The sequence below is a fragment of the Emydura macquarii genome, unplaced genomic scaffold, assembly GCF_026122565.2.
Source record: "Emydura macquarii macquarii isolate MOO-44397 ecotype Brisbane River unplaced genomic scaffold, CSIRO-AGI_Emac_v2 contig_968, whole genome shotgun sequence".
Taxonomy (NCBI): Eukaryota; Metazoa; Chordata; order Testudines; family Chelidae; genus Emydura; species Emydura macquarii.
In genome coordinates, this window is record NW_027131105.1 from 15,861,194 (window position 1) to 16,005,372 (window position 144,179).

Sequence of the window (144,179 nt, forward strand, 5' to 3'; positions counted from 1 at the left end):
AACAGAGGTAACCAGGTGGATAGGGGCACTCCACCACTATTACTACAGTTTAAACAAACAAAAATATCCTTCCAAAGACTTTTTGACCTAGATTTTGCCTGGCTAAGCCTATATAAAACTGCTGCAATTGTTAGCAACCCTTTATCAGGCACTTCAGTCCAAACATTTAGTTGTACTGTTAAGGTCTCACAAATATTTTTTTTAAAATCAGTAATTGTTTATTATGTTTTAAAATAATTTTTCAGGATACTAAGGAAATGGGGTCATAAGGTCAGCAGGGCCCTCTATAGGGCGCCATGAAGGCGCTACTCCAGAGGGCTCCAGAGCCGACCTATGGATACTACTAGGGGAAAGACCTTCCAGCAACTGTGCATGTGACGCCCACACATCTACTTGGAATCGACATGAGCAAGCACTCGAAGAAGAAACTAAGGAAATGGGTCATATATAAAACCCTAAGACAGATGTCAGCAGTCCAGGTGGATGAGCATAAATCTTTATTCATGTGTAGGTTAAGTCAGCAGCTTCACTTTGTCTTCTTTACTGTCTGACTCACAAGCTCTTTACTTTGTTTATCAAGATAAATGAGAACGTAATGCAATAAATTTACATGGAACTTGTCTGCAGTTCCTTCAGGCCCCTGCAAAACAAGCTGACGAATACCCCAGACCAGATGTTGAAGATCTGCCACTTAAAAAGGTATGTTTGTGGTACTTGAGCAGAGACCCAGTACATGTTGTTAAAAGTGATAAACAAAAGAAATAGAAACAGCATCAATAATTGCAACATGCAGATATAGAGTCCATCTTCAGCAACTAATAAAAGTGATCCCTTGTCTGAAACTTCACCAGCCTGTCATATATTGTTGGGAAGCATTTTATCATGTTACTTCTTAAAATAGCCTTGATTGATTGTAGGCTTAAATTAGAGCTTGCATGTATAAAAGAGAAACAAACGCCAACAAAACATAACACTTGGGAAGGCATAGTATGATGGAGTTACACTAGCCTTGCACAAACATCCATATTAGCATATAAAGGAAAAGTTACAGCAATGATCTCTAGACCAGTAACACTCAGTTGTTTCTTCTATCTGTCCCTCTCTCATCCATTTAAAACCAGGAAGTTTCCTTCCTACCCAGAACAGGTAGCCCCTTCATACAAATTTTCTGATATTTCTAAGGACATGGATATTAATCAGGAAAGAGGACTCTTCTGGAGACTGATTCTATTTGCAACTACCAGTGACTCAATAGGATTATGGGTGAAGTCAGCTACACTCCCTATGCCTCAATTGTTCCAGCTGTAAAATGGCAATATTTAAGCAGCTGCTTTGTTAGTGATTACCTTTTATATAAGTGCAAAATACATTACATAACTAACTGTAGTTTTAAATCCCAAAAGCAAGTTGTTTTACTCCTGTTAGCACAGTAGAGTCAATGCTTGTCCAGATACCATGATGAGGAGAGCAGTGCAAGAACCTAAACAGAATACAAAATGAACTGGATACTATATTTTGGTTTGTGTATCACTTTCCACTAAATAACCCTTTAGCAGACTTTCAGGTCTCAAGTGCAGTTTGTAAAGTTGGCAGTTAGAAACAGGGAATAAAAAAGCTTTGGAAATTGAGCAGAATTTATCTGCAAGTCACTGAAAAATAAAAATGAAATTTTATTTTTAAAGCCACTTTTCAAAGTGTAATTGGATTTTAAGGTACAGTATGAAAAATAAGTGGTGGCTCAATTATTTTAGGCACTAACTTCTAGAGTTTTGGATATGAATAAAACTTCTGAGTTCTCTTTAAAAGTTAAATTATCTTCTGCAACTCCAGAATTCCCTCTTATAAAAGACTCAAGGCTGCCCATCTACGCATCCTCTTGTGTACATATAGCTACTTTAATCATTTTTACTTAGATTGTAAACTGTTTGAAGCAGGGACCTTACTTTTCTTCGGTTTGTACAGCACCTAGCACAAAGGGGTCCTGGTCCATGACTGGGGCTCCTAAGCACTCTCTCAGTACAAGTAATTTAGGCGAAAAGGAACCCTAACATATGTAAGCTATATGCTATACAAGTACAAGAATCCTTTCATCCTCCAGTGTAATGCAGCCACACTTGGGGTAGAATGCGGTAACCAATCGACAGTGAACAGTCTGGAACAAGGAATTACAACCAATCATCTTCATTAGAAATGGCAGAAGGCAATCAGTTTTAACTTAGGACAAATCATACAATCTACTCAAATTGTAAAATCATATACTGAAGGCTGACATTGTTTTGGTCAGGAAAACAAGTGTAAGCTCTTCAAGGAAGGGACTATATGCTTCTTCATGTTTGTACAGCATACAGCTGGTACAACTAGAAACAAATACATAATGATTTTTGACCTGCTGTCAAGGGACTGAAGTATAGATTCTGACCCAACACAAATACAAGGCTAGAACTCATGCATTCTGTATTCAGTACACAGATGCCTCAAATACTCAGTTACAGATAATAAATCCTAAAGCAGCAAGGTGACAAGGCAGCGTGGGAAAGAAAAGCACAGCGGAGAAACACAACAGCAAGCAATTTTTAGAGCACACTCTGTTATTCCTTTAACAAATGGCAAGCTGGGTTTCCTTTTGAAAAACAAAGATTCAGGTACATGTGATTCTTTATCCATACCCTGTATTTATCAGTTTGCCTGAGATTTCATTTCTCCCTGGTCCAATTGCCTAGGCGTCAAGGTTTATCACTGTGTCACTTTGGTGCCCACTTTCTCAGGTTTTTAAGTTGGCATTTGTTTTGCTGACTGTTTCATGCACAGACTGAGAAGTTTTGGCACACTTTGCTTCTTTTAAATGCGAAGTCTGCTCAGGGTACTTGCTATTTATTTCTCTAGGACTGAGTTATTACCAATTGCCTAATCCCACATGAAGATTCAATAACTATTGAAATTCCACGAGTGCAGACAGTGCTTTAGAGAGGCTAGCAGAAGAGAACAGATAGGTCCATTTACACTGAAATAATTTAATAAGCAAGTAACACTACACCGAAGTATTGATATAGGGCATCTTAGCAATGTTGAGTGATGATGCCAAAGGCTTTTAGTCACCAAGGAAGGCAAGTATCTAAACATTATCACACCTACAGGAGTGAATTAATGCTATTGCAAAATGTATTTCGCTATATTTTTATAACAATTTACTAATGAGGGTGAAGGTGAGTTACACATATTTACTGAAGCCTTGGGTAAGATCCCTTTCATAATGTGTATCACACTGACTATCATGGCTGTCTTTTCGCTAGTGGAGAAGACTGTATATATAACATTCCTTTGACCTGCAAGTTGTAATCTAATATAATTTTTATAATACACTGTCCATATTCAAGTCTAAAGCAGACTACCATAGCTTTCATGTTACATATACTTAACTTTGCATGATCATGGATAATGGCAAGAGGTTACTGTTGTTTTATAGCCATGTGTCTCGTACACATCCCACTTCAGCCTCAGGAGCGTTCATTGTTCATGCTTCTCAGAGAAAGAAGGAATAAGACACATAACTGGCACATACAAAAGTTAACTACTTTAACCTATCAAGAGGAATTTCAGATGAGTTAAAAATCTCTTTACAATACAAGAGATCATGCTCTACTCTCAATCGAAGTAGTGCAAATTACAAAAACAAAACAAGGAGACAAAGGCTTCTAAACAAGGTAAGAAGATTTTGCTTTTTTAATATGTGCTCAAGTCACAGTATCTACCATGAGAGTGTTACTCCGGGTAACGTTTCAATTTTATTGTCAATGGCATATTGTAAGAACTTGTCTATACAGAAGGAACAGACACTAACAGTGGGACCTCCAAGAGCAGGGCTTTCAGAACAAAGGAACACAGTGATCAGCATTCTTCCCATTCACTTGATAGTTTTATCAAAAACTGTGCCACACACACCATTTTCAAAATGCAAGAGCCATATTCAATTCATAAAATGAAAAAGCCATACATTTTAACACGTTTTCAGGAAATCTTTACCTAGAATCAGTAGTATATGCAGCCAATATTTAAGAAATTCCATAAGATGCTTTTCTTATCAACAGCATAGAACACGTTAAAAAGGAACAACTACTGATCAGAATGAACTAAAATGGGTATAGACCTGATTCACTGGTTAATGGAACTTTTTGGTTGAAAGAAGTATGTTCTATATTTTACAGACATTATTCAACCCAATCTGCAAACTGAGAAATGGAGAAAGAAAAATTGTTAAAGCAGTGGCTGTGCCCACTAATAGTTTACACAGTAGATGCATATATATTTGCTCTTTCTGCAGTGTTTACTTGTAAGACCACAGGGCTGAGGTCTCTGCTCCTGTAATAAGTTATTTCATACACTATAGTGTACAGAACATTAAAGGTGAAACATTTCTTGAAGACTCAAAAGACAGACATTTTGCAAAACATCCATGTCTCTGATTTTAAGGAGTGGAGACAAGAGCCTCCATGCATCTTCATTAGCTAGATCCCTTCTCCTCTTTGGCTACCGCAGCCTCCATAGAAGTAGTTTCCAAATCTTTGCTCTGCTTTTCCTTCTCTTCATCATCATCATCTTCTTGGGGATAAAGGTCTGGATACTTCTGCATGCACTCCTGCATGGCACGGAACTGGTCCACACAGTCCGATCCCTTTATTTCTTCTGTGCTATAGTGGAAACAGGAAAAGGCTGATTTGAATTGTTCCCCACAGGGACCACTAGCCATTCCACCAAGGCATGGGCAATTCCAGTTGATATCTCCATTAGGCAATATCAAGCCTGAACAAAGACAAAAGACAGAATAAAAATTAGGCATCCTATAGGTTTTCTTCTTTGTTTTTAAGGTTAATTTTGTTTTATTAAATGTACGGGCTGACAGCACTGAAGTCTGAGGTCCTTTATTACATCCTCAGAACGAGTACAGCATCAACAGTGGCAGTGCAAGTTCTACTTTATTGCCTAGCCAATGTGCCTCAACTCTGACCTGTTCGATCCACTGCTGAGAAGGGAAAGGGAAATGGTTAGTTCATGGCCCAATTCATCTCTGGCAGAATAAGAAATCACAGGGAAGGAAGCAGAGAAGACAATGTATAGAAGAAAAAGAAGACACAATGACATCACAGGAAAGAGATATTAGGATCTATTCTAGGAATGAAAACACAAAAAATAAAAGCAAGATGTTAAACAGCTTAATAAGAAGAAAGGTAAGTTTATAAAAAAATATAAAAATAAAATAAAGTGAATTGATAATGTTATTATAGGTTGTGCTGCCTGAATCCCCAAGAAGATGACAACTTAAGGTTGACCGACACTTCCCACTATAAGACCCTGTTTTCAATCGCTTATTACTTTGCCAAACTAAGTGTTTGGGCTGAAGTTTTCCTTGCTGAGTTTCTATCTCAGTTTGATTTATTTTTTTGAAAATTTAAGCCATAAAGGTTCAGCCATTACCTAGAATAAGGCTAAGAAAAGATGTTTTGCCCAGGTTAAAAAATTTGGGCAACTTTTTTTTGTAAAAGCTCTAGTGACCCCACATTTGTAGCAACGACTTGAAATTTGGCAGGACACTGGCCTCTGTGTCAGGGATTTGTCTTTTGCCCAGATTTGTTCAAGTTATTTGCGTTTTTGGGGTGGGGGTAGTAACTAAAGTTTGCACATGCTCAAGAGAGACTTCTTAGAGTTTATCATCGAAAATCTCCAAAGATTCCATCTGCACTGGGCCTACTGGTTATGCTACCTCAAGTGCTTGGGGACCATAATTCATGTTTTATTTTTAGAAACAAGAATGGACAAAGCAGGAAAAACAATAGCTAAGCATTCATTGGAGTATACACACTGAAAACGTTTATTATTTTTTGCTCAAGAATCTCATGAGTCTCCAGAGTTTACTTCCATTCAACCAAATCAGGTCAGGAGAAACTGGCATTTACAACTGAAGCAAAGTGGGTTTGGTTCAGCACTGCAGAAGGCACTGAGTTCTCACTATCTTCTTTACACCAAGCCTAGTAGTAAACTGCACAGTCCTCTTTGTACCATTTCTGTGTTGGAAGCACGGACTATTTACTGCCCAAAGACTGGAACATTATCACACACAGGTCTTTTGGACAGGCTTATAGAACTGTCACTTATCCTTCTGGACAAAATTAATTATCTTACATGAATAAGATGTAGCTAGTGCATCATGGTACTAGTGCATCATGGTATTAGTGAGATCATGGCATCTTTGGCAAACCATGGCTGGAATCCGGGGGGGGGTGGGGAAGCAGCTTCATAAAAAAAGTCGATGGACGATTCTAGACTCTCTTGCTAGGGATGGTATAAAGCAGAAAGAACATAGGCTGATCTTGCAGTGTAAAATAAATATGGTTCTGCTTTGTAAACAGAGCAAACTAGAATCTGAAGTCACTGAGGGAAATTATGGAATATCAATTGTCAAAATGACTGAGTCCCAAATACTTTAAGAGCAACATAGAAAAAGTTTTCTAAAATGAACCTGATGAGGGCACTGCAGTAATAAAATTCCTTGTATAATTCTCCTAAACTAAAACAGAAATTATTAGTTTTAAAACTCAGACTGCATGGTGACACAAATTTCAATTGTAAATTAGGACTTTCCATGCATGAACCTTTGGCACACACTCCTGGATACTGCAAGAGTAGAAAAATAGATATAACACCACTAATTTCACCATTAAGAAGACACAAGCTTCTAATATGATCCGCAGAGAAACCAAACCACGTTTTTAAAAGAAAGCTGAACAAGAATAAGAGCTTTGTTCCCAGTGGACCAGAGAAATCTTTATTAAAAGTGATATACTATATCAGCTAGAATTGTATCCAGTTAGAATTGGAAGACACCTTTGGGGTCACCTAGGCCATCCTCTTACATGAAGCAAGTGGGCAGGACATAAATTGCACTTTTTCTTCCGGAGGTAGTCTGCAGCACACTGATCCTCTAATCCAGACCTGCTGTGAAGTACTAGTTGAGGCTACACTTGAAAAACACTCATAGGTTTGCATCATAACAGATCAAGGGCTTAGGCAGGCAATTAGTTGCAGACCTTGCCCAACCTAAAACCTTTTAGCTAATGGAAACTGACTATCACAGATACAAATAAAAATGTCTGCACTTATGATAACATTTGCTTTGTACTCTCTAACCTACTTAAGTACTTATAATTAGGGTGCATCAGACCTGCAGAGAACTGCATTTAGGACTCCCTTTAACATTACAAATTCATTTTTGGAATACTGACTTTTGTTGCAGTTGGCTTGTAAAGTGAGCTTGTTCTATCTATTATCTACCACACCTCTGAAGTCTTTCCTTCATTAATGCTTTCAAGAGGTATTTTGCAAACATGCTGGGCATTAGTTTTTTTAAATCTTCCAAGGGAATTATATAAAAATGTATCTAAAATTAATCTCATTCCATTGGCCAAATGGTTGGATTGCCAAATCATTCCATAATTAAGTTTCTATATATTAAATGTTGAGGTTACGATGGACCAGATAACTTGCACCCAAAAGTTTAAAAAGAACTGGCTGATGAATTTGCTGGATTGTTAATGTTGATTTTCAATAATCTTGGAACACTGAGAAAGTTTCAGAAAACTAGAAGAAAGCTAATGTGCCATTTTTTAAAAAGGGTAAATGGAATGATCCAGGTAATTATAGGCCTGTCAATCTGACATGAATCTGAGGCAAAATAATGGAGTGGTTGATGGGGGGGCTCAATGAATAAAGAATAAAAGAAGGGTAATGTAATTAAAGCCAATCAGCATGGGTTTACGGAAAATAGATCCTGTCAAATTAACTTGGTATTTGTTTTGTTTTTTAAATGAGATTACAAGTTTGGTTGATAAAGGTAATAGCGTTGCTGTAGTATACTTCGACTTAAATAAGGCATTTGACTTAGTACTGCATGACATTTTAATTAAGAAATGTGAAGGCTATAAAACGAACTTGGCAACCATTAATGGATTAAAAACTGGCGAACTGATAAGTCTCAAAATGTAACTGTAAACCAGAAATCATCATTCAGTGAATGGGTTTCTAGTAGGGTCCTGCAAAGATTGGTTGTTAGTTATTGAACATTTTTATCAGTGACCTGGTAGAAATCATAAAATCATTACTGACAAACTTTGCAGATGACACAATAATCGAGGGAATGGTAAATACTGAAAAGGACAGGTCACAGACACAGAGCGATCTGGATCTCTTGGTAATCTGGGTGCAAGCAAATGATGTGTGTCTTAATATGGCTAACTGTATACATCTAGGAAGAAAGAATGTAGGCCATACTTACATGATGGGGGACTCTATTCTAGGAAGCAGTGACTGAAAAAGATTTGGGGATCATGGTAAACAGTTACTGCACATGCTCTCCCAGTGCGATCTTATGACTAAGAGGGCTAATATGATCCTTGGATGCATAAACTGGGGACTCTTGAGTAGGAAAGTGTTATTTTACCGCCGTATTTGGCACTGGTGTGACCTCTGCTGGAATACTGTATTCAGTTCTGGTGTCCACACTTCAAGAAGGGTGTTAATAAATTGGAGAGGGTTCAGATAAGAGCCATGAGAATGATTAAAGGATTAGATAACACACCTTATAGTGACAGACTCAATAAACTCAATTTATTTAGCTTAACATAGAGAAGGTTATGCAGTGACTTAATCTTAGCTTATAAGCACTACATGGGGAACGAACATTTGATAATGGGTACGTCAATTTTGCAAAAAGATAACATGATCCAATAGCTGGAAGTTGAAGCTAAACAAATTCAAACTGGAAATAAAGTTCAAATTTTTAACAGTAAGCATAAACAAACATTGGAACAATTTATCGAAGGATGATTCTCCATCACTGGCAATTTTTGAATCAAGATTAGATGTTCTTTTAAAAGATATGCTCTCAGAATTATTCTGAAGAAGTTCTATGGCTTGTGTTACACAGGAGGAGAGCCTGGATGATCATAGTGGTCCTTTGTGGCATTGGAATCTATTAATTTAAAATATCCATAATTCAAGAAGTGAATATTAATTTGGCAATCCCGTGTATTTTATGAGGACACTTAATGTTTATGTTTTGTACACATTTATAACACAGAAATATAAACTGCAACAGATGCAATGATGCTGAGTTAACATTCTTAGGAGAACCTTTGTTTTAACTTTCTTACTTTTGAAAATTTTAAAATTCATAATATTAATATTTTAGTTTCTCAGTCCTCTTCAGACACGCTCCCTTTAAAAAAACCACAGGAAAACCCCAAAACAATTAGCCTTGAGGAACTTGTAGGCGCTTCAAAATTAAGTTATTGAAGACTGTGAGCTTACAAGCTCTGATGTTTCATCAGCAAAACTGGAAAGCCATACAATTTTCTTTTGCAGTGAAAAGAGGAGGTCAAGTCATCTCCCTCATTCAAATTTATCCTCAAAACTCACTTCTGTTGTCTCTCCTATGAGAAGTTTAAAAAATCCACAAAAGCACTAAAGTCAATGGAACTATCAAGACATGTACCCTACATGTTCTTGTAGTATCGTTTCCTTCTGCTGACTTTCTTTTTGTGGTCTTTTTATGATCTTAGTTTGTTATATAATGGGAAATTTCAGGGCAGGCACTGTGCATTGACTAGCAGTTTTGGGAACCACTCCTGCCATTAGACAATGATTTCAATACAGAACCTATTTTTACACTGAAATCTGTTTATTTAGAATCTTTTGTGGTTAACGCTTTCTACTTAAGACATTAGTTATGCTAACAGTGCTGTAACATTAACAAAAGTCACCTGGCACACACAAACCATTTAAAAACAATTTTGCAGGTTTCTTAATTTTAAATTATATAAATTTTGCATGTGATAGGATCATCTGTAGCTTTGCCCATTTATTTTTAATACTTCTGGCTTAGAAAGTGGGATCCAGATTCTTATGTTTTGACAACAACAACTGAATCCTCATAACTGACAAGTGTAGAAGGGGAGAATACATCTATATCTTACTCAATAGAAGCAGTGTAATAATTAGGATTTCCTTATGCAATTTATTGATCCGAAGCAATAATCTTTGATGTAAAAGAGGAATTTAACAACTAGAGCTACAACAAAAAACAACTATGTTTTACATTGTAATGCCAAGTGTCAAAGGAGAGCCCCAGAGATAATGATCACATTCTGAATAAATGTAAAGGTTCAAGTTATATTAGGACACAGCACAGATTTCGGCATTTATATAATAAGCATATTTTTCCTTAAATATGTGACTATTCCGTGTATAGTACAGTAAAAAAAAGATCAAAAGGGCCATTATTGTGAATTATGCCACAGAAGTTGAACACTGGAAATCAGATCTCCTGTTCAAAGTAGAAGCTAAATTAAAAAAACCTGAATGTTACTTTATGAACAAGTAAAGCCTTTTCCAATTTTCTTTTAAATAAAAACCACACAATGAACTAGAGCTCTTGCTCTACAACATTTCAAAATGTTTTGTCCGTATGTCTTTCCCCACCCACAGATTTCCCTCCCCTCAGATACAACTGCAATCTGAGACATGTGAACTGTTTCTCTTTTTTTGATCTGCTGTGTTGTAACTTTGGACAGTTGAAGTGAGAAGCTTTCAGAGAACCCTTAAACTGTGGAAGCAACTCACTACATGTTCAAAAAAGCATACTACAGTATTTAATTCAAAAGCCATTTCACACTGGAACATACGTATTTCTAATGGGAAGGATAGGAAAGATGTGTTGGGGAAATATCACAGTGAAAAAGACAACTAAGTTTCTGGCCTTTTCCCTCCCCTCCCCCACGGCATAACAGACCTGGACAGGCCAAATTAGGAATGTAAATCCAGAGTACATCTCCAAGGTGGTCTACAGTGCTGGAATTACTGCTTTGTGAGATGATACAGATCTCCTTTCCACCAAAACCCCTCCACATCCAACATAAAGATGGCATTTCACTGGCCCTTCCAGACAAGTTGCCTTGGCCACTTTCAAATTCTGCCCATGCTGTCCAAATGAGAAAGGAACTAGATTCTATGACACACTAACTTCATTTGTGCAACTACTGGAATCAAAGAATAACAAAGCAACCCGTCCTTACAGGTCCCAAGAAAAGAACCACGCTCAGCGTTCACATTCCAATTCCTTGCATGGCTACTCTGCCTCACACCAAAGCCAAGACATCCTTTTCTTCCTTCTTTTCATCTGGCTCTGACAGTACAACAAACCTGATTGGCTTGCTGGACCATAATTAATAATATTACTAAAAATGTAATTAACTGTTGTATCTCAGTTACAAGGAGATAATTTTACATTCACACCCCATTATTAGATAAGACCTTTTTGCTGAAGATAGGACTTCTAGTGCAGAACAGAAGCGTCACTTTAAAAAAATTCCAAGACACTGTCTTTACAATTATAATGGGAAAGACATTTTAAGACTTCAAGCAGCCTCATCTAACCCAAGACAGTATAAATTTAAGAATCTGCCAATATAAGCATCTGTCTTTTTTGTTCAGGTGCATACCATGTAAGGTGACTTATTATGCTGTGAACTGTTAAAATGCATTATAAAATCTCCAAGGGCTTATATGTTCTCCAGATGTGAGGTTATGGGGGGATCTTTATTTTCAGCAGTCTCTAGTTTTGCAGAAGAGAGACAGACCAGAGACCAGGCAGAAGGGAGTTGGGATCTTATCACCACTATATTGATCAATAAAAAAGATCACTCATCAGAGGCTATTAACATTATACTTTATGAGAAAACTGCATTTTCTAAAATGTTTCAGACAGCATTTAAATACCAGTTTCTTTGTTTTTTTCCCCACAGAGTACAACAACTGGCTGATTAGATATACACTTTTAAAAAACAACTCATCTCAGAAAGTGCTCTTCAGATGTATTACAGAACTGACTACTTGTAGGTACTGTGGGTTCTAGTCTCCTCTCCATAATCAGGAAGTTGTACATGAACTGAGAAGACAACAGATATAAATACAGTTTAGATTTCATGCCAGTAGCGGGCATTACCTGAAATCTTTAGAAGCTGATGCATTACTCTCAAAATAGAGATGCTGACACATGTTATTGTGCAGATTGTTTTCAACAAATCTGGTGTTGAGCATTGGCTCTTAGCCAATAACACATCCTGCCTGAAAATACGAGGGGTAAAGGATCTTCTGACAGACACTAAACTTCAGCTTCTACACATCTTTCTGAAATAAGACACAGACATTGGAAAATTTAAGGGGGAAACCAGTGATTTCTTTTCATCTCCGAAAAGGTGTAAGGTTAACCTCAATCACACCAAGCCTGCCAGTCCCGTATACTAAGAAAGCCAATTAAATTTATTTTAAGCAGCATATCTGAGGTGCATTATCAAGTACTGTATAAGAATGTCTGTTTCTACTTACACATTACTGTGAAGTTATGTTTAATCAATCTTTTATTACTAGCTTTCACAAGAATTTCCACATGGGCTGTTCTCTCAACCTACCCCCTAAACATAACACTATCTCGAGTTCACAGATACTGTAATAATACTAATAATGTATTGTCTTAGACAATGCCAAACACCAGGTTTAAATGTTCTTTCTAGCATACAAATGCTATCCTAGTTCTACTGAGCAATACCTCAGAATATCGCTTCACTTTATACATTCTAGCAACCTCCTGAGTGAGTCAACTGACTGATGGCCTGAGAGACACAGAGATTAGGATACAAAGCATGTCTCACCATATTGTCCTAAACTTCAAGAGAAACTTTTGACTTGGAATCAATCGTGCTATGGGAAAGTCTGATAAGTTACTGTTCTACCTGAAAGAAGTCTGTTGATCTGACATACATGTAGGCATCTACAGTCACAAAAAATTTCTCTATTCCCTTGAACTAATTTTAATTTAGGTAATTACGAATGTCAAAGGATCCATACCGAGGATGCGTTCAGATAAATCTGTGGACTCAGCGTACTGCTGTAATCAGGTTCAGAATCTGTGCAGATAGGTAATGCATGCTCATTTTAGGACAAATCCATGTATGAAAACAAAAGTTACTTTAATTATACAGGAAAAGACGGTTCAAATTAGACTATGTACTGTACGTTTGTTAACATAGCACCCCCAAATATGCTTTCTAGATGCTAAATGATGCATGAATACTGCCTCTTAGAGATTACAAAGTTAGATGCAGAGTTTCTGCTAACTACTGTATGTTTAACAGATTTCCAACTGGGAAACGAAACAATTTAGCTCAACCTTAGCAAAATGGAAGGCAACAAGACCCGAGACCTAATATACCTCAATTCATGCAAATTGAAATAGACATGAAAGCCAAATTTCAAACAGGAGTTTCTGAAGTTAAACACCTAAATAAAAGTGACCAATTTTCAGAGTTGCTTGAGCATTCACAACTCCACAATTGATTTCAGCAGGAGCTGTGAATCTGCACACCTCTAAAAAGGACGTTGTTTCCATTTAGGTTCCAACTTCAGGCGCTCATATATCAAACTGTTGCCTTTTGTGCTTGGTGAACATAAAAGCAATCCAATAAATCCAAAATCCAGTCTTACATTTTCATAGAAATTTACTAGCCTCGATCAACATCTATCCCTTTAACCTTTACCATGACAATTAATTAAGATATTTTACTCACTGATATAGAAAAGAAAAGAAAAAAAGATTACTTGCCCTAGGCAACCACAATTTTACAAGGCTTACTCCCAGATTATTCTGTTTTATAAAAAGATAATAAATAGTAATAGTAAAAGCAGAGAGTTCTTATGTTAGTTCACTTGCAGATGTCAACTGTTTAGCATCAATACCCTGTTTTATCCTGCATGATATTTTGGCAAATTTCAGTTCCAAAGAGCAAGGGTTAAGTTACTTGCCTTTTAAGGCATTAGGGACAACTGAGTCCCTTTAAAGCGGTCAGTATGTTACAGAAGGAGGAAAACAGTTTTAGTACTTGTTGAAATGGGTTACTGGGTGCAGAATAGAACAAGGTCATGGGTGTAAATTACTTTCACACTAACTGGGATTTTTGAAGAATCTCAGACTACTACTGCAACAAACTGCATGCGTGATAGTCTGTAGAATTAAACATTTTGAAGGATTGGAGAAGGACTGAAGTAGCTGAGGTTGAAGGTGGGACCATTAGAAAACATACAGAACAAAGAAGTTAGAGAAACACTAAGCTACTGTATGGAATTAAATGGTGTTAAAATCCTCCTCTCAGACCTGTTCATGATGTGATTCACTCTTTTGGTTTCTAAGAAAGAATTAAACTGTGGAATTGCAGAAAGTTTGTGGCTTGTTTGCCAAAATGGCAACTAAGTTATGGATTATGTCTGAGTTTAAAAGTAAAGAGTAAGCTAAAATAAAGTTAAGAGTAAGTTACAGTGGTACTGCCTTAAGCAAAAGACTGACCTGGGTTTTAGAGATTCTCTGAAGACCTGCTCCATTAATTTGAATGGGAACAACAATATATTAGATTGTTAAACATGTCTTACAATCCTTTTACCAAATGTTACTGACCTCGGTCTTCATAAGGGTCATTGGGGTCATCTGCTACCAGTTCTGCACTGCTTGGGGTCTCATGGTCCTCTTTGGTCACAAATATAATTCTGTCTTTTCCTAACATTTTAAAAAAAGACAAAAAGCAAGAGTTCAGAAAAAGTATTAAGCTGAGATAAAACAAGCCATTTACAAAGCTGCTGCACAGTACAAGCTTTTGAACTGTTCTGCATGTAAACAGATGCATTCATTTTAAGAGCTAATGAGTCTGCTCTATTTGGCCCTGATTAGGCTTCAATTGGAGCAGTGTTTGGTTTTGGGCAACACATTTTAAAAAAGACAAATTGGAGCATGTTCAAAGGAGAGCCGCTAAAAAAATGACAAAGAAGGTTTGGAAAATACGACCGATGAGGAAAGGTTAAGAAAATCAGGCTATGTTCAATCTAGAGAGAAAAGTGACTGAAGCGAGACAGGATAACTGTCTACAAATACATAAAAGATGGTATGAACAGGACATGGATCAATTATTCTCAGCAATCAGTAAGGACAAAGCAAGATATAATGAGCTTAAGATGCAGCAGGGTAATTTAGGAAAAATATTAACATCTTTATAAGAGCAGTTAGGCAACAGAACTAGATGCCAGGGGAGACAGAGAAAGGTCCTCACCAAAGAGATTCAAGGCTACCATAGGTATCAGATTCTGAATGAATTGCTAGGATTCAACGACTTGGGGTTAGAAATGACTCTAGGATCCACTATTATTGTATTATAGTGGCACCTAGGAACCACAATTAAAAAAATTAGGGTCCCTTCATGCTAGAAGACCTTTCAGAATTAAGATTATATAAGGAATGTTAGTGCCCTATTAGATAGTAAAGACACAAACCATGTTCTGTCGATGCATATGGGCAGGATTTCTGCTAGGACAGTGATTCTCAACCTTTTTCTTTCTGAGGAGACCCCAACATGCTATAAAAATTCCAGGGCTGGGAGGGGGAGGAGAGGGGGGGGGGGGAGGGAGCGCCTTGGCTCGGGGCTTCAGCCACCGGTGGGAGTGGCATACAGGGCTGGGGGCTTCTGCTCTGTGGCGTGTTAGGCTCCTGGATTTAGCAGGGAGGTCCACATTTCTTGGTCAAGGTATAATCATGATCTAGACTCCAGAATGATTGATTGCAAACTCTCCATCATGTCAAGCAAACTTTGCAGCCATGCAAATTATTAATCAATTTGTAAGCACCTGGGGGATACCAGTGTTATAAGATGATCAGTTATTCTCCATGTTCCCAGAACAAGAAATAATGGGATTATTCTGCAGCAAGTGAAATTTAGGTTAGATATTAGGAAAATGTTTCTAACTATAAGGGTAGTTAAACTCTGGAATAGGCTTCCAAAGGAGGTCATGGAATCTCCATCACTGGAAGTTTTTAAAACCAGGTCAGTCAGGTTAGTCAAAAACCAGTCAGGCATGGTCTAGAAGTCTTACTTGGTCCTGCCACAGCGCAAGGGATGGATTAACATCTCGAGGTTCCTTACAGCCCTACATTCTAGTATTCTATGTCTAGTGATTAGTTGTGTTATTGAGAGCAAGTAGGGTGTAAACTCTAATCCAGTTATTATAATTTCATAATTCTGCAAAATGCTTTGAGGCTTGATAATGGTACAATATAAATTAATTTATACAGGACCTTTGTCAAACACCAAGACATTTTAAAAAATACCAAAATGAGGCATATGTAGACAGGATCACCTCACCATTAAATGCAGACCTCTTGATGTGGAACGTGCAGCTACTTAGTAGGACACAACAGCATGACACAGACATTTAAGAAACAAGGAAAAAATCCATATGTAATTACAATTACAAAAATAATGTAGATATGGTGAATGTGATTTTTAAAATTTAAATTTTGTCAGAACATGAAGCTTATTACTACTACTCTTGTTGAAAAAAATGTTATGGGATGTGTAATGATGAGTGGTCAAGTCTCTGAAGTGCAGTGCCTCATATAGCATAGGACCCAGTAGCACCATATTAAGATATCTGAATCAATTTGGAGCCAAACAGGCATGCTCCTAGTATGATTCACACACTTTCCTGTGCAGCTTTGGAATTTTCCTTGTTCTCCCACCTGAGTGGTAACACAGCTCAGAAAATGAGATCTAGCACAATCATGGCACAGAGCAATCTGGCTACAAGGCATAAAGATACATAAAAATTACCATGAGAGATTGAATGAGTGGTCCATATAACCCAGTATCCCATCTCTGAAGCATCAGCCCTTCACAGGAAGGTACAAAGAAACCAGATAGTGTCTTGCGCACTAGAGGGGTGTGAATCCTAAAGCACTTAAGGCAGAATGTTGGTATGCTTTAGAATTAACTCTCCCCCACTCTCCTCCCCGTGCCCTGAGGCACCATGTAGACAAGGCCTTATGGGTTAACATGCCGCAAGGGGAAGGTTCTTGCCTAACTCATTATAAATTGACTCATGCCGCAAAGCGCAAGGATTTTATTTATCATATTCTAGCATAACTGGGTATTTTCATTATGTATATGTGTGTGTCTAATCCTTATCTGACGCCGAATAAAGTCTCAGCCTCAGTGACATCTTGTGTCAATGAGCTGACCAGGCAGGAGCTTGTAGACTCATTTTATCACGAGTCTCACGAAATTTGGTCTCTTTCTTAATGCCTCGGCTGCTGGAAGGAAGAGACTCTCAGCAGAAATGTCCATAAAAGCAGCCCCTAGCTTTCATGACTGAGAGGGGGGAAACGCATGAAAACGGGACACAAGCAAACCCTAAAGGCTCGAAATCCAGAAGGCGGGAGGCGGCTGACTCCTGATTTTTATAACCCCCGAGGCTAACAGCACTGCTCACGTTAATTATGGGCCATGAAGGAGCCCTGCCCTTGGTGCGGTGCCGGGCGCCGCCTGTCCCCGTGTGCTGGCAGGAAGGGAGCTCCGAGTGCCCTCTACCCCACGCTGGGTCACTCGGGGCTGTGACTGACCCCCCGCCACGTGCCCGAGCCCCAAACCACCGCCGCCCTCCTCAAGGCCCGGCCCCACCTGCCCACTTACCACCCCACCTCCCGCGCGGTGCCCTAAGGCCCTTGCCCTGCCGGGTCACTGAGAGGACAGCCGGCCCCTCCCCCGCCGCGCACACCTTCTTGCCTGCAGTAGGACATGCTGAGGGATGAGGTGGTCTCTCCGCGGCCCCGGCCCGTGGCGACTGACCCAGCCAGCGACCCGTCCGTCCGTCCCTACCAACGTCTGAGTAGCGGGCAACCGGCAACCGGCGCGCCACACGGCCGACCTCTGACCCACTCCCAGAAGGCCCCCGGGCTGGCCTGAGCGGTGCCTGATTGAAAGGCGCACTCAAGACCCTGGTGGCTGGTGTGGAAGGCTCCCGCTATCGACCGCAGCTCCACGGAGAAGCAGTTAAGGTGGCGGGAGCCACGGCAAGGTATAACATCAGTAACCTTGGAAGCCAGTGGACACCTTTCTGCCTATCCCGGCTTGCTTTGCGTTTTGCCGCGCTTCTGCCAGCGGCGAGACTACATTTCCCATCGTGCCGTGCGACAGCGAGCTTCTGTCACTCACGGCTCGGGTTCGATTGCCTCGCGCGCCTTGCGCCGGGTCAGCCCTCTCTGCGCGCGCGGACTGCATTTCCCAGCATGCCCTGCGGCGGCAAAGCTTGCAACTACATTTCCCAGCATGCCTTCGGGTGGGGCTTAGCTGGTCCCTGACCGGGCTGATTTAGGCAACAGCGTGACGCTCGTGGGTCCTACTCATAGGGGTGGGTGGGGCTCGGGGAGTTCATCCGTCTCGGGCGGGTGCTGCTGGCCTCTGGGAGCGGGGTATTGCAGCTGGTGCCTGGCGGGGTTAGCTCGGTGCGGGTGTCTGTGTCTGCCGCGCCCCCGGCTGCGTGAGCTCGGGTTTGTTTAAAGAGCGCCCAGCTGAGGCTGAAGATGTCTGGGCATGTAAGTGTGTGAGAGTGTGAGTGTGTGTGACTCCCCCGCCCAGCGGGGACCCTGTGTCTGTATCTCTGTCTGTGTCTGTCCGGGAATAACTCCTGTTCCAGCCCCTGCGCTGTAAGCTCACGGCCAGGTTTGCCTGGCTGCTGGCTCGCTCCTGTCCGCCGGCCTCGGTGCTGGAGCCAGGGGTGCGAGGGGGCTGCCGTGCCCCTTGGCTTGACGTGTTTCCCATCGCTGACGGGGTTCACAGTTGGGTGCGGTAGCTGTCAGCTTCCCCCTCTCCCCCCCCCCTCCTTTACCGCCCCGGCCCCTCTACCGCTTTGTGTGTGAACTGGGTAACTTACAGGGCGCTCCGGGAAGTGTGTGTGTGGTTTTAAGAGACCGTTTGCATGAAATAACATTTGCGTTCTAGCCAGTGCTCAGATTGGAACAAGAAGTGATGAGATGCTCACTCCCTTTCTTTGCTTCTTCCCTCCCCCTTAAACCTAAATCTGTAAACCTTAAATTTGTCTACCTAAAACAATTAGAAGACTATTCCCTGCCACCAAAATAAACACAGGGTGTTATTCCATGTCATCTTACTTTTAATCTGAAGACAATAGAATATTTGTTCAGATCAAATCAGCTGTCTCTGTTTATTGCCCAGGATGCTTGGTAAGAGGGAGAGAGGTCTTTGCTTTTGAAAAATACTGTCCATTATTCCATAGTAAGGTAGAATATAATGTATTAGTTGCAGATCCACTTTTATATGTTAGGGACTCCAGTGGTATAATTTAACCTGCTGAGGCCCAGTTATGACACAAAATGAGAAACTTAGCGTAAACATGTCTCAGAAAGATTTAAAGAATGTACTGGACTACTATAGTGTAAATTACCTTATCCTATAAACCTGAGTTTGTTTATAGTTTTTTCTGGTACAAATAACTAAAAGTAACACAAATGAAATGAGACAAATGTTTAACTGGGACAGAGATCAGGTTGGCACTAAATCAGGAGATGCGCCTTTTAAACAAGGGACCTCGTGAGTGACAAAGCCATTTCTGCCTTAGTTAAGAAGTAACTTCATGTTTGTTTTTCTTTAGCAGTTGTCTGACACAAGCAGCAAGAAAGAACATGTTAAAATCACAAGTGAGCCCAAGCCAGGGTTTCTGGAGCGGCTCAGTGACACTGGTGGAGGGATGCTAATTGGACTTGTGGCATTTTCTCTTTCTTTCTACCTGCTTTTTACCAATGAGGTAAGTGAAACACTATTGACCTTTTTGCTGTATACAGACTAACACGGCTACCCTTCTGGAACTATTCTGCTATTGACCTTTGAATTTCTTTTCAAGTCAATGTTCACCTCTATGCCCAAAGTCCAGTGCTCTTTAAGGCAAAGCTCTTCTTGCTAAAATATTTGTAACCTCATGTTGTTGAACTGTTCAGATTGCCTCCAGGCTTTGTTATTAATTTACACTTGAATGACGTGGCATGTATGTGGAGAGTCTGAATTGCAGTCTGGTCCCTCCAGTGGTGGGAGGTGGGGGCTGTTACAGGAGCATATGAGATGGGATGGCAGAGCCATATATGGAGGTTTTATCTAGAACAGTGTGGAGAGTATTGATAGGATATGACTGAGTAAGTTAAGATCCATTGGCAGTGGAGTGGATTGACGGGGCAGTGGAGAGAAAGGTGGGTCAGGAGCACTTGACAAGTGTGATTGGAAGAGTTTGCATGGACTTGCATGTGTCTTCTATGTGCTAGCGTGCCTCATTTATATATGTAACTTCTGCTCCCTGCTGCACAGCTGAGAGGCTGCTGTATGTGAGGAGGGAGCCGATGTGCTGCAGGAGCACAGACTGAATCACTATTGAATATAGGAGTTGTAGGTTGTCCAGGGCCGGACCGAGCTATGGTCTGACTGGGCAATAGCCCGAGGTGCCTGAGTGTATGGGGCGCCAAAATGTGTTTACCTTCCTCTGCAGTGAGTCACAGCTGGAGAAGAAGGATCCACCCCAGAGGTGGCTGCATCTCAGCGCCGGGTGAGGGATCCCAGTATAATCAGCCGCATGGCAGGGCAGCAAAACAGCTGCCACGATCCCTCTCCGAAATGGCCCCCAAAATGGCTGCCACATCCTGAACCCGATGCTATTGAGCGGGCATGATAATGAAGAATAAGGGCGCAATTATAATGTCTGCCCAGGGCGCAAGAATGGCTCGGGCTGGCCCTGTGGTTGTCTAACTGACTTGTTTCACCAGTCTCAGAATATGGCTTACCATCAGCGGGCAGGGGTGATCATTTTCCTCCATCCTGTGTTTTATTCTCTTCCTCATTTTTTTAGTATATTGCAAAGGCTAAATTTTCACCTTGCTTCGTTGTACTTACATGAAAGGAACTTAATACACCTAGCCAAACTGGGCAGATAAGTTATCCTTGAGGTTATTTAATACATTTTGTCAAACTGTTTGTTTATTTTAATTCATTCCTAGGATGATCTTGGGTCCTGGTTCTGCAAACATGCATATTCTCAACTTTACTACCGTGAGCAGACCCACTGAAATCAACGGAACTACTTGTGGTAGCAATGTTAAGCGCATGTGTAAGAGTTTGCAGGATTGAGGCCATAATCTGTTTTCCTGAAGCTATTTGTAGTTAAAGCTGGTTGGAAATTTTGGGATGGGAGCAGAATTTTGTGAAATTTCATTTCAGATTTTCATCAAAATGTTCTGACCATCGCTATATAAATGAAAGAAGGAAACTGTTCACAGGTATAGTAGATTGTAGGACAAGGAACAATAATCTGAAGCTAAGGAAAGAAAAATTTGCTAGATATTAAATCAGAACAATTGGACAGTGGAACAGACTCACGATGCAGTTGTTCAAAAACAACAGGTATGGTAAAAGATGGGAAGGAATAATTTCAGGGTCCTTGCTTGCAACTTGTATGTGCCTACATGTAACACCCATCAAAGTCAGTGTGAGTATTACATGTGTAAGGATTGAGTTCTCATGCTGGTGTAAATCAGGAACAATTCAGTTCAGTGGAGATACTTTTTTTTTTTTTTTTTTTTTTAAAAGGATGCCACCTGTTGTTAGTCTAATTATCCCACAAACTCTTACTCATGGGAGTAGTCCCTGTGCACATGCTGATCCATAAACATCAGTGGGGTTAGTTTCACAAATAGGTACTACTCTCTTAAGTATCAGACATAAGATTGTGACAGCTGGGAAGTGCAGATGTGTTTCTTGGTTACGTGTATGGAGGCTGAACCTACTTAGCACTTCCTGGAAGCTGTGGCCCCACCTCCTACCAAACGAACAGAAAGTGGCACTGTCTGACTATACCTGCACATGTTCTTTTTCTCTTTTAATTGACTACAGGGACGAGCCTTGAAGACAGCCACCTCTCTTGATGAGGGACTTTCTCTTGTGGTCCCTCTCGACAATATTGACAGTGTGTCCCTACAGAACGAGGGAAAACTAGTGCACTTGTCGGGTGCCCTTAGAACATCAAAGGTAAATGAACAATAGTTGGTTTGAAAATAACGCATGAACTAAAAGGAAGGAAAACTCTTTGCTGCCAAATAACCATGCATGCTTGATATGCAACATTACTATTGGCTGTAAACCTCCTATCTGAAAATGTTGATACTTTTCAGTTCCTCCCCATTCCTGTGCTGTGTGTTTGGGAGCCAGCTGTGCATTCATGAAGACACAAAGTCCTGAGGATTTTACAGTGCGGAGGCTATACATCTTCTGGTTATTCCGGAAATAGTGATGTTGTTCCATCAGCTCTTTTTGCAAGAGAGAATGTGGTGCAATAGTAGCCAGCAGAAAAGAATAAGAAGATCTCTTCAAATGGGTTCATGCATGGTTTAATGTTTAGAGCGCAGGAGTGTGAGCCAGGATTCCTGGTTCCATTTCCTTGCTGTGCCAATGACATGCTCTCTCAAATTCTTCAGTTGTACTCCACCCTGTCTTTTAAGGTTTTTACCTCCTATCCATCACTGAAGTATGTCAGTGGCTTCATGGAATTTCGCACACTTGTGACAGTGATAAATGTGGCCTCTCATCTGCAAAAGGAGATATTTTCTTATCTCACATGGTTTTGGGAAGCTTAATTAATGTGTGAAATTCTTCAAGATTCTCAGATGAAAGGAGCTACATCATAGGAGTGCAGAGGAATAACTGTTCATGATGCATTGTTATATTCTGTCTTGCTGTATGTCAAGGGGGACTTTTTCTTTTCTTTTTTATCTCAGAATGTTTTTAAAGGAAAACCTTTATAAGACATACCCTTTGCTTTTTCATCACAATGAAGTGAGATTTCTCCAAGCTAAATTAACAAGTATCTGCTCTTGTGGAATCAATAATGAAAAGATGCAGTTTGGATTTAGCTGAAGTACAGATTTTTAGACTGACTTGTATTTTATTTATATCCTAATAGCCCTTGTTCGATCCCAGCTATGGGCTCTACATCCAGGCTGTCAAATTGAAACGTCAGGTGGAAATGTATCAGTGGGTAGAATATGAAGACTCCAAGTAAGTTAATGGCTCGTTATTTTGACTGCTTACCAGAATCCAATCACAATTTAAGGAAAAGGTTGCTGTCTAATTAACTTTTTCATGTAACTTTTTTATTTTTATTTTGTAACGTGATGGCCCTAAAGCCCTTGAGTTTTCACTTACGTAGTTTTGTTTTCCCTGCAGGTGTCAGTCAGATTTTGTTTGTTTAGTGATTATGGCTCAAATCCTGTAATGAAGTCTGTGCAGGTGGACCCCATTGTTGGGATTCTCTGAGACTTTGATCCTGTAATCTGCACCAGTATATGAAATGTTATTCCCACCCCCATAACCTTATATAGTAGTATATCAGACCTCTTGAAATCTAAGCTACAGCTGTGGCTTTTTCCTTCTATTTTCTGATATAATCCATAGGCTCCTGGAACATTAATTTGTTGTAGGCAATGTCCATAGAATTCATAGATCCATGACTTTTACCAATTTTTAGAAATGATTGAATATAGTTTTCTAAAAAGTATATAAATCAATTATTTTTTTAAAAGTGGCACTAAGAGTCTTACAGACTGAAGTGATGTGTGCCTCTGCAGAACCCTACTGATTTCCATGAGTCTCTGTAGGCTCTATGTGGGTCTAGAACTCCATGTGCATTGATCAATTTGCTGGATCAAGCCCATAATCTCTAAGCTTTTGCCCCTGTTGTCTTAAGTTTTTAAAATGCAATTCAGTCTAGCTGCAAAGTATAGAACACTTTCTGGTATCTCTCTGCTGAGCCCTCCCTACTGCTGATCTCTCAAACTCCAGAATGGAGGCACGCGCTAACTTTTTTCTTTCTTTGCCAAAAGATCAACAAATTTAAAATTGCCTCGGGTGGATCTGGAAACCTCAACATGTAAAACATGGATTCTTTCTTTCCTCCCCTTCATCTCAATAACACTGAACTTTCTTAGAACAAATAAAACCCATAATTTAAAATCATGGGTTGGAATGCAATGAACGAGGTGAAATTTAAGGGCCTGTAATATACAGAATGTCAGATTAGATGATATAATGGTCCCTTCTGGCCCTAAACACTATGGAAATGTCTAGTCAATATCCATGATCTTAACTCAGCATAAAATGTTTTAAAATGTAATCTTTAGTGCGATCTACTGGTTAGAACAGAGGCCTGGGAATCCAGATTCATGGGTTCTATTCTCAGCCCTGCCAGTAGCCAGTGACTCAGTATGTGACCTTGGGCAAATCAATTAATTTCCTCTGTCTCAATTTGCCCATCTATAAAATGGCAATACAAGTAGAAACAGTGTTTGACTTTTGAATTATCCAAGCTTTTTCTATTCCCCAATTTCAAAAATTGTATAAAAACCCAAATTAATTTCTGTAAATTCCGGTTTCTTGAAAGTTTTGGATGCTCCTGATCCATTGAGCTAATTGGAGTTACCTGTAATAATCTTACTGGTACCTTCCTCCCAGTGGGCTGCGAAGCGTTCAAGAGTGAATGTAGGAAAGGTCTTTTAGCTGCTTTGCTGACAGGTGCAATAGAAGAGCAAAACATTTATTTATTATTTTAATGACATTCAACAAAAGTAATTTCTCTTATTAAAATCTCGTTACGGATGTCTGTAGCTTTGGGCATGTTCTTTATCATAACAAACAGAAAACGGTCATCTAGGAAAATGCAGAAAATGAGGTCCACAATTTAAAGAATATCCACACTTATGGCACTGTGGCGGGTACAGGTACAACACACGTAGCTACATGCCGCAGTGCAAGGCTTCAGCTCCCCCCACACCAGAGCCTTTCCCCACTGCCAGAGCCTTTCACTGCAGGAGGGAAAGGCTCTGGCAGCAGGAACACAGCAGCATAGACACTGGGGAGGCACTAGCTGGGTGTGTATAAAGCCATGTACGGTATATACTATAGGGTTCAGGCATGTAGGAAATGCTACTCTACTCTTCTAAGCTGTGTCTCACTATCTGCTATTTATACCCGTGTTAGCTGTGCATGCAGTAGGTCTGTACTCTACATGCTTCCATAAGAGTAACTATCTATAATGTGCCTATGATGCAAATGACAGTTAGGTTTAAGGTATTTAAGGGCAGTGGTTCTCAATCTTTCCTATATCTGGTTCTCCACCACTAATCTAGGAAACACCTTCCTTCTAGTTAGTAATATGGGAAGGGCAAGGTGCTTGCCACTGCAAGACACCCCATGACCTACCCCCCTCTTCAGAAATTGTTTAGGGAAATGTTCACTGCATTCTAAAAATAAGTTTGGTTTGTGCTTGATTTCCCATGGGCTTCCTGTAAATTTCATTTGTCAGGTGGGTCCTGTGCTGACCGTCATGCTTTGTATGTTTTCTCCTTCTGCAGAGAATATGAGGAGAATGGTGAAATTAAGAAAGAAACAAGATATTCATATAGTAAGTTTATCAATGCACAGTACAAAAGTGCTCCTCCCCTTTTAAAATCAAAATGGGTTTTGTATGCTGCTAGGAAAAGGGTTTGGAAGAACAGGGAAAGATTCATTCCATGCTTACTTAGCAAATGGCTGAGACTTTGTTCCATGAGGTAATTGAGATGGGGGTGGAACTGGGACTCTGTTCATGAATAACAAAGACATTTTGGGATTTCTACAGGCTTGGATAGTCAGAGCAAGTGACTGGGAGGAGTGGCATGTGTGCTTCACCCTATATATGTAATGTATTGAGAGAATGCTCAGGCACTGGTATCAGCCAGTGGAAACATTTGGTATCTTGAGTGCCTCTGCCTTTTGATGTGCATTATAGTTTTTGCCAAATGCTTATCTGGCAGAAACAATAGAGGGGGTTATTTTACTCTTATTTTGAGCTACCCAATGGCAGAAAACAAATACTCTGAGTCATCACATCTCAGGAGATTAGACTCTGAGCCTCATTTATCCCTGATGCAAGCACGTGGGTATCTAACAATCCATGTGCATGATCATAAAAAATACCATCAGCCTGGTGGAATACAGAAGTCTCTGATGTGGAGATATATCAATCAGAACTGATGGATGCAAGGTAAAGGAGCAGCTGTACATTAGAAGGGAACTACTATAGATTGACTGGTGTTTCCATCCAATAGTTGTCTGTAAGTCACGTGCTTGTATGGAATGCTCACCTCCACTTTCCCCTTTAGTAAAATATCTCTTGCTTTGTCTTTGTTCCTGCATGGAAGCATATGGAGCTCTCCTTTTTTAGCAAATGAGCAGCATGAAGAAGAGGGAAGAGATTATAATGCTGCAAGAGTACTTAGGAAGGTGCCTGGTGTTTCTTTGCAGTGAAGAGAGTAGCATAATATTGTGTCCTCCAAGGGCTTCTTCCCCTCTCTGTTTGCTGCATCACCACACTGAACCAGCTTGTACCACAGCAGAACAGTTATTTCTTTCTCAGCCAGCCAGAAATCTTCCAGTGATGAGAACCAGGGTTAAATCCTGGCTCCGCTAAAGTCAGTGTCAAAACTCCTATTGACTTTAGTGGGGGTGGGATTTCTCGTCACGTAATCTTTCCCTAAATCCTTCCATTCCTTATAAATATGTCAGGGACTTGGGCACATATGGCACCCTGTTAAATATAAACCTTCGTGTAAAGAGTGTTACTGCAAATATAAGGCACCTTGCTTAAAACTTGTCTCCTCCTTCTGTGGCATTTAAGCGGAACATTCTTGATTTAGTGTGTTTTTAACTCTTCTCTCCCCAACTTCTATCCCGTTTTCCTTAGACACTGAATGGAAATCAGAAGTTGTGAACAGCAGAAATTTTGATCGAGAGATTGGCCATAAAAACCCCAGGTAATTCTGACTTCTGGAATATAATATCTTTAATTTGATACACATGCTAATTGACTAATCCTTACAGTACTCTGTGAGGTAGGTGAGAATTACTGTTATTTTATAGGTGGGAAAACTGAGGCGCAGACAGGTGGGGAAGGGTATTTGCCCAAAGGTACAGAGTGAATCAACAGTGGAGCCAAGATTGTTATTTATATTATAGCTAATAATTAATAGGCAAGTGTCTTTGTGACTTCCAACTGTATTCTTATGACTCTGGAGTGTGCTGCCTTCAAGTATGAAAACTAGAAAGGATTCCTTTCTGACTTTCATAATCCCTCCATGAAACGTGGAGCTATTAAAAGTACAAAAGTAGAATGACATCCCATGTGATTGTCATGCCAGATGCAAAAGTGCTCACATCTTTTGACAGAGCATATGCTAGATCAGAGGTTTGTTTGTGTCAGTCACTCAAAGCATAATTTATTTTTAATTACTCCCTGCTGCCCCATTTTGATTTATTGAATTATTAACTTTTTGAGTTATTCTTGTAAGATACTTGGAGCGGGGGCCGCCTTTTGCCACAGTGGGGTCCTGGTTCATGAGCTCCTAAGCATATAGTAATAGAAATATTCATTAATATTCTATATGAGATCTTATACCATCCTCATCGAGGTAGTATCCAAGCATCTTCCACTAGTGAATTATGTGATGTAGCAAAGATTTGTCACATGTGAATAAGAATATCCGTAAGGAGAAACAGGGAAAAAGTGGCATTTGGGGTTTTGCAAAACTTCTACATCTTTTGGAGGTTAGGAATTAAACAAATGCACTGAAATCTGAAGCTTTGTTGTGCAAGGAATAATATATATTTGTGAATAACTAGGATCAGGGTTCCGATGGGTAGGGGTCGCCGCCCTAGGGTCAGGGGTCATATTCGTAGGGGACTTGGAGCTAGGGTAGAGTTCCCATGGGTATGGGATTTGGAGCTAGGGTTAGGGTTCCTATTGGTATGGGTCCCCTCTATAGGGTTAATGTTCCTATGGGTCGGGGTCCCTGCCTTAGGGTTCGTATGGGTAGGGGATTTGGAGCTAGGATTAGGGTTCTTTTGGGTAGAGGACTTGTAGCTAGGGTTAGGGTCCCATGGGTAGGGGTCCCCGCCCTAATTAGCTATTACAGGTATAAGACTCTCTCTCTCTCAAATTCTAAGGAACATTTTGTAGGGAAAGAATATGGCTTTAAATTTATTCTTTTGTAGGGTGCTTGCTCTCTCTCTACGTATCTTGGGCATTGATCTTGCAAACACTTATGCATGTGATTTGCTTTACTACCATGAGTGATGAGTGGAACTACTTATGGTAGTAAAGTTAAGCATATGTGTATGTGATTCTGGAACTACTGAGGCTTTACTTTAGCTACTTACATGACTTCATCATGGTTTTTAAGTACCAACTTGGGAAGAAGATTTCTGATATAGGGCTTTTTAATTTACCAGACACAAAGACATAGCTAGATCTGGTGGCTAGAAGCTAAAGATAGGCAAATTCAGACAAGAAATACGATGCATTTTTTTTTTTTTTGAATTATAAAGGTAATTAACCCTTAGACCGATTTACTTAGCAATATGATGAATTCTCCATTGTGTGAAGTCTTGAATCAAGGTTGGATGGCTTTCTAAAAGAGATGCTGTAGCTCAATTAGAAATTATAGACATGATGTGAAAATCACCTGGTATAATTCTCTGATCTGTGTTATGCAGGAATCAGACCAGATGATCATCATGGGCCCCTTCTGACGTTAGTAACTCTTAATGGTTCTATTACTGTAGTATCTGAGCACTGTACAGTCTTCCAATGTATTTATCTTTACAACATGGAAGTTGTTTAACTCACTGGGACTCTCTCACGCTCAAAGGGTTTTGTCTATCTGTAGATCAGCACAGATAGTCTTCTATGCTCCTATGTATTCTGTATTGTTGGTCAAGAGTGTGCCCATAATACTAGAATTTATACAGAGATTATTTCTGTACCCACTAAAGTGCCATGGCTGTGGAATCTTTCACTGCAATTGCTCCTGATGTCCAAGTGGGCAGATTCTTTCTTTCAAAAGGTAAGGAATGTTTTTTTTACTTATTATAACAAATACACACTGGGTCGAATTCATCACTGGTGTAACACCATTAAGCTCACTGGTGTTGCACTTGGGATGGCTTTTGGTTCATTATGTTTTGGGATGTCAGACTTTTAAATGGCTGCCTAGGGCTAACAAAATGGATCCTGAAGTCAACACACCACCTGAGACCTAGGTTTGGTTCTTTATTTTCCTCAGGTCTTATTGAGAAAATTGACAGTTTTAAGCAGATGAGCCTGTCAAAACTGGAGGATCCACATGCTGACATTACCCGAGTTGGAGATTACTTTTATCACAGCGAGAATTCCAGGCAACCAGAAGTAAGATGGAGCAGTTTTGCAAAGACCATCAAGGCAGCAATTAAAACCTGTTCATCAAAGAAAAAGTAGGGCTTGATCCTGCAAGCTGCATGCCACTCTCATCTTCCATTGAAATCAATGGAAGTCAGAGTACTGAGCACCTCATAGGCTTAGCTGTAACTTCAGGGCTAATGGAAGAGTGATTCATTTCTGTCTAGCAATGATCCTGCCCTTACCCTCCTGTTTCTCTTCTTGACTGTCTTCTTCCTGCATGTTAGACTGACAGGCTAAGAAGATGCTTTTAAAGAAAAGAAACTGGAGTAGGGCTACTGCTGATCTAATGTAGGTAGGTTTCATCAGTGTCTAACTGGTCTGTCTGAGTTAAGTTTGTTCAGTGCAAGTGAACTGAAGACAGTAAGGAGTGAGCCAGGTGACTGCAGGTTACTTTATGCAAGTGACAGAAGGGTTGCTCTCCTTTGGGACTTGAGCTGTGCTGTCTTTGCAGTCCTCGCCTTCTGCCAGCCCAACCTGGAGAAATCACAACCCAGGAATCATGCATGGCTCTCTCATATGGTGGTACAAAGCCTTATGGCACAGCATCCTCGCAGGGGAAGACATTCCCATGCAGAGTGGCTTCGCTGGGAATCTTTGTTGAAGTGAATCTTTAATTTATGACAATTTCCCCATTTCCAGGTGGGAGACCTTCGTGTTTCATTCTTCTATGCGGGTCTCAGCGGAGACAAGTCCCACTTGGGCCCAGCAGATGTGGTAAAGCTTCAGGTTCTCCAGTAATTTGCCCCTTACGGCCCCAGTGCTGTAACAAGTAAAGAAAGCTCTTTGATTGGTTCCTCTGCCTTTTGTAAGGTGACACTGATTGCTCGTCAGCAAGGGGACCAGTTGGTTTCATACCAAACCAAGTCTGGAGACATCCTGCAGATTCTTTATCCTGGTGATCTCTCTGCTGAGGTGAGTTATCCCACAGCATGGGCAAATTATTGGAGACAGCTAGCATTAAAATTAGGGGAGGTAGCAAGAAACAGGGAATGGGACAGTGAGTTTCCTCTCCTTTCACATTTCATTTGCAGGGGAGAGATCGGGTAGTAAGTTATCAGTCTGCTGCTGGACAGGGGAACTCTGGTCTGAGTGTTGCCTCTCCTGCCTCTAATCTTACTGCTGGAGGGCAAGACACAGTTGTGAGCCTGTGTCCACCTTATTCATATCCCCCACCCCAGTCTTTGCGTATGCCTAACCTTGGCTCTGCTTCAGAAGAATGCAAACCCTGCACACATTCTTCCCATCAGTAATACCCAGTTGGGCTGTTTTATTCCTGCTCATTCTATCACTGAAGTGTGATTTGTGGCTAAAGTTATTACACAAAATAACTTCCTTCTGCTACTGCTTACTTCTGCTGTAAATGAGAGAGAGTGTCGGTATAGTAGTATCTTTTATTGGACCGAAGATATTATCTCACCCACCTTGCTCCCTCCCCCCCGAAAATCTATCCCTTTTTAGGGACCTAGAAGTTTGAATGCAATTATTGCTAGTAGAGCTGGGTGGGAACCTTCCAACAACTCATCGGGTTCTGTTAAATCCTGCATGTTTCAACAGTTTAGTGATTCACTTACTCCATTGGCAACTTGGCTTCCATTAGTGATTGTTTTGTGCCCCGCTGCAAAGATCCTTCATGCCAAGTATTTGAGTTTCCCAAAAGCAGTTGAGCGTGCTCTTGTGTCAGGCTATACTGGAAAGAGATAAGAAATAGTATCAATTTTTGTTGCAACCTGTGAACCTTAATATTTTTACTTCAGCAGAAACTGAGACAGCACCAATTTAATAAACCTCGAAGAGTAATTGAATCTAGAAATTGGCCCAAACAGGATACAAGTAGCTTTTTCCAGGAGGTGTCTTACTGATATATCTTTATAACTAGTCCCAGAGCGTCTCTGAACTTAATTCATTAATGTAGTTCACATGGTTCTCAAAATCTTCTTTACTAAAACGGTTTTCTAGGCAGTGCCTTGTTTGAATCACGCCCAAATATCTAGTCAGTAAAATACACATGTATCTCTTCTTCATGTTAATTCATTTTTGTTGTTTTGTTCAAATCTTCTACAGTTTTCCCTGGTCCCAATGGAGGTTGCTGATTTTAGTGCATGTATTTGGATAAGGAGAGAGAGAGAAGGCAGTAATCTTTACAGAGGTGTAAACAACCATTTAATCAATCTAGAGTCCCTGATTCTTCCTGGATAGGGAAATGGTTGCTCCTTATTTGAGTTCATCAGTAACAACAATTGTGCACTTTTTAGGTGTGCCCTCACCTTTAGTCACAACATGTGACTGAGGATGTTTGTGGACCAAGTTAGGACAAAGATCCACTTGGCCCTGCCTTTTGGGCATTGCTGTAACATGTTGGGCTGTTCTTGAGGGAGGATAAAAAGCCAGACTTTTGGTGGCCAAAATAATATTGCAAATAGCCCTGTATCTCTTGGGAAGCATATTAAAATTTAAAAGAATGATCAGCTGTGATGTATTCATTCATAATGTTCTGGAAGCAGCAGCATTGGGGGCTTCAAGGAGGCCAGAAATGGGCAATGCATAACAGTGTTTGGATTTCAGGAGGTGTTTCAAAAAGAGCATGAGAGTAACACCATGAAGACCTGGGGCCTCCGTGCAGCTGGCTGGCTGGCGATGTTTGTAGGCATCAACCTTATGACCAGAATCCTTTACACTTTGGGTAGGTCTGTTACTAGAAACAGAGCTTGGTTTAGAGATGGGGCCTGCATCAAAACCCTAGATCTAAGTGACAAAATGACCAAAACACAAAAATGGGGTTGCAGAATTTGAATCTGGATCTGAACTTTGTTGTTGGCCTCTAAATCTGATAAAGATTAGAACCCAGATCCAAACATTTGCTTTGTGGGTGTATGAAATCTCGATCAGGTCTTTGAGACTTATAGAATTATAAAAGATTAGGGTTGGAAGAGACCTCAGGAGGTCATCCAGTCCAACCCCTTGCTTAAAGCAGGATCAATCCCATTTAAACCAACTAAACTTGAACCCATCTAATTTGAAATGTGGATTAGGTCCCAATTCATAGTCTCATCTCATAGCCTAGTCCCCAGTGGATACTAGCCCAGTGCTTACCAAAGTCAGAGACTGACAGCACAAGCTGGGCAGGTTCTTTAAAGACTCCCCATGCAGCACTGTCAGACCTGCTATTGTTTCCATACACAACTGCCATGTACCTTAAACCTGAATTATTATAATTATTTGCATTTGCAGTAGTGCCTTGAGGCCTAGGTCATCACTGTGCTAGGCAGTGTACAGACACAGAACAAAAAGATAGTCCTTGAATTACTTGTATTTTAGATTAAGGCAAATGCTACAACAAGAAACTTAGCAAAAGAGCTGTTTTTACATTAAACTTACATAAAGTGAATTCCAGAGCTACCTCTTGCTCTGAAATAGCATCTCTCCCATGTTTTGACAAAAACAAAAAATTGACAAGACTTGACTCTTCAGGGAAGTTAATGCAATTTCCAGTTCACAGTCAAATGTGAACAGCTATACTTAGTCTTGCCTCTTGTGACTCTTTCACACTCATCTATCCTATGTATTTTATTCATAAGCAGAAGAATGGCATTGTAACTATGGAACAGGCTTGGCCATTAGGAGGCTTTGGATTCTATTCCCAGCTCTGCCATAGAATCACTGTTATATCTTGGAAAAGGCATTTAACTTCTTTGCCTGACTTTCCCTATCTGAAGAGAAGGGGCATGACACTTAGCTGCCTCCCAGAGATGTTGAGGCTTTGCTTGTTAATGTTTGTAAAGTGATTTGAGATCCTTTGACTTAAAGGACCGTAAAAAGACCTTATCCAGTGCTCGTTGAAGTGGATGGGAGCCTTTCCAGTGATTTCACTGATAGCTGGATGGGGACCCTAAGCACAGTTTGTAGCAGTATAAAATCTTACAGGTGTTCACATTTCAGATGTTTCATTTTCTGTTTAATTTTTCTTTCCAACCACAGTGGATTGGTTTCCTGTTGTTCGAGATCTGGTTAATATTGGACTGAAAGCTTTTGCCTTTTGTATAGCCACCTCACTATCCCTGCTGACCATTTCTGTGGGGTGGCTCTTCTACCGCCCCCTCTGGGCTCTGCTGATTGGGTTGCTGTCTGCTGTTCCTATTGTGATTGCAAAATCCCGGGTTCCACCAAAGAAGCACCAGTGAAGATGGAAGAATTCCTTTTTATTGTTGTACTTGGACCCTGTCGTTTTTAACCCTTTGAAGCCTAGTGCATTTATCATGTTTCAAGCTATTACAAAATGTTTAAGGCATGTCATGGTTCAGAATCTTGATTTCCTGCACCAAAGAGTCTGGTAGGGGATCAAGATGCAGTTGTTTCCATGCTTATTACACATCCATGGAAAAATGTAACTGTAGAGGCTGCTGCTTTGTAATGAGACAATGAAACTGAATTTAGAAAAACCCACTGTGTGCTCTGGAGTGGGTGATGTTCTATACATTCAGGAGAGGAAGCAACATTTGTCACTTACCAGCTCTTTGCTAATCTTTACTTAGTAAAAGAGCAATGGTGCATGCTATCTACAGGGGAACAAGGACTAATTTCATTAAGCAATCCATGATGTGCAATCTCTAGCAGATTTTGTGTGCCTGCCTGTCTCATTTAACCACTCCTCTATTTTCTTATGCACACGGATTAAGATGTTGACAGAACATTTTGAAGTGTGTTTGTAGACAAAATGCCACTTAACACCTGAGTGAAAGATGTGTTACACATTTAATTTGTTTTCAGTAGTTAGAGAGAACCAGCTATAATGTACAAGGTTTTCAAAACTAACTCGTGATTTTGGCTGCGGGGCCTGATTTTCAGAAAGGGATGAGCCTTCACTTACTCAAAATCAGAACCCTTGAAGCTGTCTCATTTGGGCACTCAAAATTGCTAGCATGTCCACCTTGTTTTGTAAAACTTTAAAACTGACTTCAAATTCCACCTGCTTAAAGGGATACTCTAAGGTCAAAAATCAGAACTTGAAACTAAGAACTGATGTAACTGTCAAACTAGTGTAAACTCCTGCACTTAAAAACTGTTTCCCTGTTTATTTTATTCATTTCATTTAGTCTGGCTAATGAAAATACTCAATTTGTTTCTCATGCACTTGTATAAGTTGTAGTGTTTGGATTTAAACAGTCTGTTTGCAACTCTCTGTTCTGAAACGCTTTAATTGAAATTAAATTTATTAAAATGTTAATGTTTTGTAAACTTTAGTAACCTAAACATTAGGTTTTATTTCATGTTGGAAGGGGAAGCAACTCCACTTTTAACCTCTCACTGATTCATGTTTGTTTTTCTGCTTCTATCAGTATTTGCTTTTGGAACCCCTTCTTCGTGATTTTAAAAAGTGCATTGACACCTAACAGCTTGGGGCTGTCTTTCAGCCTGCCTTTTCCTATGCTTCCACTTCTGTAAGCACAACTGATGTTTTAGAAGAATACCTAATTCCATGTACACATAAGGAAATTGGCTAGTTCATTGACCTCAATGCAAAGAGGAGGCTTGGTTTTCAAAATCTGATCCCTTAATGTCCAGTTAAAAACTTCAAAAAAGCTTCCTTTCCCCTTGCTAAAATATTTTACTTTAATATATTTAATGGATGGAGAAAGGGCTTTTGCTTGCTCAGGATCTTAAATTAAACATGAGAAACTATACCAAAGATGAGGAACGTTGAAGGCATAGTCCCTAAATCTGCTTTAATATATGCAGTCAACATATCTAAGGAAGCAGACCATGTGATTTTTAAAATCATTTACTGTAGGTACCAGACTTATTAGCATTAATAACTTATTTAACAGCCCAAAGACTATTTAGAAGTTGACTACAAGATGAGAGAATCCAAGGCTTTAGTGATGGGGCAATTTTATATGCAATTGCTAATTTCTTGATTGTTGACCTGATCATTCTCTTCTTGAAATCTGCATATTCCACCACCTTGAAAGCAGAAATAAATTGGGGTTTTTTGCATGAAAAATTTTAAAAATAGAGAATGGCTTGTAAAAATATAACTTTAGGCAGTTGCTGCTTCTTGAATGAACAGTATTAATTAAGCAGTACTCTTTTATACCTGTTGGTATTCAACCAGTGTCAGTTCAGTTTCAAGTCCTGATGGCCTTATTCTGACCCCCCCGTGAAGTCAGTGGGAACAGGTTCTTGGTCAGGTTGCCTGGATATACAAATAGTCAATTAAGAGACTGATGCAGTGTTTGTCTATTACTTACACTATGCAGTATATCTTCTGGTATATCAAATTGCATTCTCCTTTTGGAGAACAATGTGTTGAACTGGTACTTTCCAAACTTAAAACCAAACCAGCATTCAGCTACTGTATAATGGAGACTCTTGAAATAGTTTTCTAGGGAAATGCTGAATTTTTGTATGTTTTATTAAAAAAAGTTTCTCAAAGTGTTTTGTGATTTGTAACTGGGTTTTTATGCTGATGATGCTGTAACCTTCACACCTGAACTCTTCTGAGACAGACAAACTGTCTTGCTGTATTTAACACCTGAGACTTACAAAACTGTATCATTACTATAACTATGAGATGTAGAGAAAAATGCAACAGTTTAGTTGTAGACTTGCATTCAAATATTTCACCATTGATCTGAAGGCATGTTCATATTACATTACCTGAATTACTAGTATACATGGTAAAATACTTTATATACACCAGAGGCAGCATGGTGGAGTGGTTTAAATAGAGGACTAGAATGTGGAGGTTGTGTTTCCTAGTTTGCTGAGGCCTTGGACAAGTTGTTTAATTCCTTGCATACATTTCCTTATTTAATAGCAACATCCTATCTCTGCCACAATCCAACCTTTAAAAGGCACTATACATATTGTAATTATTCTATTTCCAGTGGATTAAATATTTTTGAGGCTTTAGGCTTAATGTTCTGACTATATAATTTGTCCTCAGTAGCTTATTTTGTACACATGAATGATGTGAAGCAAAACTCCCTTCATAGAAAGGAATTGCATCTTCCATTACATACAATATAGCCAGAATTAATGCTTTCATTGCATATATTCAAGTAAGGTTTCTATAGTAACAATGGCAGCAGTAATATTTCTCAGTGCTGTTTATACAGGATAGGACCTTCCACTGATACAAACCAAAATTCAATCTACATGAATCCCTATTAGATCTCCTAGGAGAGTGATTGACAATGCAATTGATTCCACAATAATCTTCCCTTTATGTCTAGCTATCACTTTGATCTAGACCCAGCTCCCATTTAAGTCAATGGAAAAACTAATTTCAGTGAGTTGGATTCTGGCCCTTACACTGAAAATGGTGCAGGGTATGAGCATGTCCTTATGTATTTGCACAGCATATAGCACAAGAGACCCAGACCCTCCGTGGGCCCTCTGGTAATCACTGCAATATTGTTGTCAAATCTTGCAATAGGTAGAGATTTTCTTGAAGCCTCATCTAGTCCTTGTTTAAAAAAAGCTTGAAGCATGAATGCAAAGAACCTAAAATTTCATTTTTTTTTAAATACCAAATTTTAAGCCAATTATGTTTTGAACATTAAGGATTGGCAATACCATTGCTGTAATACAAAGGTGTGACAACTAATCTGCCTGAGATCAGTCACAGTGCTTTTTTCCTTTAATGAGAATTGTTCATTGGGAATACAGATACGCACACTAAAGAATGACCCATAAAAATAAACAGGCACCATGCACAAGACTGATTTTTGTAAACTTTATTTTTTTCCAAAAATTCCATATAAAATATTTTTCTAAATATATGTAAGTGCTAAAACTTTTTTCTTGCATTTTTAATCTTTCCACTATGGTTACAATGAGTTTGAGCCAGTGGCATAAGGCTCTTAACATTACTGTAATCCTTCCATATCTAGGAGTTTTCTTAAACAGAAATTTAGGCCCAACTATAGGTTTTCTAAAAAGAATTGCAAAGTCTAGATCAAGTATTATTTCCATTAAAAAAAAAATCCCATACAGAGTGCGTGTGGATTTCAGCATTCCTTTACAGTGTTTAGAATCCACATCCAGCACTGTGCTACAGAGAGAGAGAGAAAAAAAAACTTGCTCTAGGCAATGGATAACATTTTCAAAAGTGGCCAAATCCCACTGACTTTCACTTCTGGCAATAGCACTCTGGCAAATTTTGCCCCAACCTGAGAGTTTGTCTGCTTTTATTGTCCAAGTTATGCCATATGCAGACAGAGTGAAAAATTCTTTTAATTTAATAAGGTGATAAAACATTTTTTAAAAATGCAACATGATAGTAATCCTAAATTATCTGAAGATTTCTCTCTCTAAAAAGAATCATGGAGGCAGGGAAAAGACCAAGGACTGAAAAGTAGAATAAGTCAAAATTAAACTTTTTCAAAGGACAGAAATTTCATAAGGATTTGCCAGGTGCTGCCTGATTATTTAAATTTCCACCCTTGTAATGGACTACAAATAGGAATAAAAAAATTTACTGCATTGCTGGTTTGAAACAACATGGGTTAACTACCTATAGCGAGTTTTCTCCAGGCAATAATGGATTACAGCAGGGACTCTTGAGTAGCAGCTACACATGCTTCTGTTTGTCAGTAAACAAGATTTGGGGGAAGGCGGTAATGAGAGATGCAGAAATAGGCAGACTGAAGGGGTGACAATACTTGTCAAAGGGTGAGAACAGCTGCAAGGGGTCATTCTTCTCAGAAGATATATCTACAAATCTGTTGCTCAGAATTCCATGGATAAAAAGAGACTACAAAATAAATAATAAAATGAATCCAGTTTAACCTTTAGTGCTGGATCGGAGAGAAAGTCTTAGGATTACACTATGGGAAGAATCCACCTCGGACCACTAGAAATGCATATACACAGGAGGGCTAAAGGCACATATTAGCCTGTTATGCTCCTGTTGTGATGTGTTTATCTACCTCCACATCTGCTCTTTGCTCTATTTACATAATTATGACTGATTCAGACCCAAGAAGACAACTAGTAGAAAACATAAATGTATTTTCTAGCTCTGAAATTATTTACAAGATAGTTTTAAAGAAACCAACCACCGTCATCCTTGCATCGGGAAATTGAATGTAAAGGGTTAAGCATGGGTTCTAGTCATAACTTCTCAAAAGGGAACAAGTGTGATGCTTCTCCTTTCTTTTCCCGCTTGCTCTTTCTGCCTCTTTTCTCTTTTTTTTGTTCTTCCACTTGCCGATTCTGAGGCCAAAAAACAACCACATCTTCGGCTGGAGTCTCTGAACTTGGCTCCCCCTCTTCATCAGAAGAGAATCCAGCTCCTTTCTCCATCATGGGCCCAGATGCCTCATTCTGGAAGAAAGAAAAAAAAAAGCATGATGTTAGGGAATGCTGTTTAAGGCTCCTTTTTTGTCATACTATAGTCTCATCACCATGGAAGATTCTGCTCTAGTTAGCAGCACTGATCTATAAACAGACAGGCTGTACATGATATGTAATTCTCTGCTCAAAGCAGTATCAGGCCATGTCAAGTATATGCAGCGTTAAGTCAAGCAAGAATATTCACTAGTCAAGAGAATGTAAAAATAAATCGGCTTTAAAATTAGACAGATCACCAAGCATGATGAAAAACATATATAAAGATAAAATCATTTCACTTCATAACACACACCAACACAGGTCACTTTGCTCCTTTGAAAACTAGATGTGGTTTGGAGTAAGAAATCCAGAATATGAAGTGGCTAGATCAGAACAATAGGACCGTAACATAATACCATGTTGCCTCATTTGGACTACAGTGTTCATCTTATTTTAAAACAGGGATAAGACTTCAACTGACATGATTGAGCTGACTTCTTGTTCGAAACTCAGTATGAGCTCTTAGTCAAAGTTAGTGAGAGAAGAGGGGGAGACAGCTTTGAGTGAAGAGATTTGGAAATTCTTAAATTTTCAATTAGTACATCAGAGATTTTGGAAATAAAGCATGACGGTCAAAACACCGCTAAAGGTTACATGTGTCAGCCATCAAATGACTAAGCATGTAGTGATCTTAAACACCACCAGCTGTGCTGAAAGAGATGTAATTAGGCTGCATTAAGAGAGGATGGCAATAGTGCTCAGTTAGCTTCATCTGCTAAGAAAAGCCCTCAAGTGTTTTCACAGGCTGCAATTAACATATGGAAAGGCCAAAGGGAGCACTAGACAAGTTACAATGTTGGACATATTTTAAAATGAATTGAGGAAGCATTTAGTTGGGTTTCTTGGGCCCACCCTTGACATTCAGAAGGGTTAAATCCTGCTCACATTACTCATTTCAGCTGTCCCAGGAGCAAGAAGAGATTGTCAGAACAGAGAAAAAATAGTCTCAATAATCCAATGCAGATTCCACTGCTAGCATGTTTTCCTAACTGGTCTTAGCACTGCCTGGGAGGCAAATCCTCCTTTGAAAAACTCCTTACTATAGCAGAAATACACAAAGATTCTTACCTTTCTGCAGTAGCGTTGCTTCAGTCTCTCTCTTATAAGAAGTCCTTTTGCCAACAATTTCCAGTTCCCCAATGCTCTCTTCTCTTTTTTCTACATGGAATTATTATTTTAAGAAAATAAATCTTGAAGTCAGGAACTCGGATATATTCAGGATCACACAAAAGATCTTTGGTATTTAAACTGAATGGAGAAATTCTGTATATTAATTTAAATATATTGCATCATTACTGAGCACCCAGAAGGCCTATTAACCAAGCATTACTATATTTTAAGAGGTATTTGTTTGTATGGGAATCACTGTATTTATTCCATCATATCACTTTCTACCATTTGTACTTACTATCAGCAGCCAGCATGGCTTTTTGCAATGCCACATCTCACAAGATAAGCAGTATCAGGATTGGTCAGTACTTAAATAGAAGGCTTCAAAAGAACATGTCAGTAGATGCTTCAGGATATGGGACATTCTTCTCTGAGTCAATATTGAATTGGGCATTTTTCCTCAAAGTCAGTACTCAATCAATGCCCCACTATCCAGGACTAGTGGAGGGGCCATCATTTGGAGAAAATGTAACACTCATCTCCTGGCCATTTATAATTATTTCTGAATGAGCAAGGATGCTGGCCCTTGTTCCCTGGCAAATTCCAACTTGGGTAATTATATTGTGCCTCCCTAAAATTTAGCCCAGGATATGGATTCTTCACTTTCTGTTCTAAACAACTGTGTAATGTTTCTAAACAAACAGCTGTTTGTGATGTTGTTTGATTGAAATATAACCATGTATAACATTGTTGCAACCACTGTTATACAACTGCAACAAAACTTATGCAAAGTGTCACGTAAGGTCTCAATAGAAAAGTTATGATTTGCTAAGTATGATTATCCTGTTTATATGTATCATCTTTGTACCTGAAGTTATAAATAGGTCTTTCCATCTGGATTTCAAATGTGTTTGCTCCTGGGGTAACAGTTTGTAGCCAGTCTAGCTACATTGTGAATGAACAATGCCAGTTGATGGCCCATCAAAGGATACTTATCTCTCACAATGGACCATAGACAGTGCTTATCCCCATCCAGTGAGCCTTCCCGTAGACATTATAGCCAGAATATAGATAATGGCTGTTCCTATGACTCATCAAAGCATGCAGGGACATGTGACTTGCTCATGTGACCCACTGTGGCACAATGATACTTAAACAGCTGCTGTGGTCCACCCCAGGGATGGCTGCATTATAATAATGGTCATGTGCATCCCTGCAGTTTGGATATCAGTCAGAGATTAAAGTGATTTGGGATCCATCTGGACAAATGGTGCTATTGAAATGCAAGATTGTGACCACTACACATTTACACTGGCTCAGCTGTGTTTAGTTTTACATAGCTCCCACTTGTTTGATGGTTATTATATATATTACTTTAAGTGGAGTTGACTTGTTTTTCAATATAAAAATAAGGAACGTGTGAAAACAAATCTCACCTCCTTTTCCCTCTTTTCTACCTCTGCCTGTTCATTCTCCCAGGCTGCGATGAGGACCTCTTTGTATTCTTCACAGACTATGTAGCCATCAGTACTAAAAGGAGAACACATTCACCTATCAGTTTATGCACCAGCAAGCCAGGTCAGGTGATAGAGGAAGAAAGGAAATCAGCAAATACATATGGATGCAACACAGACAGAGGACTGCTAAGTGTTGACAAAGAAAGCAGAGTATCTCACATGGTGCATCTGCAAGGGTGGTTTCCCTACTCTTCCAGAGCAAGAGCAGGCTGTTAATGGAAATGAAAGGACAGGCTGTTGAGCTAAATTCTGTGATGTCATGTGCCACAGCTTGCCCTGACGTGCTCTGCCTCCACAACAGCTATCACTGAAAATGGGATGGCATATCACCTTAGCATGAAGCATCTACCATGCAGTACACAAAAATCCCCACAGATCAAACAAACCAGAAAGCAGGCACTTAACATACACTGGGTGCGAGTAGCCACCATGAAAATCAAATCCAGTGATGGCTTGAACACAGTCAATGTCCAGTTTCCGTGCCACTTTATGCAGGTTGGGAAGCTTTAGCTGCACGCAGCCTATTGGTAACATACAAGGCAGGAAGAGATATACATTTCCATATTCATTCCGGGGAACCTGTTATTGAAAAATGAAAATAAAAAGTGAAGCCTCATGTTAGTCAGGAGATGAAGGGAAATTCCTGCTCTGACTCAGAAATAGGTAGATTACAAGTGTCTGCTTAGTTACCCCTTATTCAGAACATCTGATCAGCAACACTTTGGCATCAGTCCTTTAATATTCAGGACACAAGCCATATTTTCAGACACTGGCCTATACTTTGCAACTGCATTTTAGACACATAGACAACCCCGGTTTATGGTGATCCTCTGTGTTTAGTAACTAAGTGCGGGCTCGTCTACACAAGAAAATTAATTCAGAATAAGACAGGGTGTGAATTTCAAGTGGATTAACTATTCCCCATTTTCTCCATAGGAGGATGCTCTTATATCGGAACATGAGTGTCTTATTCGGATTTAGCTGAATTCACTTCCAAAGTTAATCAAGAATAACTCCCCATGTAGGTAACCCCTAAGGCAAAGGGTGCTAAAAACCTGAACTGCAGGCACAGAAGTCCATAATTATTGCAGTCATAAAAATGGAGGCCTAGTTAAGGTGGGGCTAAAATTTGGACTCTTAACCAATATAATCTACAAATCCCAGAACTGAGCACCCCAGAATTCTGGGATCCAGAGGCTGCAGACTGATCCTGCCTCTAACACATAAAGATGCTCTTGAAAAATAAAGCCTGTGTTTTCATTCCAGAGTTTTGCAGTCACCACACAAAGCCCTCTCTCCCCTCCTCCCTACCCTTCCATCCACTGCCACAGGAGGCTGGTACTCCTCCGTCTGCCAGAGGCCAAACAGCGCCAAATCATTTTTCTCCCTGTTTGAAGGCTCTATCAGTCGCGCTTTTCTTGCCTGGTTGGAAAATCCTTTCACCATCTGTGCAAACAAAATGGCTGCATTTATTGCACGTTAGAAACCAATGGGTGCTAATCTGGGATCTCAGATTTTACTTGGGAGACAGAAAGCGACAGGTATGGGAGGAAGGGGGGCTCATTCTAGAGCTCTGACATCCATTACCTATAGCTTACGCTTGATGCACCGAGGCACATTATGGGCAAGCTGGGCCAAATGCTCCAATTCAAGGAAGGGTCCTGGAAGGCTTTGGAGAGAATCAAAGGAATGCTGTTCTTCTAGACAGGAGTCCCCCGAAGGGGGACAGTCCCCAAGGGTATGAAGAGCATATGGTGGAATTCTGGGTAGAGCTGGGGCATGGCTGGCTAATGGATCCATAGCAACAGGGCAGCTCCATGCAACTTGCAGGGAAAGAATTCTCTCTCTACCCTATCACAGAGCCTCCTGTGCAAATCTTATCTGTGGAGCCAAAGGGAAGAAGGTATAAAAGCAATGACTATCCACAGAGGTCAGACACACTGCACTGATGCAATACCAAGATACCTTACCTTATAGGGCACTTCTCCAATCCTCACCACTCGAGCTTGCTTCAGCCAGGTGTCACGGGAGTGCAGTGTGTGCACACAGTCTCTACAGAGGCCAGAACAAAGCAACCGTCTACACACTTCCAATGGATTGCAAAGATACACAGAACTGTCTTGCTGATGTTCAATCAACTTAGCTATGTGTAATTTTTACAACACGATACGCATGTATGTCTCACCTGGAATATACCGCCTCTCCTCTACAGTATCCTAGGATAGCAGCAGTCTCAGGGTAGATCGCCTCATATTTCAGGATATGCCTCTTCAGTGCATAAAGGGGGTGATTTTTATACTCTCCAATGGCTGTCGGCAATGGCTGGTCTTGAAGCTTAACTAGAAACTGCATGACCAATGCAAATAATAGTGACTTGAACTGACTTTTGCATTAGCATTTTACAAAACGAAGAAAGATTGTATTATAAACTTGATCAAAGGAAAAATCAGAAGTCAGGTAAGCCAAAGGACCAAAGGCATCTTTGGTGTAGCTCCATTGATGTTGATGGGATTACACCACAGATTAATTTGGTCCGAAGTGTTTTATAACGATGGTAATGCTGTTCTATGAAAAATTCCAAAGGGGTTTGTCCTCTATATTTGTTCTCTCCACATTCTCTCCTAAACAGCCTCCATTTTATTTTATTTCCTATAGCTAACATATATATGGTTCCCTTAGTGAGCCCAGACTTAAAACACCCACATACGAATGCAGCAAATAAATTGCCACTAAATCCCAGCATCCCTTCTCAGAGAAAATCTCCCAGGGAGTTTTGCCCGAGTCAGGACATCAGGAATTGGCTCTTTGGTATGAAATGACCCAAAAGGCTGGTGCCCATTTACCTCCCTTTCTTCTTTCTTCTCTCTTTCCACAGAGCGGCTTCTATATGGCTCCAGCGTGTCTTCCCACCACTGGGGATCCACACGATATTTCCTTGTGGAAGTCATCCATGCTGGGTCATACCTTTGCGTTACATCCTTTACATGCCCATTGGTGTCGATCCCCACAATATAGGAAACTGGCTTGGTGGCATATTTGAAACACAGTGGGGGCTGGTTGACGATACCATGAACGCAGTCCACACATATCCACCTGTCTTCCCGCTCAACAAAAATTTCCAACCACTGGTCCGTGCCTGTCACTTTCACCACTTCCTGCTCCCCCTCATCATCATCACTCGAGATGATTTTGTTCCTCTTCCTGCGTGTATTAGAAGAGCCTGGAGAAGCTGCTTTTGCCATCAATTGTTCATTTCCACCTGAATTCTTGGGCCCCTTTGATTCCGAAGACCTGGCTTTCCTGTCGTTTTCAACTGCTGTCCTTGCTTTATGGGGCCCTGATGATCTTTTCTGCTTTTTAGAGATAGTTTCAAAATCATCATCAGAGAAACAACTGTCCTCCTCCTCCGAAGCCTCAAACTCAGAATCACTGCCCTCATTACTTCCACTCTCCTCTTTGTAAGACACTTTCAAGGTCACTCTTCGTCGGCAATTGTTTCTGGGCCTGTATGCTCCTTTCTCTTCCCCCAGGCTGTTCTCATCGTTGCTGGATTCCTTCTGTTTCTGGCCATCCTTGATCACCTTTGACTTACTTGTCCTTTTGGTCCCAGAGGTGTTTGGTTTCTTGTCATCTCCTACACTCCCTGATAGAGTCTCCTGTTGCTTGGCTCCCTTACAGGAGCTTTTTCTTGACTGAACCTTAGGTTTTTTGGCAGAGCCCTCCTCCCCTTCGTAGGTGCTACTGACAGAGTGATTCCTGGAGGAGCTCTTGCCCTGAAAACAAAAGAGGCAATCTTGATTTTTCTAGGGTAAACAATGTTGGTTAGACAAGCTCCAACTTCCACTAATTGAGCTAAGTGGAAGCAGAACTAAGCTTTGTGAGTACAGTACAGTGCTGTTAATCTGTAGATGTCGGGAAACGATAAACCTTCAGTCAAACAGCTGGAGAGGGCCTTTTGATGGGCTTCAAAGAGGCTGTGTTCTGTGTTCTCAATCCCAGAGAGCAGTGAAGAGAACACTGGCTGGATACACTGGCTGGCTTTAAAGGATCTGAGCTTTTTAATTAGTCTCTATCACAGATGTCAGAGATGGAAAAAATCTATTAGATCATTTAGTCCATCTCTAGTACTTCATCCAGCCTAGTTTTAAAAGTCCCAGGCAACTTGGTCTCCAAAGAGAAGTGGTGGAAGACATTCCACAGCTTAGATTCTTGTCTCAATCACCCCAGTTTAACTTGAGGTGTGGCCTTAAACTGATTTAAATTATACTGGTGCAAAAGGCTGTGTGGACACTCTTATGTCGGTTTGAACCTGGCTTATTTCTATTTAGCTTAAATTGAACAGGAGGTTTAAGGTAAACTGAAATAAGACATTCAAACCAAAATAAGAGTGTCCGTGCAGCCTTTACTGTCAGCTAAATCAGTTTAACATCACACCTTAAGTTAAACCCTTGCAGCTCTGCCCTAATACAACTCATTGTCAGGAAGTTTTGTCTGATATTCAGCCTAACTTTTTCTTTTCATTAACATCATCTGACTCCTAACGATCACCCTCTGGGGCAGACTGTGGATCCCTAAAATAACCAATTCCATTCTTTCACAGTCCCAATGAACTCTACCTTTCTCGCGGGCTCTTTCAGGGGAATGGGTTGCAAAGACAGCACAAGCCGGCACAGCAGCTGTAACGCTCGCAGAATAAGTAAAAATATCTGTTTAAGAGAAAAGAAAAAAGACGATGTTTTTTTTAAGTAGAACCACCAGTTTAAAACCACTTTGGAGCCAGAGTTCAACCCAAAAGCCAGTTTCATTCAGATCTTTCACCTGGTGCAATGTGTGCTGATAAAGATTCATTCCAACTATTTCTGGTACTTACATTGTGCCCATTACCATAGTGTCTGAATGTCTCACAATATATGTATTTAATGTTTTTATCCTGACAATATCCCCATGTTACAGATAGGGAACTCAGGCACAGAGAGGCTAAATGACTTGCCAAAAATTATAGAGGAAGTCTGTGGTGGAGCAGGGACTTGCTCCCGATTCTCCCAAGTCCTAAGCTAGTGCCCCAATCACTGGACTGTTCTTCCTCTCAGTTCCTCATGCCTGAGGTAAATGGAGCTAAAGATGACAAGGGGCACCTCTCTCAAGGATGGATTGAATAAATTGTGTGTGCTAACGTGATGTTACTATACAAAGACATCTGCCATTGGTATAGGCACTGCAATGTTAGGTTAGTGATTGTAACCTAGTATCAGTGGTGACCAGCTGATTGTTTTGTCATGTGGGAGGTCAGCAGAAATTGGCAAGAATAGATCAATTCAAACCAGAAATGTTCAAACTTAGGCACGGTTCACTTTGTTTCTGGCTCCTCTCCCACCAATGTACATAAGTGTGATTCCTCAGATCCTAGCTGGAGACACCTTTGCACCTCCAGCCACAGCAAAGACATTTTACAACTAGACCAAGGCTGCAATTTCCCAGTTCTCCAAGCACTGTGGCACTGTTGTGGGCAGAATGCCTGCTAAGTGGCAGCTCTACCAAAGGATGGGAAGCCTTCCCTCAGTGTTTGGTTTTGTGCTCATGAATTATTTTTTCTTTAATTAACAGCCCCTCTGTGAACTGGAAAGAACTGACTCTATTTTGCCCCTATCCCAAATCCCCTCTCCAAAGCCACAGGCTGACTTATTGCGAGATACATTAAAAAAACAGTCGTCAGTCAAAGCCTTCAGGCTGCTATAAATCACACCTGGCTGCCCGTGGCCTCAAGGGGTCATTCTGACTGTTGAGAATTGCTTTAGTGCAGTGACACCTTGATCACACCTCTTTTTTTCTCCAGATAAACCCCATAAACCAGGGACCAGGAACAAACTACATGATCCCAGGAATCTCCTTACCCAAGGGGAATCCTTAGGGAGCTGGTTAATCTGGCTTTGTAGTTGCTTTGCACTGCCCGAGCAGACTCACAGGTAATGATTTTGAACAAATGCCACCAGCATCAGGGCCCATTACACCTGGAACCCAGCTGGATATTGCCTAGAAGAGAGTCAAAAGCACAAGGGCCTCTGCTGGATACAGCCTAAAATGGGCTAATCACAGGAGGCAAGTGCTTGTTCTGGTTATAAGGCACATATATGTCATTCAAAGCACAGGAGCTATGTTCAAAACAAAGACACAAATAAAGAGAAAGCCGAGGCCCAGAGACGATCTATCGGTTTTTTTTCAAATCCATCCCAACCTCTTGAGCCCGACCTGCAACCTCTACAGCCCCAATGATCCGGCATCCAAACCCAGCAAGCGATCTCGGGAGCTTCCAGACTTCAAGTCACTCACATGGACCAACTCTTTATCATCTCTCGCAGCATAGATGGCGAAGCGCCTCTCTAGGGTGGACTGCAGGCTCTCTCGATCATCAACAGAAAGTTCAGTATTGATGGTGAAGGTTGCAACAAACCTTGAAGCATGACAAATTCACCTTAGTGTCTAATTTCCAAAATAACTGCTTTATAGTTCATTCCTCCTTAAAAAAAAGGGGGGGGGTAGGGGAAGATTTTCTCCACACTAATATTTAACAACAGGTTAATCAGTTGAGCTTGGGTGACACTGACTCACCGACATTGATCTGTCTCCTTGTGACATATTAAAAGCTCAGTAGTTAACTTTGGAGAGCTGGATTACAATGGAGGTTCTTACCATTTCACCAAGTTGGAGAGGTAAAGAAGGTCTACACGATCTGCAGGCACTTTAGTGAAGTGGGTGGGGATAATGGAAAGGCCAATAGCCTGGAGATCTGGCTGGTTGCAGACCCTGTTCCTATAGAAACCATTTGCTAGCAAACATAATAGGTGAACCTGAAGGAGATAGAAAGTAGGTTTTAAGATTGAAACAGCCAGTGTTTTTGGTATAATGAATGACTTTGCTCTTTCATCAACAGCTAGAGATAGGACAAACATAAAGCCTTTTCAGTTGACACAAGCAGCCATATTAATTCAGGTGCAACTCCACTACAGTTAACATATCGGCATGAATCTGACCCAATAACTACACAAGAAGGGAGATGCGATGTTTCTCAAAAGGGTTGTGTCCATGAAAGCCAGAGAAGAACGTGGTCTTTTGTGCCTCTGATTTCTGTAGCCTTTGCTGAAACAGCATAAATTCTGTCTTTCAAATGTTCTTGGTTTCAATTCTCTCTCCAGGGCACAATTTTTAGGGAAGTGCAATAAAGATAGCTAAAATGTGAGGAGCAGATTTTTAAACTCTACCTGAAAATAATGCAAAATGAAACATCAGTTAAGTTCCCTTTTTGACAGCCATGTGTCCATCTACTATCTGGAAACATTGAGGAGCTTTGATTTAAACACTCCCCATTGTTTGATTTCTAGGACTGAGCACAAAACAGATGCAAAACCAACTTCATGTCTTGTAAATTTGAAACAACTGTCATCACTTCACTTGAGATAAGAAGCAAACATCATCTCCAAAGACAATTTCAAAGTCCAAAGCTGGTTCTTATTTTAAGTACTTTTCATTGTACAGGATTTCCCATCCTTTTCCCACAACCAGTACGAAAACAGAAATAGAAGCAGGAAGGAGGTCCACCAATAACAAAGCAATGGCAAGATCATGTACGTATACCTTCCTAATTTAACAGAAGATCCCCACTCAACGCATCTAGGTACTTATCTGGCCTTCTTCATCGTAATATCTGTGCACTACACATTAACGGGTTTATTCTTGCAACATTCTTGTGAAGTAGAAAAGTAACATCCTTGGATCTAGCAATGGGGAACTGAGGCACAGAGGAAATCTGTGTCAAAACAAAAACTGAACCCAGATTTCCTGAGCCCTGGTGTCTTGAACACAAGGCCATCTTACCCTTCAGTGCTCCAGAAAAAGGTGATAAAGTTAGGTAGGCACTTTGATTTCAATGGGAGTTTGAGGATCTGAATCAAAATCCTCTATGTCTTCATTAGGATATCTAGTCCCAAATTTGATGAACAGTTTAACTCCATGAATATGAGCAAGAATCAACCAAGTTCAATATCTAATCCCATATACATTACTGATATCTATTGTGTTCCTGAATTCCAGAAATGCAGATTTTGCAAGCAGCAGAGGATTCCAAATGATGATCTAAGAGAAACCTGTATGTTAATTTGATTGGAACTTTGCTTTCCTTTTAAATTCTAGGCATGTCCATGGATCATATAGATCAGAATTGGCTCTAAATGTCATTGTGCCTTTTCAATCACTTTCCATGTTGCTTCTGTGACCCTTACCTTATGTGTATCCTCATGAACCTCCTTGTTGAAGCGTTTCATCAATCTCCGGAGATAGGTCTCAAACTCGGCTTTCCTTTTCTCTCTGCAAAGTGTCATAAAATAAATGAATGCTGTAATGCCCTATGGACCTCCTATTCCAGATTTCTGATCAGGCTTGGAACAATCAAAAAAGAGAGAATGCCTTAAAGAATCAATTCCAGGTTCTACATTAAGCCCTGTGCATGCTTCGGGAGAGTTCAGTCAACGCTATGCAAATAGTCATGAAGTGCAGATGTGATTAAAAAACTATGAGCTCTACATAGCTTACTATCGAGACTTAGTGCCTTGATTTAAGGAGCTGTCAGTATTCGGGGACACAACAAACGAACAATAAAAAAATACTTAGCACTTATTGAAGAAAATTCAGCACACAGGTCACATGACTTGCCCAAGGCTAATTTGTGGAGTCCCCTTCTTTGAAGGTTTTCAAGAATAGGTTAGACAAACACCTGTCACGGATGGTCTAGGGTTATCTAGTCCTTCCTTAGCAAAGGGGGCTGGCCTAGATGACCTCTCGAGGTCCCTTCCAGCCCTACATTTTTATGGAATCAATGTCCAAGCCAGGATTAGAACTCTGGGGTTCCTGGCACCCAGTCATTTTTGAAAATCCTCCCCTACTGGAGGGTTCAGACCTGCAAACAATTTGCTTTTTAACAAAGCAAGGAAAGAAAGACAAACTGTTCCCATTTTAAAATACTTTTTGTAATATTTGCTGAAAGGATTAATGTGCATCTGATTGACAGCGTTTAGATATTCACGAATCATAAGATTCCACCTGTAACTCGTATTTATAGATGTACAAGACCAGATGTAAATTTTTACCCTCACTATTCAAACTTGTGACAGGATCTAAGAGGGCTGTTCCTAACTGAATTTACTGATGGGATACTACTATATTAAAAATCTCATGGAAATGGGAAAAGATATATATAGTCATAGTACTGCTGATATATAATTACGTTATGACAGTACTATTCATCCATAGTTCTCAAACCTCTTTACAAAGGTAAGTATCCTTATCCCTATGTTATGCATGGGGACACACAAAGGCACACTGAACTTAAGGGATTGATTTTCCAAGGTGTTGAGCACCCTCAGTTCCCACTGACTTCAATTCAAGTTTTGGATGCGCAACACATCTAAAGATCAGGGGACAGATCCTCAGCTGGTCTAGGTGGTCATAATGCCAGTGACTTCAACTCAATGGTGCTATGACCATTTATACTAGCTGATGATAAAGTCATATACAGCCAGTCAGTGACAGAGCTGGAACCAGATAGGTCTTCCAACTCCTGCCCCCCCTGCTCTACCCACTAGTCTATGCTGCCTCTTCTGTATAACCGATCTTACCTTCTCTCTCTTTTCTTTGCCTGCTCTGGAGTTTCAATCTCTATCTCAACTGGTTTGCTGGGTAGCACCAGTGCAGGAAGGGCAGCAGCTTCTCCTGACTTATCCAGGACAGGCTCTTCGAGTTCTGGAAATGTAAAATTAAAATGAATACCCATGGAATAGATGGACTGATAATGGGAAAGGAGCCTCTCTTCTCTAGTTCACCTGTTCAAACACAGCGCAGATTGGAACACCCGAAGTAGCTGTCATTTGGAGACTCTTCCGTAACCTATGTTAAATGAGCAGATATTCTGTATCTAAGGTATTCATGGAATGCTAGTCACTTTGGTATCAAAGGTACTGACTCAGTCCAGTTTCTAGCACACAGATCTCCCCTTCACAATACCACTATCACAATCAACCCCCTTCAGCAGAAAGGCCAAGGAATGAATAATTACTTCAGAACTGGGTTGAGGGATATTGGTGGAACAGTGTAACGGAAGCTTTGAATTGCTATGACCCATGCTGTGTTTGTCGTGGGGACACAGCACTTTGATTTCAGAGCTCTCTTTATACAGGTGCACTACAGTCAGACAGTTTATGTAAAATAATCTACATTAGTATTTGTTTTGGACTGTCCGCATTCGGTAGGAGCTGAGAATTCAGCCTTCTCTACAGAACTGCAGCCCTATTTAAAGCAACATGTTCTGGGACTCTACCATGTGTCCTCTGGTAGGGGGATAATATTATATATGGTGACATTGTCACCGTTCTACCATAGCCTTGGTATTCTTGACTTCTTCCTCTGGCTTTTGGTGCCCCTCTTCCTTTATCCCTGCATTTAGAATCATTGTTTCACTGTCAGTCCAAAAGGACTGGCAAGACTCAGGGGTGTTTTTAAGTAGGGAGTTCACTTTAGTAGGGATAAATTTAGAGGTACAACACTGCAATACAATACAGTTTTGGCCTTCATAGCTTTGTTTGATGGCCAGCTGACTAGTATCTGACTGAATGACTTAACTGGCCCTGTTGCCATTCTCCCTCTCTAGTAAATCAGTCTGATTCTTCTATTGGACTCATTCTAACCTCTCAGCATAAAATGGTATTTCATATTTACAAACAATTCAAGGAGTGCCACATATTAGGTAGCAGCATTGCAGCACATGTTAATAGGTGTCACAGGCAAACAGATGCAGGGCTGTTTTGCTCACAGACATGAACAGTCAAACTAGGTGGGTCCTAGTAACAACTACTAGTGTCTTTCTGAGGCAGACTGAATGAGGGGCAGGACAGAGAGGTTCTGCAGGGAGGAATCCTAAACTCAGGGGCAAACTCTGGCAGAAGCTTATGTTTGTTGTTATTTAAACAAGCAGTAAAGGAAATCCCAGAAAAGGGATAAGGTTGCCCCTTATCAACTGTTTGTGCAAGAATAATGAGAGGCTAACATGCCACCTGCTGGTACGTATATTGTTTAAAGATGGGCCCAAACTAAAAAAATCCATGAATACTGGAATATTTAAAATCTGGATCTGTGTATTAAATCCTGGAATCCTTTATAATATTTATATAAGAGATTCAATCAAAAACAAAGAAAACAAAGAAAAATCTATAGCTGTAATAGTGACTGTAGAAACTATTTGAATCCGAGAGAGGCTGCACCAGAATCAAATAAATAATCACTGAGAACAACAGTACATGACAATAGTTAGAACCTAATAGTTGATAAGGCCACTGTAAAAGACTGTTACCTTCCACGTCCTCCCATTCATCCTCGCTTCCATCTCCATCATCATCATCATCATCCATTTCTTGCTTAATAGTTGATTGTTTCTTCGAAGTTGTTTCCTTCTGAGTGGGGCTTGGTAAAGCACTATAAAGATTACAAAATTTAAAAAAAAGGCTTTAAGAGTTGCAGTGTGTTGTATGTTGCTAGTTTGTTTGAAAATTTGAGGAAAATCATTAAAATTATGGAAAAACAAATATGTCTGTTTCAAAAATAGCAGCTGCAAAGCCTTAAAATATTTGACAAGCAAATCACAAATGCAAAGAATGTATCTGTACTTGTAAAGTAAAACATCTTTACCATAAACAACAGAGGCAGCACAGTAAACACAGGGAAATGTTGCACACCACACTGGAAAGAACTTTAAATCCCCATCCTGTAAGGATCTCCATGCAGACAGATACCTGCACCCTCAAAATATCCCAGTGAAATCAATGGGGCTCTACATAGGTGCAGAGGTTCTATCTGGATATAACATCTTGCAGGATCAGAGCCTTACAGAATTCACACACTAAACTGTTAATTTTGCTTATACCTCATCAGTATAAAATGAACTGGAATTAGAACAGTATCTGTTTTACTATTTTAGGCAATTTTGCTTAAGTTGGCCAGTGAAACAAGACTGATCAGTTTTGCTTCCTGCTATTAGTCCATTTCCTACCTGGATCTCAATGGCAAGGCCACAATGCTGTTCCATTTGAGTTTGTAACAATGCATGGGAATGAATGATAAATAAAAGTTTCTCCCAACATTTTTAAATACAAATGTCATGACAGCACTTCTATTCATGCTAGGTTACATTCATCCTTCCTAATCTCATTTAAAGACAAACAAACCAACTTAAATTTTTGGCCTAAATTACTTGACATCTGTATAAAATTAAAATTATTTGCTCTAGATTAAATGTGGAAACATCTAAAAATTAGGTTTCCACCCAGATAGAGTTCTAAGGGCCTGATCCTGCATGGGGAATAAGCAGGAAGAACTAGAAATGCTTATTAATAAACAAAACTATGACACAGTCAACATCACAGAGACTTGGTGGATAATACACATGACTGGAATGTTGGGACAGAAAAGTATAGTTTGCTTAGGAAGGACAGCAAGGAAAAAAGGAAGGACTATATCAAAAATGTATACACTTGGACTGGGTTGAGATGGAAATACAAGACAGACTTGTTGAAAATCTCTGGGTAAGGATAAAAGGGGTAAAAAATACAGCTGATGTCATGGTAGGAGTCTACTACAGACCTAAGAGAAGGTGGATGAGGCTTTTTATAAACAACTAACAAAATCATCCAAAGCGCAATGACTTGGGGGTGATGGAGGACTTCAACTACCCAGACATCTGTTGGAAAAAAATTCAGCAGGGCACGGATTATCCAACAAGTTCTTGGAATGTACTGGAAACATTTTTTATTTCAGAAGGTGGAAAAAGCTACTAGAGGAGAGACTGTTCTAGATTTGATTTTGACAAATAAGGAAAAACCGGCTGAGAATCTAAAAGTGGAAGGCAGCTTGGGTGGAAGTGATCATGAAGTGATAGAGATCATGATTCTAAGGAATGGTAGGAGGGAAAACAGCACAATAAAGATAATGGATTTCAAGAAGGCAGACTTGAGCAAACCCAGGGAGTTGGTAGGTAAGATGCCATGGGAAGCAAGTGTAAGGGAAAAAACCATTCTAGAGAGTTGGCAATTTTTCAGAGAGACATTATTAAGGGCACAAGTGCAAACTATCCCACTGCATAGGAAAGATAGGAAGTATGGCAAGAGACAACCCTGGCTTAACCAGGTGATCTTCAATGATCTGAAAGTCAAAAGAGTCCTACAAAAAGTGGAAACTAAGTCAAATTACAAAGGATGAATATAAACAACACAAGTATGTAGGGGCAAAATTAGAAAGGCCAAGGCACAAAACAAGATTAAATTAGCTAGAGACATAAAGGGTAACAAGAAAAAATTCTACAAATACATTAGAAGCAAGAAGAAAAGCAAGGACAGTGTAGGCCCCTTACTCAATAAAGGGGGAGAAACAATAACAGAAAATGTGGAAATAGCAGAAGTGCTAAATGACTTTTTTGTTTCAGTTTTCACCAAGAAGTTTAGTAGCAACTGAATATCTAACTTAATGAATGCCAGTGAAAATGAGGCAGGATCAAAGGCTAAAATAGGGAAAGAAAAAGTTAAAAATTACTTAGACAAGTTAAATGTCTTCAAGTCACTAGGGTGTGATGAAATGCATCCTAGAATACTCAAGGAGCTGACTAAGGTGATATCTGAGCCATTCGTGATTATCTTTGAAAAGTCATGGAAGATGGGAGAGATTCCAGAGGACTGGAAAAGGGCAAATATACTGCCAATCTACAAAAAGGGAATAAAGACAACCCGGGGAATTACAGACACCTTAACTTCAGTACCCGGAAAGATAAGGGAGCAAATAATTAAGCAATTAATTTGCAAACACCTAGAAGATAATAAATTGATATGTAACAGTCAGCATGGTTTTCTCAAGGACAAATCGAGTCAAACCAACCTTTCTTTGACAGGGTAACAAGCTTTGTGAATAGGGGGAAGTGGTAGATGTGGTATATCTTGACTTTAGTGAAGCTTTTGATACTGTCTCACATGATCTTCTACAAAGTAGGGAAATATAACCTAGATGGAGCTACTATAAGGTAGGTACATAACTGGTTGGAAAACTATGCCCACAGAGTAGTAATCAGTAGTTCACAGTCAAGCTGGAAAGGCATATAGAGTGGGATCCCACAGGGATCCAGTTCAATATCTTCATCAATGATTTAGATAATGGCATAGAGACTACACTTATTAAGTTTGTGGATGGTAGGGAGGAGTTGCAAGTGCTTTGAAGGATAGGATTAAAATTCAAAATGATCTGGACAAACTGCAGAAATGGTCTGAAGTAAATAGGATGAAATTCAATAAGGACATATGCAAAGTATTCCACTAAGGAAGGAATAATCAACTGCACACATACAGAATGGGAAATAATTGCCTAGTAAGGTATACCACAGAAAGGGATCTGGTGGTCATAGCGGATCACATGTTAACATGAGTCAACGGTGTAACACTATTGCAAAAAACAAAAACATCATTCTAGGATGTATTAGCAGGAGTGTTGTAAGCAAGATATGAGAAGTAATTATTCTGCTCTACACTGTGCTGATTAGGCCTCATCTGGAGTATTGTGTTCAGTCTGGTAGCCACATTTCAGGAAAGATATGGATAAATTGGAGAAAGTCCAGAGAAGAGTAACAAAAAATGATTAAAGGTCTAGAAAATATGACCTATGAGGGAAGATTAAACAAACCCAATTTTTTCAGTCTGAAGAAGAGAAGACTGATGGTGACATGTTTTCAAGTACATGAAAGGTTTTCAGTTAACAGTTTTCGAGTACATGAAAGATTGTTACAAGGAGGAGGGAGAAAAATTGTTCTCGTTAATCTCTGAGGATAGGACTTGTAGCAAGGGTGGATTAAGTTTTACATTAGGAAATCTTCCTGTCAGGATAGTTAAACGTAATAAATTGCCTAGGGAGGTTCTAAAATCTCCATCACTGGAGATTTTTTAAGAGTAGGTTGAACAGACACCTGTCAGGGATAGTCTAGATAATGCTCGGTCCTGCCTTGAGTGCAGGAAACTGGACTAGAAGACCTCTCGAGCTCCCTTCGAGTCGTACAATTTATGAAACAACCACATACCTGAATAATTATGCTCAGGTGCATAGTTCCAATGTACTAACAGAGGCTATTAGTGAGAGTAAAGGTACCTGTGTGTATTTGCATGATCAGGCCCTAAGTAAACACATTTAGCAGTGAATGCAATATTGTTCCAGACTGTTATGCTGATGCTATAGATTAATTTACCTGCACATTTCCCCTTTGTTACCGTTATTTTCCTCCTTTGCGACTGATTGTGCTCCTTTTCGCCTTGAAGATCTACCTGGTAGGCTATGAACTCCCGTGTCACAATCGCCTGTCTTCTTCTTCTTCTTTCCACCAGGAACTTTTGAGAGGTTCTTCTTCATACTAGGCTTTTCCTCTTCAAAATCATCTGCATTGGCTCAGAGGGGAAGAAGACATGTCAAAGAGCAAAATCTTAGCGCCACAGAACTCAGTCAATAATAAAATTCCCAATGACTACAATGGAGCCAGGATTTCACTCACATGCTGCAGAAGAAAATGCAGGCTTAAAATAAACATACTGCCTATGAGAACATTATAACAACAAATATACGGTATTCACCAAAAAGTGCATTTCAAGCACAATCATCATGGAAATTTAGCAGCTCAAAATATACAAGATGGGCAATATCTGCCCTTACCTATGATGGTGGATGAAAAACAAATATTGTATTCACCTAACGCAAAAGAGTTACTTTACCCAGACAAGTGGAATTTTGCAAGTCTGATTTAAAGCACCTCCTCTCTGAAGGTTCTCCTGGAGCAATAGCAAGATGTTTTCCTCATCATACATGGGTGAAACCACTGTGATGAGTGCATTACATACATATGAGGATGGATTGATGGGCAAAATCCCCTCATGCAATGTGCCAGGTTTTCTTCCTTTTTAGAATATGGCATGGCTCTAAATAATTTATTTTACTTGGTATCCAATATATATGAATAGTTATTTTATATCTGTAAGAGGTTTCAAAGCCACTCTATGTAAGGAAAAATATGCCACTTACCTAATCCCACATGGGTTATTCCATATTCCAGGAAGGCTGCTGGTGTCCAAGCTGACACACAGAATGTTCCTGCAAACACTCACATATGCAAGTCACTCTACTCGTGCATATAACCCAACTGATGTCAATGCATGAGTGATAGGACTACTTGCATGTGTGAAGTCACTCATGTGCTTAAGTGTTTGCAGGATCAGGCCCACAGAACAATGCATTCTGGGGCAGCATAGCAGAGAAAGATCAGCAGATGTCATTTTGAAGGAGCTGGGTTTTCTCCCCAAAACTGCATTTGCAATAATTTATTAGCTGAATATGCCTCTGCCTGTTGCTGTGTCTCCCATTCAGCTTATTACTTTATAATGATCCCATTTTGGAGAAAATGTTGCAGGTCACTTTTGAGATCCTCTGCATGTATAGAGCCAACTGCAGAATTAGAGCCTACATTTTTATTTCCTAATAAAAAGAGATTATCTCTTCTAAAAATAGTTTCTGGAAGTCTGAGAGAAGAAGCACGAAAACTGGACAGGTCTCTGATGACTCTGTTTATCTCTCTTGCTGAAAACAAGCTCTCTTATTTCAAGTAAATTCACAGGTGACCAAGTAATTGCAAAGCATCTAGGAAAACCAGTGTAATTGTAAATATATATCAGAAGCAGAGCTGCCAACTCTTATAATTTTATTGCAAGTCTTGCAGTATCTGGTCCCAGAGGGAGGGTGGGGGCCAAGGTGCCATCTTTGTGCCCTCCCCTCCTACTGTACCCTGCTCCTACTGGACTGTTATGGAAGCTTGAGCGACCCCCAGTATAATATAGGCAGCCAAGAAAAACTTGAAAATGCGACCCAAACGTATTGTAAATAATAATAATAAAAACACATCAGAAGGCAAACAAGACGACGACCTTCTTATGTTTTTACAGGCTCATGATTTTTAAGCCACTCCCATGCATTCTGGGGGCCTGACTCATGTTTTTGAACATTGGGGTTTGCCAATACTGTATTTGTTTGCGTGCATCCACAATAGACCCAATTCTGAGACCAATAACATTGGTTCAATTTCAATGAAATTTTTAAAAAAGCACCTTTGAGAGAAAATTTACTGAAGAGAGGTTTTTGTACAGTAAACATTCCATTTAAAAAACAAACAAAAAAAAGAAAAACAGAGGCCCCAATCCTGTGAACTACTCTGTGACATCACATTTCCGGGCCCACACAGTGGCCTCCTGACTTCAGTGGGGTTTTGCCCAAGCACTAGGGTCCAATAATATTCTATCAAAGCCTAATTGAATCCCAAACCATTATTTCTTAAATGATGTGTTTATGAGGTCTGATTTTCTGAGGATTTTCTGGTGCCCTTAACTCTCACTGAACAGGAGTTAAAGGTGCTGAGCACTTTGCAAGACCAAATCCAATATGTTGGACAGAGCTCAAAAACAAACAGGACACTATTCTGTGACAATTTAGGGCACCCTTAGTAAGTTAAGGAATAATATTAGAGACCACTTGGAACTCTCACCACATCATCTTCTACACCCATATGAAATCCAGAGAGAAATAATACTCAAGGAAGATGGGGTGAAGGAACAGAAGATATCATCATATAATACTAACTAGGAGCCTGACTGAAAGTTGGCCTATACGAGGCAGCTTACCTCGACCTAATTATGTCACTGTCTACACTACAGCGTTCCTCCCGCCAATGTAAGTGCCCTACTACAAGGATGTAATAATTTGATCTCCACAAGAGGCTGTTGGCTAGCTTGTCAATTTCACAGCAGGAGCCTGAAATTGATAAGAAAGCCATGCAGCTAGAGCCCCAGCTGCACCCCCTCTGGACAGCTGGGCAGCTGGACCCTGCTCCCAGCTGAGAGAGCTGGGGCAAGAAGCCTGGGCAGCTAGACACCCCTCCCCGCCTCCCCCCCCACTTGATCCTGTCCACTTTCACTGTGACACAGGAAAGGTTTAGAAATCTTGAACTGTCTACTGCCAACACCAGGAACTTCTCTCCATTCTAGAGAGGAAACTATTTGGTTTATGTAACATCTGTACAATTTAAATGAAGCGGACAAAGTAGCTAAAGCAGTCATGATCACATGATTACATATTATATAAGTGACAGCAGATCAACAGATGGAATTAAGCACATCAAACCAGAACACTACACTATTAAGTGGATATGAAAACAGATCTTTTTTAAAATTGCTTTTTAAAAATAAATATTAAACATTTACATTTTATTATTTATTTATTTATAATTGATTATTTATTTATAAAAATATTTTAAAAATTTTAAAAAGAGCTCCATTTTATTAACCTCTAAACAGACAAATAATAGAGACAAAAACAATCCTAAATAAACTTTTACTTTTTTTTTTTATCATCTTCAATAAAAACCGGACTGGAAAACTGGAGTCACGGAATGAATGTAGCGACAAATACATTTGGATTGTTCTCTGCACTAACTGGAATTTCTAACTGGAAATGCACTTTGGACAATAACCCAGAGGCTTGCAAAACTGTAAACATGTACATGAGGGGAGAGTCAAAAAAAACAAGTGATATTTTAAATGTGCCATTAAAATATGTTGCAAAACATCCTTCATCAACTCAAAGGGATCATTTTAAGGTTATTTTTAAAGTAATTCTAAAGAAGCATGTTGGGGCAAGGGGAAATTTCCCTGCCCCCGACTGTAATGTGGTCCCAAGGGCTGCTTCTCCTTGATTTTATATCCTCCATGATGCTTGTGCAACTGTTTGTAAATGGCCCAAAGGAAGTCTCTTTTTACACTCACCCTCTCCTTCTTGCGTGAGAGACTGGGGGGCTCTGGTGGTGGCTCCTGCAGCAGGCTCTCCAGCCTCTCCCTTGAGCTTCTTGCTCGCAGCCTCTTGCTGCAAGGAACCCTTGCGCTTCTTGGCCATGCTGTTTCCTCTTCAAGGCTATGTTTGTAAGGAAGAGGTGCAACCAGAGATCGATGGGGAACACAAAGCAAGGGAAAGCAAACTGCCCGCAAGCAACCCCCTCCTTTGCAAAGGCTATTGCACGCTTCCCCCCCGAAGCCTGTGTGTGCACTCTGGGCCGGCCCTCCCGCAGCTGCAGGAAGGCCTGGCGTGAGGGCAGCTAGCACAGCCGGGCTCCGAGTCGTTCCTCCGCTTTCTCCGCCTCCCTACCTCCTCCTCTGCCTGACGTCCCTCCCTCCCTTCCGTCCGGACCCGCAGAGCTGCAGCAGGCGGGGGCGGGGATAGCGCTCGTCACATCATCATCCCGGACCCGGGCCCATTTGCGCGGCCCGGGGCTGACGTTGTTCTGTGCACGGCGCTGCAAACAAAGGCCTGTTGGACCGTGTGGCCGCTCACTGCCCTTTCTTGGCAGAAGTTGTTCCCGTTGTGTCTGCTCTGCCCCAGTCCCAAGAACCCGTGCTCCAGCCTGGGCTAGTGTCCACATTTCCTGCCCTGGGGGGGGGGGGGGAGTGTTGACAGCAAGCGGGGACTAAGGCTGTACCCCGGCCATACGTGCCAGGTGCTTGTCTCCAAAGGCCACCCCCCCTCCCTCCAGCTTATAGCCCGGACTGAGGCACCCGGGCACTAACACGTGCTCCCGCTCCCACGGTGTCTGCATGCCAATTTGCCTCTGCAGCATCTGGCACGGGCGGCAGGTGGGCAGGGCTGGATGGACCTTGGGCTGACCCACTCTGGCCGCTCTTGTGCCTACAGAGGCCATTATAAAGTAACTCCGAAGAAGCCTGGGAGAGAAGGGGCGGGCACTCGTGCCTCAGTTTCCCCATCTGTAACACGGGGCTGCCCGCCTTCGCTTCTCTTTCCTTTGGGTCGCGCTTCGGGAGCGAGCACTGACAAGCGCTGTCCAGGAGTCAGCTCTCACCGCCCCGTGACGGGGGAACTGAGGCACAGCCAAGGCCGGGGGATCTGGGGCAGAACAACCGGGGCATCGGGGGGGGGAGGGCAGGGGGGCGGATCGCAAAGAACAAGCCCGGGCCCCACTCTCTGCCGCCCCCATTATGGGAGCAGAGGTCGGGTCACTACCAGCTCCGCCCCTCCCGTCAGGCCCCGCCTCTACCAGCTTGGGCCGACGACGGGCCTAACAACCCTCCGGGCCTGCTTAGAGACCGCGCCACGCCTCCTCCCGACGCAACGTGTGTCGTCATCACCCTTTTTACGACGTGCCCTGTCAGCGCCTGCGCTCCCCGGGGGACGGGAGGAGTCCGCGGATGACACGAGACTCGCGCGAGAAGAGGCGGGGGGCGGGGTTTGTGTTTGAAAGATGGCGGACGAAGTGGACCAGGTGAGTGACTCCCCCCCCCCCCCTCGCCCGTCCCATTGTTTGGAGGGACCCACGTTTGGGGCCCGCCCGCCCGCCCCTTCCCAGCTTGGGCCTTTGTGGGGGCGGGGACCGAGGCTCTCTCCGTTCTCCAGAGGCAGGGTCCTGGGTGGGGGGCGCCCTCACGTCTGGCCGCTGTAGCTATCAGCCCCCTTCCTTACTCAGCCTCCCAGGTGAGGATCCTTCTCTCCCGCCGCGCTGCCCTCCCCCCCATCCAAGCAGACAGTGCAGGGCTGGTTAATGAAGGGGGTTTATTGCGGGGGAGCCCTCGGGCCCCTCTTCTTTACCATGCCTCAGACACCCCGCAGTGGTTCCTTAGCCTACCGTTGTGAGCTGCAGCAGCCTCACCTGTAAAAGAAGAGTACCTGCCTGACTGTCTGTGGCTCTGCGGGGGACACATGGGCTGCAGGTTTGTGCTGGTGGGGCCGCAAGTGGCCTGCCGCTGCGGGTTGAGAAAGATGAACCACACTAACTCTAGCCAAACTGCAATAATCCTCCGGAAGAGAAACGCTGGATGTAGCTGCTTCTAGGGCATGCCCCCGCAACCCCTCAGTCATCCCTCCTAGCTCATCCAGAGGGGCTTGCTCAAGAGTGACATGAGATGCTTCCTTTTTCCTGGCTTAGTAAGCCAAGGTAGAGCAGGAAAAGGACAGAGTTCAGGCATGACATAAAGAAAGTGCAGAAAGCTGCAGCCCTTGGCATGATGCTGACTGTATGTTCCCTATGGCGCAGCAAATCTTTAACCTCTCAGTATTGCATTTTACATCAAAAGTTTTCCCTTTGTTTCAGTCTTTATTATGATCTTTGCAGTTAATTGCTTCTATTAAAAAACAAAAATCTAACTTGTCTTGTGGGCTTAGTGTCATCTATGTTTTAAGTCTCCTGAAACCTCTATATTGACAGTGCTATTATCAAACTTAAGAAATGCACAGCTTTGTTATATTTCTGACCTTTATTGAAGTTTATTGTTTTGTTGAAAGTGAAGCTAAAGGAATAATTGTGAAGGAATATAGGACACTTACCCAGGAGACCACAGTCCATTCTCCCTTTGGGGCAAGGACTGCCATTTTGTTCTGTTTGCACAATGCTTAGCCCAATAGAGTCCTGGTTCATGACTAGAGCTCTGAGGTGCTACAATAATACAAATAATAATTATCCACCAATGAGAACAGCATAGTAAGCAGCAGTGTAAGCTTCTCCACATCCCCCTGCCAAAGTATCTCAGACCTGACCACATGAGCTCAACCTTGAGGGTGAGAGGCATATTTGGTTCTCTTTCTGTTCAGGTTTCTGGCCTGTCCACTAAGACTGCCAATAAAGGGTACCAGTTGTAATGGTAGGGCTTGTGGGATAAACAACTGTTCACTAGAAACTAGACTGAAATTCATATCACTTCATACAAACCACCAAATGCTCGTACTATGGTGGTAATTTTTGGTTGCTATCAGTTTGGGCTGGATCAGATAACTGACCTGAAGGTGAAAGGCACTTTATCCTATCCTTGAGATAGACTGCTTTGAACATAAAACTTCAGAGGCTTTTGTGTAGGTTGCAAAACTGCTTTTTTTTTTTCTTTTTTTTTTAAGCAACAAACGACAAATACTGTAGAGGAGCCATTGGATCTGATCAGACTCAGTCTAGATGAACGAATCTATGTGAAAATGAGGAATGACCGAGAACTTCGAGGCAGATTACATGTAAGTAAAACACTGTGGAAAGATTTAATACCGGTATACTTTTAACTATGAAACAGTAGACATAAAAGTGAAGGCAACTTATACTCATAAAGGTTGGTTGCTTTGTGGTATTCCATTCAAGTTCATTTTTAAGGTCTTTATTTAGAGTGTATAGAAATTTATTTTGTGCCTGACACACGTTCTCTGGTATCTCACATGGTATCTGAGCACTGGTACCTGTAAAAGGTAGAAATCCTTTTATTTTATTCTGTTTTTTTAGAGTGACAAGGTGCTAGATTTTCTTTCCTTCTGAACTGGTTGTCTTTACAGCATAATGGTTTAGAAGAAATCTAGTTAAAACTAGTTTAAAGCAGTGTTGCCTAGTAGATAGAACAGTGCACTGGGATTTCGGGTTCTTCTTTCATCTCTGTCATCGACCTCCTGAGTGACCTTGGGCAAGTCACTTCAGCTCTCTGTGCCTCAATTTCCCATCTGTAAAACAGGGATAATGATTGCAATATTTTTATAATGCACTTTGAGATCTACTGATGAAGAGAGTTGTATAAAAGTTAGGTATTGAACCATGCCCTAAAGATGTAAAAAAGTTAGGTATTGGAAACATGCCCTAAAGGTGAATCAAGCAACTTCCAGTGATGATGATCTGTGTCCCTTACTCTTACAAGTTGATATCTGGCTTTTTGTCAATCAAAGCATTCCTCCTCATCTTCAAAGTCCTAAATGGGCTATCCCAAGGACGATAACTTTGAAATGTGTTCGGCACCAGTGTGGTTCATGGCATGCTTGTATAACGCGTTCAGAATGGTCATCTCACCTTAGGTCTTCTGAGTACTGCACTAGCTGAAATTCTCATGTGGTTTATTGGGTTGGCCCCAGATAGATCAATAGGCACTGGAGATAATGAATGTGTGGATTGTTGCTGTTCATAAATTAAAAGGATCACGTCAAGGCCTTTGCCTAAGTTCATTTATGGTACCTTGAATTAAACTTCAAATCGGTTTCCTGTAGGAACTTTTCTTCCATGCACATAGGCTTATGTCATTGTGCTGCCTTGCTGGCTTTTTAATGGAAAAAGCTCATTGAAGTATTTATTAGAAAATTCAAATAAATTACATAGTTAGAAGTGGAAGTAAGGGGTCAGCATTTTGTCTATTGTTCCTCCACAGAATCACTGTGAGAATCTATTCATGTGCAAATAATAGTTCATGAAAGAGGTAGTCAATATGGTCCCTTCACTTACAGACAGTGTCAGGGCGTGTTGCTCCTGCTTCATGGGATGTACTCTGAAATTGCTGAGCACCTAAAAACCATCTTCTCTTGAGTTCCCCATACTTTGTTTTTAATCTATTAATAGCACCAAACATTCCCTTAAAATAACCTGCAAATAGAGCAGATACGTCCAATCTATGATCAGTGTACACACAAAACCCACACTAGAGGCCAATCCTGCAGTCTTACTCATGTAAGCGTTCATTGACTTCTGTGGGGATCTTGATTTAGGTGAAACCTTCAGGATTACGCTTTATATAACTTTAGTAATCTTAAAGCTGTGCTACTATAATTTGGTTAAAGTATGTGACATCTGTAGTTGAAACAACTGTCTAAAAGAAAATTAATTTGTAAAAAGAAAACAGTTGCACAGTTTTCACTAGTGCAGGTGAAATTAAAATTAATGTTAAAATACTGGTATATTTAAAGATCAAAGCAATTTATTATTCATGAGTCCAAGTTGAAATACATTTAGAAAAGGTACTTTCATTTTAATCCGTTTGTATTTGAACTACAGCTGCAAATATTTAAACACTTTTGGTTGTGTGAGGTACAGATTGTAAAGAAAATACCTTAAACTGGTCTCATTCCCACAGGCTTACGATCAGCACTTAAATATGATTTTGGGTGATGTGGAAGAAACTGTGACAACAATAGAGATTGATGAGGAAACGTATGAAGAGATTTATAAAGTAAGGGTTTAAATGTACTTACTCCTGGTTTAAAAAAATAAAAACTAAAAGTACTTTTTAAGTTGAATGTTTTATCAAGTTAAACTTAAAATTCACAGATGAAAGTTGATTTTGCTAACTAGATTTGAGCAGGACTTGATTTAAAGCAACTTCAAGCAAATTGTTTTTGAAGTAAAAGCTATAGCGAACCTGCCTGCTAATTGTATTGTTCTTTACAGTGTGTGGCTAAGACTCTGTAATTGAGTTTTATTTCCTCAAAACTTGCTTTTTATGAACTTCTGGTATATTTTTCTTTGAACATGAATTTAGTTATATTTCTCAGATGTGTTGTGTAAACCATGCTTTCCTTTCCTTCTGCTTAGTCCACCAAGAGGAATATTCCGATGCTCTTTGTCAGAGGTGACGGCGTTGTGCTCGTAGCTCCTCCATTGAGGGTTGGCTGAAACCACAAAGGATTTGCTCTTGTTGGAAAGCTGCTCACTTTGAGATAAGGCTCCTGTTCAGATCACACGTCAGTGCAAACTCTGTGCATATTTTTATAGGATATTGTTGGTTTGTGTTTTGGTATTTTTGGCACCTGCTTGGCTTATTGGATCATTGAAAATAACCTACAAAAATGTTGAAAGACAATGGTGTAAGAGAGTTTACTTTTCAAAGAGAAAATTTAAATGCTGTAATGCAGGTGTCTCTGTCAAATCAGTAAATTAATCTTTTCAGTTTTACAATTTTGGCAATTGCTGTGTTCTGATTTTTTTAAATAAATATGGTTTATCTTTTGGATTATTGATTTGTCATCAGTTTTTTGTATATAGAAGATAACCTCTTCAACCTGCACCATATTTATAAGTTACAACTTATTGTGGAATTAAGTGTACTTATAGTCATTTTACGGAGGAGGTTAATATTTTTTATGTTGCCTTACATCTTTATTCCCTCTATTATTTGCAAGGGTTGCAGCTTGTAGTTACTCTTTATACAGAGTTTTGTACCAGTCATACAGTGGTGGATGTTTTGTGCCCAGTCTCTTAACATGTATCCTTGTGTATGCAAATATAGTTCATGTACAGAGTCTAAAGTACAGAGTCTTCTGCTTTACATTGGAACAGCCCTAGTAACTGTTATCCAAAATCAGTTTTGAAAGGAATGGTAGTCTGAATATCAACCGTTCGTGTTGACCACTATTTACAAGTAGTCACCACTGTCTTGCAGTCTAGTTGGAAGGTGTGATCCTGTGAGTTTTTGGGAAACTGCTTTCATTAGACTTTTAAACCTAGAAAGCACTGACACATGGGAGTCATAGCATCTGTCTGAAAGTGAGGCTTCATTTAAGCCACAGTGAATAGCAGATTCTGCAAGACAATTATTTTTCTTACGTATGATCTATCAGCTTTATTTTCTGTCTATATCCTGTAAAGTCTGTGAAGAAAAGAAAAAGCTTAGTCACTTCCCCCATTTGCTTCAGTTTCCCCATCTGTAAAATGGGAATCGTACCAACCAAATTTGTAAAGCGCTTTGAGATTTACTGATGTAAAGTACTGTTTAAGAGCTAGGTGTCTGTGCAATTTATGAATTATGAAATGCCAGCTATACTATAGGTATATTTCCCATTTCAATAAGTTTTTCTGGGATAGATTGAGAATTCAGGTTCTGTACTGTTTGTCAAATAGTGCATGTTTAGCATTTTAGTTCATAATCTGCTGTCCTGAATCACTTTCTCCTAAAAGTGAACACCTGTCCTGATGTATAGTACCATTAGTTTGTTTGACCAGAGTAATTTGAGTGCTAGATGCATGAGAATCTACTTCTCTGTATTCTAAAAAGAGAGAATTCTGCTTTTGTGCCAAGGATTATCAAGAACTCTCCAGGTTACATTTGTTCTGTATGTGTCTGCTCCCCTCATTTAAAGAGAACCTGGGTAAAAAGCCAATTATGGTTTCAGTGAAAAACTTCAACTTAACTTTTCTGTGTGTTTCATAATATGAGGAGCTCTAATATAGTGCCCCTACCTTTACAATGAGAGGTGAAATGGAAACAATAGCTGAAACAAAAATGTTCAAATTACTGCAGGTAACTATGGTGCATTCATTATCCCATTTAAAAAATTTAATCTTCTGTTGACAGCAGTAGAACTGCTAGAATGTGGTGCAAAGAGCACGCAAGTTAGGGCAAATTGTTCCAGGCCTTTCCACATGCAAGAATACTTAATGTAAGAATAATGCTATGTGTTTAGGCACCTCATGTAGCTTTATGTGCTCTCCTCTACTGAGGTAAGGGAAGGGGCTGCAACAAGGTTGGTGGAGAAGAGAACCAGTGGCTTTGTAGCAAGCTCCCCTCTCTATGCCATGTTTGATCATTGCCTTGGCAGCTTTGCTGCTCTAAGCCAACTTTGGCATGAGGCAAAGAGCAGCTGCAGTCCATGACCTACATCCATATCTATGCATGAGTTCATCCTGTTTAAATTGCATTGACTCCCATTCCCTGCCTGTACTGTCTTTTAGGTGTAGGAAGCCAGTGGTGCCAAAGTTCTTCCAGATGCCCTGCTCCCTTGTGGGGTTGTGGAGAGTTCCTCTTATGAAAGAGGCTGCAGCTTCCTTTTCCTACTGATCTAAGGCAGAGGCAATAGGCCCCAATTCTTGTGTGGTTTTCAAACCTTTCCTGCCTTGAGAAACTCATTCCAAGGAAACACAAATCTCATCCACCACAGCAGATTAGGATATGCCCATAGCATGTAAACATCTAAACTTCCTCACTTAATGGCTTCTTCTGGTACAATGCAAATTGCCTTATTACTACTCTAATTCTTGCTGTTGGTATTTAATGTGATGCTTCAAAACAGGTCCAGCACTTCCTGCCAATTTGTCTCAAAATGCCTCTACTCCATAGGTGAGGTTTGGGATGGGTGGTCAGGTTTACCACTACTACTTCCCTATGACTATGCCTCTGCCTGCAATTTTCTGTATAAATTAATTTCAAGCTGATCTTTGAATTTTAACTCATTCAAAACACTAGATGGTGCTCTGTTCCCTCAGGTTTAAGCTTGGTTCACCTTGCCTGATTTTATCAGTGATGTATGTACTTGTCAAATTAGTCACTTTGTTTTTAATTTAAAACTGCCATCAAATGTGGTCCTAATTATATTAAATAGTAAAGTTAGACATCCAAATGTATCTTGATATTTACATAGGCACAAATTACTTCAGGGGCAGAGTAAGTATAAAACAGTTTAGTACATGTGCCCTGCATAACTGCATTATGTCTGATTCAAAAGGATAAATACCAGGGAGAGAGAGGAGTTATTTAAGTTCTGCACCAATGTGGACACAAGAACAAATGGATATAAATTGACCATCAGGAAGTTTAGACTTGAAATTAGACGAAGGTTTCTAGCCAACAGAGGAGTGAAGTTCTGGAACAGCCTTCCACAGGGAGCAGTGGGGGCAAGAAACCTAGCTAGCTTCAAGACTGAGCTTCATAAGTTTATGGAGAGGATAGTATGATGGGACAGCCTAATTTGGCAATTGACTGATCTTTGACTATTAGCAGTAAATATGCCCAATGGCCTGTAATGGGATGTTAAATGGGGTGGGTTCTGAATTACTACAGAGAATTCTTTCTGGGTGTCTGGCTGGTGAATCTTGCCCGCATGCTCAGGGTTTAGCTGATTGCCATATTTGGGATCGGGAAGGAATTTTCCCGCAGGGCAGATTGGCATAGGCCCTGGGGGTTTTTCGCCTTCCTGTGCATCATGGGGCACGAGTCACTTGCTGGTGGATTCTCTGTACCTTAAAGTCTTTAAACCATGATTTGCAGACTTCAGTAACTCAGTCTTAGGTTAAGGGTCTATTACAGGAGTGGGTGGGTGAAGTTCTGTGGCCTGTGTTGTGCAGGAGGTCATACTAGATGATCATAATGGTCCCTTCTGAGGTTATAGTCTGAGTCTATGAAAGTGACTTGGATCAAATCTGGCTGTTTGAAGGAGGTAGGAAGGACCAGCATTAAATATTCAGTTTGTAACTCTTACCCACAGCCAGATTGTTTTGGTTGATAGTTTATTTCTGGAGATATTTGCCTCAGCTGCAGTAAATTGGCACAGCACCAATGACTTCAATGAAGCTTACCTGAATTTTGCAAGCTAAGGATCTAGCTCTATAACTTTTATGTAGATATGTTGTTTTATGTTTTAGATTGTGAACTCTTTGGCGCACAGAGTTTCTTTGGTTAATACCTAGTACATCCTTAACGCTACATTAATTATAATTCTCATCTCTAGTTTCTTCTTGATTAAAATTATTTTGATTGTTTAAATTCATTTTTCATTACTATTATACTTTATTCATCCAACACCTTAGCAATATAGTGCTTTCCAAGCATCACTTCCTCCAATCATAGCTAGTTGAATCAGGTAATCCAATCCCCCTGCTAATGCAGGATCTTTACCATATATTCTCTAGTTCTTTGTCTAGTACACTTTTAAATGACTCAAGCAATGGGACTTTCACCACTTTCTTTGGGATATTATTTAATGGAGTGATTGTAGTCACAAGTTTAGTGAGTGGCAGTATGTGGCTTCTCATTTAAAGGGACCCCATGGCAGCCTTAGATCCCTTCTGGTCTCTCAGTAGCAGGCCATTTCTCTCCAGCTGGTGCTCCCGTGTTGTAGCACCTGCTACTGCATGGAAGATGGGGTGTTCTCTCAATGGATCTCTAATTTGGGATTGGGAGGAAGCAAAATTGTACAGCTGTGAAAGGTGCTGCTGCATTAAGGGGTCCTCCATCAGTCACTAACAGACCTCACAATTGAGACACTTGCCTTTTTATTTTAAATCTCCCTTTGTTCTAATTTTATTTTATGAACTGCTTTGGGCAACAAAATCACCACAAATGCCACATAAATCATTATCCCAAATGTGTGTTTGTGAGTGCATCACTCAACACCAAACAACACTAAATGCTTGTCTAAAATGTTGTAAATGAGTCACTTAATGGCTTCCCTAATGCACTCTATGTAAATGCAATTTTTTTTGTTGAAACTGAGATTCTCTTTTTATAAACTTTCTTAATTTGAAAAGGCTTATAAGTTTGTGCATCAGCCTAGCTGTAGCCATAGCTGTGTACCCAGTCTTCCTCCAGAGTTTTCAAATTAGATTGTTGGGGAGAAAAACTTGAACCACGGAGCAGGTGCACTAATTTTTGAGTTGCTGTTTAAATTACCTCTGCATTGATGACTCTGGCTTTGTCATATTTATCCTTAACAATTAATTGTTAGAATCATGTTTTTTGTTAACATCATAAAAGTGATGGTTTTTCTTTTTCTTTTCTTAACATAAAAGTGACATAGGTTAGGCACAATTAAAAGAACATAATTTAATCTTTTTCCTCGGGTAATTGCTGTGGCTTCCATGCTAATGGACTTAATACTAGTACCGGTAAATGAAAATTCTCCTTATGGTCAAATAGTAAGGTTTGTGGCAATTGCCTGTCCTCAGTTCAGCCCCCAAACCATTTCTGTAAGCTCAATTGAAAACCATTGTGGTTGCATGTGTGCAGCCCACAGATTTGTGACATCCGATAGGTGACATGCATGCTCTAGTCACTCATCACTCTTCTCTTTAATCCAAAAGCCATCTATCATGTCTGTCTTTTCTTGTATGTGTGATAAGGTGGGTGAGGTAATATTTTATTAGATCCACTTCTGTTGGTGAGAGAGACAAACTTTCAAACTCACGCAGAGTCCTTCTTCAGGTTTGGGAAATGTACTGAGTGTGACACAGCTAAATACAAGGTTGAACAGATTATTTACCATAAGTAGTTAACTCATATTTCAAGGGACCATTGAAGTGGGAAAAGGGGGAAAAAAGAGGGGTGGGAGGGAAACAGGAGGGGGGGAGGTAAATGTTGTGACAAGCCATAAATCCGGTGTCTTTGTTCAGTCCATGATTTTTAGTATCTAGCCAAGTTATGAATTTAAGCCTCCAAACTTGTCTTTTGAAGGTGTTGTGTAGATCTTCTTTGAGGATGGGGGCTGAGAGGTCAGATAGAGAGTGAAAAGTGTGCACTCACAGTGATATGGTAGTTTTTGTCTTTTATAATTTTTCTGTGGCAGTTCATTTAAAAGTGTAGTGATTGTCTTGCTTCATCCACATAGTTGTTCTATATATAGTGAAACAGCAGCGCAAAGAGGTGAAGTGACTTGCCATAGGACAGGGTCGATATAGAAAGCAAAGATCTGCTGATTCCTGGTCCAGTGCCTTATCCATTGGACTATGCTACCTCCTTTAGTATAATGCAGCATTTTGTAATCTCCAATTCCTATTTGAAAAGGAAGAAAATCCTTCACCCTATTAATACTAGTGATTCTCTTGTCTGATTAATGCAGAGGAGCTTTTAAGAAAGTAAACAAAAACATTAAACTGATCTCTCTGGCTCTTTCCATTGTAGACAAAAGCTAGTAAGAATGTTGTCAGGTGCAGCATACTCTGTATTGCAACTGATGTAGTCATTCATTTCTGCTTCTCGCTCTTCTGACTCATAATCAGCCAAGGAGGGAGAGCAATCACAAGCATCAGTAGGCACTTGACAAACATTTGCACTTTGATCAAGTTCCTATAGTCACTGCATTGATTTCAAAGAAGTAATGTCTGATGAAGTGGGAATCATGAGCAGTCTAGATCTGTCACATTAAGCAAACTCTGAAGCTCTATACTATACTATATATGTAACTCACAGCTGCTTTCTCAGTCTGAACATAATACTTACGCACTGAAATGTCATTCATGGGGCCCCAGGCAAAAACAGGAATTCAATCTGCCACAGTGCGGAAGGGAAGGAATTATGTAACAAGCTGCCTTCTTTGATCTTGTTGATAGAGAGGAGATCAACCCATAGATTGCCTCCCCAGCCCTTTTCGGATATTGACAGGGAAGATGAGGCAGTAAGTGTCAACTTTTTTTTAGCTGCTCCAAAGGCACATGTGACCGGCCCCTGAGTAGCAAAACATGCATTGAACCAGCTGCCCAACTGCTTGGCTTGTGCTTAAGGTAAGCCTTGCCTGTGGTGCTAGCCATCACATCTCGTTAACATTTATTAGGCTTTTAAAGCTCTTCGTTTTGGTTATAGTTAATCATGGCTGAACCTCCAAAGCCTTGGCACTTCAGTTCCATAGAATATCCAAATTTCTGGAAGCCTCTTTGAGCCCCCAGCTTGGAAATCTGACTTCCTTGCGAGAGCCATTGATACTACAGAAATTGCTTTTCTTGCTGCTTCTACTTCTAGTTAGAGATAAGGCCAACTCTCCCTCCCACTCAGACACCTTCCTTATCAGAGTGATCCTTCATCTGGGGGAAATTTGAAATCAAATCAAATTTTGCCACTTGAAACCAGGATATTAGGGGCAGGTGATTTTAAAAAATGCAGAAATCAACCAAATGTGTTTTGAGCTTTAAAAGTTGATTGTTCAAATTAAGGGTGGGGTGAAGATTTGGGTAAGGAATTTTCTATTTATTTCATCCAAACCTACTCACCCATCTCTAGTTGCAATGGAAATGTGAAAATCTTGCAGCAAAATATTACAAATAGAGCATGAAAATACGTCATGTAACTGGCCAATTTCCCTTGAGCACTTTTTCTCCTCCATAAGGCCCTGTTGCATAACTGTTCCCTTCAGTGTGAGCTGGATATTAATGTGAGGAATTAATCAGAACACTTTCCACGTTAAAGGACCAGCAGGTCCTTGGAAATTTTTAGAGGTTTGAGCTCGAGGCAACAGAAGGCAGAGTAGCAATGGCTGGTCTCCATTGGGTCGGTAGCCTGAGTTTCCTGCAAATAAAAATTCTTTGCAAGTTTGCATGAGAATTGGTTATACCCTGTGTTTTGCTACTCTGTAAGCTTGATGCTGCCTGGCTTAAGGAAAGAAGACAGATTGTTTCATCTCTTGTTTTGGTATTAAATCATTCTAGGGATGTGGCAGGACAGAGACAGTTACTGACCATCACCTTGCACCTTGGAGGGGTTTCTTCTCACTTTTAGATTGCTCATAAGGATGCTAGAGTAGAGTAGCAGCCAGTTTACAGAGGTGAAGAGCCCTCATGTGAATAATACTAAGGATTTAAGCACACTTCATCCATAAACATGAAAGCATTTTACAAAGGTAAGCCTCGTGATCTCTGTTTTTATAGATGGGGTAAATGAAACAGAGAGATTAAAGGACTTGCCCAAGATCACATAGTGAGTCAGAGGCAGAGTTTAGGAGTACAACCCAGATCCAGTGTCCTAACCACTGTACCATGCTGCCTTCCTCATGAGGCGTACCACTGAGCCTTACGTGTAAGTACTGCATTATCAGATCCAATGTGATTCATTTTGGTATTTAAAGATTTAAAGGATCTGGAGCTACACTCCTTACAAATTACAGAAACCACAATTTTGTATTGATGTGTCACTTGGCGCCTAGATACCATGTTGTTGGGATCATGGTTGTTCAAGAGCTAGCCCTGCCTATTTTTCAGAACTCTTTTAGGGTAACTGATCTGTTTTGGAATCAGAACTGTACATATTGATTTTCAAGTGTTAACTCATCTATCAAAAGTCAGTTGGGGATGAAACTTGTCATGCAAATGAAGCAATGGAAAATTCTGTGTTCCAGTTATATCTGTGTGGATTGTGCTGGGCAACTGGTCACTTTTCTCCTTCTCTTCTCAACGTAGCCCCATGCAAGGAAAGATAGGAAGAATGGTAAGAGATCATCAATATGGTTGCATCAAGAGCTCTTTACAGACCAGAAAATCAAAAAGGAATTAAAAAAAAAAAAGTGGTAACAAGGACAAATTACTAAAAATGGGTATAAACAAATAGCACAAGTAGATAGGGACAAAATCAGAAAGCTTATGGCAAAAATGAGTTACAAGTAGCAAGGAAAGAATAGGTTCTATAAATACATTAGAAGTAAGAGAATAATGGGGAGTGTAGCTCCCTTACTTAATGAGGGAAGGAGAGCAAAAAACAGATCACCCAGAGAAGGCTGAGGTGTTTAATGCCTCAATCTTTGCTAAAAATGTTAATGGCGACTGTATGCTTAGCACAATTAATATTAATAAGAGGAAAGGATCTCAGGTCAAAACAAGGAAAGAACAAATTAAGGAATACTTAGATAAGTTAGATGTACTTAAGTTGGTAGGGCCTGATGAAATTTACCCTAGAGTATACTTAAACTAGCTGAAGCACTCTCTGAATCATTAGCGATTATTTCTGGTAACTCATGGAAGACAGGCACGGTCCTAGACAAGGTCATCAAAAAGCGGAGAAAGGAACACCTTGGGAGTTACAGACCACGCAGCCTGACTTTGATACTTGGAAAGATAATGGAACAAATTATTAAACAATCAATTTGTTCAAACTTGGAATAGCTAACATGGATTTGTCAAGAACCAATCATGCCAAACTAATGAATTTCCTCCTTTTACAGGGTAAGCACCATAACAGATGAGGGAAACAGATGTGATACACTGGACCTTATTAAAGCTTTTGACATTGTCACACATGACATTCTCTTAAGCACACTAAGGAAATATGAGCTAGATGAAATTAGTATGAGGTGGGTGTGTAACTGCTTGAAAGACCATACTCAAAAATTAGTTACCAATGGTTCACTGTCAAGCAGAGAGGACATATCAAGTGGGGAGCTGCAAGGGTTTGTCTTGGGTCTGGTACTATTCAATACTTTTATTAATAACTTGGTTGATGGAGAGGAGAGTATGCTTATAAAATTTGTGGATGACACCAAGCTGGGTGGGGGTTGTAAGCACTTTAGAGGACAGGATTAGAATTCAGGATGATCTTGATAAACTGGAGAATTGGTCTGAAATCAATAAGATAAAATTCAAGAAAGACAAGTGCCATGTACTGTACACAAGAAGGAAAAATAAAATGCACAAATACAAAATGGTGAATAACTGGTTAGGCACCAGTACTGCAGAAAAGGATCTGGGCATTGTAGTGGATCACAAATGGAATGTCAATTGTGCAGTGCTGCTCAGAGAAAGGCAAATGTCATTCTGTTATGTATTAATAGGAGTGTTGTATGTAAGGCATGGAAGGTAATTGTTCTGCTCTACACAGCACTGGTAAGGCCTCAGCTGGAGTACTATGTTCAGTTTTAGGCACCAGCCGTTGAGAAAGAAATGAACAAAGTGGAAAGTCCTGGGAAAAGCAACAAAAATAAGACGTTTAGACAACATGACTTATGAAAAAAGGTTGAAAGAACTGGGAATGTTTAGTCTAAACAAGAGATGGCTAAGGGGGGCATAAGTTCAAATATGTAAAAGGTTGCTATAAAGAGGGTGGTTATCAATTGTTCGCTGTGTCCACTGAGGTCAGGACAAAAAGAATCAGCTTAGTTTGCAGCAAGGGAGATGTAGATTTGATATTAGGAAAAACTTTGTAACTATCAGGACAGTTAGGCTTGGTAGTAATTGATTTGTACCATTAATCATCTTTAAACATCAATTTCACACACACAAATAGATGAACCAATGGAAAAAAATCCATCAATAGTAATCAAATGGGTATCTGCATCTCTGGAGAGTGCTCCTGCAGGGATATGGTATAGTAGGCCCCTCAGCTACACAGAGAGCCCCCTGTAAACTCCACTGACACTGGCCCCACAAGCGTACCAGGACCCCCCTTCACCCTCCCTATGAAACTCTGAAAATATTTAAATTGATAAGAAAATTTCAAAAGTTAAAAATAAATAATATCTGTTGAAATTACCAAAACAAAATCAAAATTGCCAAGCCTAAGGACAGTTAAGCACGGGAACAGGTTACTAAAGAGGCTGTGGAATACCTGTCATTTGAGGTTTTTAATAAATGGTTAGACAAACGCCTGTCAGGGATAGTCTAGGTTTACTTGGTCTGACCTCAGCGCAAAGGGATGGACTCAGGTCCCTTCCAGCCCTGCATTTCTAAGATTCTAGGATCGTGGTGAAAAACATTTCTTCTGTAGCACAGGAATTCTCTAACTGCATATCCCTTTTGACATAATGTCAGGTGTTTTCTATACAGATAGGCCAAAGCTGAAAATCTGGACCACCTCCACACACTGAGCAAATTTATATCTAGATCCAAACTTTGCAGAGTGGGGATCGTTTCTAGTAACTTCCAAGCTCCTTCTGAAATAATATTTAATTTACAGTACCAGATGAAATTTGCTCATCTGTAGTAATCTCTTACATATTACTGTTTACATACCTTTGTGGTAAGGCTGATGCTTTAGATTCCACAACAACCCAAATAAAGCTGAATAAGTCTGCATTTTGTTTGTTTACAATTTTCATAGGCATTTTAATGCCTCAAGGAAACAGTTATAAGGACAAAACAACACAATTCTTTTTCTTCCCACCATCCAGGAACTAAAATACTACAGGACTACAACTCATGTTGTTTTAGCCCCATACATTTACTGAGAAATTACAAAATGTAATTTTTTAGACAATAAAATTACAATCTTTTATCCATCCCTTTTGGTTCTACAATGGCAATAAACTCACAAATGCTATTTGTACATCTGTATCGATAACATGGATGAAGCCGGCACCAACAAAGTTTTAAGTTCTGGCATGCTAATGCTCTATAAAATGAAAGTTTGTTTGTTTTTTTTTAACTAAACCTACCATGTTAACTTCAGTTTCATTCAAACATCAGGCAAACAAATCAATGTCTGACAAATAGAATCAGGCAAAATGAATAGACATACATTTTACTTTTAAGATAAGAGAAAGACATTTTAAAAAGTTGGAAATATAAATGAAACACTTGTCTGTGCACCTTTAAAAACTGTCCTGACCATGTGAATCCTTTCTCTGCAGGGAGTTCATAGTGTTTGATCCTATTGTTGTAAAATTCAAGTCAACAAGAAGAAGTTGCAAGAGAGAATCAAATAATATCCTACGAAGAGGGGTGGGCAAGAGGTCTGAGCCTAGGTCTGAGCTCCAGGAACTCCTAGTTTATTCTAATCCTCCTTTCCTCTGTGGTTTTAAGGTAAATCATTTAGGGTTTATCTACACAATTTTTGCACATATTTAGTAACAAGCTAAATCAGTACAAACACTTCTGGTACAGTTGCATCCATGTTAGAGAGTTGTACTGATATAGCTACATCTGCTTTTCTACATATTTAATTACATTGATGCAAAATTTATGTACAGGCAAGTCCCTCGACTCTCTGTCTCCGATTCTCCACTTGTAAAACACTGACCTAACTAACAGGACTCTTGTGAAGATTTGTTTGTAAAATACTTTGATAGTGAAAGTTGCCATAATGTGCTAAGTATTATAACTCTGCATTGGCAAGCTATACAGGCAAGGAAGGTTACAGGGATCCAGTCAATATGGTCATGCAGTGATTAAGATTCTCTAAAGGTACTGCAATACAACCTCAATTATTGAAACTTAAATTATTCAAAACTCCCTGTTATCCAAAACAGGGACATAACAAGACATCTATTTTGTAGAATTAATATTCCCTCATTTACCTGAAAACCTTCAGTTATCCTAATTCATTCTCTGTCTCCAGGACATAGCAGTAACCAGGGTTATACTTTATTTTCTATGAGAGAGAGGCATCAGGGTAATGAAGAAAAATAGTTGTGCATCTTTGGGTTTTAGGGTTTGTTTTTTGTTTTGTTTTTTAGGTAAATTTTGTTTTCTTAATAAGGACTATTAAAAATTAATAGACAATATATACTGTTGGGGTATGCAGCACATAGAGGACTCAGTGGCCTGAAGGGTGAAAATTTATACTACAGGGTACTTCATGCAAATACGAGCCCTTTGAGCAACTTGCTAGCTAGCTGAAATTCACACCTAGGGATCAGTCCTGCTCCCATTGAAATCAGTGGCAATGCTTAGCTCTCTAAGTGTCCTAAGATGTAACACATGGTAAGTGTACTCATTAACTGCAGGTCCCATCATGCAATGGCCCTGTCTCTGCTCAGAGCAAGATGGAACACTGCAAGTTGAGATCTATAGTCTCTGTGGGCTTCTCCTCTGCACTGAAGATGAAAACTACCACATTGTGGAACTCTGTGTGGGCTGTGTTTGGCCTGCAAGCTGCACATTGCCTTCCCTTATAGGCAGTGGAATGTAAAACTTTCCAGCCTAAGACAGATTTTGTTTTGTTTTTAATTGTTTAACAAAATAGAACTTGAAATGAGATGAACTTAAGTGGGAGTCATATAAAATGCATTAGTCAAGGCTAAAGGAATTTTCATTTCACCCAGGGCTTACATGAATCTCTGAACTTCTCTTTGATATGAAGAAAACCACCAGCTTAACTGCATGATGACCAGATAACCAGCATGGTCACATGATAAACTAGATGAGACAGCAGTGGAGAATATGCTGTGGGGAGCAATCCTACATTGCTTGAGAGTGGATGAAGTTAATGAGCCAACAATGACTATTTTCCATAACTTATATAATGAGAGTCCTGTAGCACTTTAAAGACTAACACATTTAATTTCTATAGGCATAAGCTTTCGTGGGCTGTAACCCACTTCGTCAGATGTAAGGAATAGAAATCACAAGGCACATATTTATATATCCAAGGGAAGTAACAATGGGGGAGGTGGATGAAAGCAAGGTCCATTCAGTAGAGTACTTGAGGCCTATTCACAACCAGAAGAGGAGTTTTTTAGTGATTTCCAACATTTCCTACTCTTGAGGATAACTTTTCTTTCAAAAATCCACTTAATTATGATTTAAATATATATGATCAATTCTTAAAATTACCCTAGCTGTTGTTTAAAATTATTATATAATGTAGTATTGAACACTTAGATGTTAGTGTCCAATGTTGCGTCGCGGGTTATTGGGAGTTCCTGATTTTAAAGTCTGGTAGCATTGGTTTGTAGTTATGAACTTTATTAATCCTATTTATATTGCATTGATATCCATCCGTGCTTCCTGAACTCCCAAAGTCCTGTCCCAGCATACACTGGAGCGGGTGTAAAACCAGGAGGAGTTCTCAGGAGGGACACTCTAGTTGTTACAAAGTCCTGAAGTGGAATCTTGACCCCACTGAAGTCAATGGGGCCAAGATTTCACCCTGGTCAGGAATCCTCAGATGATTACACTTTATATCTTCAAAGCACCTTACAAACATTGACTAGCCCTCACAAGCCCTTTTCAAATAGATATGAATTCCCAGAACCACTCCTAGATACTTTGACAATAGGCTAATTAGAGATACAGAAATGAGGTGCAGAGGTTAAGTGATTTACCCAAGGCCACAACTGAAGGAACTAGATGAGCCAGGATTAGGATTATCCAGACATTCCTTGTATTCAGTCCTATTCTCAGACCCTGAGCCATGCATTTTTCTGTTATTGTTATTTATTATTTGAATTCTGGCAGCACCTAGAAGCCCCCGTTGAGATCAGAACCGCATTGTGCTAGGCTCTATGTTAATATTTAGTAAGAGGCAATCCCTGTGTTTCCATTTCTAGTCCATCCTGAGTTCAGGAAGTAAACAGAGGTGTAAAATTTAAAATGGAAATTAAAGATCGGGGGCAGATCCTCACATATTGTGAATTGTCATAGCTTTGTTGAAGTCAGTGGAGCTATGACAATTCACACCAGCTGTGGATCTGCTCCAAGAATGTATTTTCCAGTTTTCCAGACTTTTCTGGATGATTCAAAGGTTTCATTTGACTTCTGGAGCTATTTAAACGAGTTTTTCCATCCATACCATTTTCGTGACATCACTCGTATCCCCTGAGAGAAGTACACTTTCTAGAATCAGATCCATTAGGTGCTGGAACAAGGCAAGTGATCTCATGATTTCCCCCTATTTGCTTCAGAGTTCCCCAGTGATGCCCACTTTATCCAGTACCAGCTTACTTTTAAGTATCAGGGCCAGTCATAATGGGTGCTCTCTGTTCTGGTTCAATAGACTGCTTGGGGATCTAACATGCGAAGGGTAACTCAGAGGTGCCAGTACACTGGGGCTAGTTTATAGCCCACAAAAAAAGTCAACAGTCACTTCTCTGTGCATAACTTTTACATAGCTGTGTCTGTGTCTCTCTTTCTAACTTAAAGGAGGCAGTGATTAGGACTTGTGGCTTTGCTGCTTACATCACTGCCTGTCAAGAGAAGCAGCAAGTAAAAAAATAAGTTTCCTCCCTGGAAATCCTTTCTTTTAAGTGATGTTTACAAGCTCTCACTAAGTGAAAGCCTTTGCTATAAAGGAGAAGCATCCAATACCAGTTAGTGCTAGAGACAGGATGTCAGACTAAATCAGCTTCTCCTCACAATTCTATAGGGCTAGATTAGATTGGACAACGGTCTAACCTGAGATGGAAAACCCTATGATTATAAATAAATTGCTCCCATTTCTGACTCCATAACAAGTGTTCTTATCTAGTCTTATGTACAGGGCTAGGAGCTTCCAGGCAAACTTTGCTGAGCAAACACCACCATTTGAAAGAACACCACCCATTTACTTGCAGTGTTGAACCAGAGTCTTCAGAGAGAGAAGGTGAGCTCATCAGCCCACTCCAAAATAATATAGGATGTAAGTGATAATAGGCAACTTTTTTTCTTTATCGCTATCAGGCAAGATGCCCACTAAATTCTAATGTTATTACCATCTGATGAAGTGACCTGCTTGAAAAAGGTTGATAATTTCAGTCTACGTAATAGATTAATACATTATAAAACCAGAAGGGACCACTGTAATAATCTAATCTGTTCTGCTGCATAACATAGGCCATAGGACTTCCCTGAATTAACTATTTGAACCAGGGCATATTTTTAGGAAAACATCCAATTTTGATTTTAAATTTTCTAGTAATGAAGAATCCACCACAACACTTTGTAAATTGTTCCAATTGGTTAATTACCCTCACGGTTAAAAATTTGCCCCTTAGTTCTAGTCTGAATTTCTCTAATTTTTTACCATTAGATCTTATTACATCTAGCCAGATTGAAGAATCCTCCATTATCAAATTTCTGTTCCCATATAGGTACTTACAGCAGTGATGTAGCTAGGAGTGGACATCTGGCTGGGCCCCCATTTATGGTGGATAGGCAATGGCCAGAGGTCTGATGTCACAGGAAGAGCATGAGCCATGAGGGCCCCAAGTCACTGCTCCACCAGGCTCCCCACATCAGGATGCCAGTCCCAGGGTCCCTTTGTAGCTCACCATCCCTGATGGGTTATTCACACCAAGCCCCACAGATCCATGCAGGAGCCACTCAATATTGTGGCCCTCTTACCTGGTAAGGCCAGCCAGGATATGTACGGAGTACACAGCCTTGTTTTCTGCAACACTCAAAACCTTAACATTCCTGTGATGTTAACACATATTAACACACCAGCATAGTGGGTTTAAGGTGGCAAGAGAGGCCAATTAGCCTCAGTCTGCACCTGCTGGGGAGCTAAGGGGCAATAACACTGATTGAGAATGAAGCTCACCTGAGCAGGAACAGGCAGAGCTTCTAAAAAGCTTCGGAGTTGAGGTGGGAAGAGGATTGCAGTGAGGTGAGCCTGCACTCACGCTCCCTGATACAAGGGGGGAGCGTAGAAGCCTGAGAAGGGTAGGGTAGGAAGCAGCTCAGGGAAGGTGCAGTAAGATCTGAGAGAGATAGACCTGAATTGCTGGTTTCAGGGTTCCTGCATTGGAAAGCCAGGCCTGAGTTCCCCCACTAGCCACTGCAGGAGTGGTGCAGTCAACACAGTGGAGATGGAGATTGCCTGAGACTTTGGAGACTGAGTGATTTGGCCAGAGGATGCAGCCATGAAGGAGAAGCACTGCAGCTCCTATCCAGAGAGAGAGAGGCCACAGAGTGAGTGACTGAGGCAATGGGTCGAATGACTGCAGGAGGAGATGTGGACAGTGGCAGGCTAATTTCCCAGATGAGCCTTGAGGAGGTGCCATTGAGCAGTGAGTAGCATGCACCCCATGACACCCCCCATGTATTGTAACCTAGGAACTGACCCCCTAAAAGACTGGGACTGGGTGTTCCCTTATAACAGGGCCCTGCCACACCACCAATGTGGACACAGAGGTCCCGCACAGACATTTCCCTTTTGCCCCAATGAAATAATCACTTCCTGCTAGCTCTAATGTGCTTTGCAGACCCACAAAGAGCCTCGGTCAGTGTACAACCTAGCACTTTTGTCTGGCTGGCAGCTCAGAGCAGACACCAGGGTCTGACCTTGCCAGCCCTCCCCTGTGGAGGTGCCATGTTGTTGCCATGACTGTGCTGGGCCCAAGAAATGCAGACTGGGGCCTTCCAACCCTATGGGGGGAGTTATGAATCAGGTTGGTTTGACCCCATCAGATACTGCTGCCTGCCAGGAAAGGCCTGTTCCCTCCACCCATCAGGGACCGCACAGGCACACAACTGATGTGGGTGTGTGGGGGGCTCAGGCTGGAGGGAAGAGCCAGCCTCAGGTTTCCTTATATTGGCAGTCAGGAAGGGTGTGGCGCTGTGCTCAGAGACCAGCGTGCTGTGGCTCTGCATCATGAGCCAGACTGCAGAGACTAGACAGGATGTGGTTACAGGGCACCCCAACACATGGGGGGGAGGGATGCTGCCCCCTCCACGCTACTCCCAGAGGACTTGCTGCTGAGAACTGATGCACAGCCATGACTCCATGGAAGCCGGAGATGCCTTGGACTGCAGCTGGCTCTGTCCACACCCACAGCAGCCTCAGTGACACCAGGGGAATCTGAGGCCAAGAGAAGGGAGGGGACCAGCCCCGGCACATGCAGCCAGCCAGCGACAGAGCAGGGAATGGAACCCAAGAGCCCTAACAATCTTGCTGTATCTCCAAAGCAAGCCCCATTGCTGAGCCAAGGCTGGGCAAGGCCCTGACTGCATTGGGGGCATATGGAGCCTGGGCCAATTCCCCCAGTCCTGGGCTCACCCTATCTCTCTACTTCAAGAGAATGTGGATCCCCTTCCAGAAAAGCCACTGGGCTGGGATCTAGAGGGAGAGGCAAGGCCCACAGGGCTGTGATTTGCCCCAGGTAAGCAGCTAGCCCATGGCAGGGCCAAGAAGAAGGCCCAGAAGCCCCATAGCCCAACCCCAAACTACAGGTTGCTGGGCAGTATCCCCAACCAGACAGGACTTGTTCCCTCAACACCAAGGCCAGCCGGCTGGGCTGGGCCAGCAGAGCCCAGGCAGGGGGACAGGCACACACTGTTCTGCCCCAAGGAGACTCCTGGAAGGGCCAGCAGGACCCAGTACTAGCAGGGCCAAGGAAAAGCCAGCTCCCCTGCTGGGATGGCACTTTCTCCATTGGCTGGCATTCACACAGATTCAGAACTGGGTGGGCTAATGGGGTAGGCTGTGGCCATGCCCCTGACATACAGACAGTGATCAAGTCACCCCTTAACTTTCTCTTTGATAAGCTAAATAGATTGAATGCCTTGATTCCCTCACTGTAAGGTATGTTTTACAATCCTTCAGTCATGCTTCTGGCAATTTTTCAATATCCTTGAGTTGTGGACACCAGAACTGGACATGGTATTCCAGTAGTGGTCATATCAGTGCCAAATACAGAGGTAATAGAACCTCTCCCCACCTCCTCCGTATTCCCTTGTTTATATATCCAAAGGTTGCATTAGACCTTTTAGGCACAGTGTCTCACTGGGAGCTGCTCTTGTTCAGCTGTCCAGCCATCATGATCCCCCAAGTCTTTTTCTGGAGTCATTGCTTCCCAAGGTCAAGTCCCCTTCCTGTAAATATGGCCTGCATTCTTGGCATTTTCCCTTTAGGGATCTGAGTTCATTTTGTACTATGTGCCATGCTCTTGTAAATTTTCCAGTTACTGTTTTCATCCAGTCTCGGTGCTTGTCAATCCCTGGTGGCTGGTAATGTTCCCAATCATGGGGCATTTTGTTTGGTAGTTATCTCAACCAGTTGAAATATGTCAGTATAACAAGACTGGGCTAGCACTCAGCCCTCTATGTACACACACCAACCACTCTCCTCTTTTCAAACAACCTCGTGTGAAACATCAGAACAGAGGCCAAGGAATAAAATAGTCACTTTCTCACTCCTAGATGTATACTTACGCACACTGCCCCATTAGTGCTCTCTCCATGTAAGAAACTTGCACTACTGCTGCCTGCGTCTGTTCTGTGAATAAACAAAGGACTTTAGTGAGTAGCACTGCTACTACCATGATGAATGCTTTATAAATGCTGAGGGATGGATTGGTGGAAGGATAGGAAGATCAGTAGTCTGGTGCCTCTTCCCAGCATTAAATTCATGTACAAATTGAAAACTGAAATGTAATTACTACCCAGATCAAATTCTTTCAAAAGGCAAACCTCTCTAGACCAACAGCAGATATTTGTTTTTAGGGCTGATCTTTGTGGTTTTTATTAGCAATGCCCTGTTCCCCCGGGCGAGTGGAGGGAGGGAGAAAGGAAGAACGGCAGATCTTGAGTTTCCACTGCTAAAACAAACTATATAAATCTTATGGGTTTTACATAATTCCAAGAACATGCTGTACGTCGTCAGCACTGTTTTCAAGAAGTTCCTTCTGCGTTGAACGCACTAGCCACTGGTTTTAATTATGTACTGGCCTGATGGACCCATCCCCTAATGTGGCATTAGGATACAGTGTGATAGGTTTAGGTAGAGAGCAGTTTATGACTCCGGTGACAGTTATGACGTTTCTGAGTTTTAAATCCAGAGTTAGAGACAAACAAGTTGAGTTAATCCTGGGCAGGTGGCAATTGTTTTTAATTGTAATCATGGAGTTTATACACTGAGGTTTATGGGCCCAGTCCATCCGAGGTATCACCTAATTAACTAACACAGTGGAGAGGGCATGATTTGAACAAATGAACTAATAGCATCCCTGGGCTTTGCTAAGTTTGTTAGCCATTCCCCAGGCACTCATTTGAGGTGCCTCAATTTGGGTATACCTACCTTAGACACCTGAGGTCAGATTTTCAAATGTGCTGAGCACCTGCTGCTGCAACTGTCTTTAGATGGAGTTGTGAGAAGTCTGAACATCAGGTTTCTCAAGCTGGGCACCCAAAATCAGAGTTTTTTTTTAAAATTGGGCCTTGTTGGCATGCCAAAAAGTCACACAACAAATGCATGGGAGAGCCAGGAATAGGACCCAGATGTCTTAAATTCACCACCTGTAAAGTGGTGCAAATACTTCCCTAACTCCCAGTGAGGTGGTGAGCTTTGCTTAACGTTTGCAAAATACCTTGAGGTCCTCACGTGAAATGCCACTACACAAAAGTGGACTATTACTGTATTTTGTCTAAACTCCATTGATCTCTGTAGCCAGAATTTAGTAACCATCCAACAATTGACAAATGTTGTACACAATGCCATCATGACAAAGGCTTTTTTGTGGGTTTTATAGTCTGAAAACTCCTTCCCTGAGACAAGAAGTGTTTAAATATTTAGAATATTTGATTTTGAGCTGTTGCTCTGAAAAGCCCAGCACAGACTCATTTCTAAGCAGAAATAAATAAACCCTTTTCAATGGATGGATGAGAATAACAGAATGAATGGCAGGGAATTCCTGTTTGATATTAAATGCAAGCTGTAAATATGAAGCAAAGGCATATTCAGTTGCAGGTGGGAGGCTGTTCTTCCCACTCCATGCTATGCAGATAGCACAATGTGCATGGAAGAATGTATTGAGAAAGCAAGGCCTGGGTTTCCAATACTTCACTCACAAGATGGCAATGTTGCACAAAGTTCGCAAGTGAGGTCTGTATTGTGCAATCGTACTCCCACTGAAACCAATGGGAGTTTTGCCGCTGACTTTTATAGGAACAGAAGAGGGTCCCTTATGTATGTGTGCCTCTTTGTTCCTGTGGATCAGCTCTATTTAATGAATGGGGCAGAGGGATGGCAACAGTCAGGTAAAGACTGTGACTGGCGGCTGTGTAATGTTCAGATATAGCCATGGTATTTACTTATTCTTGATTCCACAGCATTTGGGTGAAAATTCCTATACGAGGCAGTTTGAGGGGATAGGATTTAAACTGCAGTGGCAACTTGTGGCATATTGTAATGTAATGGCTTGTGTAATCTTCCATGACCTCCCACGCATGTACACAGTTGTCTAATTGCTTACATGGGCCTTAAAGCTAGAATTCATGGTTTGCAGTTCCAAAAACAAGCCTTTACTTTGTGTGAGTGGGAATTAATAAATACTTTACCTGGTATGACATTCCAGGTATTAAGAGAAGAATGGTTTACACATATGCACGCATAGACAATGGGTGTCAGACAGCCAAAATTTGAACATAGATGTCCCAATTTAATACTGACACAAAAAGACTGATTAATTTTGCATTTTTCCCTTTAGTTCAGTGCATCCACCTCTTCTGAACAGAATTTGAAGGTTTTCTAAGGTAATGAATATTATAGAGAAGGCATATCAGGATCTTATGTTCTTCCTGTCCCATGCTGCCAGAACAAAGGGACATTCAATTAAATTGAAAGGTGGAAAATTCAAAACAGCTAAAAGGAAATAAGTGTCATCCAGCACATAATAAATTGTCTTCTTAATTAGTGGGGTTTTTTTGTTTGTTTGTTTGTTTTTTTTTTTAAATAAAGGCCTTATTTACACTATAAAGAAAAGGTTATATAACTTTGTAAAGAAGCAAAATGGCTCCTGGATGAAGATTACTTTAGTCTGACGGCCCTTTTCAAACTCGTTTGGGATACAATATTGTACAATGCAAAAAAGAAAAACTTAAATTTACTTTAAAGGATATTTAAAAACTTAAATATGAAAAGATTTAACAAAATGTGCATTGAATGACTGCAATTCAATTTACCAGTTGGGTAATCACTCAGACCCATGGTAACTACTTGTGCAAATTACACATTCACTTGCACAAAAATGTAAATGCAATGCATGCAATTTTGAACGTGTGAGCCTTAAAAAAACAAAACGATATTTTTTTTCCCTATCCATGACTACCTTAGGTGGTTCATTATAATGGGATAGGTGCATGATCTGGAAAGTCGCTGTGGCCCATGTAGTACTTTTTAAATGAGGACAGTGTGTCTAGGTGACTGTAGAATGAGAAGACAGCAGCAGTCTCCTAACTATGTTGTTTCCTCTAATATCCCTGTTAATGAGGGTTGTGTAAGGCAGGACTGCTGCACTTGGGTGTAAATTCCACTTGCACATGCAGATTTTCCAAGTGTCATGGGGTATGTCTACACTGCAGTGGGGAGCAAGCCTCCCAGCCCAGGTAGACCGACTCAAGTGAGCGCTCTACACATAGCAGTATGGGCATTGCAGCTTGGGCTGGATTTGGGTGGGCCACGATGTCTACAGTGCTATCTTTAGCATGCTAATTTGTGCCCCACTAGTGCAAATGTTACCCGGGTTTGGAGACTCACTCCCAGCTGCTGTGTAGACATGCCCAGAGGTTCATGTTCCATGTTCTTTCTCCTTTCCCACTCCCTTTATTGTCCCTGTGCTCCTTCCCCTCCGGAGCCCATCTATGCAAGGACAGGTTGCTCTGGGAAGAACACCAGTTCAGTGTCAACTAAATGAGTGCTAGTTTGGCACATTTCTTCTTATTTTACAAATAAGAATTTGAATTATTGCTGTGTAGTTGGATGGTCTGGGCAGATCAGGGTCCTTACATCTTTCCCTGTGACCCCACCTCTTCCTGCCACATTTCTTTGGGTTCCTTTCCATCATTGCCTTGTTTCTCTGTGCTCCCTGCTTACTCCCACTCCATTTCCACTTCTAACAGGCAGGGGTCCTGTGGAAAAAATAGTATGACATCATATAATTAAAGGCTGTATTGTAATGCTGTCACATTCTGGGGTACAATTCAGACCAAAGGGTTGTCACTGCCTGGCTTGTATCCTTGGGTGCCTCATAATTCTTTGCTACTGTAGCTCCCAACCTGGGCCACTCACAACCACCCTACCAGCATACAAGTCATACCCTGAGGTGTTTGTGCTATGTAGCCAGCCCTGGTTCAGCAGTTCTGAGCCCAGCAGCTTGTCTACAGCCTCATTATAGCTTCCACCAGCTTTGGTTACAACTAGCAAGTTCACCCCAACACACTCCCAGCCCTGAATTTTCCCAAAACCACATGCTCTGCAATCTCCAGCCCTCTCCTGGACAGCTCAGAGAAATGTGGTCTGTTTGCTCCTTTAAGGAGACAAAACACACCAATTTGCCACATTACTTGGAACTGACATTCTCTTTAGTGCAAACACAGTACTGTTGATTTTAGATTAATAGTAAAACAGGTTTATTAACAAAAAACAGGTTTTGAAGTGAGTTCAAGTGGGAGATAAAGTTAGAAATGGTTACAAGCAAATAAAATGAAAACATGCATCTAAAAGTCTAAAACTTAATCTAGCAAGTTTTGGTTCAAGGCTTTGTTCAAGATGGCCTTTCTCATCCACAATTTTCTAGCAAGATTGTGGCTGACCCCCTCCTCTGTCAGGATCTCTTCCAAAAGCACTGGCTCCGTTGTTGTCTTAGGTGAAAGAGAGAACTTGAGGCTTTCTGCCCCCATTCTTTTATAGTCCAGTGAACCTTTGAAATGGATTTTTCTGAAGATTACCCTAAAAGTAAAATGTATTCAAGCAGTGAGGAAGGTGACATGGAGTCTGCTGGTGAAGGAGGCTCCATGCTCCCCCCCCCCCCCCCCCCCCCCCCCCCCACACGCAGACACACACGTTTGCTGAAATGCAAAGTGTTCAATCCTGTTTACTATTTATATGTAAATTGAGGTAAATACACATTCCTTTGTTTAGGATAGGCCTTTTAACTTTTGCATAGGCAGGGCTGTCTGGTTTTGAACATTATGCTGATAACATCTTTCTGGGGAAATTAATAACTTTACATATAATATTGCTACATACATATTATTGACCAGTGAGTTATTAATTTTCAAATTATACCTCACAAGGCATTTTTTGTACAAAGATTGTTACAATAGTGAGTAGGGTGTGAATATAGGAGTGCTTTTGGTCACAAATGCACATGCACGAGACGAATTAAGGTTGCATGGATATTTCCTAACTTTTGAATGCTTGACTTTGCAAACTTAATAATGTTCTTTTAAGACATCTTTTTGGGGGTAATATAACTCTAATTTTGCCAAATCATGCATTATTGTGGTCTAATCAGCTAGTCATTTTCCATCATTGTATAATAGTAATTTTTTCACTTTAAAATTTGGACAGATGTCGCTTGTACTTATGATGAGTTTGTCAACAGCGCTTAGTGCTGGCCTAACTCTGCCTTCATTGAAGTTCATGGTAAAACTATCATTGACTTCAGTGGGTCCAGGCCTTCTGCTGAACTGTTTTAGCTGAAAATTTCCCAAAAAATTCAACCTCGAGCAGATACCTAGCATGGAAAAATTCAAATTGAATGGCTAAAGCTTGGCAAAGTTACAAACAACTGAAAACAGTCTTTTAATAAGAAGTGTTGGTCACCCTTTATAGTGTGATAGCCGGCACTACCAGACCTGCCTATAATATGCACAATTATAAAGTGTTTCAGTAAAACATCATTTCTGCCTCAAAACAAGCTCAATTTTACTGCTAAATCTTGCAGACTAAATACCTTTTTGTTACTAAATTCAGCTTTGACTGCCAATTTCGAACTACTCAAAAAGGAATGTCCTACTTAATTCCCATTCATGGCTGTCATTCATGACTAGAATGCACCTGCAATGTCACCACGTGTGTGCTGTGCTACTGGCAACAGCAACAAAGTGCAGTGAATATGTACCAGAATCAAAGGATTTGCCTGCAAATGTAGGCGTATTAACCAGTCTCTGGTAGAGCAATCTGGTGTGGAATGCCATAGATATAGATGGTGTCAGTGCTTTAGGATGCTGAAGATGTTTGCACACCTGCTACCCAGACTGTGCCTGATATGTAGACAGAAAACTTCACTTTCCAGTCTAGCATCTTTTTTCAGCATTGACAGTGAAGTTGAACACTGTGTAGCTGTGGATAAATGTCGTTGTTGAAAGTTGTGCTTATGCTAACTTTGGGTTGTGTGTATGTCCATAAGAGGTGATTAATGATTAAGCCAATGAGTTCCGAGACTGATGTGCAGATATAATTACTAGCTGCAAGGAAATCAGAAGTACAGGTAGATGTTATATTCCATTAAAATGCAGCCCTATCCTGTAAAGGAACTATTATAACTAAGCAGTGCCTTATGCTATTTACCTACAGGGACGAAAGCTTTGTCTTTACATGTCATTTTCAACTGGTCTTAACTTTCTCTATGATCTTTGGCCCCTGGGGTGAACTTTCTCTGCTCATTGTCCATGACATCAGAGGTGCTTCCATGTAGTTCTATTTTATCTCACAGCTTTGGTCCAGGCCTCCCCTTCCTCATCATTTGGTTTCCTGATGGTGGTGTCAGCTTTTTACTTTAGAGGAACTCTATTACTTAGACTGAGATTCTGCTACATTATGAGAACGTCTTGGTGTAAATGGAAGTCAAGAATGCCTAGCACTTCCAAAGAGGTGCTTAACACTTGGCATGGTATTTTAGTCCTCTTACTATTCATAGAGGATTCATTAGATCCAGTGTTAAGTATTGTTCTTATTACCATTATCTCTGACATAGCACTTTCATCCACTGATCTTAATTGCTTTACAAAGGAGAGTAAATGTCATAATCCCCGTTTTACAAATGGCTGAGCTGGGACAGGATCCGGGTCAACTGATTCCCCAGTGCAGTACCCCCCCCCCCCCCTCTTATCTATCTAAAATACACATCTCTCTTACATTGCCATAAAGCATTTAGGCACTCATTCCATTCCCACTGAAGACAACAATAAAACTTATTCAGGCACACTCATTTTATTACAGAGATGAAGCTCATATATATATATATGTGACAGACTTCAGTGGGGTCAGTATTGGACCCTTAGTGATGCTCACAGTCCTATCACTGACTAGGTGAACAGTCTTAATCCTCTAATGTTTCCTATAGTGGGGCCTGTTATATTACTTTAGATAGAATATAGGGGTTAAAGGTGTAAACATAACCCAGTCACTGTCCAGTGTTTCAAACAGTGATTAAAATAAGATTCAGGGTTTGGTATATAGAGACCTCAGAGCTTCGTACCAGGCAAACACTACAAAATTTATGACAAAGATTAGAACATTGTTGATTGAAACAAACAAAATTGGAAAACATTTAAAATTGGATGTTTTTCTAAAAGATCTGCTCTAGGAATTATTGTGGGGAAGTTCTGTGGCCTGTGCTACAGAGGAGGTCAGGCTAGATGATCACAATGGTCCCTTCTGGCCTTAGAGTCTATGAAAAAGAAAACATCAAAATGAGGTAAAAAGCTCTGAAACTGAAATTGATGGGTTTTGATTGATTGTTTTGCATTAAAAAAAGTCCCTTTCTGGAGACGGAATATTGGTTAAAGTTTCTTATTCAGCCAAACAGCCCTTGATGGGGAAGAAAGTTAGTCCTCCTGAATCAAGAATGATAGTCACTTCGTTCTCTGTATACACGGCAGCTGCAAAGTCATGGACAGATGCATTGGGTTGGCAGGTCAGCCATGACAGCTGTTGCCATGATCCCTGGCTCACTTCTCCAGATGGGGACATCATCTGGTTGGTCTGGTCCGGTCTCTCTCCTTCATTGGCTCTTTTCAGGCTGGGCAGAGCTGGATGGGTCATCTCATCTCACTGTGCTGCTGCCGTGCAGTACAATTGATTTCAGTATCATCTGAAAAGCCGAGAGAGAGAGGACAGCTCTCCACAATCTTTATTTTTTCCCCCTCAACATCTTTCTTAAACCCCACGTGGTGTTCTCAAGTATGTATTGCATTTACCAATGCCTGCTCCATTTGGTTAGTATAAAAAGCAACAATATGATCCCTGTTAGCTGCTGATGTACAGGACTGTATTTTTAAACCAGTTTCCATATTAATTTGACATCAGAAAAATTTTTCTATTTAATATTTAAACAAAAACTTTCATGCAGCAGCAAGGGATGGGCTTGATAATCTAACAGGTTCAATTTCTATGATGCATTAGCAGTAACCTTCTTCTTATTGTTAAATCAGCTTTAAAGTGGAACAGAAAATGATTTGCAAGCCCTTAACAGCCACAGACTCAGAGAAAGAAGAGACTTATTGCCCATCTCTGGCTGATGGACTCAGATTCCATCCAGCAGGTGTCACAGATGTAACTTTTCAGCATACTTGCCACCACTCACAGGCTCAGAAGCTCCAGTTCTAAAGGCAGATGATTAGCTTCTTGTTTGATTTTATAAATAAGATTTTTTTATGATCCAAAGTCAGGCCTAGAATCCACCCTGTGACATTTTGATTTTTCCATTTGTTCCGTGGCCACAAACAACCCTGAAATTGTGATTCATTCTCAGCGTATTGCTTGTCACATTGATGTTTTCCAACAGCATCCCAGAATCGCCTACAGAAGCTTAAATTAGTCACTGACACTATGCTGTAATGTGTCAGGTTCTATTCATTTCTGTTTTTACTTGATCCCTCTGTGTTCACAATGTCATGTGTTGTCCAGGATTAAAGGAACATGCTGCCAGCTAGGGTTTGGGCCCAAGATTTAGATTCTTTAACAAGTGTTTTACAAAGCCTGCTATGAAAAGAGAGGCTTTTGTGAGTGTATTTAAAATTTCAAGGATAAAATGGAGGGGAAGTTTTAGAGGGCAGTGAAGTGTTGTGAATCCAAACCAAAGATCTGTGCGAGTGCATGAGAATCAGGAAGTGAAATTGACTATGGAGGCCCACATTTTTCAATAAATGCATACCTAAAGAGCACAGGTTGGGTATATGTGTACACATGTGGATATCCTGGGTGTACACCTGAGTTAGGCATATGCAAAAGTATGCATGGTGCCCTTACCGAGTTTTTGTCTTTGGGAATTTGGACCAAACTTTCTACAAATATAAATGAAACTTAACCAGTCTATGTTAATGGTCTCAGCCTAATGAAATTAAATAATGGAACTGCCAGCATATTAATACTTTAGATTCTGAAAATTCAGTTTGAATAGTCTATAGTTTAATGACTTTTTTGTTGAATGTGCCCATTTAAGCATCCCTTAAGTTAATATGTAGCTTGAGTCTGGGGTTTCTGAATGCTTGGCATGAAGTGACAGTGAGAGAGTTCTTTTCTCATGCTCTGCTTCTCCTGTTACCTCTAATTACCAAGGGATCTTCATAGAATAACTTAAGGTATCATTAGCTAATATGTGCCTAATTTAATCTTTAAAATTTTTCTCCCTATTAAGTATGTGATCAGTACGAATTCCTTGGGCAGTCATTATCACAGCTCTGATCTTAATGAAGGGACTGGGTACTCATGTGTACAGTTAGAAGAACTCAGTTATAATTCCATGGAACATAAGAACTGCCTACGGCACACTTTGTGCTAAAGGGCAGATTGAGTGAGTGCAGAAATGATGGGCCACATCCTGGCGAGCCTCTGAGGCATACACAGCATAGGCTGGGGTTGCGTGTGCAGCAGAGGCTTAAAACTCAGTTGTTGGATTTGGAGATATTTGGAGTCTTTGAATTATTCTTAGCAGTGCCTCTCCCTGCAAAATATACTACCTCATTTGCCTTGATATTGGAACTAGGACCAAGCAAGGTCAACCTTGTCAAAGTCCAATCTCAAGATCCACTTTTGCTGAGATGTCTACAAGAAATCAGCCAAGTAAAGAGGGCTAGGTTAAGCAGCAGTTACAGAGAGCTGACATGATTCAGAATCATGAAACTGTACAGTAGCTAACTTGTGTAACTACACGATTGTTTCGTTATTACAGCTGGCTGCGGACTTTTTGATGAAACTTTTTTTTTTTAGTGGAAAATGACAGTTTGTTGAGAGAGCTTTTCAGGTGCAGGATGGAATTTCTGGTAGGAGCCTTCACACCCTCTCCGTCAGGAGACCCAGGTTCGAATCTCTGCTGGGCCTGAGTCAGATCAGGGATTTAGAGCTGAACATGGACCTCTTGAATGAGTGCCCTAACCACTGGCTTGTTGGCTAATCTGGGGTGGGTTTCTTTCTTTCGTTGACCAAAAATTCTATCCTGGACCTGAGAAACCTTCCTGACCAAAGTTTTGTCAGTCATTAGAGAAGTGTTTTGCCTGATTTGGAGCTGGGACTTGAACCTGGGTCCTCCCCATGCCAGGTGAGTGCCCTAATCACCAGGCTGGTGGATAGTCTCTTGCATTCTTTTTTTTTTTTTTTTTTTTAAATGAAAATTTTTGAAAGATCTTGGTTTCATTCCATACCGGAACTGAAATGCATGTCAAAACCTTGACATTTTTCATGAAACAGAATGTTTGTTTTTTCCAGCTAGCCCTAACCATTACTCTCTTCCTTCTTCTCTTATTTGTTACTTTTGCTTGTGGCAGCTTGTTTTAAATTATATTGAAAGCTCTTTGGGACATGGACCATGTCTTACTAACTGTGTGGACAGTGCTCAGCACAATGGGAGCCTGCTTCTGAGTGGAGTGCTTTGGGTGCTTTTGTAACATACTGGCAAATTGTCTGTCTGTCATTCTCCCTCTTATTGTTAGTCCCCTAGTGGATAACAGCCAACTATTGCTATCAGCTAATAGTTATTCCTGCAGTTTAAGTGGCAGATGTCTGCAATGTGGATCTTATGTTCTTAGATTAAAATCCTGCCAATGGCACATGCTGATGGTTATCACAACACAAAGAATAATAAAATTACTAACTATAACCCTAGACAAGAACCTCACTGTAATTTAGGAATGTTCAAATACAGATCCAAACATCACTATAATGGATCGGGAAAAAAACCTGGATCCAAAATATTGATCTGCCTCTGAGCTCTATGGCTTTGGCCCCTTGTGTGCTTCAAGTAGTGCAAAATATATTAGCAGCTACCCGCTGCTATGGGCCTCAGCAGGAACCTTTCCCCTTATAACTCTCTCTGAGGAAGAGGCTAGTAGCTGCCATTGTAACACAATGAAATATGTTCTGGGTGATGCATTAAGATGTTTTATTCACTTTGACACAGATTTGCTTAGCACTGATCTTGGGAGGAAAAGCAGGTTTTATCAGACTTCTCACATTGACTAAAGCTTACCCAGTCTTTCAGTCACAGGCAAGCCCATTCCATTGTTCCTCCCCCTCAGGTTATTTGGGGCTACCTTCTGTGGGAAGTGTAACTGAATTATATAGTTCTACAGCATCTCTAAAGAGAGGTGGCAGACTTAGCGCTAGCAAAATCCTCTTGAGCTTCATGGGGAGAAAATCAGAGAACGCTGTCCAATATTTGTATTTTGTTCATTTTGAGGAGTTGAGATGAGGTGATACAACAGGATGTGAGAGGAGGAGGAGGGGCAATCTGAATGATTATAATTTCAGTGTGGTCAGTTCTTGCAGTTTTAGCCTGAGTCTTATGATGATTGTTTGTTAAAGCCCCAGCTCCTGGAGTCATGTTATTTTGTACAACTCTCAGCTTTCATTTAAGAAAAGTTTCTAGCCTTTCGTTTGCAGAGAAAAGCTAGAAAACATAACTCCTCAGTGACTCAAAACTCAGAAGAACTCACTTTTTTTATTTACAATTTCATGATTTTTAAACTAATCTCATGAATTTTGAGGGCTGACTCTAGAATTTTGACCACTTGGGGTTGGTTGTACTGTGGTTTAGCCTGCTAATCTCAACTTTTCTTTTGGAGGGCAAGCAGCAGCATAGGCAAATGAACTAGCAGTCAGCAGATGCAGTATTAGGCCTTTTAAAATAACGTTGCAGTCAAAGTGGAGAACAAGAAATTACTGAGGAAGAAGGGATTGAAGAAACATGGAGAGAGGGAGGGAGGAAGGGAGAGATACCCGAGTGATAACAATGAGAACATTTGGAAATACTGCCTGACACCTCTGCACTGTTGTTAGTGCAGCTGTTTCAGCCATGCTGCTTCAAGTAAAGTTGATAACAAGTGGTGCTTGACACTATTTTCAGAGGGTCAATATTTTGACCATTGGTGCCTGTCATAAATGACATAGATTCTCTTACCCTGACTGGGACTTTCTATGCACAGAAAAGTGTAAAATGCCTCTGACATTTGTACAGCAGCAACAACAAAAATGTCCCCTTTGTAATGTTATAATGGGAAAGTTATTTTAATGCAAGTCTGCAGGGACCTACAGTGATGCTATGTTCAAGTGTGAGATTATATGGGAAAACCATTTCAATGCTAGTCTGTGAAGACCACTGACAATGGCATTAAAAAGTGAGATTGCATGGAAAACTATTCAAGTGCAATCTCAGGAGACCAACGGCATTAATTTGTGAGATATAATAGAGAAATTATTTCAGTGCAAATCTACAGGGACAAGTGATAATGGTATTATAATTCCATTTACATGGAAAAACTATTTCAATAAGACCTGTGACAATACAATTTGGGTGTGAGATTCCATGGGAAAACCATTTATATACCAATAAATTGAGGCTGAATAAGATTCAGAAGAGAAGATTGTGAAGAAAAAATTATTTGAGGCAAAGAAGGTTCAAACAATAGACAGAACAGATCCTCAGCTGCTCTGAGTTTTTACTCAGCACAGCTGAGGGGAACCAGTGAGGATGTTGGCTCTAAGGCCCTGTCTACACTTACCTGTGAGATTTGGCGGCAGTCGACGGGAGTTACGCAAAGTACACAAAAAACTTGCGTAATTCCTGTCGACTGCTGAGCTTCTCTTCTGCGCTCCAGCTGCACTGCGCTGCCCCGATGGGAACAGTGCTCCCGTCGACACAGCACTACGCCACTTGTGTAGCTGGTCTTAGTATGTTGATTTCTGGATCGACTGAGTGGGTCTGCACTGAATTTGCCACCGTCAGTGTAGCCGTAGCCTTAGGCTACGTTTATACTGGCGGTGGCAAAATTGCTGCCACCAGATCAATCTTTCAGGATCGATTGAGCCCTCAGAGAGACCCGCTCAATTGATCAGGAAGTCGACTGAGTAAGTCCACCCCCTCAAGTAGCGTAGCGCTGCGTCGACGGGAACGGCTCAGCGCAGTGTAAACAGTGCGCAGAAGGGAAGCTGAGTGGTTGACGTCAGTTACGCAAACTACTCTGTGTAGCCCTTAGACATCTTCCTGGTTCCCCTAAGAGCTGCTCTAGTTATCGTGGTTGGTTGCAGTGATCTCTCAGAGACTACTCTTCCTCTACTGGCTGAGGAAGAGGCACAGTGCATTCTGTTTTGTCACTCCTGCCCTAGCTTGCTCCCTTCCAAATCCTTTCCTTGTATGAAGGAGGTGGGGAATGCATGACTCTGTCCAGGGAATTCTCAGCTGTTGCTTTATAGCAGTTATTTGGGGAATTTACTCTTTACAGCACAAAACAGCCAGGGCTGGGGTTGAGGATTATGTGAATAATTAGGGAAATTACTTTCTTTTACGCAGTTTCCCTGGATATGATTAGCGATGACCCAAAATGGAGCTCTGGGTTACCCCCCATACTCAAAATTTGTGAAGATTCATATCCAGACTTCATGGTTCAAGGATATTGCTCTAATGGGGCCAAACCATGATCCTGGATTCAAATATATCTAATCTCCAGGAAAATTTGGCCTTAGATCTAATCCTGGCTAACTACTAACTCTGAAATGGGCCCAAACAACAACTAGAAGTCTGAACAGCCCCTAGGGTACCTGAAATTTGGATTCAGATCTGGATTTCAGAACCCACAATGCAGTTATTCAATCACATGATCTTGAAATAAGCTCTAAAACTATTTATTTTAATAATTCATAACCAATGTCTTCTGTTATGTGACCTATAAGAGGCCATTAAAGCCTGTAGATGCCTCTAGTACCTGTTTCGTTAGTATGAAGATGGTAATTATCAATGGCACTATAATTTAAAGCTGTGATGTTCAACCTGTGGTCCACGGACCCCTTGGGGTCTGCAGACTATGACTTAGGGGTCTGTGAAAGATTGTTGTTACCATACAACAGTGGCTTTCATCCTGTAGTCCGTGGACCCCTAGAGGTTTGCGGACTATGTCTAAGATGCCCAAAGGGGTCCACACCTCCGTTTGAAAACTTTTAAGGGTATGCAAATGAAAAAAGGTTAAGCCACTAATTTAAAGCGTTCATAGTTCAGTTAAAGTAAGCTATTGTTGTAAATAATGCACCCCTGAACTGATAGCACAATATAATCCTGCTTTGCTCAGCACATCACCCTTTGCCCCTGCGAGACTGAAGCTTGCTAAGAAATCTGTCCACAGAGGTCCATTCATCTGTCCTAATCAACACGGTCTCCCTCCACAAAACCTACTTCTCAACTATCCTCCATTTCAGTGGATATTGCTCATTTTAGTCACAAAGTTACTACCTTCCAGGCAAATCTGATGTGCTCTCACATTTATTGCTGAAAAGTATTTACATCAGAAATAAAGAATCACTACACTGAGGATGTAGAAGGAACTGTTTACTGGAGAGGAAGGAATCCCACAGCATTTTAGGATTCCTGCATGAATTATTCTTTTTTGTCCCTAGTTTTGGGATTCTCTTATATTGTGTCTCACATTTCGGCCATAGCAGGTGGAGTGACACGTGGCAAAGTTCAGAGCCAAGTCCAAATTTCAGGGATGTTCAGATCCCAGGTCATACTTGGGTCCATCTCTGCTTTCCAGTAGCTATTGATATCGAATCTGGGGAAGGCAGAGTCAGCCAGTCTGCATCTTGCTATAATGTATATTAGCAACAGGAAATTATATCAAGAGGCCTGTAGTCATGTCAGCTGTCTTGCTTTTTTTTAGGGATAAAAACAGATTTTGATCTATCTGCTTTACGTTGTGTCTGGCTGATTTTAAGACATGGAAGTGTTCTCTTTCTGGTTTCATAGTATCAGTGTGGAAGTAGATTTGCAATGGAAGGGGGTGAACGCTGGTGATAGGGGGTCAGAGTCTGATCTCAGTTGTGTCTGAAATTGGATTTATGCAGACTTGTTAGCTCTCCTGATCACACGCCAAAATTTATTACATTTATTAGTCACAATTCAATGGGATTTTTAATTATTGTTTGAAAAAGTCATCTGCATGTCATTACACTTAATCTTTATGAGGGAATGAACAACTTGAGACCTATTATCTAAAAAATGTCGCCTCCATGCTGCAGAACCCTCCCTCCCTCTTGTAAGGGACAGCGAACAACTGGAGGAATCTTATCAACAAGGTTCCACCAGAATCTGTCTGGCAAGGAACATAGGGACAACCAGTGGTGGCTAAGAGGCATCCTAGAGACACATGCCCTCGTTATGGATGGCCTTGGCCATGGCTGCATCCCTAAAGATCTTGGAGATTGAGCATGTTCTGGGGGCTGATGCCCTTGCGTCTTTATTTTTATTTCTTTGTAGAACTCCTAATCATGGATCAGGACCCCATTTTGCTAGGGTGCTGTACAAACACATAACAAAAAACAAACATTCCTTTCTACCCAAATGACTCTACCCATTCCTATTTAAAATAAAATAACTTTGGGTTTCAGAAAAGGGAACTGATGCCACCTTTCCCTCCCCGCCCCCTTCCTCCAAATATACATATGATAGTTTTTCAGGAAGTTGAATGGTTTATGCTTTGATGCTAATGCACTACTATACAGTCTACAGCAGTGTTTCTCAACCTTTTTGATACCAGTCCCTGGTATCAATCTTCTTGATACAAAGGACTGGCTTGCTGCCTTCTTAAACTGTGTCAGGGAAATCTCAGGGATTGACACCAGTTCATGGACCGGTCGCTCAGAAACACTGCTCTTCAGCATGTACACAAACTCAGCTGTCCTTTGTGCTTTTGAAACTTGGATTAATTCTAACTTTCCAACTATGCAGCAAAGAATTTCAGTGGATGATCTGAGACTAATCAGAATGGTCTCTTTAGATTAGACTTCTGGTATGTATTGAACACCACACACTGGCCAGAGAAGTCACAGGACCATTCTTTTTAAAAAATGTATCCTTTTTCAAAGCTGGCATTATTTCAGAGCTTTATACTAATCACCTAGTGAAAATGTGATAATTGCTATAGACAACGAAACACACAGGTAATTTTCATTGCAAAAGAAACAAACTTCAGCATCCATGAGACACTGCTTCCTCCCATAAGGCTACATTAATGGAGAACATACAAAACCACCATCTCCACTTGCAGGAGAAAATCTTCAGAATTTTTTCCCCAAGATAATACAATAAGCTAGGTCAAAACCAGACAGTGTTGACTTCATGCTGAGGTTCTACAAAGTAAAACCAACACCTGCTTCTTGCAGCCATGTAGGTTTCTCTAACTCCCCTAATGATTGGCACCAATATCCCACCTACAGTTTACAATATCATTTTGTAAACTTAGTGTCCCCAGTATGTCACCTTTCCTGCTCCAACTCATGAGGTGTCTGATCTTTCCTGTCCCAAGGGTCTCATTGCTGGTCCCAAACCACACACACTGGCAAGGCCAGTTGCAAATTCTCCAACTTTCTCTGTGCAGGGTTTCCTGGAAAATGACACTTTTGTGATCATCTGGTGATAATTTCAGCATGAGAAGAGTATTGATGGGTCTTTTAGAGAGTAAACAAGGTTACATTCAAGGCATTGGTTCCCTGTCTTGTTTTTATTAGATCTCCTTCTCAGGGATTGGTAAAGGCCAGCCCACAGGGTCGCTTTATCCCATGACCTGACAATTGCTACCATCTTTGTTCTGTGCCTCCCACCCATTCTTTTGTATCTTTTCTTATTGGTGTATTTTTATCTACTTTTTACATTCCTCTTTGCCTTTCCCCTTGTTTTTTGATGATCCTCTCTCCGTTCCTTCACTCACCATACAGCTACCCTGCTGCTTGGGGGAAGGTCATCCAAGGGTTGCTGCATTGGGCTGGATTGAGTGAACTCTCATAGTGGACCTGAGTACGGTGGGAGCAGAGCATCTTGAGCCCCCGTGGCGTTCCCTGATCATGCAGCTCTGTATCTTTGAACAGCTCCTGCTGCCAGATGCAGTGGGGGCCCCTTGGGGGAGCAGGGAGGATGGTGGATAAGATATACTGGGTTCTTTGAAAGCGAACTCACAGGAGTATGTTTACCCTGGGGCTAGGAAGGGTCTAAGGTCATGCAGCTTACTCTGTACACCATTTATGCCCCATATGACATCACCTCCCATGGGCTGTCAAATACTGACAAAGTCCTGCTTTGTGGGACAAAAAAAGGATGGAGGAGAATCATCTGGGAGGCAGGGTGCTCTAAGTTTAGAGCCTGGGTCTGAGAGGCTCAGTTGTTTTTGCACGTGATGTTGTCCAATGATTAGAGCGAGGGGCTGGCGGTCAGAACTGCTGGGTTCTATTCTCTGCTCTGCCCATGACTCATGAGACCTTTTGGCGTAAATCACTTCACCACTACGTGCCTTCATTTCCCCTTCTCTAAAAATGAGGATCTTCCTAATGAGTTCCACGACTGTGAAGCATTTTGATGGCATTGGATGAAAGGTGCAATATTAGCATAAAGTATTCTGTTCATTATTATTCACTCAGTGAACACATTCAGGAGAGACCTAAAAATGTTTGTTTAAACCAGCAACGCTTTGCCTGATTAAATAATCAGCCACGAATAAACCCACTTGAAGCTACAGCAAAAATACTTGGGCCTGGTGCCCAACTCATGAAAGGTCACAGTAAGGGCAGATGGAGCGCCTCTCTCTCCAGAGGGGTCAAAGCTAGCCTACAATTTTGATTACTCCCGTTTACAGCCAGGTGGCAGACATCTATAAGAAAACCAGTTGCTGGCACATCACAGCTTTTGGAAACTCAAAGAGGCAGGTCAAATTGTCATAGGGGGTAGAGAAGGGATCTGTTAGCTAGTCCAGGAATGGCTTAAACACTGGAACTTAAACTGATGATACCGGGGTCTGTATTCAGCTGAGTCTGTAGGTTCAAAGTACATTCCCCACCTCTTTTATACTGTAGGCAACTTTGGTGAGAGAGAGACTTTCCCATAGACCCATATCTGCACCCGAACACATCAGCTCCCACTGGTTGGCTTCATCCTGGGACCACCAGGAAAGGCTGTGAGGATGACTGATGGTCCATGGAGTTTGAGAACCACTGGGCTAACTTATGCCACATAAGAAGCAGAGCTGGGCTAGTCGGGAGTTGGAGTGTGTGTAGTGCCTTCTAGGTGCTGGGGAGAGTGAGAGAATTCTTGCCACGCTTACTGTGCTCGTCCATGCTCAGGGCGCTGGGGGCTAGCTATGTCCTGCTACATGCAGACACTCTCCCCCTCTGGTTTGGTCAGCTCTAGCTGTCCTTCCATTCTCCTTATGTACTGGAGCTCTGGGGGCCAAATTATAGCTGCTTTATGTGTACATTGATGGGGAAGGTTCCTGTGTCCTGTCACCCCCACCTCCACCTCTCTCTAGCCCATCAGCACAGGGCAGGCATCATTTACTCTTATAATCCCAAAGTTGGTTTGCCATGTGAAGCAGCTCCACTAGATTTCTTTTTTTTTAGATGGATTCTCTGGCCTGCCTTACACGCACAGAATGTGTGTCATAGGCGCAGCAAATCCAGGGCAGCAATTTAACTGCACGAGCTCTGAGAGTTCTTCTCATTCTTGATGATATCTCGGGCAGTGAGGAACAGCCCAGAATGTTCGAAGAGTGCAAGGGGCAAACTTGAGGGTAGGTTGGAGAGATGCTGCTGCATAGACCCATGCCAGGTTCAGCCTGAACTAATGGGGTCTGCCTTTCCAATCCTTGTGTCCCAATCCAGCTGCTGCCAGCAGGAGCTTGTTACAGATGATACATTCTCAAAAGGTTCCCTCAGGCAGATTAAATTGTCCGTTTGGTGCAAAAGGAAAAAAGAAGTGAAGAGCACAGAGGAACTGCAGTCAGGCTGTTCTCTTTGCAATCACAAGGATGCAATTAACATTTGGAATGAATACAGTCTTCCTTCCCCTCGTGCAGCAGCAAGAGACCTACAGCATGCTCCCAGTGGGAGCCCAGATCTGCAGCCCTGACTCATATAAAAGTGGCCCCAGTGAAGTCAATGGGACCACTTAAATTAATTAGGCCTGTAGGATCGAACCCAAAATGCATGTACAGAACAGCCAGTAGTTCTGGTAAGCTTTACAAAACAGTCTGGATGAACTGTGAGCCCTGAGGATTCTGCATTATTCAGAGAAGGTGCTAGTGAAATGTACGGATGTGCGTGCAGGCATAGCAGTGTTATGTCAATGTATGTGCATGTAGGGGGGTGCAGATTGTGGATCCAATTCTGTGGTCCTTGCATACAACAAGTCCCCTTTGAAGTGAATGGGAGTTTTGTGGTTCACAAGGTATGTAGAATAAGGTCCTCGCTGAGATTGGCATTTTCATGTAGATGAGCACAGGGAGCTCTGTTCTCCTGTGGTATCCTGTATCTTCGGGAGGGACACTGATGACTGATTGTGTGTGTGTGCGCCTATCCATATAGGTCTGGGGGAAAGGTTGTCATCCCTCTTTGATTAGTAGAATGCAGATGAGGTAGGGATGAAAGGAACTATTAACCCACTTATTGCTGGTTCTGGCCACCAGAGGTGAGTTTTGCCCTGTGCATTGAACACTAGTATTGGACTGATTAAATCGCATGATTTTCCCTCCTACTCTGGCTAAGAAATAGCACATATCAAACAATGCAGAAGGAAAAGTTGCAGGTGAGCTTTTTGTTTTGCTATGCACAAATACTCTTCTCCATTCCCATTGCAACAAACTCCAACTATATTGAATGTTTTCTGTGTTCTCTACTGCATATGCTGGGCAACTGGAAGCAAAACAAACATTTTGTGTCAAAGGCTAAGGATGCTAGGAGTATTTTCTGTTCCAAGAAGGAATCCTGTGGCTTAATCAAGCACAGAGCAGGACCTTGCAATGTTGTGCAGCAACATAGTCACTTTATGCACAGACTTTTCAGGCATGTGAGGAAAAGAAGAGTAGCCCCCTCCCCCATTTCCAGAATTGAGTGAGTTATGGGTAATCAATATTAACTACAAGGGTGAAGGAATGAAAGCCAAAATAGGGACAGAAGAGATTTAAAAATATTAAGGTAAATTAGATGCATTCAAGTCAGCAAAGCCTGATGAAATTCATCCAAGGTTACTTAAGGAACTAGCAGAAGCAATCTCAGAACCATTAGCAATTATCTTTAGGAACTTGTGGAGGCCAAGTGAGGTCCCAGAGGACTGGAGAAGGGCAAACGTAATGCCTATCTTTTAAAAAGGGGAACAAAGAGGACCTAGGGAATTATTGACCAGTCAGCCTAACTTCGATACCTGGAAAGATGCTGGAACAAATTAACCAATCAATGTGTAAGCATCAGGAGGATAACAGAGTTATAAAGAACAGCCAGCACGGATCTGGCATGAACAAATCATGCCAAACCAACCTAATTTCCTTCTTTGACAGGGTTACTGGCCTAGTGGATAAGGGGAAAGCAGTAAATGTGATGTATCTGGATTTTAATAAGGCTTTTGACAAGAGTTCTACATAACATTGTCATAAGCAAACTAAGAAAATGTGGTCTAGATGGAATTACTATAAAGTGGGTGCACAACTGGCTGAAAGACCATGCTCAGAGACTAGTTATCAATGGTTCGTTGTCAGACTGGGAGGGCATATCTAGTGGGGTCCCACAGGGATCAGTCCTGGGTTATTCAATACTTTCATTTGACTTGGATAATAGAGTGCAGGAGTATGCTTATAACATTTTCAGATGGCACTGTTACATTCTGAGGTACAATCTAGACCAGTGAGGGGTTGTCACTTCCTGCCCTGCAACCTTGGGTGCCTCACAAGGCTTTGCTGTTGTAGCTCCCAAGCAGCCTGCCAGCATGCAGGTAAAACCCTGAGTTCAGCTGTGGTTCAACAGCTCTGAGACCGTCTACAAACTCCCTCTTGCTTCCACCAGCCTGGGTAGCAACCAGCAGGGTCACCCCAACATACTCCCATTCCTGAATTTTCCCCAAACTGCATGCTCTGCAATCTCCAGCCTCTCCTGGACAGTTCAGAGAAACGGTATGGTTTGTTTGTTCCTCTAAAGACACAAAACACATCACAGTGTATTCATTTAACTGGAGGTAAATGCACCCTTCTGTTTTAAACACAGCACTGAGTTGGTTTAAGGTAAAAAATAAAATAAATTTATCAGCAAAAATACATAGGTTTGAGTGTAAGGAATGAAGATAGAGATGCAAGTAAAACAAAGCCAAATATGCATCTAAAAGTCTAAAACTTAATCTAACAAGATACAAGCTTTGTTCAAGATGGCTTCTCTCACCAGTCTTTCTTCTCAGCCATAGCTGACTTTCCCTCAGCAAGGACCTTCCACAGAAGTACAAAATGCTGGCTTCCCTTGTCGTCTTTGCCTAAGGAGGTTTCTCTCCTATATTCAGTTCCATGGAGTCTCATGAAGGAGGCGCCATACTCTTTCTCCCCTTCCCCCCCACCTGTGTTTGCTAAAATGCAAATTGTTCTGTTCCCTGTCATCTGCCTCCCCTAATCCTGTTTTCTACTTATCTGTACATTTGGACCTTCATTGTCTTTGCTTGACTATCTGGCTGGTCAGAGAATCAAATACACATTTCTTTGTCTGTGGGCTGGTCTACACTAGGAAATTAGGTCAGTATAACTGTCGTTCAGGGGTGTGAAAAATCCACACCCCTGAGCGATGTAATTAAACTAACCTAACCCTGGTGTAGAAAGAGCTAGGTTAATGGGAGCTACTGCCTCTCAGGGAGGTGGATTATCTATGCTGATGGGAGAACCCCTCCCATCAGTGTAGGTAATATCTTCCCTGAAGCGCTACAGCAGCGGAGTGCAGCATTTTAAGTGTAGACAAGCCCTAAGATACACCTATTTAACAACTCCCCCTCAAATACCTGATTTACACATGCTTTAGTATTAATTCCAGCATATATTCATAACTCTCTTAATATACATTATGTACATACATCATGCAAGAATATTTTTCATCTGAGTTATTAGTTTTCAAATGATACTTCACAAAGTACATTTTGTACAAAGATTATTATGAGAGCATGCGGGCTGTAAATATAGGGGTGCTTGGTGTCCTTGGCAACAAGATGGGAAGGATTGCAAGCATTTTGGATGGCAAGATTAGAATTCAGAATGAACTTGATAAATTGGAGAATTGGTCTGAAATCAATATGATGAAGTTCAGTAAAGACAAGTGCAAAGTATTGCAGTTAAGAAGGAAAAATCAAATGCACAACAACAAAATGAGGAATAACCCACCAGGTGGTAGTACTGCTGAAAAGGTGGTGTGCAACCTTGATCCCTCACTCATTGCAAACAATAGAACCATTCATGTGATAGGCACTCAGATTCTATGGCAATCGACACTGTTCTAGACATGAATAAGAGGAAAGACGTGATAAAGGGCTGAGGGTCAGATCCTGTGAATATGCCCATTGCTCTTGTTTTAATAAATGATGTAATTGAAAACAAGGACTGTTTTTAGTTAAATCGTTTATTCATTACTTAAACTCAGTATTGCCAACTCCAAGCATTCAAAAATCATGAGTGAGGTCCTAGAAAATCATAAAATTAACTTAAAAATTGAGATTTTTAAAGTACAACAACTTGTGGGTTGTTTGTCTCCTGGTGTCATAGCCTTCAGGGTTCACATTTTCAAGCTTTTCTTTGCAAACATAAGGGCTAGAAAATTGCTTTCCCCCTGCCTTCCCTTCCTCTCCCCCTCCCCTTCTTTTTTTTTTTTTTAAATTTATTTTTGGCTCAGTCATAGCCACCTTCACAGTGAAAATAAGTCTGTTTTCACCCTATCTGGTCCTGTTTTTTTCTTGCAGGGGAAAGAAAAGAACTCAACAGCTACAAAATGTAAAATTTTGAAATATTATTCTGGCACAGATCAACTTTCACTTTGAAACTTGCCAAACAAAAATTTGAATTTTTGTAAGTTCCTATGTGAAAATGTCACTTTGGGGGAAACAAAACAACCACCACAAAAAGTGACCCCTCTGTGGTATGAAATGGCCTATTAAAAATTGAATTTGTACTGGTAAAAATTACTATTACCTGTGTCCAGGAAATGTGCTCGCTCTGATATTATGGTGATAGGACATTATAAGTACTTAGATAGCCCTGAAACTGTCCAGTAAGGCCTTGTCTTCACTAAGGGAAAAAAGGATGTGTTCTTATCTCATATTAGCTAAAATGAGAACTTCCTATTGAAGAGAAGGCCCTTTGTAGTTTTCACATGAGTCATGTCAATTTAAAAACTATGGTGGAGCCTAGGGTTTCACTCAATCTGCTAACTTGTATGAAAACTGCAAACTGCCTGGTTTGGTAGGATTCCTTCTGATTGGAGGGGATAATCCTGTATGCAGAGCTATTATCTTAATGGTCCTCCAACACTTTCCAGATGCTCCTTTGTTTTTCTTAACAAGCCTCAAGCATCTTTGAGGACACCAGTCTGTACATGTTAACTTTGTGAGTGAAATCCCACTAATTGCCTACTAGGGCAAGTTACACAGGGCCACCTCTTGGAGTTCTTACTCAGATTTTTGTGGGTTTGACTGGGGCTTGGTCTACACAAGCAACTCATGTCAGTATAACTCTGTCGCTCAGGGGTCTGGAAAATCCACACCCCTGACGATGTTACACTGCAGCTGGCCCATGCCAGCCAACTCAGGCTACGGGGCTGTTTCATTGCTGTGTAGACTTCGGGGCCTGAGCTGCAGCCTGAGTTCTGGGACCCTGCGGCGTGGGAGGGTCCCAGAACTCAAGCTCCAGCCAAGCCCAGAAATCTACACAGCAATGAAACAGCCACACAGTCCGATACCTGTGAGTCTGTGTCAGCTGGCATGGGCCAGCCTTGGGGTTTCCTTTTATTGTGTAGACAAGCTCTCAGACAAAGCTGCTACTGAAGTCAAAGGGAATTTGACTGAGCAAAGATCATGTGATTTGGCTCATTGACATCAGTGGTAGCTTTCCCCAAGAAAGGAATGACTAGATATCAGGATTTGGCCCACAGAGAACATAAAGGTCTACAGGTTACATACAAAATTATAAAGCAGCAATCCAGAAATAGCAGCATGCGTCATAGTCCCCTCGCCCCCAGCTGCTGATTGCGCAGCTGTCCACACACCAGATGGACCCTGGGAGTTGAAAGAGCAGCTGCTTCTGGTGCGCACATTGTGAGCCTTTAAAAGGTTTGGGTTGTCGGGGCTGGCACTCAGAATAACAGTAGGAGCTGATTGGAGTATCTCTGCCTTCCACTGTCCATGTTCTGCCAGAAAAAGAATTTGAGACGTAAGATTCTGCTTTCAATCTGCCGCCCTTTTGGGAGATCAACTCTCACATTTACTGGTGTGTGTATATTTGTGTATGTGTGCGTGTGTGTGTGTAATTATATGTATATATAAATTGCTCCTTTTTGACCCAAATGGCTAGTGAAAGTTTGGGCCCCTGGGATGTTCCAGTTGGAAGTAGAAATTGATGGATCTGGTATTTTTCTTTGACCACATCTTGTTTATTTACAAGGAATGTGCAGAGTCTTCCTTCTCCAAATGCAGGAGGAACCAAGAACAAAAGACACATTTTCTTAGAGCTTACAGCCTTGAACCTCCTTAGCTAACACCAGATCCTAAAGCGCACTCTCTCTCTAGCTTTTCCCTTGATATCACTGTGCTTACAAGCCACTGCTTAGCTCTCTTCCTGCCTCTGAGTCTCTCTGTTCTGTCTTCTCTACCTTCCTCCTCCTCCCTCTCTCTCCCACCCCACACACTCACTCCTACCCAAAACAATATTCATCAAAGCCCCTCCACCTACACAGTCCAAAATTCCTGGGTGGGCTCACATAAACCTTTTGTTTTAGGTAGGGGCTTGTGATTGAAGGGAGTTCACACGCTTCAAATCTCAGCAAGGTTTTAATCCGACCCATAATAAGGTTTCGTCCAGCTCATAATATTTATAAAAATGTTATGGGGGGGGGCAGTTACACTGGCACTAGGACAATCCGATTGCCACTCCAGGTACTGCTGGAAATGCATGTCACAGAGCATCCTCAATACTGAGCATGGGCTGTAGCATCATCGTGTGTGTCTGTGGCATGGGTATGGAACTGGGACCTGGGCTTTGGATATGTATCAGAAGGATTAGTCATGAAGCCTGAGGAGTTTTTGCTGCCAGCCCTCATCCCTGGAAGAGTTTTCAGGTTCTCTGGTCATATCTACCCCTGGAGGCAGGTGCAGCAGGATAGAGGGGGAGGAGCAGACCAGTTGGTGTAACAGGGTAGGGGAAATGACCCTGATGATACCAAGCATCTGTTTGCTAGCAACACAGTTTGGCAAGAGGATTACTAGAACTCAGATCTGGCTGCACCTTTACTAAAGCTGAATGGTACTGACAGGGCAATGTCATACTACTTCAATTTCATTGGGGTGGAGCGTGGTACTTCCTCTGCTCCTTCCAACTCCCTTTCCAACTGTCAACAGCTGTCATTTCTGCATCTGCAGACTCCTCTGCTTGTATCAGGAATGAACTAGCAGGAGACAGAGCACCAGTTTCACCCACGCAGACACTTAAAGCATCTGCCTCCTCATCTGATGTCCATGGTCCCAGTAAGTGGGAATCCCAGGGGCTCTTCCCACACTCTGGTCCTGACCCAGACCTGTATGAGATGCTGCCAACTTTGCTAACTACAAATTTTCTTAATTTTTCTCTTTGCCTGACAGTGGCTTCAAAATGAGAAGTGGACTGTAGGAATCATGCTGGTAGCTGGTGCAGGGGACAGAAACCAGGAGATCTGGATTCTACCTGCAGCTGAGCTTTAGACTGTGTGAACAGGGGCAAGTTACTTAACTTCTGTGTTTGCTTCCTCACCTTTGTAAAGTGATGTCAGATCCTTGGTGAAAGGAGGTGTAGGCCTTTGGTGCTCTATAAGAGTAAAGTATTATTATTCATTTGAGGCTAAACTCGGAAGCCTCTACCCCGTACTTACTCAATCCTTACTTAGGCAAACAAGCCATTAGCTTCCATTTGGAGTTTTGCCAGAGTAAGTATTGAGAAAGGGTTTCAAGGTTGGGCCTACAGCTACTACTTAACTCTAATGTAGCCCTTTTCATCTTCAAAGCACTATACAAATATTAACACATTAATGTATTCAGGAGGAGCCTCTCCTTCTGCTCAGCTAAGTTTGTGTTTCAGCTGAGTTGATTTCACCCTATGGATTTAAAACTGCCTAGGCTGACTGATACGGCTGATACGTAATAGCACACCAAGGTTGGACGGGGGAGGGAGTGTTCTGGGAAAGTTACAGTATCAGGTTTGCCTCTCTATGGAGGTCTCAAGGGATCCCGAGCTCCATCCTGGAGCCAAATGTCCACTGCCCAACAAAACAGGGGATGTCTGTGTTGTTGGCTCAGCTGCCATAGTAACACCACTGAACTTGATCCTTTTGCCTTTGTCCCTTTTCCCTTCTTCTGACCGGGCTCTCATCCACTGTTCTTTAAGAACATGGAAGATTCCAAGGCCCTTGAAAATGCAAATGATCTCATCTGGCCCCGTGAGTAGTGCAGCAAGTTGCTGTCCCCACAAGTGATACAGTTTCAGCCTTCATGCTCGCATTTGCAGTAATGCTATATAGATGAACAGATGGGAGGGATACGATGGCAGGACTGAAAGCTGACAGCTGCGTTGCAATTATAAATCTGGAATGCGATTTGAGGGTTCTAAGATACTTAGTGGTAGGGCCTCAGTGTGGGAAAATATACCAAGTAGGTCAGACCATGCACAAGAGGAGAATAATGCAGGGGAGAGGATGCTGGGTGCTGTAGTAGTTCTGTCATTTCATCACTAAGTTTCTGTTTTAATGCAATTCTTGTGCTGTTTTTGATCATTTTGTTTTTAGCTTTTTCTGCCATTCATCTCTTGCCCTCATTCTTTGATTGCTTGTGAAATGATACTTTGCATTTCTGATCTACTTAAGCTAGTGGTTCCCAACCTTTTTGGCTCGAGGCCCACAAATATCACTTTTAGCACCCTGAAGGGCCACCAGCCTATCCACTCAGAAAAAATGTATTGACGCACACACCATTAAGGACTACAAATCGCTACATATTTAAAGTACATTTTTTGATGCTATTGTGCTCATTTTTTACATTCACTATTTTACACCTGCAAATTACTCTCCGTATGTCACACACTCACAGACAAAGCACTAGTGTAGATGAATGACTGACTGTCCCTGCACACTAAAACACATGGCATAGCAGCTAAGTCATGGTGCACTTAGCAGGCCAAACAGGAAGGCACTGATTTTTAGAGTCCTGCCCCTCTTCTCAAGCATGGTGGGTCCTGACTGCTCTGCCTTCAGAGCTGGGGGGCTGGAGAATGGTGGCTGCTACTGGATGGCTGGTGGGGGGGGAAGGCAAATTTTGGGCTGGCTATAGCCCCTGCAAGCCCTCTCCTCATGCTGCCTTGTAACCAGGGCACCTCCATTCTGACTTGTAATACTCCCTCATAGTCCAGCGCTGGAGTCCCTTCTTCCATAGCTCTGCCAATGCAGCTCAACCTAGTCCCACAGTGCCACCTACTAGTCTAATCCTGGAACTCACACAACTCTGCCAATGCACTTCAGTCCTGCTATGCCAGTCCTAGGCCTTCCCAGTGCGCAATTCTTGCCAAACGGGTGTGCTCATCTCAGGAAGAAGGCAAGGGTGACACATGGTATGGATTTAAACCAGACTGCAACTTCAGCTCTCAAATTCAGCACTCAGAGGTTCCCAGCAGGGAACAGCCCAGTGCAGTCACTCAGAGCCTTTTGATCCTTTGCCAATTCTTGTGGGCTTCCACCCCAAGGGGAGATAATCATCGCAATAGTAAGTTCTCTGAGCACCTTCAGTCGTCTGCTAGCATCCCTCCCCCTTTCAGAGGTTGAAGGGAGAGGGGACCTTGTTCTCCAGCCAGCACTGCCATCAAGCACATTGGTGACGCAGTCCCCCCAGGGTAGCATCCTGACCCCTGGTTCACATTTGCCCCTTAGTGGTAAGAAATGTTGCCCCATCTCGTAAGGAGATGCCCTGTCTTATATAAGTACCTATTATCCCCTCCGTTTCCCCCCGGACTGATTTTTCACACTTGCTATCTGGTTACCCTACTTGAGTTCTAATCCAGAGCTCTGTCTTCTAGGCTACACTGCTTTCCCTAAGAAACTCACTTCCCACGTGAACTATGATGGGATTTGAACGAAGGTCCTCAGACACAAAAGGCTCATGCCACAACGACCCCAGCACATCCATTTGTGTCCAAACAACGTGTCTCTTTTTTGTTTGAGAAAAATTAAACATGCAACTGACTAGCTCAGGCAAGTTAGAATAATGCTAGAAATATGATAATCACATATACTCTTTCTTGTGCAAATACTGAGTTTATTTGCTGGTGCTGCATTTTTATGATATGCCAGCTTTAGCTGGAATGGATGAAGTCAGGACCTGGTTAATCTGTGTTTGTTTTTGCTTTGTCTATCTGTCTTGCTATCTAGGAGATGTAAACAGGAACTCAGCTCATAATATGTCATGCACTTTTGATTTTCACAAGTGAAGGTCATTTATGCAAATCTGATTGCATATACTTCCTAGTTGGCATGGAATTTTTAACTCCTACCCTTCTGTGCTCAGAGTTTTACCTCCAATACATATCTGCTATGGGATTCATTTTCTAGACAGCAAAAAGGATGCAAATATGATGCCAAAAGAATTGTAAATCTCACAGGACAGGGTCTGAGAATGTCAACAAAGACAAGCTAACTGGATATCTGGGCTGCCAGTTCACGTCAATAAAGCTACTGGGGTGAATGCTTTTCACAGGAGGATCACAGTTACTTCTTACAATACCTTCTGAGTTTGCAAAGCTTTCTTTAGCTTCGGTTCCTGGTTCAGCATCTCTGATGTCAGTTGCCATCTTCTATTGATGGCAACAAACAGTGAGATAATATCTGGTGGTACACATTTTGAATTGAGATGATGCGCTACAGCCTTATGCTTAGGCATGGCTGAGATAGGAAGATTTGTAAATTTCTGGTCTTTCCTGGTCATCTTCTCCCTTCATATCATAGTTTTTTTATCATCAAAATATAATAATAAAACACAAGAACCCAAAGGATCGTTATTGTTGATCTTAGAAAATAGGAATTCTCTACTACATCTGCCTGTCAACCATGTTGATTCTATGACATAGAGCCAAACCTTTACCCAAAATCTGATTATTTTATGTACTGTACTACGTTCTCTTAAAGCTATACAGCAGTGTGCATCTTTATTGATGTTCATATCTATATTTACACCATATGGGAGGGCCAGGATTAGCACTGTGAGAAACTGGCTACAACAGCACATGGAATTTGTTACTCTTTATGGGAAATTTTGGGTGCACCCCTCTCAAATTTCATTTTTCCAAGCAGTCTGAGAAAATGAACGGAAATCATGGTGTGATGGCATGTTCATCCCACACTTGCCCTGAAGGGGTTAATGTAGGCTAAGAAGGGGACCAATTAACCAGACAGGCTACAGCTGAGGGGAATCAGATGGCTTAAGTGATCCCCCTGATGGAATAATGAGGGAGCCGAGCTGAGGAGGAACAAGGTGGACTGGCTTTATAAAGATAGGAAGTTGGCAGCAGAGAGAGGGAAGCAGTCTGCAGGCACTCCCTGAGAGAAGGGAAGTGTGTTTGGGGGCTACGGTGACAAAGTAGCCTACAGTTACTCCCTGGGAGGAGGGAGTTTTGAGGCTGGCAAACCCAGAGGAGTGGGGGAGCCAGAAGGTTAGGAAAGGCTCAGAGAAAAGGCCATAAGGTCCAAAATGGAACTTGGCTGCTGATTAGAGGGTCCCTTAGCTGGAATTTAGAGTAGAGTGTGGGCCCAGGTTCCCCTGCCAGCCACCAGGGAAGTGACACTGCCTGGGGAGCAAATGGACTACCTGACCCTATTCACAAGAAGAGACTTTGTACCCCAGAAGGGGAGGACACATGTGACTTGGCCAGAGAGCTAAGCCATGAACTCAGAGCAGCGGCCTGGCTGGACGCCAGGAAGAGAAGGCAGGGTGTGGGGCGAGAGGCAGAAAGGAGGCATCTGACCTGATGGCTGGGTTCATGTTTTGCTGTTTGAGTCTGTTTGGCTTGACTGCATCTGCCCCTATGGTTGTAGGTGACATGCAGGGCCATGGAGGGAATGCATTATAGACAGTTGCTCTCACCTTTTTATTCAGTTCAAAATGTTTTTTAATGTCCTCTGTAGACTTGCTCCAGACAACCTTGTCACTCTCTTTGCTCCCATGGCTTCTCCCTGCACTCGTCCAGTACTGACCTCTCCTCTGGATCTTCACACCTTCTCTCTAAAGATAGTTCAGAGACTTCACCTCTGCCCTGTCCCTTCTCCATCTTATTTCAAATCTCTGATGAAGACAGACTGTGATCACTATTTAAAAAAAAAAAAAAAAAAAAAAAAAAATCAACTGTGATGAGGGCTGGGATTACTGGGCTTGCTTATTGTCTAGTCGTTCAGTCTCTGGGTCTCTCCTTGCCCTGCCTCCAGTGTCTCTTCCCGGCGATTACTATCCTGGTGTTGGTCTGCCTTTGGGTGGGTAGCAACTCAGCTCTCTGGCCACGTCACTGATTTAGTCCATGTCCTCTCTGGGGTAATTGAGCCCCAAGGAATATATAGGGTCCCATGCCCTCACAATTGGAGGGGTCTTCAGTCTGTCTACTGACCCCTGTGGGTGGCCCCTCTCAGCCTCAGAGTTTTCAAAGTTTCTGCCTTCTCCTGGCTTTGAAGGCGGGGAGGTGGAAGTGATGGTTTTTGTCCTCTCCCTGTAACCAAGCTGGCTGGTAGGGGAGCCTGAACTCTCTGATTCCCTCGGGCTACACTGTTGTCTCTTGCAGGGGCCAGTGGAATGTCCAGCACCCTTGAGTGCCACAAAGCTGCCTCCCTGAGCCACTTCCCATCATTAACCTTACCCCAAAGTCAGAAAGTCAGATAAGGTAGCAAAGGGGGAAAAAAACAAAATATGACCCTTCAGCCCCGCAAGGCTGAGCGGACAGTCTCTTCCTTCCAGCAAAAGGCTTCTGCAGCACCCTTCTTCAGGAGCTCTCAGGGTTTGTCTCTCTCTCCCTCCGCTATCTGGGTTCCTATGAAGCTCCTCCTCTCGCTGGAGGAGGTTCTGCAGATGTGGAGGGTCAGAGTCACCTGGGCCCGAGCTATTCTTTAACCCCTCAGTTTTAATACAGGGTATTTGTACACCCCATCACATCAACATTGACCAACACTTCACCACACAATTGTACATCCACTTAGGTGCATAATTGTGCATTCGTTTTTGTGCAGACAACTGCTGAAAATCAGATCCAGAATGACAACAGTGGAGTCGGCATGAGTCCTCTCTCCATCCTCAGACATGTACAAAGGTGTAACCAGTACGCTCTCCCTTAGGAAATGACTGCTCCAGTCATCCAAAATGGACTTCAGTATAAAAATCCAGTGTGTGTTCCAAGCTCTGAACATGTCTGGAGTCACTTCCTACTGAGCCTTACTCCCACAAGGCCAAGGAATGGCCACTGCAGTGTAAACGTACAAATACAGCGGAGACCTTTGCAGGCCTCTTTGCAGTAAAGAACAGCAAGTCGTGCCAAAGCTTGCCACTCACCAGTACACAGGCTTTTTTAGATATTCAAGAGGTTCAAAGAATGCTAATTTGCTGCAAATCTGCACCAGATATGCCTCAGTGATGACACCCACTTATAAGGCTTAATCCATCTGACTAAATGTCCATGTTCATCCTCGTTGCTCAGAAAAAATCTAAGATACGTGGTCAGCTGCTCTGAGAGTTTGGGTACGAATTCATACGCAAGTTAAACCAACTGTGAATTACAAATGTTTGGGATCCACAAAAACAAATAGCCTATCCCTCAGCAATCTTAGAATTGAGATGATGTAGATATAACCAGAATAATTCCAGTATCTCTTCTAATTGCTTGAAATAGCATCGATGTATCCAGACTCTCCCTCTGCCTCCCATTAGGAAGAGGATATTTTGCAATCACATGAAAGGTCCATATCAAACTAGAGTGGGTAAAGCACTCGCCAGAAGATCACCAAACTGGTCTTTCGGTTTTCCATGTCTGAAGAATATGGGCCTGATTCTGCTCTCACTTACACGATTATTACCTGTTTCATTCCACTGACATCAAGGGATACCCCCAAATGCCACCCATCATAGAATTGTAGGACTGGAAGGGACCTCGAGAGGTCATCTAATCCAGCAGAGAGAAATTGTTTACTGGTTAGAGGAGGAGATGGGGACCCAGGACTCCTGTGTTCTACTCTCAGCTGTGGGAAGGGAATGGGTCTGTGTTTACATCAGGGGGCTGGCAGTCAGGACTCCTAAGCTCTACTGCTGACTCTACCAAAGATTTGGTCTGTAACCTTTAGAAAGTTCCCTTCCTGAGCCTTGATTTTTCTATCCATTAAAATGGGGATAATATTAAACCTTGTGAAGGGCTTTGAGATCATCAGAGGAAAGGAGCTACAGAACTGCAAAGTGTTATTAATATACCTTGCATCAGGATCCGATAGAAGCAGCTGCATTGTTAGGAGGAAGATTCCTATACAAAAGCAGGTGTTTGCAATGGCAGTACAGAAAATTACATGTAAAGTAAATAAGGGCTTTTGTATAAATGTGCTGGTGTTTCATTTTATTTCCATCTGACCCAAAAGATTCTGACACAATTTCCACTCCCAGCTCAGAAGCAGAAGCAGCCACTAACTAAATGACATAATTGGGCTTTGAATCCTCTTCTTAAACTGGATAGAGCTGCGAGTATTAACTAGGTCCTCTGAATCCTTTTTTAACACCAGGAAGGAAGCAGTCAGGCCACAATAGCATTAACAGCTGATGTCTTAAATTCATTATGGGAATGGTATAAAAAGCAGTTTATCAAGGGAGACTGAGTTCAGGTCACACCCATACGTGGCCTTTGGTCGGAGTCAAAATAAAAATAGAAGTACAAAGCACAGAGTCAATTATCTTAATTTGTGTATTCACAAGAGATGCAAATAGAATTTGTGACATTGATCTCAGGCAGAAAACACACATCTGTCTGTGCCCCAAGCATGCAAAACTGCCTCTTGCTCCTCCAGATGTGGAAAAGAACAAGTGCTATCCTCTGTGCATGAGCTTTTGCTGCTTTTTGGTTACAGCAAAAGGTTGTGTTAACAAGGAGCTAGGCAAACACAAGGGGAGAATGACTCAGTGGAAGTTATTGTTACTTTGTCGGTCTGAGTGGCTTTCAATAGATAGGCCACAAAGGACCATTGTGACCATCTACTCTGACCTCCTACATAACACAGGCCAAAGAACCTCACCCAGTAATTTTGGCTTTGGTTCTATCAATACTAGGGACACTTTCTCAGTGTTAACACTGGTGGATCTGAGCAGATCTGAGCAATGGAGGGAAATATGTAGCAGATTTCCCTGATAAGAGGGTGACATTCTCATGCAGTCAATTTTTTTAACCTTTGAAAGAAAACATAATTCAAAAGAACAATATAAAAAGACAAACTGAATGTACATCGGGAGTAGAGACTGGAGAGTAAAAAAAAGCCTTTTCATTCTACAAAAATTAATTCAGAGGAATCGTTTTGGGCATCAGAATGAAAAAGTCATGATTCCTAAGGGATACCTCTATAGAAATTGTTTCAAAGAGAAAATACTGGAAGTATGACTAGGCAAACTAACTTTACTATTGATGATATTCATTCTCTAAAAAGCAAAACCAAATCAACTCTGACCACTTCTGTAACACAGGCCAAAGAGCTTCCCCCAACTAATTCCTAGAGCAGATCTTTAGAAAAACATCCCTTCTTGAATTAAAAATTGTCAGTGATGGAGAATCTACTCTGACTGTTGGTTCCCATGGTTAATTACTCTTATTGTTAAAAAATTATACTTTATTTTAGTCTGAATTTGTGTAGCTTCAACTTCCAGTCATTGGATCATGTTATATCTTTCTCTGCTATATTGAACAGCACATTATTAAATATTTAAACCCTGTGCAGGTACTTATAAACTGTAATCGAGACACCCCTTAACCTTCTTTTTGTTAAGCTAAATAGACTGAGTTCTGTGGGTCTATTGCTATAAGGCAGGTTTTCTAATCCTTTAATCATTCTCTTGGCTCTTCTGTGGACTGTCTTCAATTTTTTCAATGAATGAATGAGTAAAATCCTAAAGAGTCCTAACAAATTAGCTCAGTAAAGGGAGAGAGGTTTGCAGTGTCTGAAGGTGCAATGGACTGTATTTTTCTAAATTTGATTTGCAGTGGGACCTTGTCATGGGCAAGTGGGGTTTCCATGAGAATATTACATCACTGATGGTGCAGATGTTAGAATCGTCTTTCTGTGAATGCTAGTACAAAAGTGCCAGTATGTGCATGCGGGATGGGGGTGGGAGGGGGAGAGAGAGAGAGAGATTGCTTAAGCATTGGTGGAGCTTGGAGACCAAAAATCAGGGCTTCTGTGTGTATGCGGGAGGTATGTGTACTAAACTGCCATGAGCTTATTATTCTTTGTTTAACGTCAACAGTGTCCTTGGCATTGTGCAAGATCCAAGGGAAAAAAAAAAAGCCTTGCCCAAGGAGCTATATCAAAGTGCTGAGCAGTATAAGCTGTTCCCTGCCCTTGTCTTGGTTACATTATCCTACAAGGAAGATTAAACAGAGACAGGCATGATTTTCCCTAACTGTCACTTCCAATCATTTAATTCCACTTTCTTGTGGATTTGTAGTTAAGAACTACTCCAGCGAGTCCCCTTGTATGTTTATGTGCCTGTCAGCTTCACACCCAGAAACCAATGTCACTGTTTTCCTGGGAAAAGCGCTTAGCATTTGGCTTGGGATGGTTCCTGTGCTGGCGCTCATGGAATGTAGAATGAGGTCAGTGCCAGCAAAGAAACCTTTCAAAAATTCTATGTTCAGTCCAGGTTGAAGCTCAGAAGCTGCTTCTAATAATTTATAATGACAGGTGCGCTTTATTTTTAGATTTTGAAAACCATTCCCATCACATTTGGTCTCAGGCCTTGGGTAAATCCTGCCCCAATTGCCTCCGGTGCAGAAAACCCCAGACATAGCAGAACCACTGTGATGAGGTAGGGAGTCAGCAGAGAGCGTGCCCTCCTCTGCACACCACTGCAGGGATGCTTGGTGCCAGGGTATAGATGAGACTGGAGGATCCATGATAAGGAACATCCTCCCAAGGAAGGGGTAAGGAGATGAACCATGAAGGCTGCTCTAGCAATTATAGTAACAGTAAATCGAGTATGGCTCCACTGTCACTCCAAAGTCAGATTAAATATTCAGGTTTGGGGCAGGATTTGGGCCCATGTACATGTAATTTTAAACCAAATATGCATGACTGTATCACCAGCTATTACATTAGGATGGTAACAGTGTCTAATTATAACTAGAAAACAACCTCAGCAACATTGCTGCATCCCAACGACCATCCTGGCTCCGCAATAACAAATGTAAAAATACATCTGTGTATTTATAGCCTGTCATCTTTGTCTGCTCACACCATGGGGAAGGGCATGCCTCCTGTCATGTCCTTGCATATCCTGCTGTGTTTGGCAGATAGTAAATTATAATGACTGACATTTATGTAGTGCTTTTCATCCAAAGAGCTCTATCTATCAATCATCTTGTTTTATTGATAACAATCCCATAATCTTGTAGGATTCTGCCTAAATCAGTTCCAATGACTTTCCGATAAGCACCCAGAGCCATGGTACTATGCCTATTTATGCCAGTTGAAGAGCTGGTCATCAAGATTTTAGGTGTTGTCTGAACTGAACCTGCAAATTTAAGATTCACTCATTACTGCTCAGGATCTAATTTTGGTGACTTCTGCTTTGTCCACTGCCTGGAGTTTACAAATGTATCAATGATATTCTTATTAGCCTCACTGAGTTTAGTTTGTGCAAAATAATCAAGGATTATTGAACTTTAGGATGTGCTGCTAGGCTCATCATTTTGGCAAGGTGGTTGAAGAGGTTAGAGCCTCTGATGTGGTTGGTTGATTATGGGGGATGAAGGTTTGGAAGGTAAAGTTCTGCCTACTGGGATGAAGTTTGGTTGGAATTTGTCTGGGTGAGTTGCTGCTGGCTTTTCTGGTTCGTTATTTTAAACAGTGTCATGCTAGAGGAGCAGATGGACTCCCTTTTAGATGTTATGAATTGCAACAAATAAAATTCTGCTTCCACTGAAGTCAATGGGATCAAGGGGTTGACTCACTATGACTAGTAGCAGACTGAATCAAACTGCTGTGTCTAGGAGCATTAGCCCTTGTGTTTTGGGCTAATTCCAAGTGATTAATTACATTATGCTTACCTAAACTTGCCCTCTAATTTCAGTTGGGTACAGTATCTTTCACCTTCTGTCCTGGACTGCTCTGTTGTGTTGCTGTATGCTTTTCAAGACTCTCTGTGTTCCATTTTAGAGATGGCTACATTTCAGGAGAGGAGGAAACCTAATGCTCTGTAGAAACAGAAGGCTGCATATGGAGGCTGGGTCGACCTCACTCCTGATCAGAAGCTGCTTGGTGTAACAGTGCTGACCAATCAGAGTTCTGAAGCACACTAGGGTGCTTGGTGACTGTGCTTGCATGCTAGGACCCATCAGACTCAAAGGTTTGGTGTCTAAAGCACTGGGAACTCACTGAACAGGTTTGGCCTTCCATGTGCTTTTTAAGCCATAATGTGCAAGGCTGCCTCTGCACTTCTTGTCTGCAGAGAGGTGCAGCGTTCGGGTTTTCTTTGGATTAAAGCATCAACACTCATATAACTGTTCCCTGCCCATGACAATTGGATAAATACAAATTTTGGTTAAGAAAATATAACTGACTCAAGGCCAGTTTAACTAGAAAAGTTTGTTTTCTGATTCTTTTTCAACTGCAAATTATTAAACTAGTTCCAGGAAAACAAGAGAGCCAATCTTGCCAACTTTACTTATGTGAGAGCTTTCAGCTGAGTGGAGGTAAAGTGCCTCACATTGCTTTTATCAGTTCTCTCTCTCAAGCAAGTTTGCCCTGTAGTTAATGGGGCCAAATTCTCATCTCCGTCACACTGGTGGAGATCAAGGATAATTTTACTAAAGGCAGAGGAGTAAGCTTGGATTTTCATTGATGTAACAGAGATCCAAATCTGACCCAACGCATTATACAAATTATTAGGAGTTATGTCTGAATAAGGATATAGTAAAACTGATTAAGAATCTCAGGATTTGATACAATGATTGCACTGGGATTATTTGCCTGAATAAGGTTAATTATGTGACTGAGTTGTAGGTTGGGCTCAAAATCTCCCCCTCCTCTTTAAATTCCTGTTTCTTGGATTTCACATAGAGCATTCCTGAAGCTTTTACAGTTTTTTATTTTGAAATCTTTAACAGGGGAACTGTGTTACCAAAACGTGCATTTATTCCCAGCATAGGAGAGAATTATAAGAGAATTCTGTAGTTATGATCATATCTTTTACATGATCTAATAGTAATAGAAAGCAATTTAACTATTAGGCTAATTTCTGGTTTCATTTGCTCATGCTAATTAAAGAATGGAGATCAACATAATGCAGGCATCTGGCATGAACACAAGTCCTGATATTAGAGTGTAGCATGCCTGTATTTATCCATGGAACAAGAACAGCCTGGGCAGCAGCAGGGCAAATGTCCTCAAACTGCCTCTAAATGCTCCCGTAATATAAATTTTAAATAACAATAAATGGCTTTCAAGCACTAGAGATGCACGGGAATCTGAAACCACAGTCTAGATGGGGGAAAAACGTCTGTATCCTATCAAGATGCAGTTCACCACCTTATGCAACTGAAAATAAATAGTAATTTTTTTTGTATGTCTCCAAAAGCAATCTGCTTAGCTCCATCCAATTTCATCCAGCATTCAGAATGAGCTGAGCCAGCCAAAAACTGGCCTGGAAACAATCCCGATATACTCCTACCTGCCCCATGGGTGAATTGTTGAAGGGGAGCAGAGGATACGAGTGCCAGTGAATGTGCACGCCTGCAATGCTTTCAATTTTAGTGCATTCGGTATTTTCCATACAAGACATTCCCCAGGTTTTAAGAGTAGCGGTTATAAAAAACTCACTGATAAAAACTCTTCTTCTAAGCAATCGGGACTCCTGCCAAAGGGGAACAATTCTGGGAAACAACAATTTTTTCTTTGGTAACTAACGGTCATTCAAAAAACATTATTATTATTATTATTATTATTATTATTTATTAGTTTCTTCTGCTCAGGAAGTTTGTGTGGCTGCTCTTGATTCCTTAATGTAGTGCATTTGTCTCTTGGTTATTCAGACCGTGCTGAGCTGGCACTCAAAGAGAAATATTTCTCTGGCTGCGTTGTTTTTTCTCCTCTGTGCACCTTTAAGTCAGTGGCAAAATTAACCATAGGAACTTAGTGAGAAATCCTATATCCTGTCAAGGGATTTAGAGGGATTTGGAAGCTTTAAAGCTTTTTCATTGTCATGATTTGGAATGATATTTTTGGGGGTACATATTTCCCATGTTAAGCTCATGAAGAATATAAAAATCCTATAAGGGGAAGAGATGGGACTGAAACAGAGGCTCCAGCTCATGCAGAATGCAGCCACCTACCTGCTCTGTCAGCTGGGCTGCTAAAAGCATGTCATCCTTACGTGCTCCGTCCCTCAACTGGCTCCCAGTGGCCTTCCTTTGCCAGCTCAAGGCCCTTGTCATGATTGTCAAAGCCACAAATGGGTCAGGATCCAGCTACTGCAGCAGCTGTATCTCCAGCCACATCCCAACAACACAATTGCATTTCCCTGGAACAACACTGTTCACAAAGCTACTGAAACTGGAGATAAAGGGTTATTGGTTGAGGGAGTTCAGCTATGGAAGGAGCTTCCAGAGGGGAAAGAATGATGTGAAGCCTGACTGCCCTTAGGGCGTGCTACAATGCCCTTTTCTTGGAAAAACATTTTCCATGATAACTTGAACGATTAGAAAAAGATTCTATGTATCTACTCCAAGCAGAATGTCCTATAATCAGGGCATGGAAAAAAGCAGGAGACTGCATGAAATCCACTAGGGATCCAATTTACCTGGGAAATGCTAAGATACTACAGACATGGGTACTGCATAAAACCCTGAGATAGAAAGAATTAAGAATTTCTCCTGTGTTTGAGTTGGGTGTAGAGGATTCAGATTGGAGGTTTTGGTTTGGCCCAAGTTAGAAAGAGAGGCCTGTTTCCAAGTTCAGAGCTGGATCTGAACTTTCATGATGCTCACAAGATGTTTGGATTCAGGATTTTGGTTTGGGCCCATCTCTGATTAAGGGAAGAAGCTTATTCAAAGATTCTAGCCAGAGTTTCTGTCATCCAGTAAAATAGACTCTATGGCTGGCTGTTAGAATGAATTGGTCTAGAAGAACATATGCTTATTAAAGTAGGTTGAGATACTTCAGAGAGGTTTGATTCTCAGAGGGCAGGTGATCAGCGCACTCTAAAAATCAGGCTCCTTTAAGATGTCTCAAATTGGGCACCCAAAAAATGAGACCTCCAGTCTGATGGTCTTGCCCAGGATTGTCAAGAACAAATCATGTCAAACCAATGTAATAGCTTTCTCTGACAAAGTAACAAGCCTTGTGGATCAGGGGGAAGCAGTAGATGTGGTACATCTTGACTTTAGTAAGGCTTTTGATATTGTCTTGGATGATCTTCTCAAAAACGAAGTAGGGCAATGCAACCTAGATGTACCTAACTGGTTGGAAAACTGTTCCCAGTAATTATTAGTGGTTCCCAGTCAAGTTGGAAGAGCATATCAAGGGATCAGTTCTGGGTCTGACTCTGTTCAATATCTTCATGAATGATCTAGATAATGGCATAGTCTCGTACACTTACAAAGTTTCTGGACAGTACCGAGCTGGGAGGGATTGCAAGTGCTTTGGAGGAGAGGAATAAAATTCAAAATGATCTGGACAAACTGGAGAAATGGTCTGAGGTAAATAGGATAACATTCAATAAGGACAAATGCAAAGTACTCCACTTAGGAAGGAAGAATTAGTTGCATACATCAAAAAATGGGAAATGACTGCCTAAGAAGAAGTACTGCAGAAAGGGATCTGGGGGTCATAGTGGATCACCAGCTAAATGAGTCGAGTGTCACACTGTTGCGAAAAAAGCAAACATTATTCTGGTATGTTTTAGCAGGTGTGTTGTAAGCAAGACCCAAGAAGTAATTTTTCCACTCTACTCTGTGCTGATGAGGCCACAGCTGAAGTATTGTATCCAGTTCTGGGAGCCACATTTGAGGAAAGACATGGAAAAATTGGAGGAAGTCCAGGGAAGAGCAAGAAAAATGATTAAAGGTCTAGAAAACATGACCTATGAGGGAAGATTGAAAAAACTGGGTTTGTTTAGTCTTGAGAAGAGAAGACTGAGAGGGGACATAACAGTTTTCAAGTACATAAAAGGTTGTTACGAGGAGGAGGGAGAAAAATTGTTCTCCTTAACCTCTGAGGATAGGACAAGTGGCAATGGGTTTAAATTGCAACAAGGTCAGTTTAGGTTGGACATTAGGAAAAATTTCCTAACTGTTGGGGTAGTTGCACTGGAATAAATTGCCTAGGGAGGTTGTGAAATCTCCATCATTGAAGATTTTTAAGAGCAAGTTGGACAAACACCTGTCAGGGATGGTCTAGATAATACTTAGTCCTGTCATAAGAGCAGGGGACTGGACTAGAAGATCTCTTGAGGTGCCTTCCAGCCCTATGATTCCTGGGTTCAATATCTGTATGGGCCACAAATTTCCTTTGCAATTTTGGATCATGTAACCTCTCCAAAGAGACAATAATGTTTACCTATCTCATGGAGGTGGCATGTGTGAATTAATATTTATGAAGCAGTTAGAGATCTTTAGATGAAAGGTGAGATGTAAGTGTCCAGAATTATTAGGATTATAATCCAGGTCAAATCCCCAATCATACTCTCAGGACAAAAGTTTCCTAGGAAGAGTGTGGGGGGGGCGGGGTGAGAAGCATGAAAAAATTAATTTGAAGAAACCTGTTTATGAGATAAAAATGTCCTGATGCTTCAGTCTGAATGGTTTATCTTCCATGGAGTGAAAAAATGTAGGATACAGAGGGAGATTTGCCAGAAAAGATTTTGCAATGGTCATGAAAAGGTAGTGTCTTTGTACTCAGAGGGGTCTCGGGTTTGTTGTGTTCATATCTGTTTTCAATTAGCCTGTTTTTAAATTTAACATACTGCAAAATGCAAAAAGGCTTTCTCATGTGCAAGGGAAGAAACCTCAACAGCATCCATTGACCCTGTCATGACTGGTGTTTCCCAATAAACATTTTTAAACAAATCCTGGCAATGACAAATGGGACTAGTAGCAGCTTGAATATTGGTGCTTAATTGCAGTCTATGAGGATAGGCACCTTAGAAAGACTCAGATGGATTGGAGGTAGTGAAGGTCAGATCTGGCTGACGGTGGCCATTGGCTGCAATTGGCAGTTCCAAGGAGCATAGCTCAAGATTAATAACTATTCTTTTTAATCCACATTGATGAGTCCCTTTAATCCAAACATTGACCAGATACAAAAATTCACCTTTTCTAATCTGTCAAAGACCTTATTAGTGAAATTCACCTAGTCTAGGGCATGGGCACCTAGGAAACTGCAGTGACATAACATAAATGTTGGGATAAGGGATCTGTAGAGAAATCTAGGACCAAAGGGAATAATTTGCATGGTTCAGGGACATTAGAGTGCACCTGGATCCCTTTAGGAGTATGACCAGTAGAGGGAGCTGTGCTGCATTGCTAATAAAAGGGTTTATAAAAAGAGCCAGGCTATAGGTAAGGTGCCTGCTAGAGGAAATGGGAGTAACTCACCATTTTCCTCACCAACTCACATAGGCAAACTTGGAAAGCAAACACTATATAATAGGTTGGTTGGTTTTTTTTGTTTGTTTGCTTTGGATTGGTTGAGTGATGATTCAGAGGCACTGCCCAGGACACTGGAGTCAGACAACCGAATAATGAGGCCTCTGATAATGGGGGATCGCTTTGTTTGAGCAGAGAAACATTGTTTAGTGTTCGCGTATTTAGAGGGTCCAATAACGCAGTCCCTTATTTGTGAGACATCCTTGCTAGCATGAGGCGTTTCCCTGAAGCCACCATTCAAACAAGGAAGGGTTGCAAGATCAGACTCCTAATCCTGCGTCTAATGGATTGTCCATGTTGGAGACACCAACCCCAGTCTGTTATATTTATACCCTGCCCAGGGTTATTTCTGATGTGCTGTTATAAGGCTCAAACAAAATTTAAAACTTTTGTTACTTGTAGGAGGAATTTTTTTGTTAAATGTTTGTAAAAGTGCTTAGAGACCCTCTACTGAAAGATCTAATACAAGTGCAGAGTACTCAGATTTATTGTTACAATGAGGTTAACGGGCAGTTGATCTTGTCTGTCAAGACACCTCTCAGCAGTAAAGCCATCTAAACTGACTAGAGGGCATTTACTAAAGTGGTTTCCAACTAAGGAAAGGAACACCTGGTTTTTGAAGATCCTGTAGCCAATATTAAAACTGGGAGATTGATCTTATCTGTATGATTTAAACTCCTGATTCCAGGATCCTTTCCAGACATCAATGTACATTATTGAGGCAAAATATTCCTGTAAAATAGCATAGATCTCAACATACTGAGCTGAAAGTGAATTGCCAGTAAGACACTCCATACACTTAAACTTTAGGTGCTGAAGCCCCATTGGGCAGGCTTTGTCTGCAGCCAGTGTGGGTTTGTTCATCTTTCTTTGCTTTCTGACGTCACTGCGGTTAATCTGAAATTCATTTTTCTGTACTTTCTCTGAAGTTACTATAATTTTGCTATTAGCTGTTTCAGGTGAGATAAGCACATAGCCTATCACTTGCCTGCCTCTTCCACCAAATGAAATGGTGAGGAATTTTAGCTCAAAAAGGGACTGAAAATGCTCCTCCATTTAACCTGATGACTTTTCACCCATGACATGGGTAGATGTCAGTCATGTGCTGCACATGGGAGGAAAGATGGCCTTGTGGATAGTTAGTAATTTATACAAGGTGTGACAACTCCAACAGGAGAGATTGAGAGAGAGACAGAGAGCCTGATTATACAGCTTGCTGGTTAGGGTACTCATCTGGGAAGTGAATCAGGCAGAACAGGGACCTGACCCTGGCTTTCCCACATGAGTGCCTGAAACAGCAGGCTATTTGCTATAAGGGATTGGGGCCTCTGCCTTATTTTTCATGAAAATTGTTTTTAAGTTCATAGTTTCGTCCTGATGCGAAATGAAAACAATTTCTAAACCCTCCATTTGTCTCCATGAAATAGAGCTTGTGTTTTCCAGCCTGCCCTAGGTGTGATCTCTCATGTGCAGACTGTTGGGTTCCCCATCTCAGACCTACCAGTGTAAATGAAGCTCCCTTCACTTTGTCGTGATAGTGCCCCTTCCCCTCCCCTGGGAATTAGGAAGAAGTCTGCCAGGTGAGGGAAGCAAAATGGTTCATATCCCCACCCAACAGGCCAGGCGGGGAGGCTTGAGGAAGCAGCTGTTCTGGCTGTGGCCTTTCTATTAGTCCCCAACAGTGGGAAAATACCATTTGCAACGTCCTCTGGCTCCAGCAAAGCCGGTGAGTTTGCCTGAAAGATGCTGCGGACAACAGTAGGTTCATGGAACATTTTCTCAGCCATCCACTTTAACCCTAGCCCCAGCCCCGTTCTTTGCTCTGCCCCCAAGCCAGCTCTGGTATCTTTCCCTGTCCACTCCCATCCCCAGTTCTGCTCCCAGTTTTGCCTTCAGCTCAAGCTCCTCTGCTGAGTGAATTGTGCAGTAATGGAGGGGGGTGAGGGGGGCATGGACAGATTCCACTACTGGTAAGGGGAGCGTGACCGGAAAAGTTTCTGTACCACTATCTAGAGCCTGAACAGAATCCAGCCATGGCCCCAATCTCAGCATTCCTAGGCACATACTCAGGGTGCAGACCTATCTGGCATCCCCTTCTGAGAGCTGGAACCTGCTGTCCAGCTGACTAGCCCCTCTGGGTGCAGCGCAGACCCTTCCGTCTCCCCTGTACTTGAATGCACTCCTCTCCCAGAACTCCACCCCAAGGATGTGAAGCATTGGGTTTCCAGTTGAACTCCCTCAAGGGCACGAAGTGATTGTGAAGCAGTCAGCACACACACACATTGCCCATGTATCTAATATCTTTACACTCTTATATTTAATCATGTTAAATTATTTTATTGCCAATGGCTATTTGCAAGCAAACAAGATCTTTGTTTCTTTGAGGGCTCCCCTGCATATTCCCACCCCCTAATCCCTCCTTTCTGTTGGTGAAGTCACAACCATCACTGTTCTGTCATAGAGGGTGGGGACTCCTGGTGGTGATAAGGGGCCTCGGGGTTAAGCAGAAGAAACAGATGGTCATGGGCCAGTCTCAGTGATGGTTAAAGTGCACAGAGTGGATGTGTGCAAAGGCTGCTCGCCTTTGCTCCCTCCAGATGCTGGTGCTGCTCTGTGCAGGGCCAATACCCCTGCCATGGATTGGAGCAGCCCTATGTCCATGGGTTCAGAAATGCAGGCAAGGATTGCCACAGCCAGGGGCATTCTGGTCACACCTTTCATCCAGCCACTGGTGAATCAGCTACATAAGCTATTTTCCTTTGAATCTCATTCTAAGAATTTCATTTGCAAGGTGGTGGTATAGCTTTCAATATATACATGAGAACATTGATTCCAGGGTAAGCCCTAACTGAGAGTAACAGCACTAATACATTTATACAGACACTCATGTATGTCTATATGTATGTATAAGTGATGAAGGGAGTGTCACCCAGTGGTTAGTGCACAGGACTGGGAATCAAAGCTCCTGGATTCTATTCCCAGCTCTGACACTGATTCTCTGTTATCTTAGGCAAGTCACTTAACCTCTCTGCCTCCATTATTATCATCATTTTTTGCTAAAACTGAGATAATATCTACCTCATATTGATGTTACGGCTTCTTTATTGTTTGTAAAGTGCTTTGAGGTCCTTGATGCCATAGACATTTGATGTCTTAAATATACTGTATTTAATTAAGGGTGAGAAATCCTTGTGTTTTTATTGATTTTTCTTGTGTGTATCATTCATTGGTGTTAGCTAAGATAAAACTAGACCAATTAGCCCGAGTTGAGTGGTGAACCACCAAAGCCCATGAGGAAATACCAGGAGCCCTGGGCTTGTTCAGATCAAGATGAGACAGGACGGCTGTTTACAAATACAAAGTGGAACATTCTAAAAAGGCTACAAATCAAATATCCACAGTAGCAAGAGGACAGAAAAAGCTGTTATGGGCTTAGACTGCAGCAGGAAACGGTTAGGATAAATATTAAAAGGGGAAAAACATATAATTCCAAGAAGAGTTGCAGCAATTGGAACAAGCTGTCTAGTAACTGTGGAATCACTTCCAGCCTCCAGCTATCACTTCGGGATGACTAACTCAATCCTGCTATATAGCAGGAGTGGAGATGGACTGCATGACCCTCTCACAGCTCCTTAGAACCTAAATGAGTCTCTGAATAAAAGAGAATTCTTGTGTGCAAAGGTGGAAGCTTGTATAAATACACTGATTGTTCTTTAGATTGTACATGACCCTTTGGTGCAGGATCTATGTCTTCCTCTGTATTTGGAAACTGCCCAGCTTGTTTTAGGCACGACTGCAATATACACAATAATAATCCTCAGCTGAATTGCAGAGCATTAGTTTTCTTCCGATTTCCTCCTGGGTTTTGAACAGTAGAGCCAGACAGTAGCGCACTCCAGCTCAGCACAGTCAATTAACAGCTACCTTAAGGGCAAATTCCTATGGCCTCAGCATCAGACACACAACAAGGCTAGCATCACGGTGGCTTTAATTGCTCTCATTCCTCTCCCCCCTTTGTCTTCTTGAGTAATCAGCAAGTATAAGAACTAAACCGCAGTATCTTGCACCATTAACCCTTTTCAGGGTGCAATTCTGTTCTTTCTGGGGGAATGGAGGCAGGATGGCCACATATCATTACAAGAGCAATCCTGCCTGCGTTGGGTAGGATGGCTCAGGATGGACAGCTGAACCAGTGGAGTGGGCACAGTTGCTCCTGTGGATGGCAGCGCATGGCTGGGGGACTGGTCATGTTCTGTGCTGGCGGATAATCATTGCTGGATAGGCACTGTGTGCTGTCGTAGCCTTTTAAAACTCCCACTGGCTCTGCAGGGGATTTCCTACTCTGCAGGGTGCATTTCCTTGAATAACAGTTAGTTCCTCTAACAAAAGGCACTACTTTCTTGCAGGACTGCATGATTTTTAAAGGGCCAGGACTGTACTGTCACTCAAAGCCAGATTAACATCTATACAAATTAAATGGGAGCAAAACATCCAACCGAGAATCTGGGATGCCACGAGGAGTGTGTGTTCCTGAGGCGAGGCCTGTGCGTGTGGCTATCAGTGTTACGTCATTGCCAAGGACTCTTTCTCCCAGAGTCCACAGTCTCTGTTTAAACCACTTCCCCCTCCTCATCCTGAGGGAATGGGAAGTTGGTGGCTGGACTTGAGGGAGGGAGAGGAAAACTGAGATGCTGCTCCATTTAGGGCTGATAGAATTAAAAGTGTGCTATATATACCCTGTCCATTTTACTCTTGGGCAGAGATATTTGACCATGAAGAATTATCTGTATCTGACTCCATCTAGGTCCTGTATACATCCCTCCTAAAGTTACCTAGTTGAACATGTGATTTTTCAGCCTGCCACATCTGCCACACTTTTGATTACCAGTCCCAGACGCTCTCTATAGGTCTGGCTTCAATCTCAACCACTTAATACCTAAGAATCTGCCCCTGGTTGTACACTGAGCTAAGTGTACGCTTGGCCACGCTTTTGGCAATATGGACCCAGGTAGTCCAGACGTGCTCACAGCTACCTTCCTCACTGCGGAGATGCAGATTCAATGCACTCCCAGTAGAAAGGGACACAGCAAGTGTGGATTCAATAAGCATAATCATAAGAACTCCACCATTCTATATGGCTGTCATTAAAAAAAAACAAAAAAAAACCACCCTCTAAAAAGGCATTGCACATTCCTAGCATTGAGCTGCTGTGGAGCTGATAGAGGTCCTGTAGCCACATTATCACAAAGACAGTGTAAAGACCAGGGAGAAAAAAATGGCTCTTTGGACCTCACTATTCCAGGAAGCATTCCAGCTACAATGACAACCTATCACTCCCTTCAGTGTTTACATCTGTCTTGTCCTGTATTGTTCCAACTTCAAAGCTGGAAACCATTCAAAATGGAGATCTCTCTCTCTCTCTCTCTCTCTCTCTCTCTGGCACAGAACTCCTACACTCAGGATCATGCCTGTAGACTCTCTATGCTATGTAAATAATATTGGCAACAAGCCCCACTTATAATGCTATGTAAATAAAACTGCCCTCAAGGCACATAGAGAACTCCCAGGGATGTCAGTGGAATCTGAGTGGCTAGGCAGAAGGTGGCATATGGCCTTGAGCTTCTGACCTAGGAGGCAGCAGTGAATACTCTGAAATGCCCAGTTACAAAGCAATGTACAAACATTAGTATCGCCCTTATCTTCTACCCTGTCAGGTTAGGTCACCAAATATTATGATCTCCATTTTCAAGAAGGAGAAGCTAAGGTGCAGAGACATGAAATGCCTTTCCTAAATGCCACACACTGAGTCAGCACTGTGCTTAATTTACAGTAGACCTCACTGTCTCTTTAGAAGATGAGTCGTCTTGACTTTCATGTCACCTAGTGTGGAAGGAGCTCTCCTGACTCGTGTGTTCTGATGACAAACATTTTGGGTAGTAGAACGCACCTTCTGTGGTGCTTGAGTAGAACAGGCACATGCTAATATTAACTAGAAAAGGGCCAAGGAGTTGGGATTTGCATCTGAATCCATCAGGTTTAGGCTAGGGTTTGCGTTTTGCATTTAAAAGTGTGACTGGTTTCCGATTAGAAGATTTCATCCACATCCAAACTGGAAGCAGCAAATATTGATTCTGCTTTGGAACCAAAAATAGTAGAGGAGTGGAGATGCAAATCCAGATGCATCCCCTTCTCCCTGAAATGAAAAGGTGCTTGGATTCCAGATTTCATCTCCTCTCTGTTATCAGTGCTTCATTGATTTCAGTGGGATGATGGTGGATAATAGCAGCACAGCAGGAAGAGGGGGGTAGTCATAACATGCTTCTGCAGTGAACAACTGACAGCAGACCCATAGGGTGAGCATTTCAAAAAGTGCTCAGCTTTGGCCTGGCTCTGCTGCAACTGGAATCAATACTCTACTGCCCTTGAAGTCAACATGAGTTTTACCATTGAGTTCAATGGGAGCAGAGAGAGGTCATTGCTGAGCACTTTTGAAATCTCCAGGCTGTACATTACAGACTAACTCCATGATGCAAAGGCAGTGTCCCAAGACTTTTTGCTTCCCACTGTCTCTGGAGTGGAAGGGTGCCATTCTGAATGAGAGATTAGTTTGTTTTCCAGTTAGCCACCTCTTTTCTTTTCATGGTCCTGAAGGATTCTCTGTTCTAAACTAAGCCATTACTTACTTATTACTATTCCCATTAAACTCAATAATGCATTTCTTGCTGCTCTTGCACTTCAACAGCTTACATTTGCCAAGATGCAATAAATTCTGATCTGGCTCCTTTCCATCCTTGTGGCCTGATTCAAAGGGAGATGTGCAAAGCTGGGGGGAAGAAAAGGAGAATATTCATGTCTAAATAACATCTGTGGCATTTCTCCCATTGCAGTTACAGAAGACGTTTGCACTTGTGTAGGGGCTTATTCTTTCCCACTCTGGCTTCTTTCTTCCATCAGATCCTCCAGTGGAGTTGTGATCAAACTTTATTCTTCACCCATTACAAGTACAAAAATGAAGATAGGCAATACCAATGACTAGAGGACAATGGCATAGCACCGCAAAGTTCAGGTGCAAAAGGCAAAGGCAGGACTTACCTGTGGAACACCTGACTGGAGAAGATCAAAGTGAACCAGACACCCCCATCCAGCAACAAATCCTCCATCAGGCTCTACAGCAGAATACAAGTAGCTGAAACTTCTGAGCAATCTTTAGTGGTATCTCCCATTTTGAGGGAATAGCAGGAATATAGCCTTGAAGTGATGCAAATATGGATAACCATCATAGGAGGTGAGGTCACAGCATCCCCACTAGTTAAAGATGATGAAAGGACCTGGGTATCCGTTGCAAACCAATTAAACAAACGGTTGACATATCCCCATTATGGCTTCTTTGTTTAGTCGGAAGGAAAATGGTGCTGGGTTGGGGTAGATAGACGTGGTCCCCCGTCACCATTGTAATAGGAAGAACAAATGAAAGGAAAGAGGGTTTAGATTTTCATTCTGATTGAAAATGAGCATAAGCTGTAAAGTTAAGATCCAGCTCTGAACCTTTCCAAAACACAGGGGTGTTCAGATTGGGGTGTGGAAGAGGTATTTGTCTCAGGTCCATTTGATCCAAATCTGAAATGTTTGGTAAGTTCTTCCTAGATTGGAAGGTTCTTAGAGAGAGGCACACAGACACGCACTAACACTTGGGTGACTGACTGCTTCCCAGTCACAGCTGTGCTTCTCATTAATTGAAATCTTCAGGCTGCTGACTCTTCCAGATGAGGAAATACTAGAGCACTGACATCACTGCTCCACCTCTTATTGCTTTGCCTGTCAAGATGCAGAAACTTAGCTTCAGCTGAAGCTATCTTGTAGACTGATCAGGAGTTTTTTGGAGGGCACTACTATTTGGCCAAGCTGGCCCACATGTTTCAGAGAAGCCCCAAACAAGGAAAAAGACCTTGAAGTTGAATTTCTTCCAGATCGACCTCTCCATTCCAAGAAGTGAAAACTTTCCATGCTCTATAAAGCCTCAGGCCCTTCTTTGTTTACAGGGTCTCCTAGATGTAATGTCACTGAACAGCCTGTAAATCAAAAACATAGCATGTGCTTTCATCTCTTAACTCAGTTAGGAACTTAGTACCAAGAATTGCAAAAGACACTAGCCTGCAGAGCATCTGCTATTGTTAGCAAAGGGAGGGAGAGAAGAGACAAAGGGAAAGTGGGCAAGGAGAGGATCGGGCAATATCCTGAAGCCAGAGAGTGGAAAAAGAGACTTGCAAAACCAAACTCAAACCAGGGGTGCCATGGAATCAGATCCTGTTTTGGATCATGGGTTGGGTGCGACTGGGTAAATGGTTTTAATTTGGGAACCTCCCTAGGATAGCTGTGCTGAAGGTTGGATAGAAAAGAAGGGAAGGGAAGAAAAAATGAAGGTCTGGGAAACAAGGGAAAAAGGAGAGGAACAGGGAGCAAGAATAAAAGAAAAATTGGGAGGGTGGGGGAAAAAAGAGAGATACTGGGAAATACAGTGCTGCTTACTTTAAAACTAAAACAGTTAAGTGTAAATCCTGCAATACCCACTCAGACAAAATTCCCACTGAAGTCAATGGGAGTTTTGCCTGAGCAAGCACTGCCACATTTTCCCCTAGGTTTATAAATACTGACCTGATAATTGGGCTGATACCTAGTTTGAAATAAATTCAGCAAGAGCAATCTAATAAGAAAGAGATGGCAAGTAGCATATATGTGCCCACAGCCCCTGTGATGGGGACCATACCAGACCTAGATTGATGCTCTCAAGTCCATTCACCTATGGTGGCACTGCTGGATATCACCCCCAGGGCTACCCAAACATAGCTTTCTCCTCCCTCCGAGTATAAAATGGGCTGACTGCTGAACCTCGGAATTCCAGAGATGTATGTATATGTCTTTGGTGATAACCGATGCACTTAAGGTTATAGTGTGAGTGGGCCCAGTCATCGAACAGAGTGGCATTAAGTAGTTTATTATTCTGTCGGAGTGGATCATTCAGGGCATACAGAGCCTTTCACCACTAGATCACTGGTTCAGAACTAGTCTGTCAGGATTAACTGAAGGTTACTCTGTGACAGCTGGTTGGTGGCTCATGGAAAAAGAAATGCTGGGCTCAGTCCAGTTCCTTCTTGGTCAGATGTCAGCATGATAAAATTCTCCATCACAACGGACTTGTTGGCAATTTCAGTGGAGATGCCAAGGACTAAATAAACAAGGAGACTGAATTTCCCTCTTATTCCTAGAGGTCAGGATTGAAGCACAATAGCAGGGCAGAGTGGGGGAATTCTGCCACACTACTTCCTATACGGCACTGTTCTGTGCAGACAGAGAGGCCTTCGGTCTTCAGTGCTGTCAATCTAGCACTTTTCAGGAGCACTGCATTCATTGTGATAAAGCAGGAGGAGGCGAGCAGCCAGCCTCTGTGATATTCTCTATTTCTACAGAGCAAAATAAGCAAAGTAGTCTGGGGACAAATATATTTCACAGAAGCTTCATGAAACTTGATTTTCTCTTGGATGGAAAATGAAGTTCAGATACTCAATCATACACTTTCTGCAATCGTACGCCCAATTTGCACACAGTTACCATGACTGCATGCTCAAGTCAGGTGATTTAGCATGCAAGTCGGATTTAAAAAATGAGTTTTAACTATTGGACATCTACTCTGTCTGAAAATCTGACCCTGAGATTTCCACTGGTGAAAATATGCACACAATAGTGAGATCTAAAAGTCACGTTCTACCATCAAACTTTGTGTATCTATTCTATTCTCTATATGTTGTGCTTATCACCATAGTATCTGGAGAAAAAAATGGTCGATGGCAGAAATGTTTTCAGACTCTTGCTGCATGCAAAATTATAACATTTTCACATTGAGAATAGTTGCGTTCTTCCAGTTAGTATGTGAAAAATAGCAGTTTTCTGCTTTTATTTGCATGAAAAACAGAAACACATGAGGAGAAACTACATATTGATTTGTTTTGCACCAAAATAGGATTTATTTTTTTCACAGTCATTGCAAATTTTGTTAGACAACTCTGTTGGCATTTAATTATCTGGGACTCTGACATACTTGTGAGATGCTTAGATTCACTGGCATCAATAACAATCTGTTTAAAAACTAGATTCACACATGGACCCAATCTTAAGAAAACAAAGTTCAAGAGGAGAAGAAAAAGGGTCATTTTAATACCAAGTGAAGGCAGTAAAGTCCAGGTATACAACCAAAGAGAAAGAAAAGGGCCAGTCCAGAGTCAAAGAGAATTAAAAAGAAAAGGACAAGCCAAAAGCTAAAGGGAAGACAAAAGGGCAAATCTAAACTCAAAGGAAAGAAAGAAGTACATAGAGAATATGAGGCAGAACAATCCTTTGAGCACGTTCACTAGTTGAGGTAGACTACCCTGCCCTCCATGAAGTACTTGATCTTGTTGGGCTTTCACTATTAATATATGGCTGGAGAAGGATGTTTCTGAAGCTGAGAAGGCAGATGTGCTGGAATGCCCTTCAGAGTTGATGCTGTAGGTCCTGTTACACCCAGAGGTAGTGCTGTCTTTCTGTGTTATTTCCAGATTCTCTTTAATAGAACCACAAGCTCTGTGTTAGCCTCATGTGGGGCTTCTCTGTGCTCCCTGTTCCTGCCTGCACCACCACATGACAGGATGTTTCCTGCTGGAATTTCACTGAGATGAATAACCATGGTGGCAGCAGCCAGTTGTCCTTTCTTGAAGTGGAAGTGTATGTTTCCTGAAGGCTGGCTCCGAGTCCTTAGAGGGGAGGAGTGGTATGTCACTCCATGCCACTACCAACAGGTTTACGGAAAAGACCTGCACCTGGCTCTAAGAGAGAGCTGATTATCTTCCCTTCTGGCTGAAGTATTGTCAGGCCGATCCCCATCCCCAATGCATTCTGAACTTCACAGTGACTCCTTATGAATCCACCACACCCTTCTCATCCAGCCGATGCTATGCATGGAGCAACCAAGAGCATTCAAATCCCCTACTAAGCTGTTTTAAAGGGTGGGCTGTTCTAGTCTGTAGCTACAGGGCACACAGGCAATGTTAGGTGAGGATGACTACATATACTTGGGGAAGGGTGTCAAATGATAATCATATTACATGCTGTGCAACTCCCATTGAAGTCAAGTCAGGTTTGAATCTTGAAGGCATAATTGTATCAGTTGTGCTAAGTGGGAAATGATTGCCTAGGAAGGAGAACTGCAGAAAGGGATCTGGGGGGGTCATAATGGATCACCAGCTAAATACGAGTCAATAGTGTAACACTGTTGCAAAAAAAGTGAACAACATTCTGGGATGCATTAGCAGGAATGTTGTAAGCAAGACATGGGATGTACTACTTCCATTTTACTCCATGCTGAGAAGGCTTCAGCTGGAGTATTGTGTCCAGTTCTGGGTGCCACATTTCAGGAAAGATATGGACAAATTTGAGAGAGTCCAGAGAAGAGCAACAAAAATGATTAAAGGTCTAGAAAACATGACCTATGAGGAAAGATTGAAAAAAATGGGTTTATTTAGTTGGGAGAAGAGAAGCCTGAGGGCAGACATAACAGTTTTCTAGTACATAAAAGGTAGTTACAAGGAGGAGAGCGGAAAATTGTTCTCCTTAACCTTTGAGGATAGGTCAAGAAGCAATGGGCATAAATTGCAGCAAGGGTGGTTTAGGTTGGACATTAGGAAAAGCCTCCTAACTGTCAGAGGAGTTAAGCACTGAAAATTATTGCTTAGGGAGGTTGTGGAATCTTCATCATTGGAAGTTTTAAAGACCAGGTTGGACAAACACCTGTCAGGGATGATCTAGTTATTATGTAGTCCTGTCTTGAGTGCAAGGGATTGGATTATCTGATCTATTGATGTCCCTTCCAGTTTTACACTTTTATGATTGATTATTGGAACAGAATGAATGAGCTGAAATTTTGTGGTCCAGCAAAATGGCTTTAAAAAACTACCAAACAAAAAAACAAAACACAGGCTAAGAACTATAACCTGATTCAAAGGCAAAAGCATAATCCTGAAATGACTTGTTCAAATACAGTTCTCAGTGTGGATAGCTAAATCCATTGTGTATTTTGTTTACTCCTCTAGAGGACATGATTCTGTTCAGTTCTGGTGCCACATGTTTCTTCTTTTTTTAATCATGTTTAAGAGGTGAGACTGTCTGAAAACAGCTCAAATCAATAAAAGATGTTGTGGGACCAAACAGACACTCCATATCTGAACAATTCTTGATCTTCAGGGAAGATTGGATCTGGATCTGAATTTTACAGCTGGACAGTATCACTATGATTGGCTGAACAAAAATCTTGGATCTGCTCAGCCATGATGGTGATGAACATGATGCAAATCCCTAGGAATAGAGAACACTCCTGAACTTTGGAGAAATTCAGACCTGTGACCAAACTAGGTGTCTTGGGCCTGTCATGAATAGAATTAAAGATGGCATAGGAGTTGATAGATTAGGAAAGATTAGTCAACAGATCGCCTCTCAACAAGAGTGGGCAGTTCAAAAGTAAATCTGTGGAAATGGAGCTATTCCAATATGACTGTGGTGCAACACAAACCATGGAACATGTGTTGGTCTGCCAGGTCCTGGACAAACCATACACTATGGAAGATCTTGGGCCATGTCAGGTGTCCAACCCTAGGAAAACCTATTGTGACCCTTCAGTGCCCGGGGTAGCCACCTGAAAATGCCAAGGTCAGGGCAGGCTATAAAAAGAGAACAGATTCCCCCAGCACTGATGGGTGGTACTGAAGCCAGACTTCCCAACCAGCCACAAACTGCGCTTCTGAATCCCCACAGAAGCCAGTACACCAATACACACAGTCCACTTTACTGCATTTCAGCTTCTGGCTCCCCAATCAGCACTGGGTCCAATAAAGAGACCAGTTATTTAAACTCTGTGCTCTTTACTAAAAAGGTTCTCTCTGACCTCAAGGGGTCAGCCACAGTACCAGATCAATATAAGTTTGGATCTTACCCAAAATATCACACTGCCATCCAATCCTTTAGTAACTAAAACTAAAGGTTTATTGCAAAAAGAAAGAAATAAACCATAAGAGAAATGTTAAAGGGTCAAAGCAAATCAGATACATACAAATGATTGAAAGTCCATATACATCCAGTTTCTGGGAGGACTGTGGAGTTGCAGGCTTGTACAGTTCCTCTGGCAAACATCCAGTATCTGGATGGGTCTTAGTCCTTCGGTTCAGCTGCAAGTGAATTGATCCAGAGGCAGGTATGTGTCTGTATCTGAACAGGAACAAAAGACAAAATAGATTCTGTGGCTTGGCCTTATATACCCTTTGGCCCTGGCCATGCTGTCTTGTGGAATATTACAAGAACTAAAATGGAGTCCAGAGTCACATGGGCCAATCCTGGTAACTCTTCAGGTATGCCTTTAGTTTCTTCCTGTGCCCCTGGCAACCCTGAGTGTCTTAATGGGCTATTAAGCAGGCTATTGTTCTGCCGCCTCTCTGTCTGGGATATTTTCCAGCCAGCCCAAACTGACATACAGAAATATCAACTACATCTATAACTTCTATTTCACATATAATACATGAACATAAGTATTATCATCTTACTTAGCATATTACAACTTAACAGTATCTGACATGGCATATCTCACATGAATTATTATGATTTTGACATATTGATGTCAAACAATATACTAAATGCCCCCCCAATCTAACCAGCATGACACCTATGACTGTGGTGAAAGGACACAAACAGAGGAAGACAACGGGGACTCGATACATATATATGAGCCTGTCAGAAAATGTTGGTTACTATTCATGGGAAATTTAGAATAAAAAAGCTTTTATATGTATATATACATACTTATACTTATATAAACAAAACAAAATTCTATATAAAATTCTTGTTAACATTTTTCAGGTTTTTAATTTTTTTTAAAAAAACTGAAAACTAACTTTTTTTTAAACTGAAGAGCTAACTGAAAGTTTTTTGTTTGTTTTTGTTTTAAAAATGGAAAATTTGGAACAAAATGAAAATTTTTCACAAAAAATGTTTGGGTCAAAAATCCATTTTTCATTAAAAAACGTTATGATGAAACAGTGTCAACCAGGTCTATCATATATACAAAGATCAATTATACATTTGTATTTGTACAAAAACCTCTCTGGTCATATCTGCAGCTGTGTGACAATTTTTAATGAAACTTCAGAACAATAAAATGTGACAATTTTCATGTTTTGTAACAGATTCAAAAATCAAGAATGTTCATCAAAAGGGTCCTTAGAATTACAAACCATTCAATGAACAATAGAGTTGAGCTTCAGGTAAATTTGAGGTCAAATTTTGGGATGAACCAGGACTGCTTTAGGACTTAATGGATGCTGTGGTGGTTTTGGATGCTTTTATCTTTAAGGTTCACTTGAACACAAAACTCAAAAGGGTGAAATTAAAGAGCCATGAAGCCCAGACAAAGCAAATCCAGAAAAAAATTGCATGATCATGTGCAGACTGAAACTGCCATGTTTCACATGGTGTTAGCAAAATCCAGAGATGGATTCAAGCCTCAAAAATCAGATCCAGGTTTCAAATAACCCAAAGTTCTGAACCATGGATTTGGGTCAGGTTTACCTCTAGTCCAAATACAGCACGAGACTAAGAATTCTGTATATTATTGCTTCAAAATGGAATAATTACAGGCAGGTCTTCGTAGAAGGCCTGAGGAATAACACTATGGAAGACAAAGAAATAGGTGAATGAACAACAAAGTCAGAAACAAGCTTGAGTTCTCTCCAGCTGTGTGCTCCACTCATGGAACTCTTGCCAAGAAAATAGATTGGAACTGAGACTCTGGTTTTTTCCTAAATAAACAGAAATTATGAATTCCGTACACATAAAGAATACCTTCTTATAAAAACAAGAACATTTTGGTCATCTGAAAACTCTGGAAGGAGTCCAACCCACTCAGTGCCTCTCCTGCAGAGTGTGCCACTGCTACAATGCAATGTGTTTTGGAAATAATGAGTCTTGATTAACAGTGTTCAGTGGGGTGGAAGGAAAAAAATAATTAGAAAATGTTTTAAAGCTCCATCTGAATATAATCCGTGGGCAGTGATTTCAAGCAACCTGTCAGCCTTAGAAATATCAAAAGATGACTCATGCAGTGGTGATATAAAGGATAGAAATATCACATCAGTGCCTGGTGGTGCTGCTGGAGTTTAGTAGTAGTTTCTGTTCCTTCAGTAAACACACCAGTTTCAGGGCTTTGTAACTTTGCTTTTTAAAATTCGCTTAAATCAATGAAGTCATTATTTAGGTCCAGATCCTGAGCGGCTGTAGATCATCATAGATCCAGGGAAGTCAATGGTTTGGTTTACCGCCGCTGAGGATCTGCCCAGAACCTATAGGCTGGGATTTTTCAATAGCTCGTGACATTGACCCTATCCTGCCAATGGAGTTTTTCCATTGAATTAATGGGAACAGGGTCAGGTCATCGCTACTGATTACTTTAGAAAATTTTCCCTGGGCAAATCTCCCAAATTCTGAATGAAGACTTTGGGACAACCAAAGAAAAAACTTCTCCCCAGAGAAACCATCCCAGGTGTTACGGTCAATCCAGTCCATGCTGCAAGAGCATGTGTGGATCTTAGGGAGTGTTGAGAAGATACTCGTGCAGAGCTCAAAATTATGTACCTCAGTAGTGAATCTTAAGAGACAAAATCAGCTCTAATTCCCCATCCACAGAACTACCCCTAGCTGCAGAACTGACTTTTCCTCAGCAGCACAGGATGGGCATAGGGGCAGGAGGGTACATATTAGGCCTTTAATAGTGTAATTTAAGGAGGTCTGCATGACACAATGTTTTGGTTTATAATTTCTTCTTGCCCCTTTTGTATGGATTAAGCAACTTCAGACTATCCTAAAAAAAATATAGCACAGGCCATTTGAATGAAAACCCTCCTTCTCCCCGCCTTCATGTTACTTTGTGGCAGGAGCAAAAAATATAACTATAAACATAAAACTGAATTTGTAGTGAGTGCCTGCCTGAATGAATCATGCACATCAGCACAACAAAGAAACATTTAAAAAGACAGCTGGGATGTCGGAAATGCTCTTATGGTGAAATAACTTTAGAAGATGGGACAAAGTTGGTATCTTTGTGACTGGCTATCAGTGATATCATGACCATCTCCCCAATGCCTAGGTAGAGGACTGATCTTGAGAGATGCTGAGCACCAGCAACTTCAGGTTTTTAATATATATGAGCATGATTTTCATTTAGTTTTATTCATACATCCCATTCCACAATGGCAGCCAGGTAATAAGGGGTTATGCTTGGGTGTTTGAAGTCACTCCGCCTATGGTTTCATGTTTTAGCTGTTACACCACCTATGACCTGGTATAATTGCTCAGAAATGTATTGCGTGGAGTATCTGCCTAAATACACTGAACACTCTCCAGTCCAGTCGAACCCCGCCGTGTTGGCTATCAACTTTTGGCCTAGTGGAGAACAAAGACAGTGCACTTGGTATACTACAGAATAGTATGTAGTCTTGATCTATTTTTATTTCTCATCTGTCTTTTTCTTTTAAATAGGTAGTTGTTCAAGGAAGGCTTTGCAAATAGAGATCTGTCTCTTTAGTTACAATCAGAATTTAAAAACATTTGCAGCTGAAAAAGCAAAGTTGTTTTCAAGTGTATAATAAGAACTGGATTTTTTCCCCTTGGGGAATGGCCTGACAGGATCATGAAATGATGATTCTGTGAGCTTTATTCAAACAAAGCATGATAATGTCTTCTTTATAATATCTAGGTGACAATAGCACCACATCTTGCATGATGCTAAAGTAAGCATGTGATTAGCTGATCATGCATGCTACCAGTTTTGTGTTATATGAGACAAAAATTCTCAAGGTCATGTCTAAAATTCTCCAATCTGATTTCACTGTTAAATGTTGAAATAAAATTTTAGTTTCTTTTTAAAGGCAAAGGAATACAGTTCCACTGAGGGCTCAAAAAGGCAGAGAATGAGCATGCTACCTATAATCAGGCATACCTGCAGGGATACAGTTCTTTCATGTGTGGCAGAGATTGCCCATTCCTCTGAAATGAGGGTGGATTCAAAACGTTGAAAAATACCCATGGGGAACTAGACTAAAGGTAGCTGGAATTCCTTCATTGCTTTTAGTTTCTCCAGACCAAATCTAGAAGTCCTTAACCCAGTAAATCTCATTGTTTTTGAAGAGAGGTGTGTCTGGACCTTACACACTGGTGAACTCAGGAGTAACTCCACTAAAGAAGGAAAGACAGTCTTGTGGTTAAGGCACTTGACCGGTATTCAGGAGACCTGAATTAATTCTGGGGCTTTACCACCAGCTTCCTGTGTGCCCTTGGGCAGCATAGGTAATCTTTCAATGCCCCAGTTGCCAACCTTCTGTGTGACCCTTTCTCCAATCATTTGTCTTATCTGTTTAAATTGTAAGCTATTCATGGCATAGTCTGTCTCATTCTATGCGTTTGTGTAACCCACAGGCCAGTATATCACATGTCACCACCTGTTCTTAATCCACAAAGGATATTAGCCTGTTTAGTTCCTAGCTAGACAGGCTGGCTATTTACCTCCCGCTGCAGAGAGTCCTGCTTTTGGCTCTGGAGGGCCATGGTTCAATCCTGGGAACTGCCAAGATGTTTGTCTG

At 41.4% G+C, this 144,179-nt stretch overlaps 4 protein-coding genes across 9 annotated transcripts; 2 read left to right on the forward strand and 2 right to left on the reverse strand.

Annotated features, from left to right (window-relative positions):
• Nucleotides 1-2,437: 2,437 nt before the first annotated feature.
• On the reverse strand, nucleotides 2,438-18,028 carry CHCHD4 (coiled-coil-helix-coiled-coil-helix domain containing 4). Its single transcript, XM_067544324.1, has 3 exons — nucleotides 17,695-18,028; nucleotides 14,552-14,650; nucleotides 2,438-4,797 (listed from the first exon to the last, which is right to left on the reverse strand). The coding sequence occupies exons 1-3, from the start codon at nucleotides 17,714-17,716 to the stop codon at nucleotides 4,499-4,501; spliced, it is 420 nt and encodes a 139-aa protein (XP_067400425.1). The 5' UTR covers nucleotides 17,717-18,028; the 3' UTR covers nucleotides 2,438-4,498.
• Nucleotides 18,029-18,363: 335 nt separating this feature from the next.
• TMEM43 (transmembrane protein 43) lies at nucleotides 18,364-36,051 on the forward strand. 4 transcript variants are annotated; one of them, XM_067544325.1, is made up of 12 exons: nucleotides 18,364-18,511; nucleotides 19,588-19,740; nucleotides 21,867-22,001; nucleotides 22,933-23,027; nucleotides 25,379-25,428; nucleotides 26,749-26,818; nucleotides 28,836-28,906; nucleotides 29,126-29,247; nucleotides 29,920-30,006; nucleotides 30,091-30,192; nucleotides 31,843-31,960; nucleotides 33,256-36,051. In XM_067544325.1, exons 1-12 carry the CDS (start codon nucleotides 18,500-18,502, stop codon nucleotides 33,456-33,458), a joined length of 1,218 nt encoding a protein of 405 aa, XP_067400426.1. In that variant the 5' UTR covers nucleotides 18,364-18,499; the 3' UTR covers nucleotides 33,459-36,051. The 4 variants fall into 4 exon arrangements, with proteins under 4 accessions (XP_067400426.1, XP_067400428.1, XP_067400427.1 ...); XM_067544327.1 differs by having other exon boundaries at nucleotides 29,920-29,994; XM_067544326.1 differs by having other exon boundaries at nucleotides 19,591-19,740.
• A 933-nt stretch (nucleotides 36,052-36,984) lies between these two features.
• XPC (XPC complex subunit, DNA damage recognition and repair factor) lies at nucleotides 36,985-60,798 on the reverse strand. 3 transcript variants are annotated; one of them, XM_067544330.1, is made up of 16 exons: nucleotides 60,224-60,798; nucleotides 56,614-56,800; nucleotides 52,693-52,802; nucleotides 50,966-51,089; nucleotides 49,574-49,658; nucleotides 47,988-48,145; nucleotides 47,628-47,748; nucleotides 45,917-46,006; nucleotides 44,144-45,073; nucleotides 43,486-43,646; nucleotides 43,271-43,352; nucleotides 42,612-42,746; nucleotides 41,710-41,879; nucleotides 41,220-41,313; nucleotides 39,742-39,831; nucleotides 36,985-38,607 (listed from the first exon to the last, which is right to left on the reverse strand). In XM_067544330.1, the coding sequence occupies exons 1-16, from the start codon at nucleotides 60,348-60,350 to the stop codon at nucleotides 38,395-38,397; spliced, it is 2,877 nt and encodes a 958-aa protein (XP_067400431.1). In that variant the 5' UTR covers nucleotides 60,351-60,798; the 3' UTR covers nucleotides 36,985-38,394. The 3 variants fall into 3 exon arrangements, with proteins under 3 accessions (XP_067400431.1, XP_067400430.1, XP_067400432.1); XM_067544329.1 differs by having other exon boundaries at nucleotides 52,693-52,814; XM_067544331.1 differs by lacking the exon at nucleotides 42,612-42,746 and having other exon boundaries at nucleotides 52,693-52,814.
• A 796-nt stretch (nucleotides 60,799-61,594) lies between these two features.
• LSM3 (LSM3 homolog, U6 small nuclear RNA and mRNA degradation associated) lies at nucleotides 61,595-66,202 on the forward strand. Its single transcript, XM_067544480.1, has 4 exons — nucleotides 61,595-61,728; nucleotides 63,351-63,461; nucleotides 65,324-65,419; nucleotides 65,782-66,202. The coding sequence occupies exons 1-4, from the start codon at nucleotides 61,708-61,710 to the stop codon at nucleotides 65,860-65,862; spliced, it is 309 nt and encodes a 102-aa protein (XP_067400581.1). The 5' UTR covers nucleotides 61,595-61,707; the 3' UTR covers nucleotides 65,863-66,202.
• Nucleotides 66,203-144,179: the final 77,977 nt, after the last annotated feature.

Bases quoted from the DNA above. Each gene is read 5' to 3' on its own strand.
- XPC (XM_067544329.1), bottom strand. From the start codon at position 60,350: ATGGCCAAGAAGCGCAAGGGTTCCTTGCAGCAAGAGGCTGCGAGCAAG. The intron at 56,801-60,223 runs GTGAGTGTAAAA...GAGCCAATGCAG, and splicing joins TCTCACGCAAGAAGGAGAGG to ATGATTTTGAAGAGGAAAAG. The intron at 52,815-56,613 runs GTAAATTAATCT...TAATCTTTATAG, and splicing joins AACAAAGGGGAAATGTGCAG to TGCTTTACCAAGCCCCACTC.
- TMEM43 (XM_067544325.1), top strand. The intron at 28,907-29,125 runs GTAAGGAATGTT...TATTTTCCTCAG, and splicing joins CAGATTCTTTCTTTCAAAAG to GTCTTATTGAGAAAATTGAC. The intron at 29,248-29,919 runs GTAAGATGGAGC...CCCCATTTCCAG, and splicing joins AGAATTCCAGGCAACCAGAA to GTGGGAGACCTTCGTGTTTC.
- LSM3 (XM_067544480.1), top strand. From the start codon at position 61,708: ATGGCGGACGAAGTGGACCAG. The intron at 63,462-65,323 runs GTAAGTAAAACA...TCATTCCCACAG, and splicing joins AACTTCGAGGCAGATTACAT to GCTTACGATCAGCACTTAAA. The intron at 65,420-65,781 runs GTAAGGGTTTAA...CCTTCTGCTTAG, and splicing joins CGTATGAAGAGATTTATAAA to TCCACCAAGAGGAATATTCC.
- CHCHD4 (XM_067544324.1), bottom strand. From the start codon at position 17,716: ATGTCCTACTGCAGGCAAGAAG. The intron at 14,651-17,694 runs GTGTGCGCGGCG...TTAAAATGTTAG, and splicing joins GTCCTACTGCAGGCAAGAAG to GAAAAGACAGAATTATATTT. The intron at 4,798-14,551 runs GTCAGTAACATT...GTCTTTGTTCAG, and splicing joins TGACCCTTATGAAGACCGAG to GCTTGATATTGCCTAATGGA.